This window comes from Mercurialis annua, linkage group LG6, assembly GCF_937616625.2.
Source record: "Mercurialis annua linkage group LG6, ddMerAnnu1.2, whole genome shotgun sequence".
NCBI classification, from domain to species: Eukaryota; Viridiplantae; Streptophyta; class Magnoliopsida; order Malpighiales; family Euphorbiaceae; genus Mercurialis; species Mercurialis annua.
The window spans coordinates 7,681,750-7,824,469 of record NC_065575.1 but is presented as its reverse complement, the minus strand read 5'-3'; the positions used below and the strand labels follow the sequence as shown (position 1 = coordinate 7,824,469).

Here is a 142,720-nt window from a genome sequence, read left to right as displayed (position 1 = left end):
ATAGCACCCTGACCTTGTAAAATGTTCAATGGCACCCTATTTTGTGTTTTTACATTTCAATAGCACCCTAAATTATCAAATTAAACTCTTTTCACTTGGATAATATTCAGAAAATATCCTTCAAATTTATCAAATGTTTTAAATATTACTTAATGTTATAAATTATACAAAAAGACCATCTTTTTCCTAAACTAAAAAAAATAAAAATAAATTATTTCATATAAATTAAATAAATAAAATACTTCCGACCCCGTTTTTCCGGAATCACATCGGACACGTTGTCGGGAATCGTCTTCCATGGAAGACGACTTCTTCGTCTTCCATGGAAGACGAGCTGATGTGCTCGCCTTCCATGGAAGGCGAGCAGATCTGCTCGGCTCGCCTTCCATGGAAGGCGAGCAGATCTGCTCGGCTCGCCTTCCATGGAAGGCGAGCAGATCTGCTCGTCTTCCTGAGGAAGACGAGATGAGCAGATCTGCTCGCCTTCCATGGAAGGCGAGCATGTCTTCCTCAGGAAGACGAGTCTGCTCGTCTTCCTCATGGAGGACGAGCAGCAGCTCGTCTTCCTCATGGAGGACGAGCAGCAGCTCGTCTTCCATGGGGAAGACAAGCAGCTCGTCCTCCAAGCGGCGGTGGGTTGACGGTGGGTGGTGGCATGGTCGGGAAAGAGGACGGGTCGAGCGGGTGGGTCGGATATGTTTATTTTTTTTTTAATTAGTGAAGGAGAGGGTATATTTGAATATTTTTTAAGTTAAAGGACCTTTTTAAATTTGACCATACAACAAAAAGTATAATATAGCCCCTAATTTTACTTTTTTTAAATACTTTCATCCTTATAATAATGAAATTGTTTAATTTTTTTAATTTAGGGTGCTATTGAAACGTAAAAATACGAAATAGGGTGCTATTGAACATTTTGCAAGGTCAGGGTGCTATTGAAAAAAAAATGAAAGGTGAGTAGTTTTTGAGCCTTTTTGCCAAACTCTGATAAGTAAATTCAAGAATCTTAAGGTATTGTTCCAATTCTACTGTGCAATTGAACAAAACAACAATTTTTGTCTGTGCAATGATACACTTATATATATGCAATTAAAATACCAAATTATATGAGCAAATTTGAAAATAATTTTTGACCTTATTAGTAGTCCGGTGATCGAAAAAGAGAGAAAAATACATACTAAAAAAATAAAACACTATACGAAAAAATAAAAATTTAGACACCAAAATAAAAAAACTTGGAAAAGTTCAAACACCGCCGGTGTATTCTATCATTTTCTGTACATATCTTTTTCTCATCGATCAAAATCCATTTTTACAGCCTTAGTAAATACCTGCACTTTATCTGGATGCTAGCAGAGCCTAAATTTGCTTCTATATATGTAAAAGACTAGGTTTTTAAGCCGATATCAAAAAAACTCGACAGTTGACATTTGCAACTTGAAGCACTCGGAGATCTTTGCTTCAAACAGCCCGTCGAATGATGAGCTGACTATGCTACTAATTAGCTAGGTTCTATAGGACATCAGAGCATATGCAAAGGTTATATCAAGAATGCCTAACTACCCTCTTCGGCGGTTCTTGAATCGTCTATGCGACTACCCAACTTGACAATGTCTTCAACGAGAATCTTCCCATCTGCTCAATGAAGTGAAAAGGTTGCAAAGATAAATACACTACTGAAACGTTCAATAGCTTGACACACAAAAACAAAATTCAAATTAACAGATAAAGTGCAGCGCTATATTTGCTGGCATCTGTCTTTCCTACTTTTAATATAACAGAATTTTCTTTAATCATTTACTAAACCCCAGAGTCAAATAACCTGCTTGATCGATTCCGTCGAGGTCAGAACTATTTCAGCAGTCATACTGAAGGACGAACATGCTCATGTGCTGTGATAAGACAAATTATTTTACAGAGGTGCAGAACTAAGATGTGCCATCTCGCAGTGGAGATTAGAGAGACAAGTGCAATTACACTGAAGTGAATAATCGGATGATTGATTTCTAGGGTACCCAAACTATCATTTTATTTAATTTTGGTGAGTAAATTTTGATATGTTTCACTTTGGTTATTAAACTTTAATTCATTTGAATAGGATGTTTTTCGCCCAAAAATACATATGAGGCAACCGGTTTATGCTTACCTTTTATCACACAAAATAGTTGCAATTACTAAGATGTACCATGTTAAACCCAAATAATGTGTTATTATTCTGAGTGATGAAAGATACACATAAAAACACAATGCAATTACGCACACATAATATTATTAGCACATAAAGAGAGAGAAGACCGGTTAACTGACCTCCATCTTTAGAGAGACTGCTAATAAGTTCTTGGATACCTTCCTTGCCTAATGTGTCCTTCAAGTACATTGCAGCAGATGCCACCTCCTCGGGTGTAACTTTTCCATCATAATCCCTGCAAATAGTTAATTAACATAATATAACTCCAAGCTTTGAGCTACACTTTGGGGCCACAATATAAATCAGATAACAACTCAAAAAATCACAGCTGCCACAGAAATAACAATCATGGTCAATGTAGCATATTTTCGGTATATAAATAGAGTTCAATCGACTCACTAAAGGAAAGCAATAGAATATCACCAAAAAAAAAAAATACACCAACTTAGAAAGTTATTTTGTCCGAACAATAATCCATTCTTTATCATAAAAAGTACTAAAAGAAAATGCAAGGACTGATTAGACTAATAATGACTCCAGTCTTCTCCCTAAAATTTCTTTTCACTGGTATATAGTAGTCTTCAAAAAAAGCATAACTTAATGGCTATCAACCTGAAGAGCCAGAAGTCAAAGCCTGTCTTTACTTCCTCACCAGAAAGAGCCACTAAATTAACACTACAGAGCCACTTAATCCAGTTGATGGATAGTTATAAATGTTTATTATTTATACATGTATGTGCGTTCAAAAAGGCAAGTTATCTAGATCTTTTAAGAGTGGAGGATACAAAAACATAAACAAATATTTAAGCGAGACAAAAAAAGGAAACCGATCAAGAAAATTATGTACCTGTCTAGTAATCGCCATTGATCACCAATTTTGGCATCTACATCATCGATTTCCTTCTCCAGATTTTGAAGCATGGCATCAACCTGAAGTGCAGTAAATGATTCATAAAAGTTAACAGAGGCATGCTTAAACAGAAATTAGGAGATGAAATTGATATTGGGCTTGTATGCATCTTACCCTGTTTATTAGTGCGGAGGAAACATTATCACGTTCATCCTCTTCAGGAGCTCGACCACCTTCCTCTCTAGCAGCTACATATGCTCTAAAAGCATCTTTTTCTCCATCTGCGCCCTCTTTCTCTACCATACTATTATAAAGCTCAATCTGAAAAGAAAAAGTACCTTATCTTTTAGAAATTACAATTTATCAAACTTAAAAGAAACTCTAACGTAAATGCCAGAACAGATGACTTTTTAAACAGAGGAAATGTCATTTTTTACAGTTGAAAAATAATGAATAACACAGCAAAGATATCCATGGTTCAACATACCTCCTTATTTACAAGGCTTAAGAACTCTTCACGTTCTCGACTCACTGACTGTAAGATTAGCAAAAATGTAGTAAATTTTAGATAAAATATTTCAGCAGTACTTACAAGATGCAACCAGTTAAAAAAAAATCCCTTCCCCTCTTTTCTCTACCCAAGAAAGGATCAAAAGAATGTATTGATCAGTAAAAACTTTTAAATCCACCAGCACTTACAGAGGCTGAAGCTAAAACTGCCAGTGCGTGACTAAGTTTACAGAGATGTTCTTGTTTCTCCAGTGCTCTTTCTCTGGCCTTTTCTTGTGCTTCAGGTGCTGTCAATGCAGCCATCTCCTTTAGTGCCACATCCTCTTCCCTAGATTCATTCATCTTGGCAAGCTCTTCTTCCTCTTTCTCTTCCTCCTCCTACACATTATCATTTTAAATTTAATACCATAAGTCCATAACTGTAAGGAACACGTGAAATTCTTCAAAACAGTGCAGCGTGCATGTGATCCTACTAAAATTTCTAAAGAACAACAAACAAATCCCCCTTTAACTCGCACAACATGATGAACCACATAAAATACATCTGAAAGTAAAATACATTGTAGGAGTATAGACCACTCCTGAAAAGACACCATGATTCATTCACCCAATTCTCATAACGATTAAGAAGCTTTTATATCATGTCAAAAATGTTAGAACAAAATGCAACCATATTCAACCTTGATTAGTTCTTCCTGCATCTCAAGGTACTCCAACTTCCTCTTCCTCTCAGAAACAGAATCTTCCGATGGCAGAGCTGTAACACCAACAGTATCCACAACCTCATCAGGCAGAGAAGAAAGTGTCGCCCTTACAGCTTCCTCTGGTTTCAGTTTTCCAGATACAGTAAAGGCCCTGTATATAAATTAAACCAGAGATTTAATGCAATTGAATATCAATATACACATGATGAATATCAAAATATAGAAAAGGGTCCATTGGGAGCTCAATTTACCTTGAAAGAATCATAAGTGAAGATGGAACAGAGTGATTGAGGGACAGATCCAGCCAATCTCGAAGCTGCAAATAAATGTCAAGATCAAGAATTTGACAGATTAACATATGGAACTACCTTAAAATTTCCCCACCGCAGTGCAATTCAAGAAAACTAAGGATAAGTACTCTCAGAATGAATAGTATTGCACAATCTTATAAAATCAATCCTTTCCCAAAAAAGAATAGTTAAATTAGCCACTGCAGTCCATCCCTTACCCATTTAGAGAAGAGAGGTGCTTGGATGAATGAATTAAGCAGCAACAGAAGTTAACAGATCAACAAGAATGTGCCAAGACAATTTATATATATGGTGCTTGTCTGTTAGAAGAAATTATCACATCACTGAGCTCCGACGATGAATCAAATTCTCAAACCTAAATTCTCGGAAACAATATATGCACAAAAGGCTGAATACAAATACCTGTTGCCGCATTTCTTCAACTGATAACAAACCAAGCATGCCTCGCTCTCTACAATCTTCCCGGAGTTCAGCCTCTGAAAGAGACTCCACGCCCTCCGCTTTAATCAACTTATCATCATTCTTGATACTGTAACCATAAGAGCAAGGTGAGAGAAAGGAAAATCACAGTGCAAGTAAGGTTAAAAAATCTTATACATAAACAAAACAAAAGCATCAAATAGCAACACTAAAAACTGCACCATTCCCCAAGTGTTGATCGGGTGAAAACCCACAATGAAGCCTTCTTTTGTTAATTTATGATGACTTTTGGACAGATTTTGGCAACAAAACCACTAAACTATAAGCAAAAAATATCAAAATTTATGCAAGTGGCATCAGTAGAACCAACTAAATATTTCTCCATAAACCAGTTCAAAATTTATAAAGCCTAGCTACTAAGATGATCACATGTCGCTCAGAAGAAGCTGAAATTCACCCACTTTGGCATAGTTAAATTAGAGCAGTAATAATAGCCAGAATTCTTTTTCTTAACATTCCGTCCATAGATGAGACTCAAAAGTACTAATTCATTCAAAATAAACCGAACACTTAACCTTTGAAGTCTTTTACGGAGCATATAACGCAAGTATGCATCGGTCCCAAAGGGACTAATTCCCATGTACTTGCACATGCTGACCAACCGAGGCCTAAAACAAGCATTGTCACAAAGAAAAAACGGAAACATGTCATTCAACAAATAATAACTCTGAGGAAATCAGTTGAATGACTTGAAAACAGAAGCAATCCCAAGCAAAACAACCTGCTAATATTGTCCAATGTTAATTCGTCATTGAACAATTTAGCAAACCCCAATATCTCTTCATTAGAAACACCTGCACCCCTTCTCACCTGCACAACAATTATAGATTTGAAAAAATAAGTTTCAAATGAAGAAAAAGATACGACCGATGAAAATAAAATTGACTGTCGATATTTACCCTGTTTAAAAATTCATCAAGATCTTCAGCAGTTTTTCTAAGTTCTCCACTACGCGAGTGTTTAACTTCCTTAGCCATTTCTTTGACTGTATCCTGAAGAAACTTAGCATATTCTATTCTTGCCTTCAACCTCCTTTTGAGTGCTTCCTACAAGTTGAATGGTTGACAAGAAAATAAACATCTGGGCAATGTCAAAAAGGAGGAACCAGCCACAAGCACTTAGCTGAAGTATGCATATCCAGTAAAGCGGGCAACAAGCAAAATTAAGCATGTATCATCCTGGTAGGAAGTTTTAAACCTTGCACTTCCAAATTAACTTTGACTTACCTCCTAGTAATAAGTTAATTGGCTAACAACCCAACCTTTAACTTGTTACATATAGCTCTTTAACTGGGGAATATTACCAAAAACATATACAGCCAGTAGAAGGTTCAAACACAAAACTTTAGTGTATATATAAAGAAAGAAAGAGATAAAATTAAACTTATGAAAAACGTAATTACTGAAAATGATCAAATTATATATATTCAAAAGAAATATTTGAGAAAGACGATAATAAAAGCACTCAAAACCTGTCTTAAGCAAAGCTTATAATGAATCTGATAAAGAACTTCGAGATTTTTTCAGCACCTTAACAAGTACAAGTGTACAACACCCTATCATTTCGAATAGATTACCAAATACATAAAAATCAAACTTGATATAGCCGACCTGAATTTCTCACAATTAGATCAGTCAATTTTGTTTCAGCACTAGTGTCATGCATAATTATGAATGTGTACATGTGAAAAATAAGCCATAATTCATTATTCCTTGCAGCAAATGCACAAAGAGATCAACAAAGATCGCAACTTCTTTAAAAAGTTAACGATGCATCTACACTGGAGATTCCATGCACAAAGTCTTCAAGGTCATATGGATAAATCATGATACCATTATTACATCAATGCCAAAATAAGATATTCAGACCGCATAACAGAGTAAAAACATAAGTGACAAATTAGAGATGGACAACTGCATCAGCATATCAGATGAACACACAAAAATATTTAAGAAGAAAATGGACCTCCTCTTTCATCTTATCTTGAAAGGTTGAAGGCAACATGTTCGGGAACAATTTAAGGAAGACTGGTAGCAAAAATTCCATGAATGGAACAATGATAAATACTGCGACAGGAACTAGTCTAAAAATGTCTGCAGTGGTTCTAGTTAGCTGTTGTCTTTCTCTTCTAGACAGACTTTTCCCACCAGCAAGTTTTAATAACAATCTTGAACTAATTCTCACATCAGCCCACAAAAGCTTAATACCTAACCAGTAATGTTTCAAAGTTGAGACAAATTCATGCTTCCAGTGGCCAAGTTTCTTGGCCCAGTCAGCCCTGAAAATTGAATACAACAAATAAGCAATCCATCATAATGTACAAACAAACAGCAATAAATAACACACACACAGTGATGCATATATAACTACATCCTGCACAAAATTTTCAACCTGCTCATAGAAGCTACCGCCCTTAAAGCAGGACCAATCCCGAGAAACATGGCCCATGTCCTTTGCAAAATAGTTTTGGCAACCTTTCGAGATTCAAGCAAATGCTTAGCTTTCAATTTAGCTTTTGCAGTACTCAAACCTTCAACAGCTTGATCACATTCCTCGGGAGAAGCTTCCTTTCTCTTTTTAGCAACTTTTTCTGCATTCTCCTCATCATCACTACCGAAGTCAGGTTGCTTAGCAGTAGCAGTAGATGCATTACGAATCGAAATCGTCATCAATCTCATTCGGACAAACTCCCGTGGCACATTTCCAGGACCCAAAACAGTATTCGAACTGTAAAACCTACGCTGAAACAACCCTAAACCTAAAACACCAAGCAACTCAGCTTTTTCCACTAAACATCTCTGTGATTCCTTCAAATGATTAAATTCATATGAAGACTGATTTGCAGTAAATGAATCAAAATCCTTTGCTGTTTGCCCTAGATACTGGAATGTCTGAATCGTACGAGTGGAAGCATTTAGGTAATCGAAAATGAATCCCTTCCGTCTCAAAAGAGCTCTAGAAGCCATTTGTAGGTCAGATATAATTCCGTATTCACTGGTGCAATCGCATGTCTAAGCAGCCGGTCAGCGAAACTGAAAGATCAGCAAATAAACAACAAGAAGCTATTGATTACTGTTCACACAATTGAATTGTATTTAGTTCATTTTAGTTTCTTTAAAGTTTAACACATTCATTACAATTCAATTCTTTCAGCTTAAAAATTAAAAACAAAAACGAAATTAAAATTTTAAAAGATATGAAATCATGCCATAAGTGACCTAATAACAGTCATATATAAAACAAACGAGATAAAACTACTATACAATAAAATCGAGAACTTACAGTTTTTTTTAGAGAATAAAGAAGACTGCGCACAGTCTAACAGAACCCCGCAAAAAATAACTAAACAGAGAAGGCAAGAAGAAAGTACAGACAAGGGGTTTAAGAGGGGGATAGGAGAGGAGAATGTTAGTGTGTGAGAAGGTGTAGGATTTTTTGTGGGGATGTAGCCGTTGGATTGAGTTTTGAGGGGTACATTTCCTATGCTCCACGCACGTGATGATTTTTTATGGCTAATAAACCGAAGAAATCCTCACCTTTCTTTTAGTTTTTAATTCCACTCTCATATAGCATTTGTTTTTTTAAAATTTTACCCTATTGTGAATTTTGGTTTTCAATTGCAACTTGAATTAAAAAATTATATAAAACAACTATGTTTATAGATCATTTTAAACTTTTTTTCATTTGGAAAAATCTAAACTAGTCCTTAAATTTAAAATAATTTCAATAAATTCTAAAATAAAAAAAATTAATTATTAATTAAAAATATTTTTTCTTTTTTTATTTCGGAAGGAGGAACAGCTCCTCCGCCTCCGGCAGCTCCTCGTGCCAGAGGAGCAGATGCTTTTCGCCTGAGGAGCTCAGCTCCACACGCCGGAGGAGCAGATGCTTCTCGCCTGAGGAGCTCAGCTCCACACGCCGGAGGAGCAGAAACTCCACGTTGAGGAACATATGCTTCTCGCCTGAGGAGCTGCTCCTCCCCCGGTAATTAAAAAAAAATTTAATTTTTCTTTTTTTAATTATGGAGAAGATGGGTTTTTGTATAATTTATTAAAGAATATATATATATATATATATATGCTTAAATACACCAAAAATCATTAACTTTCGCGTGTTTTTGGTATTTAACATAATCTTCTAATTTTGGCAAAAAAGTACATAAATTTTCAAAATTTTGCAATTAAGAGCACGTGTGTGTTTCCTTTGAAAAATAGTGCAATTTTACATCCAAAACGGCGCTGTTTTAATCTAAAACGGTGTAGTTTTATATCCAAAATGGTGTCGGCGTCTTTAATTACAAAATTTTGAAAGTTCATGTACTTGTTTACCAAAATTAAAAGATTATGTTAAATACCAAAAACACGCGAAAGTTGGTGATTTTTGGTGCGTTTAAACCATATATATATATATATATATATATATATATATATATATATATACTAGTGTCGCTTTAGTGTGACTTATCAACTAATTGTATTTATTATGAATTAGAAATATTATATTTATATTTAAATAATTGATGGAGTCTGCCTTCTGAACCGGTGAGTGAACCTGCAAAACAGGGTAGAAGCTAACCGGACGGTGGTTGTCCGATTAACTCTCCGATGCTAAAGTCAGTTTAGAGCTTTGAGCAGCGTTTTGAGTATATGAATGTAATTGTCATTCTAGGCATACCTCGTGCTCCTTTTATAGTAGACGAATATACCTAGTAGAGTTGTATTAGGTAGGTGAATCCTACTTTGTAGGGATTCGGCCGTATCTTAAGGATTCTCCTGATTTGTCGAGATCTACCTTAATCTGATAAGAATCCTATTTAGGAACGTCTTCCTAAATAGTCTTATCTTCCTAAAGTAGAGCTTATCCTTCCATATGTAGTGTTTGTGTCCAAATAGGACAAGGTTTCCATATTTAGTCGTTTATCCGAATCCTGGACCTGACGCGCTCTTGGCGGATCATGTGGGATTCGGTCTTTATCAGTGTATTACCGAATCTTAGAGATTCGGTATCTCCTTCATATCTTTCCGTCTCCAGGGGGAGTCCGGTGTCGCCTGAGAGTGGATCTCCTGCAACTCGGCTCCATTATACTTACAGTAGGATTCGGTATCCATCATTAGCCCCCCCGCAAGTGAGCTGAAGTAGTTTGGCATTTATGCCTTAGTGGATTTTAGCTCTTTTGGAGCTGAGTTCTTTTATGCGTGCGAGTCGCTTTGTATTCCGGGCGAGTCGTTTCATATGTTTGTGGGTGACGTTTCTTCTTTAGTAAGATTCTGTATTGCCACGTGTTGTCCATCAGTAGAGGGTTATGACTGGATGAACGACAAGTGTCTTCGTGCGCCATTAGTATTATGGGATCTCGTCTTTTCAGTTTCTTTGGTTCAGGCTATATAATAGTTCATTTTCTTTCTTTTCCAACCTTTGCTTTCTCTGCAACTGCTAACCTTCAATTTCTTCAAGCTTTTCGTGGGTTTCCTTCTTCTGCTGTCAAGATTCCTCGTTTTCAAGTTGCTCCTTACCTTTCTTTTGATCCTGCGTATTTGCTTGCGAGGTATTTTACCTTTTCTTTAATTTTAATTTCCTGGTAGTTCTTCGTTTTTGATTTTGTTCCTTCTGTTCTTGTTCTTCGCATTGTTCTTCGTCTTGTTCTCCTTCTTTCCCCTTCTTTTGATCTTTTAGAGTTTTAATTTTTTCATCATTCCGTGTTTCCCCCCCATTTAAAAATTTTAAAATGTCAGAAGTAACTGAGGGGGCGAAGGGTGCTCGTGATGAGCTAGAATATACGCGGAGCTCCTTGTCAAGAGAGCAGATACTCGGTTATGCCGAGGATTTTAGCTTCCCCGGGTCGTATGTTATTTTGAGGCCGGCGAAATCGTATCGGGCGAATCATAGCACGGATTCGCCTTCTAAGATAGTAATTTTTCACGAGCAACTTTTAGCGGGTCTTAGGTTTCCCTTAGAGTCTTTAATTGTAGAGGTCTGTCATAATTTAGGTGTTCCTTTGGGCCAACTGCATCCGAACGCGATTCGCCTTCTTTGTTCTTTTATGGAATCGTGCAGGGTTCGGATGCAGGAGCCTTCGCTTGCTCTTTTTAATTATTTTTATGTTTTCTCCCGCCGAAAGGGTGAGGAATTTATTTTTGCTGGTGGTCGACCGAATCGGTCTCTTTTTAGTCTTCCTTCTTCTTTGAAGGGCTGGACCCCTAAGTTTTTCTTGGTTCAACACTCTTCTTTCTCCTCTTTTTCGCGGAGTTTTACTTCTAGTAAGGTTTCGCTTACTAATGTACCTGATTTGGATGATGGGGAGAAGGACTTCGCCCTGTCTTTGCTGTCGGATTGTCGTTTTGACAAGCCCAAGCACAGCGTTCTTTTAGAGCAGTATTTAAGTCGCCGTGAAATACTTTTGGCGGATCTTCCTTTAGAAGGTATTTTTCTAATCTTTGTTGTTATGTTTTGTTTTGTAGGATGTCGACTTCTCTTGAACATTTGCTTGATAATTTTCATGTCGATATGACTGTAGATATGGGCGAGGTGACTAGCGGCGTTCCTAATCCCTCTACAACTGCTGTGCCGAATCCGACGCCTGATTCGGTGAATCCGGATCTTGATCCTGCTTCTGGAGATCAAGTTCCTGCTGCGACTTCCGAGTCGCCTCTGCTTCCTTCGAAGGAGTCAGGTCCTTCTCTGAAGGGGTTGCCTACCGCCGGCCAGAAGCGTCCTGCTGAGGACCAGGCTGGGGCTTCTACCAAGCGTCCCAAGAAGAAGAAATCTTCTGGGGTGTCTTTCGAGGAGGCACCTCGGTTTGCTGCTTGGGCGGACGCGCAAAATCCGCCTCGTCTTTCAAACGTCGCCATTCTTCATGCTTGCATGGAGAATATTATGATAAAAGAGGACATTGAGTCCATTGATCGCGAACATGGCGATAATTTGGCTGAGTTCGCCTGTCTCGGCGGTTTTTCGGTATGCTTCTTTCTTTTTTATATTATGATTTGTTTCTCTTTTTTCTTTTGTTTTTCTTATTTGTTGTTTTCTTTCGCAGGTGGTCCAGTCCATCGCTGTTTTGGAGCGCCGCCGAAGGGATGCGGTGGATCAATTGAAGAAACTCCAGAGAGATTCCGAATCCTGGCTCTCCGAGAAACAAAAGATGGAGGAGGAGGCTGGCGAGGCGACCGGTCTGATCCAACAGCTGAGGTCCTCCGTATCTACCAAGACTCGGGAGATTTCCGCTTTAGAGGCTCGGGTTCGAACTTTGTCCGAGGAAGTCGAGTCTCTACAATCTTCTTCAGGTGCTCTCGCTAAGGAGAGGGATGATCTGAAGAAAGAAGAGGGGCGTCTCCGCCGGCGATTGGGTGACTCTGGGAGCTTTTATTCCCAAGTCATGACTCAATACCGGTTGGCGATCGGGGCAAAGCTGCGGGAGCAGAATCCTGGCGTCGATCTTTCTGGAGTCAATCAGTTGGATCCTGCTTCTTTAGCGAAGGAGGTGAAGGCGAAGCTTGATAAGCAGAAGCAAGACGCTTTGAATAAGGCTTAGTTTTTATTTTCTCCTTTTTGTATTTTTTGCTTTTTAGTATTTGTTGCTTTCGCCTCTCTTTTTTTGTATTGGATCGTGGGCGGATCCTTTGTAATTTTTCTTCTGTTAATATAATGATCTTTTGACCATTGCCTTTCTTTATTTGTAGAGTTAATCTAAACTCGTTTGTTGTTTTGAGAAGTTAATCTAAACTTCTGCTGGTGTAATTTATTTGTAGGTCCGAATGGATCCTTTTATTTATTTGACTCGGACGAGTCTAAATTATTTTTTAACTAAGATTCAAACGATTCTTGTTAAGTTGTATGTATTAGGTCTCGAGCGAGCCTATAAGATTTGTTTCGCCGAATCGCTTTTTATTTCAAAAATGGAAACAAGTACAAGCCCTGAATTTATTGATAATACTTTCTCAGGTGTTCTATATTCCAATATCTGGGTACCATGGACCCAGTTATTGTCTTTAGTCTATATGCGCCTTTGCCAGTAGCTTCTTCTATGATGAAGGGGCCTTCCCAATTAGCTTGCATTTTCTTTACTCCTGCGTTTCCTCTGCCAACTTCCGCGTTTCGTAAGACCAGATCGCCTCTTTGAAATTCTCTAAAATTCATTCTTTTGTTATGGTATTTTGCGGCTTGCTTCTTGTATGTAGCGGCTCGGGCTACCGCTTCATTCCTTCTCTCTTCTAGTAGGTCTAGACATAGTCTTGTTCTAGCCTCATTGGTTTCTTCTTCTAGATAGTTTACTCTGATACTGGGTATTCCAATTTCTACTGGAATTACTGCTTCAGTGCCGTAGGCGAGCCTGAAAGGTGTTTCGCCAGTTCCTTTTCTAGGAGTTGTTCTGTATGCCCATAGAACGCTGTATAATTCTTCTACCCAGTTCTCCTTGTACTGAGAAAGTCTCTTTTTTATGCCTTGTGCTATGGTTCGGTTGGTGACTTCTGTCATTCCGTTTGTTTGGGGGTGCGCCACCGAAGTGAATTTCAAATTGATCATTAGTCCTTTGCAAAATGCCTTGAACCGCTTGCAATTGAATTGTTTGCCGTTGTCTGCTATTACAGTGTGGGGTATGCCGAATCGGCATATTACTTCGTTTTTGAAGAATTCCTCTACTTTGGCTGCGGTGATGGTTGCGACAGGTGCTACCTCTACCCATTTTGTGAAGTGCTCTATTGCGACGATTAGGAATTTCGCTTGATGTTTTCCCGTTTCGAACGGTCCAACTATGTCAATCCCCCAAGTGGCGAACGGCCATGGGCTTTCCATTGATCCTTGAGGTACTGCCGGTACACGACTGATGTTGTCGTGTCTTTGGCATTTATCACATTTCTTGACTAATGCTTTTGCGTCTTCTTTGATGGTTGGCCAGTAGTATCCCTGGAGTATTGTTTTTCTTGCTATGGTGACTGCTCCTTCGTGCGCGCCGCATATTCCTTCGTGGATTTCCTTTAGGATGGATTCTCCTGTCTGAGGCGAGACACACCTAGACCATGGATGAGTTAATGAGGTTCGGTAAAGAACTCCATTGTGAAAAGAGTAGTTGGCAGATTTTCTGATGGTGCGAATGGCTTCGACTTTGTCTATTGGTAACTCGCCGCAGTCTAGATATTTGATCAGTGGAGTCATCCAGGAGTCGGCTTCCTCGATTGCCATGACCTCTGTTTTTCTGGTGCTTGGTGACTCGAGAATTTCCTTTAGCTGCATTTTAGTGAATAGATCTCCGAGTTCTGACGCTGATTTGGCGATGGCGTCGGCTTCGGTGTTTTCCTCTCTCGGGATTTGAATGATTTCCCATTGTCCTCCTTGTGCTTCTAGCTGTTGAAGCTGTGTTTTGACTTGACTCAGGTATTCGATCATCCCTGTTTCTTTGGCTTGATATTCTCCCTTGACTTGATTTACCACCAGCTGGGAGTCGCTATAGATCTTTAGGATTTCCGTTCTTATTTCTAATGCGAGGCCGAGGCCTGCGATTAGGGCTTCATACTCAGCTACATTGTTGCTGGCGGCGAATTGGATGTTTACTCCATATTCAATCTTGATTTTGTCGGGTCCTTTGAGGATGGCTCCTGCTCCAGCTCCTTTTTCATTTGATGCTCCATCTACGTGGAGTTCCCATACCAAGGCTGGTTTGGGTTGGCCGGTCTCGGTTGGAGTTATTTCTGCTACGAAGTCCGCCAAAGCTTGTGCTTTCAGAGTTGGGCGAGGTTCGTATCTTATGTCGTGTTCGCTGAGTTGGATGGACCAGTGGACTAATCTTCCGGAGGTTTCTGGTCGTTGGATCGCCTTTCGCAATGGTTGATTTGTCCTTACTACAACATTGTGACTTTGGAAGTAGTATCTCAGCTTTTTAGCTGTGGTCAGTACGGCAAGTGCCATTTTTTCGATCTCGGGGTATCGTGTCTCCGCGCCCTTCAGGACTCGACTAATGTAGTAGATTGGCTTCATCTCGTTATCTTCTTCCCTTACCAGCACTGTCCCGATGGTCTCGTTCGTGGTGCTGATGTATAGGTATAGTGTCTCCCCTTTCAGCGGTCTGCTTAGCAATGGTGGGGTGACGAGGAATTTCTTTATTTCTTCAAAGGCGTTCTCGCAGTCTTCATTCCATTCAAATTTTTGTGTTCCTTTGAGGGCTTTGAAGAAAGGCAAGCATCTTTTTGCTGAGCAAGACATGAATCTACCGAGTGCTGTGATTCGCCCGTTGAGTTTTTGAACTTCATTTATGCTTCTTGGTGCCTTCATGTCCATAATTGCTTTGATCTTCTCGGGGTTCGCCTCTATTCCTCTTTGAGATATCATGAATCCCAGGAATTTCCCGCCTTGTACGCCGAACGTGCATTTGTCGGGGTTCAGCTTCATTCCAAACTTATTCAGTATGCTGAATGTTTCTTCAAGATCTTTTGCATGGGTTTCTTCCTTCTCGCTTTTGATGATTAGATCGTCTACATACACCTGGACTCGCTTTCCTATCTCGTCTTTGAACATGAAATTCATAAGTCTTTGGTACGTTGCTCCAGCATTTTTCAAGCCGAAAGGCATTGCCGTGTAGCAGTAAGTTCCTCCCTCCGTGATGAATGAAGTTTTTTCTTGGTCTTGCTCCTTCATCTGGATTTGGTGGTAGCCTTGAGCTGCGTCGGCTAGGCTATACATCGCGTGTCCGGCAGTAGAGTCCACTAGTTGGTCGATATCGGGGAGAGGGTAACTATCTTTAGGACACGCTTTGTTTAGATCGGTGTAATCCACACACATTCTATTTTTTCCGTTGGCTTTCTTTACGATAACTACGTTAGCTACCCATTCGGGGTAGTGGACTTCTCGTATGAATCCTGCTTTCTCCAGTTTTTCTACTTCTTCAGCGATTATTTTCTGTTTTTCTTCCGAGAACTTCCTTTTCTTTTGCTTCACTGGGTTCGCCGCTTCTGCTACATTTAGATCATGAGTAATGACGTGGGGGTCTATTCCGACTATTTCTGATGCGTTAGCAGCGAAGGTTTTGACGTTGTTTTTTAGCATGGCTGTGATTTCGCTTTCGATCTTTGGGTTCATGTTTGCGCCGAGATTTACTCTTTTCTCCTTGTCGAGTTGGAGTTTCTTTGTTTCGCCTTCGGGTGCTGTTTCTTTTTCTTCGATGTCGTGATTAAGGATTTCTTCTATTGCCATTGCTTCGCCTGATTCTCTTATTGCTTGTTCGTAGCACTTTTTCGCCTCGGCTCGGTTTCCTTGTATCGTGATAATTCCTTGTTTCGTCGGTATCTTCATGGTTAGCGCCTTTATGCTTGTCACGGCGGCTGAGTCGTGGAGGAAAGGTCTCCCCAGTATCGCGTTGTACGGCAGGTCGATTTCTACGACGCTAAACCGTGTAGGTAATTCCTCGCTTTTCCTTGTCCTTCCTAGCTTGACGTCGAGAGTAGTTGTTCCATTGGGCTTAATTGGCAAGCCCCCAAATCCTACCACAGGCGTGGCATTTCTCTTTAGTTCCGCTAGGTCTCCTCCTAGGCTTTCGTAGGCCTTTTTTGTTATCAGGTTTATTGCGCTTCCTTCATCGATTAGGATTCTCTCAACGTTCCAGTGTTCGATGATCATGGCCACTACCAGAGCTTCGTTGTGCTCTTCGGCTATTCTCCCGAAGTCCTCTCCGTCAAAAGTCACTGGAGGAGGAGTTGAGAGTTCTGTTGCTTTTCGTTTTCTCTGTGTCGTTTGATCTTTCAGGTTTACTCTTTCAGAAGTCATCTTCTTCAATGAGATTTGTTTTTGAGTTCAGAAAAGCTCCTTCTTTTGAAGTTTAGTTAAGCTTTTCCCACAGACGGCGCCAATTGATGGAGTCTGCCTTCTGAACCGGTGAGTGAACCTGCAAAACAGGGTAGAAGCTAACCGGACGGTGGTTGTCCGATTAACTCTCCGATGCTAAAGTCAGTTTAGAGCTTTGAGCAGCGTTTTGAGTATATGAATGTAATTGTCATTCTAGGCATACCTCGTGCTCCTTTTATAGTAGACGAATATACCTAGTAGAGTTGTATTAGGTAGGTGAATCCTACTTTGTAGGGATTCGGCCGTATCTTAAGGATTCTCCTGATTTGTCGAGATCTACCTTAATCTGATAAGAATCCTATTTAGGAACGTCTTCCTAAATAGTCTTATCTTCCTAAAGTAGAGCTTATCCTTCCATATGTAGTGTTTGTGTCCAAATAGGACAAGGTTTCCATATTTAGTCGTTTATCCGAATCCTGGACCTGACGCGCTCTTGGCGGATCATGTGGGATTCGGTCTTTATCAGTGTATTACCGAATCTTAGAGATTCGGTATCTCCTTCATATCTTTCCGTCTCCAGGGGGAGTCCGGTGTCGCCTGAGAGTGGATCTCCTGCAACTCGGCTCCATTATACTTACAGTAGGATTCGGTATCCATCAATAATAATTATTTCAATAATTATAAATTGGGTTTAACTATAAAATATCAAATAATTATTAAAATATTAGTTAATTAGGATTATTTTATCTCATTTATGGAGAATGTAAATAGCAAATATCAAGTAATAATTAAACTAGTATTTTATTAGAAGTAGTTTATTTTAATTAAAATTGTAATTGATCATAATAATTAAAATAAAAATTATTGAATAAGGTAGTGTATTTTAGTTAGTACTCTAACAATTATCTTGACATAGTATTATGAGTAGTTTATTTAAATTAGTACTCTAACTCTAATAATTATCTCAATAGATTTCTAAATAATAATTATATTTAATAAATTAAAATTATATATATACATATTATCCAGCACACATGTATGAGTATATATATTATTTAATTTGAAAGTTATCCGATTTCAATTTCGATTATTTTTCTAAGTCTAAATTGTGTAATTTTGCTATTTTATTTTTCGGTGGTTTTTACGCAATTTTTAACTCTACATTTGTAGTTATTATTTCCACCGTATTACACAATCCTTCATTTCATTTAATTTATATTGTTCAACTCGGGAATTAAATTCCGAGTAATTAACGAATACGATTTGTCTATAATTTAATTTATTTTAATATTTAAAGTATATAAAAAATTTACTCCAAGATTGATTAACATTTTTATTCTCAACTTATCTTTATTCTGTTTCTATATTTAATTTAAAATATATGATATTTAATCACGATCAGAAATTAAATTCCATTAAAAATTAAAATCAAAAATCGCTTAAATTTTCTTTTTGTTTATCAAACAAATTGTTCGGTGTTCCAAATGCTAAAAAAATGATTGTTCATATTTTAAATTATAAAAATTGGAACTTCATGTTTAAATTGTAAAATATGCCAAAATTTATGATTTGTTTTACAATTATCCCTTTTATATAAAGTTAGGGGCTCATGAAGAAGGCTTTTTCCAAGCTATTGGCCTATGACTAAGAGCAAATAGTCAGCAATAAATAGAGAACAATTGAACTAGGTCCCTATATTTTTAGCCTTATATACATATATATTGAGTCTCTTTGTCAAAAAAATAAAATGTGTTTACTTCATGCGCCATTAATGGGCAAAAGGGCTCAAAAACTACCGAGCTTTCAATTTTTTTTCAATAGCACCCTCACCTTGTAATTTTGTCAATAGCACCCTATTTCGTATTTTTCGATTTCAATAGCACCCTAAATTTTAAAAAAAAAGATGATTTTATTATTATAAGCATTAAACTTATTAAAACAATTAAATTTAAGGGTCATTTTATACATTTTTCTACTTGAACAAATTCAAATAAGTCCTTTAACTTAAAAATCTTTCAAATAAATCCAAAAAAAATAAACAAATATATATTAATAATTTAATTTAAAATTAAAAAACAAAAACAAACCCGTTCCGTTGGAAGCCGAGCAGCCCGTCTTCCTCGGAAATACCAGATCTGCTGGTCTTCCTCCATGGAAGACCAGCAGATCTGGTCTTCCGCCATGGAAGACCATAGCTGGTCTTCCATGGAGGAAGACCAGCAGCTCGCTGGTCTTCCTCCATGGAAGACCAGCAGCTCGCTGGTCTTCTATGGCCATGGAAGACCAGAGTTGGTCTTCCATGAGGGAAGACCAGCAGCTCGCTGGTCTTCCTCCATGGAAGACCAGCAAATCTGGTCTTCCGCCATGGAAGACCAGAGCTGGTCTTCCATGGAGGAAGACCAGCCGGTCTTCCTCCATAGACGAGGAGCTCGTCTTTGGATTTCGTCACGGGTTCCGCCACGGGTCTAATTTAATTAATTTTCTTTTTTATTTTGTGAAGAAGAGGGTGTTTATATATAATTTATAACATTGTAGAATATTTAGAACTTATGATATATATGAAGGATTTTTTTGAATATTAACCAAATGAAAAAAGTTCAAATTGATGCTTTAGGGTGCTATTGAAACTGAAAAATACGAACTAGGGTGCTATTGAAAAAATTACAAGGTCAGGGTGCTATTGAAAAAAAAATGAAACGTGGGTAGTTTTTGAGCCCTTTTGCCCCATTAATGCAAGTGAGATAAATTTTTAGCTTTTTTTATTATATTAATTTTGCTTGCACTTTAATTCTTATTAAAAATAAATCCCTCAATCATTTTTTTCCAGTCTAACTTGATATTGTTAATATTTTTTGTGACAGAAAAATCTAATATATATAAAATCTAGGATTAATTATATATAAAATCACCACTTTTACGTGAAATCTCAAAAATAACACGATCTTTAAAACATGTCAATTCAGGGTCTCACCTTTCATTTCTTTTCAAGAAAAACATGGACACATTTTTAGATAAAATTTTGTTGATTTGGACACCCGATGGGAGTACCACGTGTCATGTCACGTCAGCAAAAACGTCACTAAAAATGTGCCCATGTTGTTTTTGAGAAAAAATGAAAGGTGGTGCTCTGAATTACCATGTTTTAAAGGTCGTGTTATTCTTACAATTTCGTATAAAAGTAGTGATTTTATATGTAATTAACCCTAAAATCTATAATACAAAAGACTCAATGTATATAAATTATAGTGGAAGGATTCAATTTATATAAGTGTGATAGTGTATAGTATACGTTTTGCCAATAGTAGACTCGAAGATCCCAACTGATTTTTATTTCACTTCAATCCAAAGTTTCTTAATAGTATCCCAAAAGCATAACAGTACAAACCCCTTTTTTCTCTTTCTGTCTGAGGATAATTCTCAAAGCTATATGCAAAAATATACTACCAAATTTAACAAGAAAAGAAAAACATTTGCACATTATGCACATAAAGGAACTGTTCCAGCTCCTTAGGACATTATACATGAAGTTCCAAATCTGTTGAGCAGATGGACACTACTACTTCCCAACTTCATCCTACTTTGTTGCTTCATATTCAACTGACTGCTTCTTATTATTTCCTGCACATTGATATATGATCTCATAAACATCCATCATTTACATTACAATTACTATAGAACATGGTGGAAAATTTTCACTAACCAGTAACCACAGAACCTAAACTTCAATTCATAACTATAGTTTATCTAAACATAATTTCATAACGGGAAAGTGCAATCCGTTAATAATATTTATGTTCTTTTTATCCACATGGACTTACATGGCAGTGTCATGAACATTTATCTTGCAAGTGGAACCATTATGTCCCTCTAAAGTGGTTCCCCGTGCTAGGTAGATGTCTAGGTTTGTGTGGCGTAAGCCTATTTTGGAGGAAATGAAGATTTATTAATGAAAGGTTCCTTAATGTTATATAAATTTATAGTTCAAGTATACTGTAGTTACAACTTGAAGTTTAAGTACCGCACTGGGGGAGAGGAAAATTCAGGTACCATCAATGAAAATTTCCCGAGCATGGCATAACCATGAAAACATCTACAAGGCTAAACAACCTAATTAACCTCTCAGAATAATTTTTCCCTGGATACCTATGGATAATTAATCCGATTGCCAAAGAAATGGATTTTTCAAGGGAGGGGAAAGAATCAGACAGGTACGGAGTTAGATTACTTGACTCGAGTATTTAGAATACCTACATCAACAATCTTGCATGTGGCATCTTCTATTACTAGTAAATGAAAAAATAGTTACCACTAAGAAGAGACTTAAGAAGAGAATCATACCAAGGAAGCTTAAAAGTGTCTTTCCACCATCCCTGTTTTGAACAGTGGCAAACTATTTTGTCCAACCGTACAATGATCTCGGAAAAGGTTGGTCGAGCAACAGGTTCTGGATGCCAACATTCGTCAATCAACCTGCATCCATGAAAATTACATCCTAAGTAGGTCATTCAACTTCTTATGTCTCAGAAGAAATGTACATAAAAGGTAATAACATATTCATTATTTCGGTGTAACATAAAGCTAAACAAGACAATTTTAAAAACCTTGCACTACGACCATCCTGAAGTTCCTCTTTACATCTTAGATTTTAAAGCAATGGAGTGTCAAAGCAAAAGAATACTAGAGAATTTAACAACAAGAATCATATAATGAGGAGACATGGTAGATTGACATCGAGTTGTGAAAGAAAGGACCAGAGCTGTCATCAAATAATAAAAGAAAAGGCCACCTAGATCTCCAGACTACCAGTATTTCTGGATAAATTAATTCCATCGTCCCTACAAGGTCAAGCATTAAATTGAGCAGGTACTCTACAATTTATTATATGATAATGCAGTTCATAGTTGTGGAACACCATGCTATGTGAAAAATAAAACAAAATTCAAAAGGACAACCCCCACCATCCAAGCAATACTTTTAGCACAGTTTTAATGATGATCGTTGTTAACTTAAGAGCTGCAGCTTAGTGAACATGATATCTTACTCTAAACTGCACTTACTCTTTTAGATCTGGAAGATAACTTCTTGATTTTGACTTAAAGGTCGGTCTCTTTTTCTCTAAACACATCAATCTCACAGCTTCTTCAGGAATCTTGGGATGAAAAGGTAGTATTCCTTCAATCATCTAAGGCCAAAAAAGATATAAAATAAATATATCGGTTCCTGCTATTAAAGAACTGTCAAACCGTCTACCTGTATCTTTTTAACCTTAGTACATCTAAAATATGCTAAGAAACTGGAATCTAAGAAATTTGGGAAAGAAATGTACCTCATACAAAATGACACCAAAAGAAAATGTATCCACGCTTCTGTCAAATATCTCATCTTTAAAGACCTCAGGTGCGGCATAAATATCTAGAAATAAATAAATCAACACATTAATTGATTTCAAGTCAAAACAAAGTACTTTTAATAAAAAAAATTACCTAATAAAATGGACATGATTACATTAGGGAGGAAATAAATAACAATGATCCTAATGAGTCATAAACTGTATGTGTCATAGTTTAACTTTATATTGAATGAAATGCGTTCAGGCACTTACTTGAAGGATCTGTAGAAGTCCCTGGTGCTAGTTTAGCCTTATCAGATGAAAGTTTTGACAATCTTATCAAACCAAATCCAGATACCTTCAATTGACCACCACTATCCAGCAAAATATTTCTGGCACCTTACCAAGATTTCAAATATTAAAGAACCATACATCCAATTTGGTATAAATGAAAATTTAACTTGCAACATTTTAACTTCTGCATTCGGGTGCCTTACTTGGGCTTTAAGTCACAATGGATAATTGGATCTGGTTTGCATTCATGAAGATAGTTCATGCCCCTGATAAGAAAAGATGAATACAGCTTAAAAATTAATAAACTGGATAGGAAGTATACAGGGACTACAAGAATTTCCTAAAGAATTGCACATGCCTAGCAATATCAAGAGAGAATCTCAAGACTTTGGATGGAGATAGACGTCCTTTCTTCTGAAGATAACTGGCCAAGTCACCCTGGAAATATGCAGATTTTATTGTTAAAAGTCGATATTAAACTCTCTTAAATCAAGCTAATGCATGCTAGCATAATCAAATAAATAAAAAAATCTACTCTATGTTATCAATCTAATTCAACACAATGAATGCAGATGATGAAGTCATTAGAAAATGTCAAACACAAACAACAGAGAAACTTAAACTACAAAAAATCCACACTTGTAAAGAATACAAAATGAAAATAATAATCTAACTATATGATTGATGACATCAACAATCCAGAATTTGGATTATCAAGGTTCGAGATGTGTTTTTCTTTGGATTCACAGCAAGCAGATTTCAAGCATTAAGAATGAATTTAATTCCAAGAAAACTATCATACAAATATATTCTTCTTTAAGCTGTTATATACAATAACAGCATTTGTATAATTGGGGGTGGGAAGCTTGCTAGTAAAACAATGAACACTGTAGCAATTGGCATTTCTATTCAATTCTTCTAATCGATTTTAGCCAGAATTCAGGAGAATATACTTTTTTCAAGTGGATTTTATGAATTTGCTCGTCAAAAAAGAATTTCAAGAGAATCAGCAGAAGGTGATTAATTTGATTCACAAGAATTCTCAAACCTGGCTGATGTAACTAATCAATAAGAAATTAATGGAAGAGAGTAATTCCATTATATTTCGCATGGATACTTTTTACTATTTATCATATTTACCAATTAATATCAAGCCCTGATCTATCTTGTATTACTATATCATACCATATCCTTTAATTCACAATGTGAAACTAATAAATATTCAACATCCAAAGAGATGGAACCAGTTCACTCCCCGAAAGAGTTGAAATTGCAGTGGATGCCATATAACTAATTATACAATACATATTTTTCAGGTGGATGAAAGCAAGAGAGCTTACTTTTGGATGATACTCTGAAACAATCATCATGGGTATATTTTGGGTTACGGCACCAACAAATTGAACCACATTAGGATGCCTGACCTTCTCTAACAACGTTAACTCGTGTTTGAAAGCATTTCTGTTTCATAAAAAAGAAAAACAATTATGATGAGAATAAGCATGAAGAAAGCTAGGGATAGTATTAGAATTAACGTTAAAGCAGTGAACAAAGCATTCAACAATTACTTGGAATAATATAGCTCAAATAAGTCACCAGGAAACTGAAATTGATAGCTTTAATAGTTAAATCTGAACTGGGAGTATAATTGTAAAGTTCATAAAATGCATTAATCAGGGAATATGATGGTGAACACATACATGCTCTCAGGGTCCGAGTAGCTATCCTTATCAAGTATCTTTACAGTAACCTTGGTGCCATTCCATTTGGCTACTTGATATGTACCCTGCAATGAAATATTCCATCATTTTTCTTTATATGGCAGTAGGTGAGACGAAAAAAAAAATCAGTTTCCTGCTACAAAAAATATTCTTAAAGAATTTCAAGCTGAGAATTATTCAGCAACCATACAGCATTATCGATACAGAGGACAATTTTCAATCCATTTTAGCATGCAATACGGCCATACTTCAGAGAAGTTAAAGCCTATTCTCTGTTTTTTCCCCAATGGAAAAGTTCAATCCATTTCTTTGAGAAAAAGCCAAATAAAAGGAAAAACAGAATACTTCTGGAATTATAATAAGAGGCAGAATTGGCATTTTCTGGTAAACACAGGCCGGTTAAACCAAAATTAGACTTTAAAGAAATGTAACTTCTAATAAATAACACAACAAACAAAAAATTACTGACCAAAGTAAAGATAACATTAAGCTCAATAGAGTGGAGAGGCAATTAAATAACCATCTTAATGAAGTTCTCGACGAATAAAATTTCCAAATTGCATAATAATCCAACCTAATGCAGTGAAATTGATTATCAAATAAGCATTACCATACCTTTGAAATTCCATCTGACTTCCTAATTTGCAGCTCTAATGGATTAAGCTCATACTCCGGTACTTCTCTAGGATTCGCAACAGTCATAGGCGTCTTCCTCGTTTTCTAATCAATAATATAAACATCACAACATCAAATTCGTTACTATAAGTCTATAAGACGAACAAGAGATTATGCTAAAAAAAACACAAACATACTAAAGGAAAAGATATTCAAAATGTACCGGAGCTTTGGCTCCTCTAGCCTTCAATATATTGTATATTTCCGAGTTCCCATAGTACTTAGCATCTGCACATGCCTGTTCAAGTCATATATCAGCCTCAAAATAATGTGCAAGAACCAGAATAAAAAAAGAAATTTTATTCAGCTACGATATATATATGTTTTTTTACCGAACGACACATTAATTGACTTTTTCTAGACCGGACATTACATGTCTTTTGGCTCAAATGTTTCAAATAAAATTACTTAATCGTTTTCTAAAACTATTATTCGGTACTCATTGATCTCTAACATTCTAAAACACTCCACCTCGCCTCATTCTAGCTCCGCCTCTGTGTGCAAGAATTCTATTCATGAGGGATTTCATTTCTAGCATAACTAAAGTAATTAATAAGAACAATCAAATTGAATTAAAATCTCTCATTTCTAGACATTTCCAAACAAGGTAAAAAAAATATCAAATTTCAAATTTCAAGGCAGCAAAAAAAAACAAGAAACAAAGGAGATAACCAAAAAATAAAAGCATATTACCGTACTACCCCAACGATCACGAGCATCAATATTAGCTTTTCTACTCAACAAAAGCTTAACAACACCCACATGCCCTTCACAAGCAGCAATATGCAAACCTGTTCTCCCATCCAAATCAATACTATTTACATCAATACCCTCAATCAACAAATCCTCAACGCCTCTCACATCTCCTCTACACGCCATAAACAGCAACTGCATTGTCGAGTCAAGATTCTCCGGCACCGTAAACTGCTCATCAACCGGACTCCTCCGAATCGGATCCAACGACGACTGCCTCCCGAAGCTAAATCTCAAGTTATTCCGCCTCGGATCAAGCGAAGACTGCCTCGAAAACTTCCTGCTCAAGCTCCGTAAAGATCCTGTCGAAAACTGACGCGATATCCCGCGTTTTAACTGCGTGGTAATCCCTTCCATGATCAAGAAACTGTATATTATAACCGCTTCCAATATTTATAATGATACGATTAGAACGTTGAATTCTTTCGTTTTCCTCTCCTGTGACGAGGAGAGAAAAATGAAAGAAAACGGGAAAATTATGGGAATGAAAAATTTGGTTGAAGTTTTTAAGGATAATTTGGAATGTGTGGTTATTGGTTGTGAGATCCGGGCGAAGCTGAAGGGTGACAGATGTGTGAGAATGAAAGGGAAATAATAAAGGAGGAGAAGAAAATGCTTCTTCTTCTGCTTTTTTTTTTCTTTCTGAGGAGCTGGAAATGGTTAAAATTTTTAATATTAAAAAAAGGAGCGAAAAAACCGTTACGTTTTTTTATTTCTTATTTTGTGCAGGATTGAGGTGATATGGACCGGTTTGGATATGGTTTTTTTTTTGTGGTTTTACAGTTGGACTGTTGAGTTGACTAGTTGGCATAGTTGACTTTGTTGGGATTTTTTTTATTGTAATTGAGAAGCTGTTGCCTGTTTGAAGTTAAGTTTTTTTATATTTTAAATAATTACTTTTATTAAAAGTAATTTAATTAATTAGAATGCTATTGTTATTGATATTGCTTTTGATTCAGTTGAACTTTATTCCTAATATTTTAGATTTTTGTGTAAATTTTTATGTATTTGTTATTTTTAAAATTTGAAATTATTTTTAATAAATATTAAAATTTTCTAAATTTTCTATTGATAAAACTTTTTTTTAACAAAAACAGTTCCTTGTATAGCTAAAAATGAGTTTCAAAACTAGTCACAATGATTGAGCTAGAATTATCACAAATTAGGCTATTTAATTTAAAATGTCAACCAAAATATTAGATGAAAAATCTAAATCTAAAGAGAAATTTAATCATATAGACAAAAAGAATCTACAAATCTAAATTGTAATAAAAAAAATTATCTATTAAAACTCTAGAAAGCAAGATTCAAGTTGTTAAAATTAAATTTATAAATTAATTTTCCAAACAAAAACACAAGAAACTTCAAATTTTAAATACGCATTGTTGTGGTCGTTTTTTAAATAAAGAACCACGAGAGCATGAAATATGAAATCTTAAAATTTAAATTTTATATAGAAATAAAAAAAATGTCTTGCAAAATTCTCTATTCCTCTAAAAAGGACACAAATACGTGGATTAAAATATTTTAAAAAGAATAGATGAAATTACGAGGAGGAAGAAATTAAAATAATTACTACTAGTGTATATTAAATAGACTTTTATTTTATTTTAGGATACACAGATTTAGATTTTTTGAAGAAATAAATTTAGATTTAGAGGGTGATCAAAATTTAATTTTTCTTTTTATTAAACAAAGGGACCAAAAAACACCATCTATGAAAAGTGTGTCGGCTAGAATTTGATGAGGGAGAAAAAGAGGGTTAGAGTCAGAGAGAGGGGTTTGTCATATTAATAACAATCAATTAGTACAACTAATATAGTCATAATTATATTTTTAGTGCTCTTCTATGATTTATGCATTTGTCTTATATACTTTATTTTTTAGACTAATTTAAACAAAAGTAGCTTAGAATTTTAATGTAGTTCGCGTGATTTGGTGTTTTACAAAGTTATTATTTTCCATAAGAAGAATGATTTTGTTTGTGGATTTCATATCTATATTAATTAAAGATTATGATTCTAATCTGATTGTCACTTGTATTAATTTTGGTTAGTTCTTTAATATAACACTAATGACTAGCAATGGCTGGAAAAGGTTAAAGGTATGTGATGGACCTACATACTAGGCACCAGAGACACGTAATTGCAGACAGCCATATAAAATATAAAAGAAAAAGGTGCAAAAATGACCCTAATATATAATCCGCATCTTATATTGACACCTCATGTATTTCAAATCTCGAAAATGATCCCAATATCTTGAAAAAGTATAAAAAATGACCCTTCCGATAATATTTCTGTTTAATACCGTACACATTTCTGTTTAACGCCGTCTTTTTTTTGTGTTTGTTTGATACTTTTTTCATTATGTTAGGATCATGTTTGAGATCCAAAAACATAAGGTGCCAACAAAGGATACGAAGTATACATGAGGGTCATTTTTGCACCTTTTTCCCAAAATGAAATGTAGATAATTATATAATTCATAAATTTAATCCTAAATGATATTATCAATACATAATGTAATTTTATTTGTTTTTATAATTATAATAATTATAATAAAGGATCAACGTGCCCCCTAAACTTGTGACACAGGGTCATCTAATTCAATTTATACTTTTTGGATCAACTAACCCCAAAATTTTTTATTGTTGGGTCAAATAATCCCATAATTGTATTTTTAAAATGCGTAAAATACAAATCGGAAGTGAGAGATGTAAAAAAGTAATTAAATACTTTGCTAATTGTTGCGATATAATTATTATAAATCTATTTTTTAAAATAAAAATATATATTATGGAGTTATTTGATCAAAAAATGAAGAGTTTTGAGGTTAGTTGCTCAAAAAAGTATAAATTGAATTAGATGCACCGTGTCACAAATTCAAGGGGCACGTTGACCCTTTGTTCATAATAAAATTATCTTAACAATAACATATAAAGTATTATAAAATTAGATAGATAAATTTCAGATTTTCTATGATCTTGTTTTTTATAATAGTAAACTAATTGATCATAATAGTAAGTTAAGGAATTAAAATATTATTTTTATCAATTAAATTTTTTATCTTTTAGTGATTGGATATTATCATAAGCTACATATTAAATTGTTAAAATTGTTTTTTTTTTAGTTTTATTTAACGATTTGGTACCTCACTTTTAGACGATTTGATCCTTTAGTTTTAGTCCTGTTAAATGATTTACTCCCTCAAATTAACGGAAGAGTCTCTTAGTTAACGGCATTAAAACTGAGAAACCATTAAATAGACCTTTGAAATAAGAGGTACCAAATTATTAATTATGATATATCTTGAGGACCTTAACGTAATTTTTTCAATGTAAACTAATGTTTTCTAACTATATAAAATTTATTTTAACTAAACACTTCCTAATAAAAGTTGAAGGTATGAAAAATACTCGTAGCTGCTCAAAAAGTACAAGACAACCCTTATTTTTTTTTGATACAAATCAACCTTCTAATGTTTTTTGAAAAAAGCTCTTCCCTCTGGTATCTTTGTTAACTGGTGACGTTGCACATAAACAAAATTCAAAAACATCCTTAATGTTTAAAAAACTTACCAATTTTATATTTATAAATTTTATAGGACATTTCACCCTTTTCTTCATTTAAATATCAATAATTAAATAATATTTAAAATTAAAACCTTTATTACAATAAATCGAAGCACAATTAAACAAATTGAAACCTAATTAAACACTTCGAAACCCGATTAAATCAACCGAAACCTAATTAAACACTTTAAAACACAAACTAATCGAAACACATCGAAATTCAATCAATTTTTTTTAAACCTCATCCAGAGAAAAAATATCTGGTCGCCGGCCGGAGAAATCTCCTCCGAAAAAGATCGTTGGAGGAGATTTCTCCGGCCGGCGACCGGAGATTTCTCCTCCGAGTGTGGTTTGAAAAAAATAAAAAAACTTATTAAATTTTGATTGGGTTTTGATGTGTTTAATTAGATTTCGATTGGTTTAAGTGGGTTTCTATATGTTTAATTATTTAAAACACATAAAAAATCTGATTAAACTAATAGAATTTTAATTATGTTTTGAATGTTTGATTAGGTTGATTGATTTAATCAGGTTTTAATTTTTTTAATTTAATTTTAATTTATTTAATTGAAGAAAAGGGTGAAAATGGTTAAAAAAATTCATAAATATAAAATTGGTAAGTATTTTAAATATTAAAGTTGTTTTTGAACTTTTCCATATGTGTCATGTTATCAGTTAACTGAGATTTTGGACGGAATGACTTTCTTGGTCAATTTTTAAAGTTTGAGGGTCGATTTGTACCAAAAATAAGTTAAAGGACTCTTTTATACTTTCTGAAAAATTAATGGGTTTTTTAATACCTTCAATTAGGGGTGTAAAAGAACCGAGCCGTTCGCGAGCAGCTCGGTGTTCGGCTCTATAAGAGCCCGGTTCATGTTCGTTCGTATTCTAAACGAACCGAGTTCGAGCTTGATTTTATGTTCATAAATATAAACAAGCCGAACATGAACATAGTGGTGTTCGGCTCGTTTATGTTCACAAACAGCTTGAATAAGAGTTCGTGAACAAATTTGTGAACGAGTTCGATTAAGAGTTCGTGAACGAGCTCGTATATAGAGGATTGGGTGGGAGCAATCTGAAGGATGCGTGACCTACAGAAAAGTTGGAAAATTTGTGAAAATTGAGGGTTGGTGATAGTGTGTGGTGTATAGCGGGTGGGTGTGTGACAGTGAGTGACCAATTAAATAATATTTCATTTTACGATTTTAATTAACAAATTAATTTCTATTATTTTTTTTAAATCAGCGACGGATTTAAATCCATCGCTAAATCCATCGCTAATTTTTTTAAATCCGTCGCAAAATATTTGAGATTTCGTCGCTATAAATTTAGCGACTAGAAATTTAACGACAGACGTCGCTAATTGAATTTAGCGACAGAATTTAGTCATTTAGCGACGGAAAAATCCGTTGCTAAATAGCTGTTTTTTTAGTAGTGTAAGTTTCATCTAAATTTTGGAAGTTCCAACTAGCAAAGTGTCACGACCCAATTTCAGAGCCGAGACCGGCGCTAGGGAATGGGAGTGGTTGCTCCGAAACCCGTAGCAAGCCTAAAAACGTAAAATAATTTTTTTTTTTTTTTTTTTTTTTTTTTTTTTTGCGAAACATAAACGTCATGCATGACATAAGCAAACACGTGTCATGCAGAAGCACACATGCCAGGTACACATATCCTCTGGCAGTCACAATATATATAACGCAGCAAGCGTAAAACGTTTAAAACTTTAAAACGTTAAAGTTATATTTACAGAAAACTATACATACAAGCTGACTTACAAAACACTTATCTACTGCAGCTCTAAGAGTAAAGTACTGTTTCTTTACATACTCAAAAATACAGACTTCTGGAAGTAGGATAGAAGTCCGTTGCTTCAAAGCGTCTTTATCCTGAAAGGAAATCTGTGAGGGGTCAGTATATTGGGATATACTGAGTGAGTTCATACATTTACTAATAAGTATTCAAATAAAACATAAAATCATAATTAATCATATGCATCCAAGTACAGGATCCGATTGAAACCTTAATCCTCAAACATACTAATAATCAATCGATCAACCCAATCATAAATATCAATCGCGAGTCCAACTCGCTGGTGGCCCAGCCACTAGATACGGGGACTTCCAGGCTACACCGTAGCCGAGTTCACTCTGCGTATCTAACTCATAACCCAATCATAAATTTCATACTCGTCATCAGCTCCCAGCTGAGTCATATCAAAACTGGTGATCACACAGTCCTATTGTCGCCCAATAGGTAGCACGTTCCATCGGATCAATACTGGTTTCAATTCAACCATATGTAATTCATAAAAAGAATTCGCATATAAAACATGCAATTCAAATATAAAGCAATGTAAAATAATTGCTTAAATAAATACTTTAAAAGCAAATCGTATAAACTCACTGAAAACGCTTATCCAAAAATACGTCGGGGCTTTAGAAACGTCAAGCTTCCCGAGCTCCTGGTCCAGCTCCTTCTTGCCTCGCTGGATCTAAACAATTTCAAAACATTTGACTCACATCAGAATCCTATTCTAAGATTGACTCTAGACTCGAGACTCGACACATTGAACTCTTATTAATCGTCGTGCTTCTCACGCATATCCCACTAAACGATATCAAACTCGTTTATGGATCGTAAGTTACTTCCAATTCAATCTTCTTATAACCTCATTAGGTTAACTACTATTCGATTTCCGATTCAATACGCGTAATTAATTCAATCGAAGTACGAAGACTCAGGGTGCGAGAATCAAAGGGTGCACGCTCGTGCAGGGAGGTACACGTTCGTGTACCTTGGTACACGTTCGTGTACCCTATGTTGGTACACGTTCGTGTACCTTAGTACACGTTCGTGTACTTTAGTACACGATCGTGTACAGTCGTGCACGATCCCCCGGAATCGATTTCCGGGGTTTCCGACCTGCTATATACGTAAAAACGCTCCAAACTCAGCCAAAATGCGTATTCTAAGCTCAAAACGCTATATATCAATCCTATACTCGATAAAACGATAAAATCGTTTCGTGGCCTAAAACTTTGAATCGATATAACTCAAAATATAATCAACGAAACGGTAAAACGTCAAGCTTACCGTGATTCGCCTCGAGAGTACGATCAATTCGAGCTATTAAACGTCGAAAATGGACGAGAAACGGAATCGAGCGATGGAACCGTATGAAACGAGCGAGAGAAATGAGAAAGAGAAAGAAAGGAGATGAAGGTTCTGATCCCTTCTTCATTCATCTCAATCTCATATATATCCTGGCTAAAGTACGCTTTGGTCCTTGAAACTTTTCAAAAATTTCAATTTAATCCAAAACTTATTCAATTAATTTTTCTATTAATTCAACTACGTATTATTTATCTCCGAATAAATAATACTAACTTAAAATACATATTTCCATCGGAAATCCTCAAATCTCAATTTTCGGGCTTAATTGGCTAATTTGCACTCTAGCCCCTAGACTTTTCAAAATTTACAATTTAGCCCTAAAATGCTTCCACATTCAACTTTTCATAATAACTCCTTTAATCCCGCTAATTGACTCATCAAATTTTCATTCTAAATTTCCGATATAATCAAATTAAATTCTCCTTAATTTAATTTATCGGAAATCTCGACACGTGGCACGACTTAATTACCTTAAAATATTTTGGGGTATTACATTCACCCCCCCTTAAAATAAATTCGTCCTCGAATTTAAAATTTAGCCACGTACCTCGAGTGAATAGATATGGATACTTCTGTCTCATATCCTCTTCCGTCTCCCACGTGCACTCTTCTACGGATTGACTTCTCCAAAGAACTTTCACCATTGGAATTCTTTTCGTTCGCAATTGTCGTATCTGCGTGTCGACAATCTGCACTGGCCGTTCTTCGTAAGTCAGTTCTTCGCTCACATCCATCACTTGCGGTTGAATTATTCGAGAAGGGTCTGGTACATATTTCCTAAGCATGGAAATATGAAAGACAGGATGAACTTGCGACATCTCCTGTGGCAAGTCTAGCTTATAGGCAACTGAGCCTATACGTTCCACGATCTGATATGGTCCGACATATCTCGGAGCCAATTTACCCTTCTTTCCGAAACGAATAACTCCTTTCATCGGTGTTACTTTGAGAAATACGTAGTCTCCGATCTGAAATTCGATATCTTTCCTCTTGGGATCCGCGTAACTCTTCTGTCGACTAGAAGCAGTATTCAAACGCTGCTTTATCAACGGAACTTTTTCTGACGTAATCTGAATAATCTCTGCTCCAGTGAGCTTTCGTTCACCGACTTCGTCCCAACAAATAGGAGATCGACATTTTCGCCCGTACAATGCTTCGTAAGGAGCCATCTCGATGCTCGAATGATAGCTGTTGTTGTAGGCAAACTCGACTAGAGGTAGGTACGTATCCCAACTACCTCCGAAGTCTAATACGCAAAGTCGAAGCATATCTTCTAACGTTTGAATCGTCCGTTCAGACTGACCGTCTGTCTGAGGGTGAAACGCAGTGCTGAAATTCAATCGCGTTCCTAATGCGTCTTGTAAGCTTTTCCAGAAATGAGAGGTAAATACGGAACCTCTGTCTGAAACGATTGATACGGGAACTCCGTGTAGGCTTACGATCTTATCGATATAAATCTCCGCCAACTTTGCTGCAGAATAAGTCGTCTTGATAGGTATGAAGTGTGCTGACTTCGTCAAACGATCCACGATTACCCAAATAGAGTCGAACCCTTTCTGCGTCTTGGGTAATCCGATTACGAAATCCATCGTGATCTGCTCCCACTTCCACTTCGGGATGGGTAACGGCTGAAGAAATCCGTAAGGTCGCTGATGCTCCAGTTTGACTTGCTGACAAGTCGGGCATTTCGCCACGAACTCTGCGATGTCTTTCTTCATTCCGCTCCACCAATACGTTGATTTGATGTCGTGGTACATCTTCGTGGAACCAGGATGAACGCTATAGATCGTTCCATGAGTTTCCTCCATGATCTTCTGTCTTAAGTCTTCCGCATCTGGAACGCACATTCGACTGCCGTATTTCAAGATTCCGTTGACGATACTGAAATCTTGACTCTTTCCTTGTTGAACTTCCTCAATTAGATGCTTCAATTGAGGGTCGTCTGCTTGTAACTCCTTGATCTGGTCTATCAACGTCGATCGTATCGTTAACTGAGCCATTAGGTTTCCGAGAGATGAGATTTCGAACTCCACTCCTTGGCTAAACATCGTATGTATCTCGTTGATTAATGGCCTCCGCCATGTCGTTGTAACGTGCGCGAGACTTCCAGCTGACTTTCTGCTTAAGGCATCTGCCACTACGTTGGCCTTGCCTGGATGGTATTGTATCGTGCAGTCGTAATCTTTCAGTAATTCCATCCATCTCCGCTGTCTGAGGTTTAACTCTCGTTGGTCAAAAATGTACTTGAGACTCTTATGATCTGTAAAGATCTCGCACGTAGCGCCGTATAAATAATGTCTCCAGATCTTTAGCGCGAAGATCACCGCCGCTAATTCTAGATCATGCGTCGGATAGTTCGTTTCGTGCTTTTTAAGCTGTCGCGATGCGTACGCTATTACTCTACCGTGTTGCATAAGAACACATCCTAGTCCAATTCTTGATGCATCACAGTAAACTGTGAATCCTTCCGTTCCTTCTGGTAATGCTAAGACTGGTGCCGTCGTCAGACACTCTTTCAGTTTTAGAAAACTGAGTTCACATTGGTCCGTCCAATTGAATTTCGCGTTCTTTTGAGTTAACTTCGTCAAAGGTACAGCGATCTTCGAAAAGTCCTGTACGAATCGTCTATAATATCCTGCTAAACCAAGGAAACTTCTAACTTCCGTAACTGATTCAGGCCGCTTCCATTCTATCACAGCTTCGATCTTCTTTGGGTCAACCTTAATGCCGCTTTGTGAAACTACATGACCTAAGAAAGCCACTTCCGTTAGCCAAAATTCACATTTAGAGAATTTGGCGTAAAGCTGATGCTCTCTTAGCTTCTGTAGTACTATCCGCAGATGTTGAGCGTGCTCTTTTTCTGTACTCGAATAGATTAAAATGTCGTCGATGAACACGATCACGAACTGATCCAAGTACGGTTTGAATATCCTATTCATCAAATCCATGAAGGCTGCTGGCGCGTTCGTCAATCCGAACGACATAACGAGGAACTCATAATGTCCATATCGAGTTCGGAAAGCAGTCTTTTGTATGTCATCATCGCGAATCTTTAGCTGATGATAGCCTGATCTCAAGTCGATCTTGGAGAAAAACTTCGCTCCTTGTAACTGGTCGAATAAATCGTCAATCCTAGGTAACGGATACTTATTCTTAATTGTTACCTTATTCAGCTGTCGATAATCGATACATAGTCGAAGCGATCCATCCTTCTTTTTCACGAACAGCACTGGTGCACCCCACGGGGATACACTCGGTCTAATAAAACCACGATCAAACAATTCTTCTAACTGATCCTTAAGTTCTTTGAGTTCTGCTGGCGCCATTCGATAAGGAGGTATCGATATCGGCTTCGTGCCAGGAGCCAATTCGATACAAAATTCAATCTCGCGATCTGGGGGTAATCCAGGTAATTCCTCTGGAAAAACGTCTGGATATTCCGATACAACTGGTACGTCGCTTAAGTTTACACTTTTCTTCTCCACGTCTCGTACTACTGCTAAGAACCCTTGACATCCCTTCTTCAACATACTACAAGCTTTAATAGCTGAAATAATACTCGCAGAAGATTCCATCTTATCACCTTGAATTGAAACCGCTTCAATTCCAGGCGTGTTAAACGTCACCGTCTTCTTTCGACAATCCACATTGGCATAGTGTTGAGCTAGCCAATCCATTCCCAGTATGACGTCAAAAGCTAAAACCTCAAGTAAAATTAAGTCGACTAACAAATCTCGTCCTTGAACTTTCACAGGACAATACGGATAAACAATACTAACTTCCACACTTTCTCCAACTGGGGTAGCTACGGATAAGGGATTCCTAAGATACGCTGGTTGCACTTCTAACTTACTAGCAAAACTAGGCGAAACAAACGAATGCGTAGCACCCGGATCAAATAAAATTAATGCGTCTTGAGAAGCGATAGAAAAGGTACCTTGCACCACTGCATTGGAAGCCTGAGCCTCCTGAGGATTCAGTGCAAAGACCCTAGCTTGACTCCCGCCAGCCTGCGAAGTCTGGCCAGTACCGCGTCCTCCGCCGTTTCTTCCTCCACGATTTCCATAGCCACGGCCTCTCTGGCCAGTAAAGGTACTTCCAGTCTGATCATATCCTGACGCTATCTGCTGCGCAGTTCTCTGCTGCTGATAGGAAGGTTGTACTACAGTAGTCATCGAGCCTTGAGGCATCTGCCTCGGACAGTCTCTAGCGAAATGGCCCCGTTGACCACAATTAAAACATGCTCCATTAGCAGTGTAACACGCGCCGTAGTGCCTCCTATTACAGTTCAAACATAAAGGAACTCCGCCTCCCATGTCACTCATCGATCTGGCACTAAATCCGGTGCCTGAAGTACTGACTCTAGTTCCATACCGAGCTCTCTTATTTCTCTGTTGACGTGATGGGGGTCGAGAATAACTCCCAGCATATGATCGGGTAGGTGCGCTCTGTACGCTACGAAACGCATTATCTCTCACAGGTGCAACATTGGAAGGGTCAGGAATTCTTCCAAAACGAATCAGAGAAACTTCCATTTGCCTAGCACTATCAATCAGTTGCACTAGGGTTCTTCCGATATCAGACGTCAGACTCACAAATTCCGCTCCTAGACCCTCTACAAACCTCGAGTTCACTCTGACTGGGTCTGCAGTCAGGTCTGGTGCAAACCTACTCACTCTAGTGAACTCCGTCACATACTCTTGCACAGACCGATTGCCTCTACTCAGGGTCAACCACTGACTACGATAACTCTCCGTTACCGCATAAGGTAAAAAGTATTCCCTAAAGTGGTTTGCAAATTCAGCCCAGGTCATAGTATCCATGGTTGGCTGAATATGCTGCTGAAACCAATCTTTCGCAGGTCCTTTCAATGACATTTCCACCATAATGATGGTCTGTCTCTCATTAGCTTGCAGGCGTCGAGCATTACGTTCTACTTCTTCGAGGAAATCGAGAGCATCGCCTGTACTGTCAAACTTAGTTGGTTTGAGACGCATATAAGCCAAAACGATATCTCGGTCAGTGAAAGCCACGTTACGCAACTGTTGTTGCTGTAGTTGTTCACGATGCATATTCTGCACCTCAGCCTGATTGGCTTGCATAGCCGCAATTCCCGTAAGGAACTGATTCAGATCAAATCCCACAACATTAGGTTGCTGGGCTTGCGCTTGCACTCCAGGTGCCTGCGCCTGGGCCTCTTGGCCACCACCTCCTCCGTGAACAGAAGACTCATCTTGAGCTTCTGGATGGACGTCATGCGCCCCTTCTATAACATTACGTGCTGCAGCGGCAGCTCGCTCTACCTCTTGTCGTTGGTCAGACATCCTGACCATGACAAACAGCGTTACTTAGCCACTTAATCACATATTATCGCAAACGCATACCGTATAAAACGCGCATCTCATCACAAGCGAACACACACGTAAGACAGACCCACATCCTAGAGGGAAAGCCGAAAGTTCGAAAATCAAATGAATACGTAACAAAGACAAGACTTAAGTCCTATGTGCTGCAGTAGAATCCTAGGAAAATCAATCACTCTTCTGACATAAGCAATGGTAACTGGACCATGCTCTGATACCAACATTGTCACGACCCAATTTCAGAGCCGAGACCGGCGCTAGGGAATGGGAGTGGTTGCTCCGAAACCCGTAGCAAGCCTAAAAACGTAAAATAATTTTTTTTTTTTTTTTTTTTTTTTTTTGCGAAACATAAACGTCATGCATGACATAAGCAAACACGTGTCATGCAGAAGCACACATGCCAGGTACACATATCCTCTGGCAGTCACAATATATATAACGCAGCAAGCGTAAAACGTTTAAAACTTTAAAACGTTAAAGTTATATTTACAGAAAACTATACATACAAGCTGACTTACAAAACACTTATCTACTGCAGCTCTAAGAGTAAAGTACTGTTTCTTTACATACTCAAAAATACAGACTTCTGGAAGTAGGATAGAAGTCCGTTGCTTCAAAGCGTCTTTATCCTGAAAGGAAATCTGTGAGGGGTCAGTATATTGGGATATACTGAGTGAGTTCATACATTTACTAATAAGTATTCAAATAAAACATAAAATCATAATTAATCATATGCATCCAAGTACAGGATCCGATTGAAACCTTAATCCTCAAACATACTAATAATCAATCGATCAACCCAATCATAAATATCAATCGCGAGTCCAACTCGCTGGTGGCCCAGCCACTAGATACGGGGACTTCCAGGCTACACCGTAGCCGAGTTCACTCTGCGTATCTAACTCATAACCCAATCATAAATTTCATACTCGTCATCAGCTCCCAGCTGAGTCATATCAAAACTGGTGATCACACAGTCCTATTGTCGCCCAATAGGTAGCACGTTCCATCGGATCAATACTGGTTTCAATTCAACCATATGTAATTCATAAAAAGAATTCGCATATAAAACATGCAATTCAAATATAAAGCAATGTAAAATAATTGCTTAAATAAATACTTTAAAAGCAAATCGTATAAACTCACTGAAAACGCTTATCCAAAAATACGTCGGGGCTTTAGAAACGTCAAGCTTCCCGAGCTCCTGGTCCAGCTCCTTCTTGCCTCGCTGGATCTAAACAATTTCAAAACATTTGACTCACATCAGAATCCTATTCTAAGATTGACTCTAGACTCGAGACTCGACACATTGAACTCTTATTAATCGTCGTGCTTCTCACGCATATCCCACTAAACGATATCAAACTCGTTTATGGATCGTAAGTTACTTCCAATTCAATCTTCTTATAACCTCATTAGGTTAACTACTATTCGATTTCCGATTCAATACGCGTAATTAATTCAATCGAAGTACGAAGACTCAGGGTGCGAGAATCAAAGGGTGCACGCTCGTGCAGGGAGGTACACGTTCGTGTACCTTGGTACACGTTCGTGTACCCTATGTTGGTACACGTTCGTGTACCTTAGTACACGTTCGTGTACTTTAGTACACGATCGTGTACAGTCGTGCACGATCCCCCGGAATCGATTTCCGGGGTTTCCGACCTGCTATATACGTAAAAACGCTCCAAACTCAGCCAAAATGCGTATTCTAAGCTCAAAACGCTATATATCAATCCTATACTCGATAAAACGATAAAATCGTTTCGTGGCCTAAAACTTTGAATCGATATAACTCAAAATATAATCAACGAAACGGTAAAACGTCAAGCTTACCGTGATTCGCCTCGAGAGTACGATCAATTCGAGCTATTAAACGTCGAAAATGGACGAGAAACGGAATCGAGCGATGGAACCGTATGAAACGAGCGAGAGAAATGAGAAAGAGAAAGAAAGGAGATGAAGGTTCTGATCCCTTCTTCATTCATCTCAATCTCATATATATCCTGGCTAAAGTACGCTTTGGTCCTTGAAACTTTTCAAAAATTTCAATTTAATCCAAAACTTATTCAATTAATTTTTCTATTAATTCAACTACGTATTATTTATCTCCGAATAAATAATACTAACTTAAAATACATATTTCCATCGGAAATCCTCAAATCTCAATTTTCGGGCTTAATTGGCTAATTTGCACTCTAGCCCCTAGACTTTTCAAAATTTACAATTTAGCCCTAAAATGCTTCCACATTCAACTTTTCATAATAACTCCTTTAATCCCGCTAATTGACTCATCAAATTTTCATTCTAAATTTCCGATATAATCAAATTAAATTCTCCTTAATTTAATTTATCGGAAATCTCGACACGTGGCACGACTTAATTACCTTAAAATATTTTGGGGTATTACACAAAGAGCATAAGAAATTTCTTAATCAAAATCGCTCTCGGTGGCGAAGCTATGAAATAGCAGGGTTATACGTCTGTTCTGGCCTGAAGTGGTTGAGGATTAAATTTCTTTTGCAGAGAAAATTATGATTCAGAATTTCGTTTTGATTGGTATAAAAAAATCACCGATTAAAACTCGTTTTGAACTAATTTTTTTTGATAATATCCCCCACTGATTGCTTTTAATACTGCTATATAGCATCGTACCAGATAGATATGCAGGTCATAACTTCTTTTGATTCTTCAATTTTAATCATATAAGTTTGCATCGTATAAGGATTCTAATCACTAAAACTAAATCCAGGCGCACTTAGGAAAAGCGTATGGTGGACGATTAACTATCTTAATATTTTGATTCTTTAAAAAAATGTGAATATATAATTTAATATTATAGTTTTTCTACAGTAAATTATAAGCAATGTCCACTTTAAATTTATGTTTTGTCAATTATATCTATTTTACAAACTTCCAATACAAGCTTACCCATTTTATAAATAATTTTTGGGTGTGCCACTGACTATATACTTATAATACTTTATTAAAATTAGGCTTAATTTCTTAAAAAACTTCCACCTTGCACTTTTTTTTCGTTTATAACCTGACCTTGTAAAAATACTATTTGTACCCAATTTTGGGTTTTTATGTTTCATCCCTACCCAAAAGCATAAAATTGTACTCTTTTCATTTAGAAAAGAGTTAAAACATACTTTTTTCTATTTTTAAAAATACAAATAAATCCTTAAACTTAAAAAATGATCAAATATATCCAAATAATTAATTAATTTTTTTAATTATATAAAATAATAAAAAAATTAAAAAAATTATTATTATTTTTAATTTTTTTGTTAGAAATATTTTTTAAAAAAATTAAAAAAAATTAAAAAAATAAACAAAAAATTCGGAATTATTTTTTAAAAAAAATATTATTATTTTTAATTTTTTGAAGAAGATGTTATTTTTGTACTATTAATAACTTTAATATCTAATTAGTATATAAGTTAAAAATGAAGGATTGTTTTAAACTCTTTTTCAAATGAAAAGAGTACAATTTAATGCTTTTGGGTAGAGATGAAATATAAAAACTCAAAATTGAGTACAAATGGTGTTTTTACAAGGTCAGGGTATAAACGAAAAAAAAATACAAGGTGGGTTTTTTTTTAAGAAATTAAGCCTTAAAACTATATCTAAATTTATGATTCTTTACAAAAATATGCAAGATTCAGGTATATACGTGTGTCCTCCATACTCAAAGTGAAAGGGATAATCTTATTAATCCTCCCTAATGGCCACTTTTAGACCCTTTATTCTTTAATTAATACCATAATGCCATCATAAGTGTCAATCTCCCATTAACCCGAAAAAGTACAACACGCTATCTGATTTACTTGAATAATTGGTGTTCAATAGCTTACACTGTTTGATGATTAATAATTGAATTTAGAAAGAAAAGTATTTTGATTAATCATTTATTGATAGGGCCCGCTTGCCCCATGATTTCGGTATGGATCCGTGAAATGATGAGGAACAACTTAAATTCTGTATACGATAACCACATATTCAAATTAATCCAGCAACAAAATTGACAGAATATCAATTAATTATTATTGTCTGTGTAACGAAATATTGGCTTAATATTTTTAAGACTAAAAAAATTTCCAATTTTTAACCCATTTTTATTTGCACTTTGACATTGTAAAACCGCCAATTACATCCATCCGCATTTTCATTTTCAATTGCAGTTTCAATGTTATATTTAAAACAAAAAGCTCTCCTTCTTAAAAAAATTAAAATCCAATAATATTTTTTTGATTAATACAAATAAATATTTTTTATTTTTTATTTTAATTCTAAAATTGAGAACTATTCAGAATATATGTTAAAATATGAAATGAAAAAGAAGTCAATTTGATACTTGAGGTGCAATTGAAACCAAAAAGTGTGAATTTTGATATTTGATGAGGCAATTGAAAACGAAAGATGTAAATTTGGGAGAAGTCGGCGATTTTACGACATAAAGTGTACGTTTTTTACACCATAAGCTTTTTATATATAAGTGATTTTTCATTTAAGAAATTTGAACCCAAATTCTATATATCTAAATAGTTCCTACTATTATTTTATAGTGTTTGTAAAGATATAATTCTCATGAAAGGTCAATTATTGTTTAATATGAAAATTTAATTTTATAACAATTTAATTTATTAATTTATCTAGGGCAAAACTCATATGGAGACCCCTCTACTTTACCACTTTTGTTCAAGAGACCCCTACTTTAAAGTTTTTCACTCCGAAATCCCTGTACTTGGCAAAATCGAATATTGAGGCCCTTACGTGGATGGAAAATGGAGAGTGTGTCACACTCTCCGTTAATGAGAGTGGGTAGAAGAAAAAAGTGAAAATTATATTTATTTATTTTTGATAAATATGACATGGTAATTTATTTTTTTAATTTAAAAGCAAAATAAATGATGACCGGACATCTTCTTTCATTTCTTTCCTTTTCAAATTCAACGGTGATTTACACTAATTTCAGTCCGGCCATCACCAACAAAAACCTCTAAAAACAGAAACCCATCCAGCAAAAATAATTGCAGTATCAATAATCCATAATCTTGTTTAATTGCAGTCTCAACAAAAACCTCTAAAACCCTCTAATCTCACACCCAATTTCATAACAAATACCAAACTCATCATAAATACTCTCGTCAATTTTCAATTTCTTCCCATTTCAATCAAACACTTGGCTCCCATTCTTAAACCTACCTAAACAAACAAACCCATTATCACTCTCAGTTCACTAACCCTAAATTCCTCTGCAGCTCTTATCATAATCTTTGGCGTCCTCAATGACCATAGTCGCAGTGGCTCGGCGACACACACGCGGCCAATTAGTGGGTCGATGGGGTCTTCTTCCTCCTCAATGTCGTTGATGATGTTTGTGAGTGTGAGGTTTGATTTGAGTAAGAGGTTGTAGTGGGAATCTTGATCGTAGACGCGGAGGTGGAGACGAGATTTGATGTGAAGTGTGAGGTGGCTGTGATTAAATTACAGCAGTGTGTACGAGTTAAGTGTTTTGTCTTCTGTTTCATTAGAATGACGGTGGAAGGGGGCTTTTCGTGCGGCTGGGATCTCTGATTGGTTTGCTGCCGGAGGTGTTGGTGTCGTCTCTGAGCTCCGGCGATTTCGATTTTTAGAGAACTGATTATAACTGTTGCTCGTTTGCTGCCATAGATGTTGATAATGAATAGTGAATTCTGAAAAATTATAATTGAATATATGATGGTTGTAATGTTATTTAAGCATTGAACAGATTAGAGAAAGAGAGATGGTGGTGTCGGCGGAATCAAGAAGAAGAAGAGGGAAAGTAATTGATTCTTTATGTATATGTTGGTGGGTTGGAATAAAGGTTAAGTGGTGGGCCCATTTTCTTTAAATTATTTTTGCTCAAACGTGACTATCTGAATGACGTGGACTATCAGACAAAAATTTACTCCGTTAATTAACAGAAAGGAAGAGTGTGACACACTCTCCATTTTCCATCCACGTAAGGGTCTCAATATTCGATTTTGCCAAGTACAGGGATTTTAGAGTGAAATTTTTTGAAGTAGGGGCCTCTCAAACAAAAGTGGTAAAGTAGAGGGGCCTCCGTATAGGTTTTGCCATTTATCTAGTACTATTAACTTTAGTAAGATTACAGCGTATTAGCGTGAGAAGATAACTTTTGTGTGATATATTTGGCTAATAGTCTCATTGCCGACATGCAGAAGAAAAATTGAAATGAGTGTATTTGGCTACTTGTCTTGTCTGAGCCAAGGGACCAGCCAATAAATCCTCAACTTGTATCTGTTAATTATTTAATATATAAATTACTTTTAATATTTACGTGTATTTCAAATGCAGTAATACTTACAAATATGAATGTCAAAGTGGCAGTTCTTAGCTATAGGGGGTTCACCTATATACTTAACCAAACTTATCTTATTTTTCAATGAATCAATTGAATTATCAATTTTAATTAAAAATATAAAAACAGAAAATCAAACCGAATTTAATTGATAAAATTAAACCAGTAATATATAAAAATAATAGCTTAACAAATAAAAGTATAAAATATTTAATTAATTAATTATCAAAACTCTTAAATACAATCAAATTGAAAAATTTGATTTATCAAACTAAATTATCCAAAATCATTAATAAAATTCAATTCAAATATATTAATTTTATTCAACCAGCCATTTCCATTTTCTTACTTCTACTATAACCTTATAAATTAAGGGGGATAGCTAGTGTGTCAAAGTAATGTTTCCAATCTAAATCAAATAAAATGGTCCTTCTAATTTCAAAATAGCCGCAAGATTTATGTTTTAATTTTTCAATAATTATAAACAAAAAAGGAGTATATTTATATGATTTAATTATGTTAGCGTATCAGTCTGTTACATGTCATGTTATCGGGTTTAATTTTTAAATTTTCTAATTTCTTACAAATGTAACTGTTTCGAATTCTATTTAATAAAATTTAACTTATTCAAAAAAATATTATGTTATAAATTCAAAAATGAAAATGGAAAATACTTTATATATTATAAAATTGTATTCTGAATACAATAATGTAATGTTATAGATAGCCAAAATTTGAAAATAAAATAAAATAAAAAATCTTATGCAACATTTTATTTCATTTCAGGTCATCAGAAGTGATCTTATACTTTCATGAGTTATTAAATATAATTGTTTTTAAATATTAATAAAATTGTCTAATTCTCAAAAATAAAAAATAAAAAAACTATAATTCTCTAACTTGTCAATTAACTTAATAAGCCAATCAAAAATGTATTCTATCAATGGTATTGTACTAATAACATAAAAATCTATCAACTTATTATTATACTGACAATTTTTCATACTGTAAAATTTCCTCTCAAACTATTTTTTTTTTGAAAACCTCTCAAACTCAAAATATTAAAAGATGGTATTGCTAATACCATTCTTAAGTTCTTATTTTATTTTATTTAGCAGCATTGACATATCGTAATAATCTAAATTTTTGAGATATTACATGTAGTGCCACGAGGCATAATTGTAAAGTTTAAGAACGAGAATATCGGATTAAAATTGGATAATAAGGACTTATACTGAAGTGGGTCTATTGGAATTATCGTAAAATAATAATATAAATAGAAAATTATTATGCGATAAATTGGATTTAATCGAGACAAAAAGGGAATAAAATAAAATAAGTTGGAAAGCCAGAGCTAATAATATTCACGTCAAGGTCCATGAAATATTATAAATAAATGATCGTCAAGGTTTCGTAAATATACGAAATCGTTTTAGAAGAAAGTTTGACGATTAGTTAAGAATAAGGGTTAAAGTGCAAATTAGCCACTTTAAGGGCTAAAGTAGACTTTTAACCACAAACTTACGGAGGAAGTTGTGTTTTACTCTATTTTCTCAAAATAAGAAAATAATAGCGATAAAGTGGTTATCGATAGTCATTAATATGAAAATTGGACGAAAAAGTGAGAAAAAGTGCAAATTAGCTCAAAATGGAAATTTGAGCGTTTTTGGCCAAAATTGCCAAAATAAATTGTTGAAAAGTGATATTATAAGATATGATACTAATATTATTTATTTGGAAAATAATACGGAATTCATCGAGAATCGAATGATTAAAGGATTAGTGGACTAAATTGGACGAAAGAAAAGTTAGAAGTTAGAGGTTGAGGAGGTGGCAAACTCAAGGACTAAAGGAGACTTTTGTCTCATTTATTTAAGCTTATCATTTTCAGCTCCCAAATTTCGTACTCCACCCTTTCTCCATGGAAGATCATCAACCAAATTTCAAAGGAGCATAACTTCTTCGTTTCTCAACAAAATTGGACGATTCTTGTGGCCACGGAACGAGAAGAAGGAGAGCTATTGATATAGCCCTATTGTTCAAGGTTTTCTTGAGTTGAATTGAAGCAAATTTGATGGTGAATTTGAGCTTGAAGTGTTTGGCCATGATCAACAATCCAAGGTGAGGTTGAATTCTGAAATTACCTATGTTTTGATTGATATATGGATGAGTTTGATGGCTTAGGATTTACTTTTGCTATGATAATGATGATGGTTAATAAGTTGGTATTTTGACCATTGAAATTGTGTTGTGATTGAATGCAATTTGACTTGAAAATGCACAAGGGTTTCGGCCCTAAACTTGATGGATGAAGTGATGATCAAATGTTGGATTCATGCTTTAATGTGAGTTAATTAGAGCTGAAACAAGTTGAGTTTAATTGATTAAGGTGATGGTGAAGTTTGATGAAAAAAATGATGATAGTATTGGATATTAATGAATGATTTAGGTTGTGTTAGTTTGATGAAACTTAGCTATGAATTATGATTGATAATTGAAGTATTTAGAGGCTGGATTGAATTGGTGTTAGAGGTCTGAAATTGTTAGGTTTAGTTTCAACACGAAATAGTTACGAAACGAGTCGGCGAAAATTAGTTTGACGATTGGCAGAATTTTATACTGCAGAATAGAGGTATTGTGAGAGCAATATCTCCAGTTTTATAACTCGGAATCAAGTTCCGTTTGTTGTCACGGAAATTTTGAGATGTTAACTACAATTGTCTAGCTTTACGTTTTCTCTAATTCTGCCTCGAAGATGATCAAATTGAGCAAAATATTTTATTGCTCAGAGCAGGTCTGCAGTTTTAGGACAGCCCTATGTAAAAACTTTATGGGCTAGATTCCGACACATTCGGGTGCGAATTTCATTCCGAGACCTAAACGAAAGTTGTAGCCGACATTCCGAACTTTCAGAATGTCAATTTTGTTTTGGGGTCGGATTATTTTTAGATAAGAGTTTTGTTAGCCGAAGTAGACTAGAAAAATAGCTTTTTGATAAATTAGTTATACTTAGAAATTTTATTGATTCGTAGCGTTATCGAATTTGCGTAGACTCGAAGAAGCGACTATCGATAAGGCTCGAGGCGAACGGATCGAAATATCGTCAAGCTTATTTGAAGAATTTGGATAGCAAGTGGTGAGTACACTTTAAATTACTCGCTAATATTCATAAACCTACGTATTTTAATACGAAAAACTATATGAATATTTATATATTTGAAATGTTTGTTTTTAAAATGTATACATACGCATGCTTTGAAAATGATGTTTTATCGTAATGTGTTATTTTGATAATAACATAAATGTTAAGCTACCGGGGATGGGTAAAGTAAAATGACATGAATCCAACCAAATACAAATAAGAAAAATATAGTACATTCCTATATGTACTATTATTCATATATTTATATGTACGTTCCTATACGTACTTTTAATTATAATGAATGCCCATACGTGCATGTGTTATAGATGTATGCTTGTAGATTGTAATGTGCATGTCATGGTCCATAAAGGATTAAGAAAATCCAACATAAATCATCAAAATGATAAATACATGAGATAAGAAAAGTGTACTCTGACATATTCAATAGTAAGAACTGAGATACAAGGTGGAACTCGGTAGAATTATCCCGGGACCTGTATCTCATCCATTCTCGATGATAGTCCTCGGAACTCATACGAAATAAAAAGTAAGTGCGATACATCGAGAATCAATACGAAACAAGATCGAGACAGAATGTGAACAAACACTCCTATTAAATGTCAATAGGAATTATATGAATCGACAGTTAAGTTCAAAAGACTTGTAGGGTGCAGAGTCCGAATGCAGACACGAAGGTAACTCGGTTGAACTATCTCGGGACCTATGTCTGGTGAGTAACTCGGTTTAACTATCTCGGGACTCACAACTTGGGATTAAGTAGTGGCATGAGTAACTCGGTCGAACTATCTCGGGACTGTGCCACATGGTTGAAGGTAACTCGGTTGAACTATCTCGGGACCCAACCATAATGATCAAGTCGCAAGAGATTTTCCAATGATTTAATTCGATTTATAATCATGATGATATAACTTAAGATTTAAGATTCGTTCGAAAACTATTACAACAAATGAGAAAAAAAAATATCAATACCATAATAAGAAATTAAAGATGTCAAATATGTATAAACTATAAGTTTATGAAATAAACAAAGAGTTATAAAGGAAAGTAAACAGGGTATGCAATATGATTTCAAAAGAGTATTTTCTATATATAAAATGGGTTTTCAACGGTTTTAACTTTTATGTGATATTGCGTGTAATTTGGTGAACTCACTCAGTTTTATACTGACCCCGTTGCTCCTTCCATTTTTCAGGGATAGTATGATATGATTTGAAGAGTCAAGCTTCCGAAATTTTAATTCTCGGAAGTCATTTGCACAAGAAGTAAAAGAAGGTTTTCATTCTAGCGGTCCGCAGTAGTCTAGATGTTTTTGTCTATGTATTTGTATAACGCATTTTCACTCCGATGCTTTTGTAAAATGGGGTCACATGTATTTTGATATGTGAAATATGATTTGATTTGCGAAAAATTTACACAGGTTTTTAGGCTTGTTACGGGTTTTGGAGCTACCACTCCCATTCCCTAGCGCCGGTCGCGACTTATAAATTTGGGTCGTGACACATATGAGTGAATATGGCTATCCTGTCTAATTTCCTTTTGTTTAGTCAAGATCATTCATAGGCCTCAGTAGTCGGTACCTATCACCTCCGTCCAACATGGATCCACTTTAAATTTGAGGAAATCATTATAAGACCCCTCACATTTAGCATAATTAACACTTTATTTTTTTTCTGTTTAAAAATTGAACTATATGGCTTTTTATTTTTGTTTCCGTAAACAGTTTAATCCCTTCATAAATTTTAATGTTAGTCAACGAAATCAAAGGACTTAGAGGTAAATTAATTTTTCAAATCTGAGGGACGAAATCGTTGACAAAAAAATGAGGGATGAAATCGTTGAGAAAAACAAAAATGAATGATTATATAGTTTCGTTAAATTCGTTGACTAACATACAAGATGGACGAAAAGACTAAATCGTTGACAAAGATAAAAGGTGAGCGGCTATATCGTTTGATTTTTCAAATAATAGGGACTAAAATGTGAATTATATTTAAATATAAAGGGTGTTATAGTAATCTGCTTTTTTAAATTTTAGACCTAAGACTAACTCCAATCCACCACCATCATAGAGCAAAAACTCCACTATTCACCATTCCAACTCATACTAAAATACAATCATATTTTTGTGTTTATAAGGTAAAAGGTATAAAAAAACTCTCATAATTTGAATATATATATATATATATATATATATATATATATATATATCAGCCTTTTTATTTTTAGTACAATTAAGCCCTCTTTGTTTTTAAATAGAACATATAATTTCTTTCGTCAGCACCATTAGAAATACTCGTAAATGCCGACATGTCTCTCATAATCATACAGGAAAAAAGTTCAAAAATAATTTTAGTATTTAAAATATTTACCAAAAATATGAGGGGTAAGTGTCCAAAAAGTAATTTGAAAGAGTTTATTTATTCGATTTTAAGACAACGAGTGTTTAATTGTTCAATGTTAAAAACACGAGGGCTTAATTATGCCCAAAAAAGTAAAAGGGTCGATTTGTACTTTTAAAAAAAAATCGAGGTTTTTTTATACCTTTTGCATGTTTATAAATAGTAAATACCTTAAAATAGGTTAATTATATTTTTATTTTATAATTATAATTTACATTGTTTACTTTCAAAATATTCATTTTAGTCCATTGTTTCATTAATTAATAGTCATATTTTTAACGTTTTGGTCCAAATTATTGTTTAATAAATATAAAATAAATAAAGCTACTAAATTTTAATAAATTGAAAATTTAATTTTAAATAATATAATATTTATTAATTTGATATTATATAATTAATGTCAAAATATATTAATAGATGAGGATGTATATGTTCAATAAACATATAGGAGTAAAGTGGTAAATGTTTAAATATAATAATATTAAATATAAGAAAGAAAATATAGGAAATATTTTTTATGTGAAAATAGTGTAATGGGATGGAGTAAAAACAGTATATAAAATCTAAGATAGTGTGAATTTCACATAGTTTTTTTGGGTTGTAGATGCTCTAATGTCTAAAAATATGATATTTTATCCCCTTTTTAATCCATCTTGACGTTGAAAACTGGTCAATTTTACTCTATTTTGCATTTTCTCGTTTCAGTTGTACCCTTAAATATTTGATTGACTTTTTTTTATTTGAAAAAAAGTTCAAAACAATTCTTCAAATTGATCCTTTTTGCATTAAATTGACATTTAATTTGAAGAATTTATTTGAACTTTTTCTAAATTTAAAAAAATGTCAATTTGATGCTTAAGGATACAATTCAAACGAGAAAATGCAAAATAGAGTATAATTGACCAGTTTTCAACGTTAAGGTAGAATTGAAAATAGGCTAAAATATCTAAAAAAAAATTGAAACACCCAAAACACCCCTACAACTATTATAATTTAATTAAAAATAAAAATAAAAAATCAAACCAAATCAACACATTCAAAGCAACCAATCATTGCAACCGAACCCGCCTGCGGTCATCTTCTCAGATGAGAAAACGACCAAGTTCATCGTCTTCTCACTTGAGAAGACGACCGTTTCTGAGAAGACGAGCAGTAGCTCGTCTTCTCAGAGCCGCAACCGAACCCGTCTCTGGTCATCTTCTCAGGTGAGAAAACGACAAAGCTCGTCGTCTTCTCACCTGAGAAGACGTCCGACTTCTCAAATATGAGAAGACGAGCAACAGCTCGTCCTCTCAGATCTTGGAAGACGAGCATCAACTCGTCTTATCAGGGGAGAAGACGAGGTGCTGCTCGTCTTCCCCTTCTCACCTGAGAAGACGAGCTGCTGCTCGTCTTCCCAGATCTTGAGAAGACGGGTTGTTACCCGTTTTCTCCAAGAACAGATCGGTTTGGTCGGCGGCGGGTGGCGATGAGTGGTCTGGGTTGGCGGGCGGCGGTGAGTGGTTCGGGTTGGCGGGCGGCGGTCGGTGGTAAATTGGTTGACCGGCGGGTTGGGTTTGATTACGTGTGGTTAAATTTTGATTTGGTTTAATTCTTTTAGGGGGTATTTTGGATGTTTTAATTTTTTATTGACAATAAATGACGTGTTAACTGACATATGGCGCCACTATTTTTTTTTTCAAAAACAAATGACAGCCGCCAAAAATTAAATGGTAGTTTCGTCCATATGGACCGTGGGAGGAGCCGTCATAAAGTCTGGGGGGTTTCGGGAAACTTTTGAAAGTATAGGGGGTTTAAAGAAGATTAGGGTAAAAGTCGAGAACCCTCGGTGATTATTAGCCAAAAAGAAAAGAAAAGAAAAAACAAACAGTTCGTTACTACCAATAGAAGGTCTCCCGTCTGCAACACCCAACACCTACTCACTCTGACAATGGCGGCTGTAGCTTCGACTAGCTCCGTCACACTCCACACCCTAAAACCATCATCATCATCATCATCATCATCATCATCATCGGATTGCATTCTCAGCAGTACAATTGGAGTCTCAAGAAGAACACTACCCATTTCCTTAGCAATCTCTAAATCCACAAACCCCAATTACTATCAGCCTAGAAGCAAATCCATAGTCTCTGCAACATCAGCATCATCTGCTGATAATCACCAAAACAACGCCGTTTTGTCCAGTAATGGCTCTGCTCCTCCTCCTCCTCCTGCCACCTCCTCCAAGTATGTCACTGTTATAATCTTTTTAATGTTCAACATCCAATAGCTTTAATTCCTCACCTGGGTCATCCTAATTTATGATTATTCTATGCATTATGTCGAAGAATTCATGTATAATAGGTTAATTGATATGAAATGAAATGAATTCTTGATTTTTTTTGTCTGTTTTAGCATAGTTTCAATTATTTCAAAATGCCCTAATTGATGTAAAAGAACTGAATTCTTGCATTTATAGACTTGCCAAACAAAGGTATAAAACATTTGAAGCTGAATGATTCAGTTTTCTTGATTTTGTTAATTATTGATCTGTTGCTTTTTTTTTTGTTGGTATTGAACTATTTCAGAGTTAGGAGGCATACAATCTCTGTATATGTCGGGGACGAAAGTGGTATGATTAATAGGATTGCTGGCGTTTTTGCAAGGAGAGGGTACAATATTGAATCTCTTGCTGTTGGTTTAAATAAGGATAAGGCTCTTTTCACTATAGTTGTTTCCGGAACTGAAAGAGTCCTACAGCAAGTTGTCGAGCAGCTTCAGAAGCTAGTCAATGTTATGAAGGTTTGCAATATAAATAAGAATATTTTGTCTTTTTTTCAGTGATTAATAATCTTTCTGCACATTTTAGATTTTGCGTCTTTTTATTAGTCAATAGTAGAATAAAGATAAGTAACATCCAATTCCAATTCTACGTTGATGCCGTATGAAAAGGTAGCCATAATCAATTATCCTTTAAAAGAAAGAAACTCGTGCCATTCACTTCTATCTTGTATTTTGTTTGTATGACAATCATAAATGGATATCTAGGTTGAAGATCTTTCCAGTGAGCCACAAGTGGAACGCGAGCTAATGCTAATAAAAGTGAATGCGGATCCTAATTACCGTGCTGAGGTAATTATATAGTGACGCTGTGGTTGTTGACTATTAATTGTCTTTGTTAGTTCCAAAAGAAAGTCAGCTAGTTGTTTTTGTTCCTTGAATAATTTTCAGATCATGTGGTTGGTGGACATTTTCAGAGCAAAAATTGTGGATATTTCAGAGCACTCATTAACAATTGAGGTAAAAATTTGTAAACTTCTCCATGAAAGTAGAATAAAAAATCATTAAGCATGTGAACATGAATGTATTATATCTTACTGTATTGCGTATTAGCTTAAATGATTTAGACAAGTGACTCCATGAGAAAACCAGTTTTAGGCTGAATTTCCTAAACACGTAGGTGATAGGGATAGATGTGAATAAAGTAAGTACTAACTGTATACATCCACAAGCATATTCTTTATACCGCAGCTGATCATAAATGTAGGAGATTTTACCTTTTGTTGATAATACTCTTTGGTGTATCCTAATATTTATACTCTATCAAGTTGTATTTTCAGCATCAGGTAGTTCGGTACTTGTGTAACCTTGAGCCAACGAAAAACTTGATTGAATCTTGTTGTTGACATCACTCTATCAAATATTACCAATTGTCCACCTCTTCAAACTTGCTCCACTTGTTCGAATGTATTTGTTCATTAGTCTCTAGAATATGAAAATTGCATTGTATAATACCATCCGTTGATAGTATTTTCTGTTATGTGCTGACTTTTAAACATAGGAATTATTACAAGTATGTTCCATTGCCATGGACATTCAGTAGGTCACGGTTTCTGAATAACCATGCTCACAAATTATAAAATAGTTATAGTAACTGATATTGGTAACAATTTGGCCCATGTATCAGAGTTAAAAAGAGGTAAATTTCCACAAATTCTGGAATTTTTTTCCTTCACATGAAGTTTGATTTGTCATAATTTGACTTTGCTATGGATTTCTGAGTACCATGTTCTCAATTGATCCAATCCAACATATATAAGTACATTGAGCTTATTGAACATTCATATAAATTCTTTGCTTTGTCGAGCTTATTCTTTCCAGTTACTAGTGTTTTCGACTACACTTCTTGCAAAAATCATCATAAGTGTTCTGTTTTTCTTGATCACATAAATTTGTTATCATCTTTCAGTTAGCTATCTAAGGCTCCATTGCATGTACTTAGCTGTAGAAGAGTGTTTTAAGGTGTTTTCATTTGTCTTGCTTCCTGCCACAATGCAGTTTTTTGTGTTACAACAAGCAGGTATTTCATCTTCAAAGATGTCAATTGCCATAAACAGGAATTGGTAATAACTTGTGAATGTCGGTTTGCTATGTATTGTCGCTCTAGAACGAGTTTCATGGTTGAATTTGGCATGAAATACTCGTTGTCAGTCCCTTTTTTGTGTTATATATGGATAATTTTAAAATCTGTGAAATTTGTTTTCTTTTACTTGTTTGTTTGTTGTTTATGACCTTTCCTATATCTTCTTCTGGGAAAATCATACAACACTACCGATGTGCTATGTCATTCGAGCAACAAACCAAAAGTGCGTTAGGCATGTGGAAAATTGGATGATAAAAAATTTAAGTAATAATTAAAAGATTTCTTATCGCAAATGCTCATTGGCTTGTTGTAAAATTGACGTGGCACAACGGTTGTATGGGATAAACACGCCTTCTGTTCATCATATTGTGCTATAGGAAACATTGTACATCGTGAAACTATTACGGGTTTTGAAGTGTGATTTTGAGTATAATTGAATTTTATTTTTAAAATTTATCCGCAAAACACTTACTTTTCTGTATAATGCATTTTGTTGACTGAAAATTATTTGAACTTTTGAATTTGTTTGTCCGTGTGGAGTCATAAATTTCTAGTGAAAAAGTTTCAATACATATGATAGGTAACTGGAGATCCAGGAAAGATGGTTGCTGTTCAGAGAAACCTAAGCAAGTTTGGAATCAGAGAAATTGCAAGAACTGGGAAGGTTGTCTCATAATTTTCTTGTTCATTGCTTACTCATGTTGGTTAATGCCTACATGCAGGATGGTGCTAATTCCTGATCCTATTGCTTTTAATAGATTGCATTGAGAAGGGAAAAAATGGGTGAATGTGCTCCCTTTTGGCGATTTTCAGCTGCTTCATATCCCGATCTTGGAGAAATAAGACAAAATGATGCTCTTTTGGGGTCTAAAAGCAGGGTAGTTGTAGGTGAAGATCAGATGTCTGCAGGGGTATGAACTTCTGTAAGCTTAACATTTTGATTTTCGCCTAGAAATTGTGTTTGTACTCATTTTATATTATCAAAACCTTTTACGAGTCTCTGGGCTAATAATCACCGACGGTCCTCGACTTTTACCCCAAGCTTCCCAAAACCCCCTATACTTTCAAAAGCTTCCCTAAACCCCCCAACCTTTGTGGCGGCGCCATTCACGGCCCTTATAGACGAAAATACCCCTCAGCGCCGTCATTTTTTGGCGGCTGTCATTTAAAAAAAAAAAAAAAAATTTGGCGGCGCCAGGTCAGCTGACACGTCATCAAAATACACTAAAAATTTGAAAAACCCAAAATACCCCCAAATTAATATTTGAAAAAAAAATCTACCCTAACCAAAATCATCAACCCAACACCCAACCCACCCGACCCATCCCACTCGGCCCAACCCATCCGACCTCTCCGGTCGTCTTCTCAGGTGAGAAGACGACCCAGCTGGGTCGCCTTCTCACCTGAGAAGACGACCTGGGTCGTCTTCTCAGACGAGCTGAGAAGACCAACCGGTGGTCTTCTCAGCTCGTCTGAGAAGACGCTTGAAGGAACGACTGTTCCTTCAAGATCTGTTCTTGAAGGAACGATCTGTTCCTTCAAGAACAGATCTGTTCTTGAAGGAACAGATCGTTCCTTCAAGAACGGATCTTGAAGGAACAGATCGTTCCTTCAAGATCTGTTCTTGAAGGAACGATCTGTTCCTTCAAGCTGTTCTTGAAGGAACGATCTGTTCCTTCAAGAACAGCTCTGTTCCTTCAAGAACAGCTCTGTTCTTGAAGGAACAGCTCTGTTCTTGAAGGAACAGATCGTTCCTTTCCTTCAAGAACAGCTTGAAGGAACGATCTGTTCCTTCAAGAACAGATGCCCGGAGGGCGGCGGCCGACGGTGGTGGACTATGGCGGCGGGCTACGGTGATTGAAAAATTGACCGGGTGGGTTAGGTTCGATTGGTGTGGTTCGATTTGATTGAGTGTTTAGGGGTATTTTGGGTGTTTTAATTTTTTTTTAGATATTTAATGACGTGTCAGCTGACCTGGCGCCGCCAATTTTTTTTTTTTTTTTTTAAATGACAGCCGCCAAAAAATGACGGCGCTGAGGGGTATTTTCGTCTATAAGGGCCGTGAATGGCGCCGCCACAAAGGTTGGGGGGTTTAGGGAAGCTTTTGAAAGTATAGGGGGTTTTGGGAAGCTTGGGGTAAAAGTCGAGGACCGTCGGTGATTATTAGCCGAGTCTCTGAGGCTTGCATTTGTCCATGTTTTTAAAAAGTGGTAGATTCGAGAATCTACTGGGCATGGAATGATAGATGTAACTTAGTTGAATTCAACATCACTTATAACTGAATGGTGGAACATCTAGTGTTTCTAATTCCAGATTACGCCACTTGAGTTATTAGGACACCTTGTTTTTTGATACATCATTTTGTACACAAGTGATGGATAACTTCTTTCTTTCCATTCTTATGCATCCTTTACATCCAATTTCTAATCCTCTACCTCCGTGTTTGCATTTATTAAATATTACATTTCCTTTTTCTTAGATTCTCGATGTTTGTGTTTTTGATTTTATGTTCCTGCACAAGTTTGTTCAACTTTTTTTTTTTCAATGACAATAAGTTTTTCAAAAGTGTGTCAAAATATCATTTTCTTGGCAGAATATTTACAGTTGAAGTGAGTAGCTTAGCATGATTTATATGTTGGATGAATGTTTGTCTAGATCATATTTATATCTGAGTTGCTTGAAATAGATGTTTCATTTTATTGTTCTCCAGAAAATTTAATTGTTTGAAATGAGTATCTGCATATAATTTAGACTTTGGACCTATATTTATCTACTAACCAATGGAAATCTTATCGTAACTAAGTTGTTTGATTTTTGGTGTTCATACCTTTTATTTTATACTTTTATATAATTTTGGTTTGTCAAAAACATTTTGTGCTTATGCCCAACTCTGTTTCAATGTTTCGGCGTGTTAGTTTTTTTCTTAGCATCACATAGATGGTAGTAGTTAAATTGGGTTTTCAATTTTATCCATTTAAAAACCATAGGTGGATGCATTTGCAAGCACAATGTTTTGAAAATCAACTTTTTTTCAACTGACTTGTGCAGTTACAACTGTAATTGATAGAATAGACTGATACCTGATTTCTTATTACTGTATTATGAGCAAATATTTTACTCCATCTCTTTTCCATGTAATCCAGGGTGATGTTTATCCAGTGGAGTCATCTGATAGCTATGCTGTTACCCAAGTTCTTGATGCTCATTGGGGCGTTCTTAATGAGGAAGATGTAAGATTGCTTATTTTTGCTTAGCACTTCTTCTGCTTTTATGTAACCCCTCTTCCCTCTTCTCTATCTAAAGCTTTTTTAATCTAAATAAAGTAATGGACATATAAGATGTTGAAGATTAGTGCAACACTAGAGTGGGCTTAGTATCAATGTTCTTTACTTAATTTGTATTCATATTTATGCCAACTGGTATTCATAGCAAAAATGTGTGTGCTGTTTACTGATGATTTGGTGCTTTCATGTTTATTCCAACGGTTATTGGTTTCAGTTTCTGTCTTTGTAAAATTGATTTCTTGGGATTTGCTGGGACAGGATTGTGCTGAAAAATTTATTTCCATTGACATATTTAAAATCGACTTGGTTATTATTTCAGACAACTGGACTTCGATCTCACACATTAACCATGCTCGTAAATGATTCTCCTGGAGTCCTTAACATTGTTACAGGGGTATTTGCTCGAAGGGGCTATAACATTCAGGTAGTTTTGGTCTTTTTCTCGTCTCTTTGTGGGTGACTACCCTGTTAAGGTTAAAAAAGTAGTTCTCTAATGCTCTGTTTTTGCATTTGCATCAGAGTTTGGCTGTTGGACATGCCGAAACTGAGGGCCTCTCTCGAATTACAACAGTTGTGCCTGGTACTGATGAATCAATTAGCAAGTTGGTGCAGCAACTTTATAAGCTAATAGATCTTCATGAGGTAAGGAAGATTAAATAGCTTTTTCGGAAGGGAAACCATTGTGATATCAATCACATACTGTCCGATCTCAATTTGTCATCCTATTTCCCAACCAGAAAATATGCCAGACCTGAAATCTTAAACTTTTCTCTCTGCTTGACTTGTTTATGAATCACTCTAATTTCAATGAGGTCAAACAATTTGTTGAATTAATGTTAACAATTGCATTCAAATGTGCAATGTGGTGACTTCTTCAGGTTCGAGATCTTACACACTTGCCGTTTGCTGAGAGAGAATTGATGTTGATAAAGATCGCTGTGAATGCTGCTGCTCGACGTGATGTCCTGGACATAGCTACTATTTTCAGGGCCAAGGCTGTTGATGTGTCCGACCACACAATAACTCTTGAGGCAAGTAGCTTAGTTTTCCTTGGTTATGTCAATCTACACTTTTCTTTTTAAGATCCAATGGTTTTTGCATGAAGCTGTCCTGCTTTAATTTGAGCCTTGATTTGGTTGCTTACTCTGTCCTAAACTGATGAATTTGGTTTCAATGCTCCTTCCAGCTTACTGGAGATTTGGATAAAATGGTTGCGCTGCAGAGGTTGTTGGAGCCTTATGGCATTTGCGAGGTCTGTTTCCTATATCTTACTTTCAATTTTAAGTATACTCAAATGAAAAATGTCCTGTAACTGGGTAGTACTATTCTCCTTTCTCTCCGTTAAATAACCAATCCACTCAAAAATAATCATACAAGTCCGTCTTACATTGTGCTCAAATAATTAATTAATCAATCAAATGATAGTTGTTAAAGATCAAACTTTAGACCTTTTTCATTATAGAGACTTTGATACCATATCAAATAATCAGACCATCTAATTTTTTTAAACATTTGGTGAAACTCTAACTGTAGTTTTATTATCTTCTCTAATACAAAGAATAGTTAAAAATATATACACTTGTAACGATCATGCATCAGCTGCAAATGGTTTCTGCATGTAGCAATAATGCTACCTTAATATATTTTGCTTATTAAAGAAACTGCATTTTCTTGTGTTATTTAGGTGGCAAGAACAGGGCGTATAGCATCGGTGCGCGAGTCAGGTGTCGATTCTAAATACCTTCGTGGATATTCTTTTCCAATATGATGAGAACTTGACGAGGCTTTTTCTGGAATCAAATTTTTGTTTTCTGATGAGATGCGTACTGTGCCATGCACATAAGAACAATGTGTATATTATATATTGTTAGGGCCAAGGTTTTGCGGGTATGAATAGATTAGTGATCTATAGTTTGGTTTACAGAACATGGAGATGAATCACATTCGAGTCTGCAAGTTTTATTTGGTTTACAGAACAAGTTATTTTTCAATGGGCATGTGACGGTTCATATCACAGTGCAAACAATTTTTCAATTATATCCAAGTAAATTCTTGAATTTGATCAATTAATTTCATAAAATTATCAATTTTATCAGTTAGATTAATTACATAAATTTTAAAAACTAACTATTGAGAGTTAATTGACAATTATAAAATGGATAGTTAAGGTTAAAGAACCCATTATGATAAAAGAAAGTTCTGAGCTTGTGAGAAGTTCTTTATTGATCAAACATTCATTTGTATAAACAGAACATATAACATCATAATCAGTAACTTTAAAGGAACATTACACGGTACACCATAATCGTATCATTCACGAGCAACAGCCACTACCTGTTTTCCAACATTGCGACCATGAAATAGTCCTATGAGAGATGTCGGTGCATTCTCGAGGCCTTCGGCTACGTCTTCTACGTAAACAATCTTGCCTTCTTTGATGTAAGGGATAACCATCTCGAGAAATTTAGGATAAAGGTGATAAAAATCATTTGCCAGGAATCCTTCGATGCGTACTCTTTTATAAATAATAGAAGTTAGATTATGTACACCTTCAGGCTTGTCAAGATTGTACTGGGAGATCATCCCACACACAGCAATTCTGCCACGGACCCTCATGTTGAGGAGCACTGCATCAAGCATTTTCCCTCCAACATTTTCAAAGTAAATGTCAATTCCTTCCGGAAAATATCTGCAAAATCGATGCATTGCAATTATTGCTACAGTAGCGTATCACATCCGAAAGTGAGAAATGATTGTTTCTTTTTAAATGCCTGCGAAAGCTATGTGCGTTTTAAAGTCTGACCCTGTCGCATGCTAACAGTAGCCGTATGGTTTAACACGATTGTCGGGATGGTGTCATGTGACTTTTTAAACAGGATATCTATATTATGTTATGGTAATAATGACTAGCAGTAAATGTTTGGTTGTTCTTACCTTTTAAGAGCTGCATTTAAGTCTGGCTCTTCCTTGTAGTTGAAAGCCTCGTCGAATCCGAATTTGTTCTTTAGCAGATCAACCTTGCATCGAAGAAATAAAAAAATTAGGATAAAAGAAAATAAAATCAGCAGCCAGATTGAATACAAAGAAATAATAATAAAAGAAAAACTCTACGATGAGGACATGTATACTCCGATTTTATATTATATGAAAACTTATCGAGTCCTACGTTTCGTCATTTTATTTCTACTTTTCAGAACACTTCTGTAACTCTAAAATTTTAAATTAATAACTCATTCGTATAGAAGTTATCATGTCACTGTTTTCCCACTTTAGTGTTTTCGATTCATTTCTGTGCGACATAGTTATGACTATATAATGATCTAGCAAAGACACAATCTTACAAACTAACAAATCAAAGGCCATGTTAATAATGAGGACGAGCTTACCTTTTCTTTAGATCCAGCACTCCCAACAACGTAACAGCCGAATAGTTTCGCAAACTGCCCAACAAGCTGACCAACTGCGCCGGATGCTGCTGATATATACACAAATTCTCCTTTCTTAGGAGAGCAAACCTCATGAAAGCCAGCATATGCAGTAATACCAGGCATACCTATAACAAACAATAGTATGAGTCTTCACCATTAAGATACAATGCCAACTAAAATACTTCAACTATTTGAACAACACTCCATTCTCAAACCTTTCGACTTAAATATCAATTTGCCCCCTCAACTTGTATTTAATAAGCAATTAACACCAAAACTAATTTTTTTTATCAATTAATTCTCTAAAATTTTAAATTTTATGAATAAACTCACCTAGAATTCCAGTGTAGTAGGAAAGTGGGAGATCAGTATGCGGAATCTTAATTAAAAGCTGTGGTGAGACAATGAGACTATACTCTTCCCACTCGGTAATCCCCCATGCCAAGTCTCCTTTCTTGTAATTTGGATGTGTAGAATCCAACACTTTTACAACTCCAAATCCACCAACAGGCTGCATTTTCAAGAAACGTCAATTCACCAAAAAATAAAATAAAATTATACACAATCAAAAACCAACAAAAGCCAAGAAAAATAAATCTATTTTATAAAATAAAGAAATCCTAATGACTCCAACAATCTTAAAATAACACTGTTTCGCCGTGTCCTTCTTAAATAATTTACCATTAATTATATCCCATTTAAAAGATTTTATTCCATTGAATTTTGGGTGGGGATATTAAGAGTATCAAACTTGATTACCTTTCCTGGCTGAAATGAAGAAGTAATAGTAAGAGTATCAAACTTGGACATACGGCTACGCATATAAGGATCACACGACAAATACAAATTCTTCACCAGAACTGCATCTTTAGTGCCCTCTGCTATGTTAAGCTTTGTAGAAGAAGTGACTAACTCCATGTCGGATTCTTTTGGAAATCCAGTCACGTAATTCTTGAACATAACTCGCTTGTTGCTGATAGCTTCCTCTGCCATTGTTGCAAAAAAAACTTGTTCAATTTCGGATTGGTATTTTGATTTTGATTTTGATTTTGTTTGTATTGTTGTTTTTGGTATATTTATAGCAGAGAAGATTGGATAGGGAGTGTGAAATGTGGACTGGCCGGTCAGTATGAATGCAGCATTTGTGGCATTGATGCGAAAAGTTTGGCGGTAGCCGTTTTTAGATTCCATAAGTGTTTTGGTTTCTAATTAATACTCCCTCCGTCCCATAAATATAGAAAAAATAAGTACTTTTTTTATCCCACAAAAATAAAAAAAATAGTGTTAGTTAATTATAAAATTATTAAAATACCTTTATATTAACATTAATTGATTTGAAATTTTAATATTTGCTTTTTATGCATCTAAAATTCTATTGGCTAATATTTATATAGTGGCTTTGGGTTGTGTGAATCACTAATTTATTACTATGATTTACTTCAAGAAATTAAAAAGAAAATTTAGGAAAATTATCACAAATTACCTATAGTTAACTACTTTCTTAATTTTTGTGAAAGAGCTACTTTTTCTATCTTTACGGAACGAATGAAGTATCAACTAATTTCATTTCTAGCTAAAAATGATAAAAACATTTTCTTTTTTGAAATTTAACATTTAGTATAAAATTTCCTTTATTTACTTAAATATGCAAAATTAACAATTTGCTTTGAAAAATATGTAAATAGTAATAATTTAATTTACATTTGAATTCTCTCATTTTCATTATCTTTTTGTTAAAACTTTGTAAGTATTTGGTTCAGCTTTTTGATGGAACTTTTAGATTTTACTTTTCAAAAAGCTCCACTAAGTGTTTGGTGAGAATTCTCTAAAGTTTTTTGGAGCTTTTTAAATCTCCAACAGCTTCTTTTTGAAAAGCTTCATTTTGGAATTTTTTTGCCAACAGATGATAGCTTTTTCAATATTTTTAATTATTTAGACAAAACTACCTCTATTAGGATATATTGTTTTTTAATATACATGTAGTTAATTAAATTATTTTTAAATATTTTAATCATTTTTAAATTATTTATTTATATTAACAAAACTATAACTTAATTAGTTTTTAAAATAAATCATAAATTTATCAAAAAAATATATAAATAAGTTTAAACTAAATGTTCCTTCTTATAAAAAATATTTTTTAATATTTTTATTGAATATTATATAATATAATATATTTATAACTTAATAAATAAAAATAAAAATTATGCCCTTTACAGTCATTTTATATATAAACAGCAACAACTAATTAAATTTCACCAAACACATATGGTCTATCAGCTATCAGCTAACAGCTATCAGCAACAGCTAACAGATATCAGTTATAAGAAACAGTTGAACCAAACAGTCCCAAAATCTTTATAAATATACCAATTTTATAGGAAAGAGAAAGACGTTTCTAGCATGTTTTATGGATTAAAATAATTATATACTATAATTTGAATTGTAAACTTATATAAATATTACATACTCTTCTTTTAAATAAAAAGGCTTAATTCCTTAAAAAAACCTCACCTTGCATTTTTTTTCGTTTATACCCTGACCTTGTAAAAATACCATTTGTACCCAATTTTGGGTTTTTATGTTTCATCCCTACCCAAAAGGATTAAATTGTACTTTTTTCATTTGAAAAAGAGTTTAAAACATATTTTTTTCTATTTTAAAAAATACAAATAAATCCTTAAACTTAAAAAACAATCAAATACATCCAAATAATTAATTAATTTTTTTAATTTTATAAAAAAATTAAAAAATTAAAAAAAATTATTATTATTTTTAATTTTTTTTGTCGGAGATATTTTTTAGAAAAATGAAGAAAAATTAAAAAAATGAAAAAAAAAATTCGGATATATTTTCTAAAAAAATTATTATTATTTTTAATATTTTTGAAAAAGATGGTATTTTTGTACTATTAATAACAATAATATTTAATTAGTATATAAGTTAAAAATGAAGGATTGTTTTAAACTCTTTTTCAAATGAAAAGAGTACAATTTAATGCTTTTGGGTAGAGATGAAACATAAAAACTCAAAATTGGGTACAAATAGTGTTTTTGCAAGGTCAGGGTATAAACGAAAAAAAAATACAAGGTGGGGTTTTTTTTAAGGAATTAAGCCAAATAAAAAAAATATACTTTTAGAATTATTTAAAAAGTATGTAGTAACAGTATGATGCAATTGATGATATGAAAGGGTGATGCAATTGATGATATGAAAGGGTGATGCAACTGATGATGCATATATACCAATATGAAAGGGTTCCTAAAAGTTAAAACACTTGAAGGTAGACGTGATTGGAAACTCTTTTTGCTCTATCTTTTGTTAAATTGGTTGTGATATATGAATGTGAAAAAATGATGTTTGATCAAACAATTTTGTTGGACTTTTCTTAATTACCAAAATAAATGAAGTAACGAAACAAGAAATGATGTACTAATCCGTGATAATTGCCACAAACATTTCACATTTGTCTATGTACCAATTCTTGAAGCAATGTGTGAAGCATCTACCATTTGGACATGTTAGAGAGAGATGTGCTAGTGGACATGCATTAATTGCTCATTTTTATTCTTCTTTTTGTCTTTTAGGAAAATAGGGTTTACATATAAAACTTTGTATCTTTTATAAACTATAGCAATACTTTTCTTGCACTAACCAGAAATTCTTACGTAGAGATTGAGTATGCCACATTATCCGTAAATTAAACCAATTATATTATAACAGTTCATTTATATGATGGTAATATTATAATATTATCATTAAAATCTAACCACATTTAATCATAATATTGTCATTATTTTAACGAGATATTATAATGTGATTGGTTTAATTTATAAATGATGTGGTAAATTGAATTTATCTAAAAATTTCTCTGCGCTTTTTCTTTTTGATAAACAAAAAATTCACTTAGAATTACTTGATAATCAAATACAATGGGATTACTTAAGACTAGGATCGACTCCAGTATGAACACACGTCAATTTTTAAAAAAAAAACCGCCACTAACCAAATACAAAGTAGAAAAAAATCACTATAATTAAAATTTAAAAATGGAATTGGTTCAATATATTCCAATTTCCATATGTTATATTTTCCAACTACATACATAATGAAACAAAATCTCTATGTATTTTTTATTTGATTCATTTTTACTTTAAAGTTTATTTCGCTTACAAATAAACTTATTTAATAATTCATTTCATATAAATTTTACAATTTTTATTGAATTCATATGCACAGAGCCCACAAATCATAATTGTGGTTCATGATTTATAAGAAGAACAGCAAGCAGCACATGAGTTATTCATAAGCAACTTTAACTATTTGTTTACCAATATTGCTGCCGGTGAAGAGCCTGATAAGAGCAGCCGGAGCATTCTCGAGGCCATCCGATACGTCTTCTATATAAACAACTTTCCCTTGTTTGATGTAAGGAAGAACCATTTCGACGTATTTTGGGTACAAGTGAAAGTAATCAGGCACCAGAAATCCCTCCATGCGTATGCGCTTCGGAATCAGCTGCATCAAGTTGTGCACACCTTCAGGCTGTTCAAGGTTGTATTGTGAGATCATTCCACATACAGAAATTCGTCCACGGAGCTTCATGTTAAGTAGGACTGCGTCGAGCATCTTTCCTCCAACATTTTCAAAGTATATATCGATGCCTTCAGGAAAGTACCTGTCCAAAATTGAAACCGAATCAGATTTCTATATTGATCATGAATTTCAATCATATCATAACAACTTGTAATTCAAAGTTGCGCCTAGAATTGGTTTTTTCCGACATTGATTGAGATTAAATGTTTCAATAAGGCATATTTTGGTTAGCATTTACTAACCTTTTCAAAGCTGCATCCAAGTCTGGCTCTTCTTTATAGTTGAAAGCCTCATCATACCCGAATTTATTCTTCAATAGATCAACCTTGAACCATAACAAGAGCTCTAGTTAATTGGAATGCTTAATCTATTTGCCAAGTCTAATGTATATGCCGGCAATAATTATACAAAAATATCATAAGACATAATCTATCCTTTGAGAACTTGCAAGTTTAACTGCTGATTATGAATTTACGATGTATTATATCAAAAAAAAAAAAAGAATTTACGATGTATAATAGTTTCAGGAGTTACTTCCTTAATGCATTAAAAAGCATCACTAATACAACAAACTAGTCTACTACTGTTAACAAAGGATCTGCTACAACTCATATTTAAAACTGATAAGGAGCAAATCTTTCAATTTTATACATGCGCTCGAGTTTATTTGGTCATGATGAGCTATGAGCAGAGAATACCAAATTTGAATCTGAATGAAAATGGAGTTAGTTGGTTTACCACATTGAGCATATTTTTTGCATCAGTATGTGATGTCACTACAGAAAAGCAATAAAGCAAAGCATAATTCTTTTCAGGTGTCGTTTTTAACAGTAAATTTGCAACCATAAAAAGGAAAAAAACTCTCTTCCAAAATGTTTTCAACTTCAAGGACGATATCCAAGACATTGTGAAGACTGTTTAAAAGAATCAATAAAGGTTTATTTCGCCCCTCAAATTTGGCACACCAAATCAAAAGAGACCAAGTTCGTGGTTTTGGAGAGAAACACCTACAACTTGTCATTTTTAGTTAGTTTACACATTTGACCATCAAGATTGACGTCATATTAGGATATAAACTTACCCAAAATTGATAAAATGTGATTATTTTGTCCAAAACCACGGACTTGGACTATTTTGATTTTTTTTATGTCAAGTTGGAGGGGCGAAAAGAACTTTTGTCATTAAAAGAACTCATAACTACAAAATTAGACATCAGCTAATGCCCCTTGTGTCCCTCTTCTAAAAGAGGTATATGAGTATGTATTACCTATATCAAATATTCCGGGTTATCTTGCAAGAAATTCAATGTAATACTTTGGCTAATAAAATGAAAATGCAGAGAGAAACAATAGAGAGAATTATGTCCTGAATTTTCAATATGAATGATAATGAAGGATGCTCACCTTATCTTTGCTTCCAGCACTTCCAACAACATAGCAACCTGCTAACTTTGCAAACTGCCCTGCTAGCTGACCAACTGCACCAGAAGCTGCCGAAACAAAGACAAACTCTCCTTTCTTAGGGGAGCATATCTCGTAAAAACCAGCATATGCAGTCAAACCAGGCATACCTGACAAGTACAATTACAATTAGATAAGCTTGATCCAGATGGCAGAAAATTATTAACAGAAATAACAAGAATTACTTCCATACAACTTCCTAGCTAGTTCTTCTCTCACTTCACTAGCCCTAAACTTTAAGAGACCGAGAACTGTAGCCGGCATTGCCTTCTAATCATCATGTTTAGAGAAAATCTAATGGATTTAGGGCGGTTAAAATGACTCCAAAACAGCAAATACATTTATAGCCACAGCAATGTCTTGGATTAAATAAGGATTTGCAGTTTGCATCAAGAACACACCGAAAGCATAAATGTGTACCAAACATCAGTATGTCTGTACATTCAGTGATAAGCCGTGTGTGACATTTCATGTCTTGAACATTTAAGCACTTAATTTTCTCTTCCGTCTTGATAGTTTATATGAATGATATTCTTATTTCTCAGTAGTTAATCTAAGAATTACTCTTCAACATAGGCCTTCGTTAGTCAGATGCCACTTCATTGTTTACTGAGTGCACTTCAAACCAACTTGAAAGCAAACTAGGTTAACCTTAATAGCCAAAGGAGAGACGGCTAGAGCCATAGTTCTGTGCAACTACCTCATTTAAATCTAATAAACATGATTATGCAGTAGCTCAATTCTAGTGATATCCTCGTTTGTAGTTGTAACTGTAGAAGTATTTATGAGTCACCCAATATAATTGGTGGGCAAATGCATCCATTGACAACCAAGGTAACAAAATTTCCAAAAGGTGAGTTCAGCTCTTACTCAAAAGCTAGAAGAAAGGCAAATTGCCAATCTGTGCAAAAATAACAGTCATACTTCACATCCATACAGTAAAAGCTATGTCAAACCTATTTGCAGATAACATAAAACTTTGTCACAGTGACGATTGGATAAATTCATAATCACATTTCTTCAAAATAAGTAATAGCAGGACATCAATGTAAATTAATTTAGGAACCTTCCATTGCAATTTGAAACTAGAGTAAATACTATATTCCTTCTATTATGCCAAAAAAATATTAACCATCATCAATTTATCATCAAATTAAGCACCCTCATACCCCTTCTCTCCCCCACCGACTTCCGAGTTTAACTAACACAATAATTTGCTCTGCTAGTAAGCCACAATCTAACATTCCCCATCCATTATCAGCAACTCTCATCTAAAGATCATATTCTACAAAAAGTCTGAGAGGAACAACATACCAAGAATTCCAAGATAATACGATAGTGGCAAATCTCTATCATGAATTTTAAACAATGTTTCAGTTGCTGTAATGAGACTGTACTCTTCCCACCCTGTCATCCCCCACACCAAGTCACCTTTACTGAAACCCGGATGCCCTGAATCAATCACTTTACACACTCCACGCCCAGTTATAGGCTGCATATAAATACATGTTATGAGAAACATATCACCAATTCCTTGAAACAAAACACAAACACTTAGCCAAAAAAAAACATAAATTTCAAGAAAGCCCGCAAATTGCAGACGAAAAAACAGTTAAAAAGTTGTAAACTTTTTGAAGAAATTTAGTAAATTTTGAAATGGGTATGGATTTATTTACCGAACCAGGCTTGAAGGAGCTGATGTAAGAGTCTTGAAGGTTTCTCATGCGGTTTCTCATGTAGGGATCGCAAGATAAATAGAGATTCTTGACAAGAACAGATTTAGTAGCAGGTGGGACTTTGAGTTTGATGTTAGAAGTTGAGAAAAACATGTCTGATTCTTGCAGGAAAGCAGGGACATAATCTTTGAATATAATTTGCTTATTGCTGATCACTTCTTGATCACCACTATCAGTTGCCATCTTTTCTTAATTATTTTGTATGCGTAAGAGACAGAGAGAGGTGCTGTGTCTATAAACTGTAGTCTGTAAGGGGCCTTTTGGTTCGCTATAAAAAAAGGGGAATGGGAATAGGTATGAGAATGTTTCCCATTATTTGTGTTTGTTTTGTCAAATTGTATTAGAGAATGAGAATGTGATTATCTCTCATTGGAAATTACTCATTCCCCCCCTTAGCCTATGAGAATGGACTTTTAAAAATGAGAACCAAAATTTTATAAAATATTTTAATAATATATGATAAATATATAATTATTAAAAAAACTATTTTTATTTATTTTAAAAAATATACTTAAAATAATAAAAAAAACTTTTTTAATTTTTCTTTAAATTATTTAATTAATTTTTTTTTAAATAATATATTTTTATTTTTTCAAAAATAATTTTTTTATTTTTTTGAAAATATTTTTTTTAATTTTTTTTTTATTTTTTTATATAAAAAAATAAAAAAATATTCTTAATAAATAATAAAAAAAAATTTTATTAAACTTTATTCATTCCCATTCCTACACTAATTTTGAACCAAACAAAAAATAAAAACAATCATTCACATTCTCATTCCTTCTCATTCTGATTCTCATTCCGATTCCGATTCTCAACTTTGAACCAAAAGGCCCCTAAGTGTTTTGCCACTGTTAATGGAGTTGGACTTTTGTAAGAGTAGTGAAAAATATAAGGTACAAAAAGCGTATTTAACCCTTACAATTTTATTGTCAAACTGAAATGACTCAATTATATTTCTATTGTAAACGGTGTTAACTCTTTGTTTTAAAACAATGACATAATTAAGCTATTTTAAAAACTTTTAAAATATATTTGAACTAAATTTATCTCGAGGGGCATATTTATTAATTATTATTTATATTATAAAAATTTATTAAAAAATTAAATTATATTTTTTATAATTATTTTTGTTTAACATATATATTTTACTTTTATTATATGAAGTAATATAAAAAGAAAATTTCCCAAAATACCTTTTTTTAAAACATAATTACCTCAACATGTTATATCTTTTTTTTACATCAGATACCTGTTTTAGAGTTTTAATTTCAATTTTATTTTTTTATTTTTACGTTTTATGTCTTTCTTTTATAGACTTTTTTTACCTTTTTATACATTTTTGGTGATGTTTTTTATGGTGTTTTCCTATGATGTTTTTATAGTGTATCTATAGTATATTTATGATGTATTTGTATGTTTTTTAGTGCAAATACACTATAAAAACATAAATAATTAGTTAAGAACTAAATTAATAGAAAAACACCACAAAAATACCATAAAAACATAAATCAATTATTTGTGTACAAAATCAGTAACAAAAACATCATAAAATATAAATCAATTGTACGAGATCTGTAGCAAAAACACCACAAAACATAAATCAATTCGTTGTGTACGAAAGCAATATCATCAAAACAATAGAATGACTTAATCGAGTCGTTTTTAAGATTTTAGAATTATATTTGAGTTAAATTTGTCATGAAGAGTTTATTTGTATTTTGACATAAATATCAAGGGCAAAATTAAACCTTTTTCCATTTTAAACTCGGTCATTATGAGAAGAACACTGGAGGTCAAATCTTAATGGAGATATATGTAGTTTAGTCTCTATTTATTTTATATGAAAAAAGGGTCATTTATACCTCTAAACTTTAACTACAGAATCAAGTAAATTCTCAATATCCGAAAAGGTTCAGTTATGCCCCTAACACTTTAAAAAGTGAACAATTCAGGCTTCAATTTTGACGCACGTGAGGGTCTAGTTGTCAAAATAGGAGTGTCTGCTTGTTTATTTTTAAAATCTTTAGGGGTATATTTGAACCTTTCCGAATGTTGAAAACTTATTTGATATTAGAGTTAAACCTTAGGGGCACAGGTGATCTTTTTCCCTTTCTTTCTTTTTAAGATATGATATTGATATTATTTATTTCTATCGTTTAAATTCTAATATTATTCAAAACAATTTAAAATTATTCAATGAAAATTTCTTAAATTTAAAATATTATATTTTTTTAATTATTTCTAATCAGATTTTAACTAAGAGTCTAGGATCATGTTTGTCCAGGGACTAATTATAAATGATGTATGATGTTTGTCCAGGGACTAATTATAAATGATGTATGTCCAGGGACTAAACAAAAAATCAAACTCATCCACTACTTAATTAATGGAAATAATGGAAATAATTGAGGTTAAAAGAAAATGGAAATAATATTACATTAGGTTAAAAGACACTACCACATATGGAGTGCTAAATTACATTTAGAGAACACCTTCACATGGAGTGTATATACATATGCCAATAAATCCAAATTAAAGTTAATTAATTTGTTTTTCTATTTAAGGATAATAATAATTTTCTAATTAAATGTAAACTATTATAAGCAACTCTCTGGTATGAGTAGTCCAGTGCTGCTTCCTTGAATATTCTTACAAGAAGAAGTTGCAGCTTTATTCATATAAGTAAGCCTTATATCATGTAATCTTATTCCTTTGCATGGATTACTTTTGCTGCACTCAAATGTCACTGCCTCTGATGATCTTGATGTTCCTTTTATATTCTTGTATGTAACTTGACTAATCTTTACACCAGAACTCTGTCAATCATATAAAACAAATCATGATAATAATGAGTTATAATCGAAATGATACTCGAGATTTCACAGTTAGATGAATCTAATAATGATCGAGCTACATTAGAGACGTAAACGAATCAAGTTAAATTGAAAAATTTAGTTTAGTTTAGTTTAATTTTTAAAAAAATAGTTTGCTTTTAGTACAAACCGAATTAATTAAAAAGTCAACTGAACGGACTGATTTATATATGAATTTTGCTTAATCACCTGATTAGGACAACCAATGTTGTCAGGACAATAATCCTGGTCAATAATGATAGGGTTCTGGACATTTGTCATGATGATGTTTTGAAAGAGAACATTCCTCACAAAACTGGTACTTGGCCTGGCCCATGTTTTGATCCTTACACCATTATCTGATCCTGTGAATACTGCGTTTGTTAGGGTTATGTTTTGTACTCCATCTTCTTTAAATTGTCTGCCCAAGCTGCCAATGCTGTCAAGCACAAGCAATAATTGGTTTAAATGTATTGAAAGAGGCCAATCGACAAGTTTTATATAGACTCATGCTCGAGAAGCAGCGGATAATAGACATTACCTGATGCCATGGCCAGGGCCGCACTTAATATGACTCATATGCAAGTTCCTGGTGCCCGGACCGATGGAAATGCAATCGTCGCCCGTCTGTAGCGTACATCCGGTAATGGTAACTCCAGTTGATGTCTGAACATGGATTCCATCTGTATTGGGACTCTGGTCTGGAGCTATAACCTTCACATTTTTTACTATAACATTGTTGCAGCTATTTATTACCATGTGTATTGACCGACTGTTTATTGATGTCAACCCACTTATGTATACGTTGTTTGCCCAGTTGAATGATATAGACTGCATCAAAATTAAATTACATTCATCAACCCATTAACTTTGATGATAAAAAAACGTATTCCTAACTATGAATAAATCAAATACTTTAGTTCACTGGAGCAACAAGTAAAAGTTGCAGACAAAAATTAAATATTCATAACAATATAAAATATAGTATTAATTAAAATACCCAGGATAATTGGGTAATTAAATAATGTTGTATATTCCTTCAAATTTATTGGTTTCTATCTTATACTTACAATTTTAGTAGCTAGCTTATTAGTACTTAATTTTTGAAAACCTACGATTATAAGTAATCTATTTGCTTTACATTGTAAATTGTACGCTAGGGATATAAATCTTAAACTAAAATTAAGGTCAAATTCCTAAAATAAGATTCTGAATAGTATAAATTATAAGAGTTTTTTTGGTTCTTAATATTTAATATCAATATTAGATGGAACCTTATAGTTTTCTTGATCAACTAAAGGAATATATAAATATAAATATAAATTATTAATTAAACTTACCCTAGCTCCCTCAGGACAGCTCTTTCCAGAATTCCGACAAGCCCAAAATGCAGCACCTTTAGCATCAAGAGTCCCACCAAATACAGAAATATCATTAACCTGAATAAATAAAATCCAATACCCTGAATTTCCCAAAGCTCTATAATCTGTAGGAGCAATAATACTTCCATCTATTTTAACCCTAATTTTGTTCTTGCATGGACCTCGAAACTCTATCGCCTTTATCAAATACCTTCCTTTCGGCACATAAATTGTCGATGCGGTACGTGATCTGCATGCAGATGACCATGCCATGAGAAATGGCTTTGTTGAATCTGTTTTGCCATCAGGTTTCGCACCAAATTTTAGCACATTGTATGAAGTTTCAGCTTTCGCTAAGTAAACAAAGAAGACGGAGAAAGCGAGTAGAAAAGAAATTGTAATATTAGACATTTTTGGAGAATTATAGTTGGATTGATACAAAAATGGCAGTTATGGTAGTTATTATTTATAGTGTTGGTTAGAGAAGTATTAATTGGGTTAAGAAATATGAGAAATGTTGGTTAAATTACGTATGATTGTAATATGTAGCCGTCAAGTTGAATATGCTTTTTATTTTTAATGTGCACGTCTTCATGTACTTAGCTAAGATATGTACGGTGACATGTGATAAGTTGATGAATCCACGGATAATTCTAGCTTCAACATGTGATAAGTAGTTGACGAAAGTTATAAGCTAAATTTATCTTAAGGCACATGGACTTTTAAATTTTTATTTGTCCGACTTTTTTTTCATTATCAAATTTCTGTTTTATTTTAGTCGCTATAGTTAAATTATTTTAAATTTAAAATTTTTTTGGACGGAAAAAGCGTATATTAACGTGTGTGGGATCAAAATTAATTATCCCCCCAAATCCGCATCTTGGCAAAATAAGTCACGCTTTTAAATTTCAAGATAGTTTTTTAACACTCACGGGCAGTGTGCTTATTTAAAAAATGTCTAACATTAACTTCCGCTAACCTCCACTAACAATTAGAGTAATAAAAAATTAAAAGAGAGATTGGATAAATAAAAATTTAAAAAATATAAAGACCTTTCGTCATTTTTAAGTAGAAATTGTTAATAAGACGAATGAATGAACATCAAAACTGTTATTAATTAAAAGAATAAATAATACATGAATATATTAAATAATCACTATTCATCAAATTAACAATATGGTGGGTTACGTAGGAGATGAGATGAGATAGAAGGTTGGTGTTGGATAGAACTAGAAGGCACGTGACAAGTGGAGGAAACCCGGAGAAATGGCTGCCGAAAATGTTGCTGATTTTTAAAGCTGTTCCAATCATTCCACATTTAATTTCCCAATTCCATTTCCTGTTACATGCACAAGTGATTTGTCAAAGGGTAGCGATTTTCCTACTCGACAGTTTTTTATTATCGACAGATAGAATTTCATTAATGAAAATCGATTACAGGAGTCTCGTTTCTAGCCACATCAATTGAGTTAGAATATTAATCGTCTTTAAGGAATTTTTTGACTAGTGAATGCGCCACCCATAATTTACTCACCCCAAATATCATTATATGAACTGTTGGGGGTGAGTGAATTATTGGACTCGATATTTTTGGTCGGTTTGATTTGGTGAAAAATACATATTTTGTCTGTTTAATTTGGTGAAAATATAGAGTATGTCGGTTGATTATAAAATTTTAAAACATTTAAGTTTGATTTTTTTTATTGATTTGAGATTTGAATTATTAACGGAACTGACCAGATAATGAAAGACTAAATGCTAAATGAAGGAATAATGCCAAGATTTGTTTTTGGTACATAGTACATGATGTTTTTTGAACAATATGTCTTAATTCTAAGACTGCAATTTTAAACTTTTTAATAAAATAACCGTCTCACTTTTATTAATTGATCAAATGAATTACAAGAGGAGATGAGCTATTTATACTTGAATCAACTAACATTCCTAACTGATTCAGTAGCCAGCTCATTGACAGCTGTAACCAGCTCACTAACTGCTAACAACAGAAAAGAAGTACGTATGCATGTGTTTACAGAAAACCAAATCAGCTACAAGCAGATGTAGAATGTTGAACTGAGGTTGATAGTTCTGTTACTTTTCACATTCAGATTAATCCTCATTCGAATAGTGTCGGCTTCTTGCAGACTCTGACTCTTAATCTTAAACTGTTGTATATATGAGTACGGTGCGAAACTGAACCTCAGTTAAAGGTTTAATGTCACATATTGCTACACTATTGAGCTTTCTATACCAAATATTTGATTTTTTTTTTCTATTTTTGTATTTTTTTAACCAAACTAGCTGAATTTTCCAGCTATTCGATTAATTTTTACTTTTTTTAATCGACTCTGTTTTATTTTGTATTACATATACGGTCGATTTGATATCTTTTATGAATAAAAAATTTTATTTTCTTAAAAAATCATTAAATAAAATAGGTTAATAAATTTTAAGATAAGAGTATTGGTAAAATAAATTCCAACATTTCAACTTTTTAGCGATTTAGTCATATTGTTCAAAAGGTTACAAACAAATCTCAACCTTTTTCATTTTTACATTTGTAACCCAAATTTTTTTCGACCATTTTTTACATACGAGGCAGAACGAAATCATACGCCAGATACATGTATTGACATATTAAATTCTAATATTTCAAACTTTTACACAATGTAGATTAAAAATAATTAAATTGATTAAAATTAGTTTTTTAATTATCTTTTTAATTTTATAAATAGTTTATGAATGATTAATTCTTTTTATTTTTAATTATTTTTAATGATAAAATATTTCAGTTTAATTTCGACAAAAAATCAAATTAAAAAAGCAAATGAGCCCAATTGATTTGGTTTGGTTGTTGATAAGGGTAGAAATCCTCCTATCTTCATGTGTTTTTCTAGTATGTTTTATGCCCTTATTGTGTGAATCATATTGCTTTTATACCTCATTACTAAACTTGACCGATTTCATGTATAATTGCACAATTTTATAGAGTTTCAGACCTATTTGAAGTGTACTCAGGACACTTGAAGAGACAGAAATTGATCAAAAAGCAATCAGAATCAAGCGGGGAACATCAGAGCGAAAGCGACAGGTGTCAAACGAAATTCAAGTCTCGCAAGCCCTGGCTCATTTCTGCCCTTAGGCAGAAAATGACTATAAATGCTATCAGAGTAAAGGATCGTCAACAACGACGTTTGGGTGTTGCGGGCGTAAAAAAATACGTACCTTGCGCTCAAGGCATGTCCTACCCAACTCCAGCGGTAGAAAATAAGGCTTGTGAGCACAAGCCTTGATACATTGGGTCTTGCGAGCGCAGTATCCTTTCTTGCGCTTGCAGTAGTGAGTTCCAAAAATCATGTCTTGCGAGCTCAAGTCTTTGGTTGCGCTCGCAAGACAGGTACATATCTGAATTTTTACATAGAAAACCTCTCAAAACCTCAAAAAGCTTGGTACAATTTTAGGACAAAAGTGGACTCTTCTTAAGCGCACTTATTTTGGCCAAAAGGGTATAAAAGGATTTTTTTGAAGAGCCATCATCAATCACATACCTCTTTTAGCAAAAATTTAGGTTTATTAGTTTTCTCTTAAATTAGTGATTGTGATCAATTATAGTTTACAATTTACGGACTAAGGCTTTGATTGAAAATATCATCTACATTGAGTATTTATTTTCTCTTTATTTTGATTATCTTTTTATGAATTTTTCTCCTTAGTACGAGTAATAATAGAATTAGCAGCAAATATTTTTGTTGCTAATCCAAAAAAAATTGTAACATGTTACTGCTAATAAAACATTGTCTTAAGTACTCTCTCCGGTCCATAATATTTGTCGCATTTAGCTTTAACACAAGAACTAAGAAAACGATTAATATGTCCTAATTCGTAGATAATTTTACTAAGTTAACTGTCCATTAAAATTTATTTGCATTTATAACTAATATTTTTATTTGTTTATTGTATTCTTTCGATAAATTAATGAGGGGCAAATATGGGAAAATAGCAATTAATTCTCTCTTAAAATTCTAAAATGACAAATATTATGAACCAAACAAATTTCTCAAATGCGACAAATATTATGGACCGGAGAGAGTAATTGATAACAAAATTTTCTATAAAATGCTGTTATAGATTAACTAATGGCAGCAATTTTTAAAATTATTGCTGCAAAATATTTTTTTAGCAGCAAAAAAAAGGTTAGCTTTAAAATTATTATTACTAAATACAATATTTTTTGTAGTGCTTATTTTATTAATTTCTCTTTATTATATTATGAATAGTTAAACGGCCGAATACATAGTTTGACCCCTGAACTTGTACCCTTTTACCCATCTAACCTACAAACTTAACGTCTCACCTATCGAACCCCTGAACTTGTTAAATAACCCGATTTAACCCCTGAACTTGATAAATACGTAAACATTTAACCCCTCCGTACACAATTTCTTCTAGAACGTTTCAAGTGACAGGTGGACACGAAGGGTTCAATACTTACATATTTATCAAGTTCAGGGGTTAAATCGGATTATTTAACAACTGCAGAGGTTCGATAGGTGAGACGTTAAATTTAAGGGTTAGATGGGTAAAAGGGTACAAGTTCAGGGGTCAAACTATGTATTAAGCCATAGTTAAACCCTTTGATTGGAGGTAACATGATGCATGTTTAATGGTTTGTTGTTGATGATAGGATTGTTGGTTTGGGTTTTTGTATGTTGTTTGTTCCTTTTTACTGCTAAGGTTAAATTGATATCTTATATCTTGATTTTTTTTTCTTAAACTTAACTCTAGGGAGCTTAACTTTGAATGGACATAATATCTTATATCTTGATTTTTTTTCTTAAACTTAACTCTAGGGAGCTTAACTTTGAATGGACATAATAAACAACTAATTAAAATTTAGTTACATGAGAATGAGTTAGAGATAATTATTTCTAGAATTTACTTAATAAATGTTAATTCGCTGGTTAATTAAGTTAATAATTATGATAAAGTGAGTTAATAATGAGGTTAATTGTCCTTATTATGATTTTGTTTGATTATCCGACTCGAGAGAGTTTATACTGACGCCATAGGATAGCCCGAGTTACAAACACCATAAAATACATCATAAAAAACTATAAAAAAAACACCAATTGAAAATACAAAAAAAATCTAAAAAAAGATAAAAAGGTAAAAAAATGTACTTTTAGAATTTAAAAACTAAAAAAAAATTATTTTGGTAAGTAAAACAAAATGAGATGAAAATGAATTCAAAATTTGGATAGCGCAATAATTATGTTTCAAAAACAAATAAACTGAGAAATTTTTTCTAATTAAAATCGTACCAAAAATCCAAATATATATATATATATATATATATATATATATATATATATATATATCGTTTCAATAATTTATACTGGACAATATTATGTTAAGGCAGTATGTTCAATTATTTTTAAAACTTATAGTTCTATATATTTAAAATGTATAGAACTATAAGTTTTAAAAATAATTGATCTGTTTTGCTGAACGTCAAATTTTAAAATTTCATAAACTTTATCACCAACCATTTACTAAATAGATGCTTATTGTTTTGGTACATGGAAATCTTTCAAGGAAAACTAGGGTGCTAAGCTTATTTCTTGCATCGCAAGACAAATACTAGTTTTTTTTTTCCAGATAAATACTAGTTACATGAACACAATTTACTGTGTGACATGTAACATGATTGAAATATTATTATTAATTAATAAAAACCACATTAATTCCAATTAAAAAACTAATTAAGTTCTAATTGATGTGGTCTTTATTAGTTAGTAATTGTAATTCAATCATGAGCAACTGCCACAACTTGTTTGCCAACATTTCTGCCACTGAAAAGGCCTACAAGAGCAGCAGGAGCACTCTCAATCCCATCAGCAATGTCTTCAACATAACTAATCTTCCCTTCTCGAATGTAAGGCAAAACGTAGTCCAAAATTTTTGAGTACTGTCCAAAGTAATCAAAAGAAACAAACCCTTTAATCAGAATTCGTTTGTACACAATAGTCATCAAATTGTGGACTCCTTCAGGTTGCTGCAAATTGTACTGAGAGATCATTCCGCATGCAGCGATTCGACCATGGACTCTCATGTTTAGCAGCACTGCATCGAGCATTTTTCCTCCAACGTTTTCGAAGTATATGTCGATGCCTTCAGGGAAGTACCTGAGAGTGTGCCAACTTGACTGATTGAGCAATGATGAGCAGTGTTTATACAGAAAAATGTATCTATATCACATTGAAATAGAAAACTGCAAAATGACAGTTTTTACATGAATATATAATAAATATAAAGATTTGGAGTTGCATAAAGATTTCAAGAATAGAAATGAAATGCATGCCGAAACGTAGGACATTATAAATTTCCGTGCAACATAAGGTGTAAGAGACTTGAGTATGAGCTTCAATCTGAGCAATTTACCGGGAAAAGGTGATTACTCGTACTGACCTTTTCAAAGTTGCGTCCCAATCGTGCTCCTCTTTGTAATTAAAAGCTTCATCAAATCCAAACTTGTCTTTTAACAGATCAACCTTGCATAATAGGAACCAAACTAAGTTGTTAGCTCACGATGATGTTTGAGATAAACTGTAATCACCATTACCACTCTTTAAGTACGAGAGAAGAATCATTTTGATTCATAAGCTTGTATGTCAGGATCAATTAGGTCTAATTTCATCCATTGAGGTCAAATAGACCTACAAGTTTATAATTCAGGCCAAATTGAATCAGATTTTCTAACTATTCCCTTTCGATTTGGATATATTTAACCTGATTTAAAAGGTCATGATTCTATATATTAATTGATCAGATTGGATCTATTTGATTCCGCAACACAGATTTATGAACCGGAACGACTCTTCTATCATTTAAGTACATTATAGTATCATGCTGTACTCACCTTTTCTTTACTACCAGCACTTCCAACAACATAGCAACCCATCAGCTTCGCAAATTGGCCAACAAGCTGCCCTACTGCACCAGAAGCTGCTGAAACATAGACTCGTTCACCTTTCTTAGGAGTACAAATATCATTTAAGCCGAAGTAAGCAGTAATCCCAGGCATGCCTGTAAAAGGAACAAAACCAGAATTTGATTCAAATTTATCGATACAGTTGCATAAAACGGAACAACCAATTAACATAGCATATATTGCACGTAAACTTATCAAATCCTACATTTTGATGTTTCATTCCCCTTTTCGGAAAGGCTTCTAAACTCTAAAACGTAATAATTATGGCCGTAAAAAAATGTCGTTTCAGCCTTTTTCGTTTCATCGTTTTTCATTTCTGTGCAATATTGAATATAACGATCATGAAAAGAAGAAGTAACATAATTACCAAGAAGACCGGTGTAGTAAGAGAGTGGAATATCAGTATGATGGATTTTGAAGAGATGGTCAGGAGATGATACCAAAGTATACTCTTCCCACTTGGTTGGTCCCCATACCAAGTCACCTTTCTTGAACTTAGGATGCCCTGAATCCACCACTTTCGCAACTCCAAGTCCAAAAACAGGCTGCTCAAAACATTAAATTTCAGCCCCCAAAAGAATATAATCAAGAACCTAAAAAAAATTCTAAAATAAAGAAAGAACGAAAAAGAGGACTTACAGAGCCGGGATGGAACGGAGAAAACTGAGGATCATCAGAAGGGAAATTTTTCATTCGACCGCGCATGTACGGATCACATGATAAGAACAGATTCTTGACTAAAACAGCATCACTACCTTCTGGTACTTGGAGATTAATAGAAGATGTAGTCAAATACATATCTGATTCTTTTGGGAAGCCAGTGACATAGTTCTTGAATATCACTTGCTTATTGCTCACTGCTTCGCCTTCAGCTGCCATGTCTCTACTATCTGTTGTGAGTGGTGTGTGATTTTCAGGATTAATTCAACTTGATTTAAAGACAGTAATGATATAAAGCAGGTGAAAGTGAAGTTTTAAAACGTGAAAGTGAAGTTTTAAAACGTGAAAGCCATGAGTGGGAGTCAATAACTGTAGATAAAGAAGAATGATGTGATGGTGGGGTAAGTTATTGAAAAAACTTATGCGTTGAAACATGTTGAGTTATTGCTGTTTGTAGGTATGTACGTGAAAAACTTGTTATTTATAAAATTTTACAGCCTGCATTATGATTCCTATTCCCTAGTTGATGTAGTATGTGGTCATGCAGTCAAAGGAATGGGTTCCAAAATTATAATTTATTTTAATCGTCTTATTTAGCGCCATTCCTCGAGTTAATGGTCGTTTTGCTCATCTCTTACCTCCTGCCGATACCTTCATTTTCTGATTGTCACTCTATATTAACGTTAATCGCCTTCTCTAGTTAACAACTGTTTTGCTCTTCTTACCCCTCGCTCTCTAGTTAGCTCCATTTTCTAAGCCTCCCAGTTCCGAGTTGTCTGCCTATCCTGTCGACTTAATTTTTCTCTTTAATCATCTCACTTTACCTAATTCTCCAATTAACAGCCCTTTTGCTACTCTCACCCACTCCTCATTTTCTGATTCCGCCGCTGTATCACAAGAACATCATTCTAAATCAGAAGTCACACAAACACATAAAAAAATAATATTACATCACTGTTTATGGTTATGTATTTCATACTGTAATTCTACAAGAACATACTCCTAAGCTGTGAGTAGCATAGGACAGAGCAGAATAGAAGTACAACACTGAAAGCAGTGACAAAGGGAGGACTATATCACTCACTCGTGAGCAACTGCCACTACTTGTTTCCCAACATTGCGGCCACTGAAAAGGCCTACCAGAGCAGCAGGAGCGTTCTCCAAGCCTTCGGCTATGTCTTCCACATAAGTTATCGTCCCTTCTTTGATCTTGGGCAACATGAAGTCCAGGAATTTGGAGTATTGGTTAAAGTAATCCACGACAACAAATCCTTTGATAAGGATCCGCTTGTAAACTATAGTCATTAAATTATGCACTCCTTCCGGGTTCTCAAGATTGTACTGGGAAATCATCCCGCAAGCAGCAATGCGACCATTGACTCTCATGTTTAGAAGAACTGCATCAAGCATTTTGCCTCCAACATTTTCAAAGTATATGTCAATGCCTTCTGGGAAGTACCTGGGTGTGGAAAATTACCATTGGGCATTACTGCGTTAAATACTACTTAGAATATGAGAGTCTCTCCAATTTTATAGATATAATTGAAACGGTAAGATAATTGGTGAATTAGTTGTGCAAAATAAAAACTATACTGATCTTACCAGTATTAAGCCTTGAAAGTGTAATAATTTTAAATTGCTACCTCAAAATTTGCTTCCATTTTCCTAAAAAATATCCTAAATTCAGTAATGACTATATGCAGCCACAAAATTCAGTAATGACTATATGCAGCCACAGATCATGTGATTGATCATTTAAAATCAGAGTCATGGAGTTTCTCTTTTTTGTTTTTCTTTTGATGAATATTGCGTTCATATGGTTTTGGAAATGAGAACTACAATCAGAAAAGGACGTATCCCTCTAATTTGTCAAAATAAAATTTAAAGAATCTGCATGATATACAAAACACACCTATTGAACATCATCTCGCTAATTATTTATTTCTATTGTATTTCTAAGGAGCACAAACCATTGAACACCGGTGAACGGCGAGTGAGTCTTTTTAAAACATTTGAATAATAGAAGACAGATGAAAAGCAGCACAAAAGTCTCCAGCATTAACATGCAGAGATAAACAAACAAAAAGGCTTCTATCCACAACAACACATAAGGATGTAATTAAATATGAGAGCCTGATTCTTTTATAATTACATTTACTGACCTTTTCAAGGCTGAGTCAAAGTCAGGCTCCTCTTTGTAGTTGAAAGCTTCATCAAAACCAAACTTGTTTTTCAACAGTTCAACCTGAGACATGAGGTACCAAATAAAACAACATAAGTCCGTCAAATGCAAAATAGATGCATCAAATCAGCACCACCCATTTTAAGGACAAAAAACATGAAAAGCATGAAAAGTGCAAACATGACCATGTCTTCGAGAAGGTACCATCTTCAAGTTTTATGAATAATGTTTTGAGTATTGGACAATATTTGATAACATTTCACTGGATGTGAGAATTTAGTCTACCAAGTGATGGTTTAACAGAAAACAGAGGCATACAAATCATGAAAGTGAAATCAGAGATATAAATTTCATAATGATTTTCTTTATCCTGATAAGATAATAGACATAATCACATAAATAATTAAAAGGAGGGTTTGGCAAGAAGTGGCACACCTTCTCTTTACTTCCAGCACTTCCAACAACATAACAGCCAGACAACTTTGCAAACTGCCCAACAAGCTGACCAACTGCACCAGATGCAGCTGAAATGTACACACGTTCTCCTTTCTTGGGACTACAGATGTCGTAAAAACCAAAATAAGCAGTCATACCAGGCATACCTGAAAAATGAAATCATGAAACCCCAACAATAAGAAAATCAGAAGGAATCACTAAATTCTGTTAGGGTGATAATAGTTGTTGCGCAGGACTCTCAAGCCTCAAACACACTAATTACTTAATAATCCACTTTAATGTAAAAAACGTTGCATGGTTATTTTATTTTTTATTTAGCACAACTAGGGAACTATAATAGAAAAAGGAAATCCTAAGCACTGTCTAGGGTAGCAAGAAAGCTAGCACTCAAGTTTTGTCAAACAACTGCTGCATAAGACTACGTTGACAAGAAAAGAAGCAGACATTCGGTAAATTAGCTAAAGCTTTAAAATTGCAGTAAGAGAAGGAAAATGAAGACTTGTGTTGACTGTGATTCCATAAGCTCAAAAGAGGAAGTGTTATAGCAAAAATTATAGAAGCAACAAGATCTATAGAGTTCAATGTGGGCCATTTCAGTTTAATTAGCATGATAAATAACCAAGTCAAAATCAACAGATTAATACATACTAAGTAAAGAAAAAACGCATGATGTTTATTTGGTTCAATCTTTCTCCAATAGCTTTCAAAACATTCAATTTATGCCCTTCAACTTTGGTCTTAGAAAATCTTTTACATATTACTCTAGTTACATTAATAAATTTTGAAAGCAATACAGCAAATGCAATCTAACAAGTGAATTATCTATCTAACAAACAGAACAAAACATAATTATACAGCCTGACTTCATTGCCAAATCAAATGTTAAAAACCATGTTAGAAGCAAAGAATAAGTTACGAAACACAATCTGGACGCCTATTCGGTAGAAATTGGCACCAGAACTATTAAACTTAGACCTAGAGAATCACAGAACTTACCAAGAATTCCAGTGTAGTACGTAAGGGGAACATCAGTATGTTGTATCTTAAAGAAGCCCTCGGGCGATTTTATAAGAGTGTACTCTTCCCAGTTGGTCAAACCCCATATCAAGTCACCTTTCTTGAACTCAGAATGTGCAGAATCCACCACTTTACACACTCCAAGTGATTTTACTGGCTAAAAAGGAATAAAATAAGACCCATATTATAATCATTGATCAGATTTTGTCACAAATATAAACTTAAATATCCATACACTTGACTCAATTATTTAATTACAGACAAAGTATCTAAATAAAGAATAAACAAAAAAATAATCATTCTTTATAGTAACCCTTTCACATTCCCAAAAAAAAAATGTTCCCCATCCAACAGCACATCAACAAACAATAAAATAATGCATAAAGAAGATAGTAAACTTTCTGGATCAATGAGTTTACCGAGAATCACAGAAAGGGTGCTGAATTCAATTCCGTTATAAAACTGTTACTGAATTATACCTTTTGTTACAATGGAAGATCACCGCGGACGGTTCAGCTAAATTTTGTTACAAATAGGATCCTGAATTTATCACGAATTACAAAAAGGTACTAAGTTATACATTTTGCTAAAGAAAAAGGACAGTGGGTTGTACCCTTTTTGTAATTCCGGCATTTATCATTTGAGCAATTTTTTGCGTTTTCTGACCATAGTGAACCCGTTATAATAAAAGGTATACCTCAGTATTCTTTTTTACGAAATTAAACTCGGTACCTTTTTTGTAATTCGCGATGAACTCAGTGACCCGACGAGTTTAGGATCAATTAGTCAAGCACTAAAGCCTCAAAAACATAATTCTAATAAAAAAAACACAGCCCATTAAAATTCTGGAAAACAATACGCGACCCAGCATGAAAAATCAAGAGTAGTACAACAATTTTTTAAAAAATAAAGAATTAAACAAAAACAGCAGAGAGAGAGAGTGATTACGAGATTACCGAACCAGTGAGAAAAGGAGAGAAATTAGGATCATCGGAAGGGATATTTCTCATACGACTACGCATATAAGGATCGCAAGACAAATACAGATTCTTGACAAGAACACCATTTCTACAATCTTCTGGTACTGTTAATTCAACTTCAGAAGTGGTTACATTCATGTCTGATTCCTTGGGAAAACCAGTGACATAGTTCTTGAATATCACTTGTTTGTTGCTCACTACCTCAATTTCTCTCGCCATTTCCTCTTTCTTTTGTCGGTTCAATCGATTTTTCTTATCTACTCTCAATTAATTATTACTACAAAATGCTAAATATACATTTTCTTTTGAAAGTAAATATACAATTTGAACCTTTATATTTGAAGAAAGGGTCAACGCGCCTCCTGAATTTGTAGAAAAATTATTGCACGCAACCGTTGTGCCATGTCATTCGTGCAACATACCAGTGGTGCGTTAATCATATGGAAAAATTCATAATAAAAACATTAAACAATAGATGAAAGATTCTCTATCGCAAATCCTCATTGGCTTGTTGTAATTATGACATGACACAATCAATGCATGAGATAAACACTCGAACTTGTGACACAAAATCATCTAACCCAATTTGTATTTTTTTGAACAACTAACCCCGAAACTCTTTATTTTTGGGTCAAATAACCCGATAATTTATATTTTTATTTTAAAAATAGATTTAAAATAATTATCGCAACAATTAGGGAAATATCTAATTACTTTTTTGTATCCCTTACCTCCGATATGTATTTTATACGTTTTAAAAATATAATTATGGGATTATCTGACCTAAAATTGAAGAGTTTTAGTATTCGTTGACCATTTATTTTTTTATATTTGGCTGAATTTTTAAATGAATAAATGATACTCCCTCCATTTTTTTTAGTTGTCACTTTAGGCAAATGTGTTTTTCCATCAATAGTTATCCGTTTAGAGATTCAAGATGATTTTAATCTTTATTTTCCAAATTTACTCATGCCTAATAAATGACTCTATATTTTACTTTATAAAGCATTTATTAACTAGTGGGATTATATTAGTATTTTTCTTTGTAATTTAAGACAAAATGAGCATTGTCTTGGTATGAGTAATTTTCTCTAAATGGACAACTAAAAAAAACGGAGGGAGTAATAAAAAGAGAAAATTACCCCTATACCCTTTTTTCTCTAATCTTTTCAAAAACACTCTTCTAAAAGTTGCATTGGCAAGTGTACGTACAATTTCAATTTATCTTTTTAAGAATACGCTTTTCTCTTTCATTAGTCTTCTTAGCTTTTCTTTCTTTTTTCCTAGTAAAACTGGTTCTTCTTCTTACTCTGGTAATCATTAATCAAGTTGGTATTTTAATTTTTTTTATCATTTGATTTATATTTTAGTTATAATTTTTATATGAAATTTCCAAGAAGCATACCACTCTCTACAAGGGTCATCTTCTTCTAATCACCAAATCTTCCGACAAGAAAGTCATCAACAGTGCGGAAATTCTTTGACCTGACGATGTTATCCGAGGAGCCAAGCCTACCATCGAAATATAAATACCACACGGTTTGTCAATTTGAAGGGTTTAATTACCTTTACAACGCATTTATAACAAAAATTAGAACTGCGGTCGAGATCCGACATCATTTCACTTTGTAAAAATACGTCATTTTATATTTTCATTTGTAGTTTCTTTCTAGATTACCATTATATATATATATATATATATATATATATATATATATATATATATATATATATATATATATATATATATATATATATATATGTGTGTGTGTGTGTGTGTGTGTGTGTGTGTGTGTGTGTGTGTGTGTGTGTGTGTGTGTGTGTGTGTGTGTGTGTGTGTGTGTGTGTGTGTGTGTAACTTCATCTTTTTTCTTTTAATATCAGATGTACAAATTTCATTTTTTTTCAATTTTCTCTATAAATGTATACACCCGTCTTTTTCTTTCTCTTTTCAGACATTTTCAAAATCTAAACAAAAATACTGTTATGAGAAGAAGTGCTCTTTCCATCAACACCATTAAAGTTCAAGATCGACTATGATAGCCACCGCACTAATCTATCATATCCGACTTGCTAACTCCTTAATTTATGTTGTTTGCTATAATTTATTGACCTTGATTTTTCTTTCTATAATTATTAAATTAATATAAAATTTATTTTGATAAAAGTGTGATATACAAATCAGTTGAACTAGAGGTGTTCTTTGTAAGTGAATCTGAAGAGCCTCTTGATATTAGCAAGTGTTATATTAATTTTTATAGTTTTTTAAATTAGAAAATTTAATTTTAGGACGATTTTGATTTTTATTTGTGTTTTTTTATCTTCAATTTTTTTTAGTTTTTTTTATTATGATTAGTTTTTAAGTAGACGAATTCAAATTTGCAGGCAAAGACAAAGATATTTGTAATAGGTGTCATTATTATATCAAAGGCAAAAACATTTGTTATTTAAGACCTTTTTTTTGGTTGCTTTTTGGTTGCCCGGTGCTTGTTAGTTGCTCGTTAATTGCTTGTTGATTGCTTTATTATTGCTCATTGATTGCTCGTTGTATGAAATATTATTTACTCTATTTTATTAGTTGCAATTACTAACTAACATTATAAGTCAATCTGAATGAAAAATGATATTTGAAAATATTATTTATATTTTTTATTTAACAAAGAATTTTTAATTAAGTAATATTTAAAAATAACAAAAGCTAAAAAATATTATATTATTGACAAGTGTAAAATTAATAATTTAATAAAACAAATTAAATAGAAAAAGAATTAAAAAAACTAAAATGACAAATATTTAAATTATAAAAAAAATAAAATATTTTAAAATAAATAGTGTCATCACAATGTAAGTGAACTTATTAAATATAAATAATATGTCATTAATGGGAGGTATGATAATTTATTGTTAGATTATTTGGAGTAATTGGAAAACAACTATATTCTGCTCCTGATCAAATTCAATGACCAGCCTTGAAAAGGTCAGTAAATGTAATTATAAAAGAATCAGGCTCTCATATTTAATTACATTCTTATGTGTTGTTGTGGATAGAAGCCTTTTTGTTTGTTTATCTCTGCATGTTAATGCGGGAGACTTTTGTGCTGCTTTTCATCTGTCTTCTATTATTTAAATGTTAGATTATTTGGAGTAATTGGAAAACAACCATAAGTTCAAAGAACAAGAAGAGGATATTTTAAAGAATGGAGCGAAAATATAAAAAAATAAAAAAATAAATTACACATTTTTCACTGAGAATATTTGAAGAAGAAGAATCTAAAATTTAAAAGATAAACAAATTTACAGCTAATAAAAAAAACAAATTTAAAGGCTCATCTTCAAGGGATGTTACTTTTACGTTCCAATGATGAATGGAAAACGGAAAGCTGACTGGTTATCTGTGTTGGAGGATGAACCGATTAAGAATTTCAAAGAATTTTTCTCTTGTGACCAGGAATATCACCTCCCAGCCTTCTTCCACCACGAATCTGGTGCACCACGCATATTGGAGATGAATACTGAAGACACTTTTGATCCTGGCAGCTTTTTACGGGATGAGGAGGCTTCCCCTGGAAAGTCTCCGGGCTCTCCATGAAAATATTATTCTAGAACTGTCAGGGGTTGGGGAACCCCCTGACAAGACAACAATTGCGCACCTTGTGTAAGTCAACTTCTCCGGACTTAATTATTCTTGTGGAAACCAAAAACAAGGTGAGCAAAGTTCTCCAGATGCTCAAGAATTTACATTACCAATGTCATTTTGCAGTAGACCCAGTTGGCCACGCTGGAGGTATTACTGTTTTGTGGGACCCTCATGTCCTTCTCAATATTCAGCAGTACGACACCTTTTCATTGCAATGTGTGTATCTGATGCTAGTGATTATTGCTATGATTTAGTCTGTTGTCATCTAAGTACAAAACAGTCAATTAGAGAAGGACAGTTCCATAGTTTAGCTAGGTTAAAACTAATCTTAGACAATCTTGTCTTTTTGTGGGAGACTTCAATGATATTCTACTGCCATCAGAGAAGTTAGGAGGTCTCCCTTTTAATCATTCCCATCATGTACTATTTCATGACTTTATCTATCATATGAATATGCAAGATTTAAGTTATATTGGTAGTGATTTTACTTGGAGCAACCATATAACATATCCTGATTTAATTCAGGAAAGGTTAGATAGATGATTCGCTACCTCAGACTGGATTCAACATTTCCAACATGCTCAAGTATCTCATTTATATGATATTGGCTCTGATCACAACGCTCCCACCCTCAATACAGATATCACGATCAAAAAACCGCCAGCTTGCTTTCACTTTGACAAAAATTGGACACACAATGAGGAGATTCATGCTTTAGTAGAAGATATTTGGCACAAACAAATTACTTAGGGGTGAGCATGGTTCGGTTCGGTTTGGTTTAGTAAACTCCAAAACCAAACCATATTTTAAGGGAAAATATAAAAACCAAACCACGCCAAAGATTTATATAAAATTTCGGTTCGGTTAACCAAACTTTATCATCGGTTTCGGTTCGGTTTGGCTCGGTTTGGTTAATATAGATTTAGATAAAAATTATATATAATTATACGTAATAATTAAAATTATACGTAATAATTTTTACTTATATGTGTGTATTAGTTTATATGTTTTATTTTCATATATGTATCTACACACACATATTATATTTATATGTAAATATTTCAATAAATAATTTTTATATTTATTTATACATATATAAATATTAATAAAAATAATATTATTCTAAACTTCGGTTTTTCGGTCGGTTCGGTTAACCACTAGTAGAAACCAAACCAAAACCAAAAACCATACTTTTTTATAATTTGAAACCAAACCAATCCATTTTAACCAAACCATAATTAATTTCGGGTTGGTTTGGATCGGATTAATGGTTTGGTTCGGTTTTTACTCACCCCTAAAATTACTGGCTCTTACATGTTTCAGATATATCAAAAGCTTAAGCTATGTAGACATTCCATTGTCAATTGGAATAAACAATTTCATTGCAATGCACAACATCAAATCTCTTCCCTGACAGCATCCCTTAAATTGGCAAAGCAGCAACCTCCTGATCAAATTCAATGGCCACTCATCCAAATGCTGGAACAACAACTATATTCTGCTCGTATGCAAGAAGAGAACTTCTGGCAGCAAAAATCACGCCAATCCTGGCTCCAAAATGGGGATAAAAATACAAAGTATTTCCATGCTACCACCATTCATCGCCGTCGTCGAAATACAATCCTTGGGTTATATGATGATAATCAAGTGTGGCAGACCGATTCTTCAACAATCAATTCCATCATTCTCAGGCATTTTCGTTCTCCATTTACAACTTCAAATCCTAACAACTCTTCTGAGGTACCTTTCCAGTTTCCTTCTAGGGTCTCATTTGAATTGAATGCCACCCTCGGTCAGCCTGTTACAGATAGGGATATCCATGATGCCATTTTTTCAATTAATCCTTCTAAGGCTCCGGGTAGTGATGGTTTCACTTCTCTTTTTTTCCAACACTATTGGTCTCTCATTAACCCTGATGTGATTCGATCCATTAAACATTTTTTTAGAGGGGGTCATATTCTCAGGAGTTTTAACCACACTGTTATAGCTCTTATTCCTAAGAATAAAAAACCACAAAGAGTGACTGACTTTCGACCTATTGGCTTATGCACTGTGTATTACAAAATAATTTCAAAGATTCCCACATCCAGATTGCAAAAGGTCATTCCCTTACTGGTCTCTCAAAACCAGAATGCTTTCACTAAAGGGCGATCCATTTCTGATAATATTTTACTTGCCCATGAAGTGTTACATTATCTTAAAACTAAAACAACTGGGAATACCCATTTTATGGCTTTGAAATTAGATATCAGTAAAGCTTACGATTGTCTTGAATGGTCTTATATCAAATTTATTCTCTCTAGCCTAGGTTTTCACCCTCTCTTTATCTCATGGATAATGGAATGTATTACCTCTGTCTCACACTCCATCAGAATTAATGGGTTTAGTCATGGTTATTTTTTTCCTACTCGAGGCATCATACAAGTGGATCCTTTATCGTCATTGTTATATGTGCTATGCTTTGAGGGATTAACTCATATTCTCAATTCAGCAGTTGCTTCTAAAAATCTTACTGGCATCAGACTTAATTTTCGTTGTCCCTATATTACACATCTTCTTTTTGCGGATGACACCATCATCTTCTTTAAAGCTACATTGCATGATATCCATATTATAAAAGATATCCTTTTACAATATGGTACTCGCAGTGGACAATTTACCAATTTCACAAAGTCATCTGTTTTCTTTAGGGCTAATATGGACTGTTATCAACGTCACTTATTGTCTGAAATGCTCCACATTCCCCAAAATTCCACCCAAGAGAAATATTTGGGTCTTCCTTTTCAAATTCTTCGCTCTAAAAACCAAACATTCTCAGGCATCATTTCGTCTATCACCTCTAGAATACATGGCTGGAAAGAAATTTTTTTGTCATCTGCAGGCAAAGAAATCCTCATCAAGTCCATTGCTACTGCCATACCAATATATGCTATGATGTGCTTCATATTGCCAAAAACTCTTTGCCACCGAGTTCATCAAATAATCAGACAATTCTGGTGGGGTCAAAAGCATAGCGAAAGGAAGCTATCTTGGATCTCTTGGGAACGAATCCGCACTTGTAAATGGGAGGGCGGTCTTGGTTTTAAAGATCTTTATGCTTTTAATCAAGCTCTTCTTGCCAAACAATTCTGGCGAATCATGCACAGCCCAGACTCGCTCCTTTTTCAAGTTTACCGAAGCAAATATTTCAATCAGTCTTCGATTCTCCAGGGACACTGCAGAGGTCGGCCTTCTTGGGGTTGGGGAAATCTTTGCTGGGGAAGGGAGTTGCTTTTGCTGGGAATTAGATGGAATATTCAGACATGATCCGCAATTTGTTGTCTCCAAGATCCTTGGTTGCCAAGTTCATATCCTTTTATCCCACGACCTCTACCTACTGCATCACAAACTCCTCTTTTGGTTCAAGACTTAATAGATATGGATCTTCGGCGTTGGAAGACAGATTTCATCTTATCCTTATTTCAGTTAGAAGATGCTCAACAAATCCTGTCATGCCTCTTCTCTACTGGCCTCGTCCTGATAAACTGATTTGGCATTACTCTAAAAATGGTGCATATCCTGTTAAATCTGGCTATTACATAGCGTTACATAATGGATTCAGGCCATATCACTCGCAAATTCCTCAATATTCAAAGGCAATTGGCAAAGACTGTGGGGTTTATCTATTCCTAACAAAATTAGAGTCTTCGTGTGGCGTTGTGTGCATAATGGTTTATTTACGGGCGAGGCTCTTCATATGCGTCTACAGCTTTCTCCATCCTGTCCTTTCTGTGCTGCAGTGGAAACACTAGAACACATGCTGCTTCACTGCTCTCGTATCCATTTAATATGGTTTGGATCTCCTCTTAGTTTTCGGTCACATTGGGATCTAACCACCAAATTTCATCTTCAATGGAAGCACATCAGTAACCAGCTCACTAGTTTGGATCCTACTGCTTCTTCATTAGAGCTCTTTTGTTTCATTCTCTGGCATATTTGGAAGTCTAGAAATAATTGTATCTTCCAGAATGCACAAGATTCTCCGGAATGGGTGATATCTCAAAGCATTAGAGACAGAGCTGAATTCGACCAAGCTCAACAGGAACAGAGATCCCTTGTTCTTCGCCGTCAGCCTCCACCACAACAACATTACAATGTTCATGTCATTCCTTCTTACTGCTTAAAGATAAACTATGATGCAGCTGTAGATACACAGAAACAGCAGGGTTGTGTTGGTCTGATGGCAAAGAATGCAGATAATGTTATATTAGGTAGATTTTCTGCATTATTTCGTTTCATCTGGGATCCAGGTATTTTAGAATTTCTAGCTTTGCGTGAAACGATGAACTGGGCGATTTCAAATGACTGGAACAACGTTATATTTGAAGGTGATGCTCTCCAAGTATCCACAATGATCAATTCTCGATGCTGTACTTTAGCATCGGCTCAGGGTATTTGTGACGATATCTGACATCTTCAACAAACCTTCAGTATAGTTCAGTTCTGGTATATTCCGCGACAGTTCAACATGGAGGCGCATCAATGGGCTCAGCAAGCAAAAAGACATCACCGTCACTACTCCTGAGTTATTTTCTTGTTTAATATCCTTCATGCTTACTGTAAACTTTGGCTTTATTAGTTATTTAATCTATCTCTGTTAAAAAAAATCATTTATAATTTTTTTTAAAGAAAACAAATAATAAATTATAATTTTTTTAAAAATTAGTAGCCCATAAACCATTCAACAATAAATAATTCAATATTATATTTATCTTTGATTCTTAATTCGCAAAAATTAAATTTTATATACATTTTGCCGCTACAATTTAAGTTTTAATCCATCAAAATTAAAAAAATTAAAATGACTTGTTTATTTATTATATTTTATATAATTAAAGTACCATTAAAAATGAAATTGGCAAAAATAAATTATTATTGACAATCGAATAAACAATAAAATCGATTTTTTATAAATATAAAAATGTATTAAGAATCCTCAAGAAGTGGTAAAATCAATCTGTACTATTCTAAATTGATAGTTTCGAATCCGCATCCCTAGTCCACTCATCTGAGATGTCAGAAATTTGACGTCATACCAGAAGCTTGGCCGAGTATCCGTTACTCGATTAACACGTATACATAACAAATTTTGAGGGGACCATAAAAGATCTCTTGACACACAAGAATGTTGCCCGCGCAACACGCATTTGACTCACCACGCGAGGCGTAACCGAATCAGCCAACTTATAAGGCTAACAGGAAAATGAGAACCAAAGAGTGAGAAAAGAAAAAGATTACACAGGCAGACCTATATAAATCACCTTATGTGCAAATTCTATGTACACTCTTTTTACACTTAATCAATTTCTTTTTTTTTTCTTTTCTCTTCTTTCCCACACTAAAACCGACTTGAACGTCGGAGTGGACAACTGGTGAACCCCATCGGCATTAACCTGTGTTTATTCTTTGTTTTCAGGCGTTTAAAGCTCGGAGTATGATTTATCACTATTTAAAAGGATAAAATAGAAAAAAACATCAAAATAAAAACATTCTTAATCTTCATGTAGAATTAAATAAGATTTTTAAAATCAGATGGAAATAGTATTGCTTTATTCACAAGTTAATCTCGTCAAAGTTGCATTATTACGTGTGTTTATATGCGTCTTTGGTTTGAAACCGTGATCTCATTTAAATAAGATAAATTAATTACCACCAACTTACCTGCAAATTGTTTATTATTTGAATAATTCAAATAAAATAAATTAAAAAGCAAAACAAAACTAAATGATAAACAGTAGTGAACTTGTTAAAATTGATCAAAGTTATTAATATACAACAAGTCAGTCAGCCCTATTTTCTTCTCTGCGGGGTCCTCCACATTGTGCAACAAAGCATGATAACATATGAATTAAAAGTCTTTGAATTACTGCATAAATTTCCATTAACAAATAGTAGCATAAACTCAATGTTACCTTAGTTTCATTCGATTTTGAACATATTATTTTAGTTAAGTTCTAATATAATTCAACCCAAAATAATTGTTTTTAGTTAAGCTCCAAATAAATCGAACCAAAATTGTCAAACCAAATGGAAATCCGATCGGACCGATGGTTTTAATTTGAAGAATTTCACCACCCAAATCTCTATTTTAAGGAGAATGGTATGAAAAAAACTTTCACCTTTTAGCCTTTTTCGTTTGCTCACTGACGTTGTAAAATCGCCGATTACACTTAAATCTGCACCTTTCATTTTCAATTGCACCCTCAAACATTAAATTGATCTTTTTTTACTTGAAAAAAAAATTCAAATCAATATTTTACATTTTAACATATATTATAAATAGCGCTTAATGTTATTTTTAAAACAAAAAACCCTTCTTTTCAAAAAATCCAAAACCCAATAATAATTTTTTGTTTGATACAAATAAATATTTTTATGTTATAAATATGTTTTTTTTGTTCTAATTATAACATCGAGGATTGTTTAAAATATATGTTAAAATATGAAGTATCGAAAAAGAGTTCAATTTGATATTTGAGGGTGCAATTCAAACCAAAAGGTGTGGATTTTGATGTTTAAGGGTGTAATTGAAAACGAAAGGTGTGAATTTGAGTGAGATCGGCAATTTTATAACTTTACGGTGCAAACAAAAAAAGGTTATTTCAGACCATTAGTCCTATTTTAAAGTTTACTTTAATATAATTATATATTTTCTACAATATTTTTCTTCCAACACATTATCCTATATTTCATACTAAAAGAATATTTTCTATATTTATTTTTACAAATCAATACTACTATATTTAACTATTTATCAATTTACCTCTATATTTATATTTTAACCACATACATTTTCATCTATTAATAAATTTGATAATGCTCAAATAATATTAAATTAATAAATTAATATTTTTGATTATGTAAAAATATTTAATATTTAATTATAAATTAAAAAAACAAAAAAATAAATTAAAATTACAATGATAATATTAAAATGATAAATTGTGAGTTCATTTCCTCCCACAAACATCCCCTCCCCTAATTATATAAAAAACTATATAAATTATAATTAAAAAATGTAAAATCAATTAATTAAAGGTCTAATACTTTAAAAAAAATCATCCTTATAACCCCTTTTCGATTATATCCCGGCGTTGAAAATTTATCAATTTACCCAGTTTTGTATTTTATCATTTCAATTGTACGCTGAAATATTAAATTGACGTCTTTTTAATTTGAGAAAAATTTAAAAACGTTCTCCATGTATAGCATATATCAATTGTATAAGTTTAAAATTTATTAAGATTAAGTTAAATTAATTAAAAATTTAGATTAGTTTTAATTTGATTAAGATTTTTAATTAGTTTTTAAAAATAAAGGAGTTATTTGTACCTTTTAAATGGAAATAGATTTAATTTTATCTTTTAACATGGTTAATTGAACGATTTCATCTTTTAAATAAAAAATTGACAAAAATTAAAAAATTGGATACAATTGAAACAAGAAAACGTGAAATATGGTAAAATCGACAAATTTTCAACATCACGGTAAGATCGAAAAGGGGCTATAAGGTCATTTTTTTTAAAAAATTAGACCTTAGTTAAAATATAAATTTGTATGAGTAGTGTAAACTTATATGTAAGTATTTATTATTTATAAATTTTGTTTTAAATTGAAAAGTTGGAGTGAAAAATTATAATTTAAATCTAAAAACAGATATGAGTTGGAGATGGTTTTAAAGAGTTGGCAGTCTAATTGGATGTCTAGATGTATTTTTGAATAGTTATTTCTAACTTTATTCAAACAGAAAATTAGATTTCGAAATAAAAAAAGTAATGAATAAAATCACAAGTAAGCTCCCATTTTCTTTTACGTGGAGTTCTTGAGAACCCCACTCGATGACTTATTAAATGAAGTCTTCCATTTTTGTACATCAATTTCCATTGGCAGCTACCAGAAATTGTTATCTTCGTGGAAATTCAGACATAACGTCCTTTTCGTACATATGTTTTTAAACCCCAACAGATGACCGATGTGATTATTGGTTCAAATTGATTCGATCAGCTATTTAATTAACTAGTTTCGCTTTACGTGTTATGCATGTGGCTCGTTACGTAACTCGTCAATGAACATATTAGTAAATTTATTATAATTATATCAATTTTTATTTATAACTAATATTAAATTAGTTAAGAATTTTTAATATATTCAGTAATTAAATCTTTTTCCATACTGGATTTATTCTTCTTTTGGTTTTATAATAATCATAATTAAATAATTAATTTAATTTTATTAATAATATTTTTAAAAATAATAAGATAGAAATTTAAATAATATTATATTGAGCAAATAAAATATTTTAATTTTGTAGTTCAATCAAACTAAAAGATAGGTATTCCTACTAATTTGGAGACAATCTAGTTATTTTTTACATACTAATTAGCTAATTTAGCTACCTATTCTAATTAGGACTTTAATTATAATAGTGATTAATTAAATAACTAATTAGTTAATGACTATAAAATCTCTATTTAGTAGTAAACTGAAAAGGATTATTCAGTAAATTTGCCTGTCCCCCTTCCCCCATCGGTGCTTTTATATATAGTATAGAAGTATAGATTAATTGAAAATTATTTATATTAAAATTAAATTACAATTTCAAGTCTCAGCACAGTCAAGTTAAGACTGATTTACCAAAAAAAAAAAATTAATGGGCTAGACCGTATTTTTAATTAAAAAAAAAAAACGAATCGGATTGATCAAATTTCGGCTAAACAAGTTGAATTGGCCAGTCCGATTCTTATAACCATGTGTTATACTTGACTTAGCTAGCCAGAGTCAAGAGTGACGACTATGTGATCAATTTTGATTATAAAGCAATATGAAAAACACAAGTTAATAAACAGAAATGGAAATGACACATAAAATTAGAAGAAGAGTGATACTTTTAATTATCTGTTCATTTCTGAGTTATTTTACTCCAACTATTTGCACTGAGTCTGATATTGCTTGCTTGAAATTGATAAAAGCTTCCTTACAAGACCCTTACGGATATTTTACTTCATGGACCTTTAACAACAACACAGAAGGTTTCATATGCAGATATACTGGAGTAGAATGCTGGCATCCTGACGAGAACAAGATCATAAATCTCAGACTCTCTGACATGGGGCTCAAAGGTGAGTTTCCTAGGGGTATCAAACATTGTACTAGCTTAACAGGCTTAGATCTCTCCAGCAATGAACTTCAGGGTTCAATTCCGTCTGACATCCAACGCTTACTACCATATGTCACAAGCCTTGACCTGTCTTCCAACAATTTCTCTGGCGAAATCCCTTCGAGCATTGCTGATTGTTCTAATCTGAATGCTCTGATTCTTTACAATAATCGTCTAACTGGTCGAATTCCGCAGCAAATAGGTCTTCTCCGACGGATCAAGACCTTCAGCGTGGCACATAATCTGCTATCAGGACCGGTGCCAAACATTGCGAATGTTTCTATACGAGCTGACAGTTATGCAAATAACAGTGGACTCTGCGGAGGGCCATTAATTAAAAGATGTAAAGAGCATCATCATCATCAAGCAATGAAATTTGATTTTTCGTTCAAAGGTGGGTTTGCAATTGGATACTTGGTTAGTGTAGTTACGGTGATTGTGGTGTATGCATCTTACTGTGTACCTTGGGTGCATTCTGGTCAAAGGAACAAGATGATCACTGTTGCAGCTATGATCTTGCTGATGATCAGGCAGAAGAAGAAAAAGGAGGCAGAGTTTGACCAATTCAATAGCTTGTCCGCTATGGAGTTTCTAGATCAGATGCAGGTACTCCTCAAATTAATACTTTGGTATTTTATTTTTACCTCTAAAAGGATTTTCTACTACATATTCAAAAATTAATTTGAATTTCATCTCATGCCAAATGACACCATGAATTTATTATAGTTAGATCTCGAGCATGACTATCAGTACAGTCAATTAACAAAAAAAGATTTCGTTTCATTAGTACTAATAATATTAGTGAATGCATCCGCAGGTTTCCACTTCGGAAAAGTTTGTTACAAGAATGAATTTTAAAGATCTAAGCAAGGCAACTAATGATTTCAGCCAACATAATATCATTGAATTGGGTGAAATAGGAACTACATTTAAAGCCACTCTTGCCAATGGTTGGTCCCTTGCTGTCAAGAAATTTTCCAACTCTCAACAATCTGAAGAACAATTCATCACCGAGTTGAAAACATTAGGAAAACTAAGACATGATAATCTACTACCACTTCTCGGATTCTGCAAAGAATCAAAGAAAAGACTACTGGTTTATAAATACATGTCGAGAGGACACCTTTTCGACTGGTTACATCCAACAGAAAGCGAGAACAAGAAGAAAATTCTTAAATGGCCTTTGAGGGTAAAAATTGCAGCTGGTGTAGCAAGAGCCTTGGCGTGGCTGCACCATTGCTGCGAGTTTCGTGTTGCCCATCTCTCCATAAGCTCACAGTGCATTCTGCTAGATCAGAATTTCGAACCAAAATTGTCCAACTTCGGGATGTCTTCGATGATTAATCCCAAAGAAGTCAATGCGAGCAGGGGATTTTGCATGGACATCGAATTCTGGGAAGAGTGTTTTATTAAAGAAGATGTTTTCAGCTTTGGAATTGTGCTTCTTGAACTAATTACTGGAAAAACCGCTACCTCTTTAAAAGGTTCGGATGAAAGCATGGAGAAATTAATAACTGAAGCTCCTTCGAATAGTTCTTTAAGTGTATGCGATTTAATGGACGAAGCTCTGATAGGGCAAGGACATGATCAAGAGATCTTTCAATGCCTTAAAATAGCTTGTAATTGTGTTCATAGCTATCTTCAGAAAAGGCCGAGTATGCTCGATGTGTACACAACACTTAGCATCATTAGTGACAGTTATGAGGTATAAAAATCTTAATACTAATTAAAGTATTATTTTATATTTCAATGTTGTATGGAAACTCTGAGTTGTTAATAATTTTTAGTTTTTTTTTGTAAGGTAAAGACTTCCTTTAAATTCTACCATAACATTAGTAATTGCATTATGATTTATTTAATATGAAAGAACATAAAAGAAAAAAAAAAGATACAAGCAATTACTATAATTGTTTCTAGCTGAGACTACAGATGAATTTATGTGAAAGAAAAATCTGTAATTTTTTTTTGTTTTTATAGATTCATAAGTTTTTCTGTCAATAAAAAAAGAATTAATTGCAAATTAAATCACAAATTTTAGCGTGATTTGCAATTACAATATAAACTTTGAAATTTATAATGTCAGTTACCGACTAATTTATACATGCTATCCACATTTTGATAAGTAACTATCGACGTCTACCTGAGATCCAGCCACCAACTTATGGTACACTTCAATCATCGTTGGCCTTTGATCCGGAAGAGTCTGAAGACAATCACAAGCAACTTCCAAGAAATGCAACATTTCATGCTCAAACCTTTCACCTATTACAGATTTATCAACAACGGAGGACTTGCGATTTCTTACCAGATCTTCCCCTGTTATGTGTTCTTTTAGAGAATTGAACGAAGTACGATTCCTTACGGGATCTTCCCCTGTTACGATCTCAAGAAGCAAAACACCAAATCTATAAACATCCTTCTTGAAAACATTCTGATAAGAGTTCTTCGAATTCTTGGAAATGAAAACTGCTCCACCAAAATTTGATATCTTGGGTTCAAAATCATTATCAAGTAAGATAGAGCTGGAGCTTATATTTACATGTGCAGTTGGATAAGCAGAGTTACTATGGAGATAAGCCAATCCTTTCGCAACTTTCTTGGCAATGAAGACTCTGGTTGGCCAATCCAGACAGCTAGATCCACCATTTTCAGGATGTAGCCAATCGTAAAGCTTGCCGTTTTGCATAAATTTGTAGCACATCACAAACCTGTCTCTTGATTCTATACAGAATCCCAGGAATGGAACCATAATATTATGCTTTAGTTGACTCAGAATTATCAACTTGGAAATGAATATTGTATCCAAGTAATGAGATCCATTTAGTCTTTTAGCTGCAATGAAACTCCCACAAGGGAGTTCTCCTTTGAACATTGTCCCCCGTTTTCCGACCTGAATGATATTTTCTTGGCAAAATCTGTCAGTTGCATCATACAGTAGGCTGAAACTTAACCTCGTTGTCAACTTCTCTAGTTTTGATATCTATTGACAGAAAACACTTGAAATTAATTTGTGTCTAACAAATTAATCTAAACAACCACAATGTAATTTTGCATGCCCTTTTTGAGAAACACATTCATTGCTGAATCCGTTGCTAAATTGTCATGATTATGGATCTAAATTAAGGAGCATTTTTTTAAGAGAATTTAGCGGTGAATGAGCCACGAACAGAAAAAGGTAGATCTTGCCTAAAACCTCTCTCCGCTGCATTAATTAATCCATCGCTAATAAATTATAAATTGGCGATGAAGTTTAGGCCGTCACTACTCACTATTGCATGTTTTCTAGTTGTTCTGAACTCAGTTCAACGCTCATAGCTATCAATCACCCTATTCGCAAAATAGAGTGGTTAAACTTTTCCATGGTCCGTGAACTATACACTTTTTTAAAAATACTATTATTGTTAATTTGTTATGTTTTAATTAATGAACTTTTATGTTTACATGAATGACATTATCATAACAATTTAGACCAATTATTACTAATGTGACAATCGGAAAGATGAGCAACCACTCAATTTTCCGTTATCATATTATTGTAGTAACATGAGTTGACATAAAAATGAAAGCTCAATAAGATATAAATAATTTGAACGATAATAACCGTGTTGTAAAGGACCAAATTCGGTAAAATCTTTAAATTTAACCCTCCAAAATGTAGTAACGGCAGACTAAAAATTGAAACTGAAAAAGTATGCACAAACCTCTTGAATTGCTTCTATCATCTTCTTCTCGCGCCTTTCGACTAATGAAGCCATCATCGGCGTCTCCATCATCACCTTGTTCTTCTTTCTGACAACCGGTCGCTTGCGAGGCTTGTAATAGCGCATGAAAAAACCGATAGCTAGAACTAAAGAAAATATATAACCAATCAAAAATCCAGTCCCAAATGTTTCCATCAATCTGCCAACCCTTTCAACAAACACTTTGATTGTACGTAGTTCAGGCTTTGTTTGATTTATTCAAGATATAGTCAATGGCCTAATCCAAAACCACAAGGAACTGTAGTTGACCTTTATTTAATAATACAGACTACAGTTTCCCAACCCTTCTCATCACAGGATGCGTAAGTTGAGCTTTTAATATTTAAGAATGACGCTCCATGATCATGACTGTAAAAGATAACAAAGAAATTGTTAACAATAAATTCATCTCTAAATTTATAAATATATATTTCTGTCGCAAAATTTGTTGCCATGGCGCGAATAAGACACATATACTTGTTATGAATTAAATTGGTTACAACCCCAAGATGCACATAGTGAGGTTGTAAGTTCAAACCGTACTCATATATGAAATGTTAAAAATTTAGAGGTAGAGTTTGCCTCCCACAACTGGATTAGTTTGAATGTGAAAAGTTTAAAGGTGTAGTCTGATATTTGAGATTCGTTCAGAAAATCTCATGAATCTTGTATTAAAAATAAATAAATAAATTATCGGTTTCTAATTAGCTACGTATCGGATCCTCGCCACTAATTAATGGTGCATCGCTTATCGACAAACTCTTGGTTTTAATTCGAGATGAATTTACCAATGTATTTATTTTCCACCACTAGAACACTATGATTGTTTCTTCAAGGCAAAACCCATACGGAGGCCCCTGTACTATATATATTTTGTTCGAAAGGTCCCTATATCAAAGTTTGTTATGTTCGGATCCCTGTACTTGTCATAATCCTTTTTTTAAAGCCCTTTAGCGGACGGAATTTGGCAAGTGCATCACACCCTCCGTTAATGAGAGTGGATAACAAAGAGAAAATGATATGGCAAATTTAGTTTTTATAACAAGTGATGACATGGTTATTTTATATGTGACTGTACATCTTCTTCTTTCTTCTACTGCTCTACACTCATACCCAAATAACAAAAACGGGTTCTTCAATTCAGCTCACCCAGTTTATACTTTCTGAAACTAATTAACCTAATTCTTATCAAAATAATCTTAAAACAATTATTTATTATCAGTGAGTTGAAATAAACAATTCTCTTCCTCCACCTTCCACTCCTCCAACACCGGCTGCTCCTCCACCTTCCACTCCAGCAACACCATCAGATCCGCCGACAGCCACGCCATCTCCGCCATCTTTACCTACAGATTCATCTTCTCTGCCTCCTTCAGATCCTTCAATTCCTCCAACGTCCACGCCGATTCCTCCATCTCCGTCTTCTACAACACCGTTTCCTCCAACGCCACGTTCCGGTAATACACCGTCGACGCCTACTACGATAGGTAGATCCTCCTCTCCCTTACCATTACTACCTCGGCGAGTCCACCGTCAGGAGATTCATCGGAAATATCAACTGGAGCGGTGGTGGGAATAGCTGCTAGTGGAATAATAATAATTTGTTGCCGGAAAACGAGAAGAAGACGTGACAGTGAAGCTGTTTATTATTTCCCTCCACCTCCTCTCCCTAATAAAGGTCCTTTTTTTTATTATTTCATTGCTTCTCTTATATCTGCTTTCATTAAAAATTCAATTTTGCTTATAAAAATTTGTTCTTAATTGTGTTTGGTGAATTCGCAGAGAATTTTGCATTTGCAATGAAATCAAATTTAATTGGCATGCATTCACAGCAATGTCAAATTCTAATCTGCAATTGCAATGAAATTAATTAATTGCTCAATTATTTGCTTAATTAAAATTTATTGAGGGTTGATTTCTTGGTTATCTAGAAGAGAATTTTGCATTATGAATTAGCATACGATCAAAGTAAATATGGAGCAGTGTTTGTATTTGGAGAAGATGGTAAAGTAGCATGTTTGCTCCCTCAATTTTGTTTATCTTTTAAAAAGAGAATTATGACGTGGCATTGTGATGTGGCATTATATTCTTTTAGTTAACGGTAGTTTTGTTAGTTAACGGAGAGTGAGTTACACATGCCAAATTCCATCCACTAAAGGGCCTTAAAATAAGGATTATGACAAGTACAGGGATCCGGATGTGACAAATTTTAAGGTAGGGACCTCTCAAACAAAACTGATATAGTACAGGGGCTTCTGCATGGGTTTTGCCTTTCTTCAATAGATATATAGTTAGATCCCTACATCATTTTTTAATATATAACTTTATGGTTGGTTAGAAAAAAATATTTTATATATCCATAACTATCACCAAGTTGATCCTTAAAAATAATTTCGACTATTTCATTAATTAATTTTCAGTAATCATGATAATGAAATTGAAGCAGTAAATTTTAAATATGAAAAATCTGATTGATAAAAAAATAAATTTTATTTTAGTCTCTTGTCTTATTTTTCTGATAAATTGATCAAAATTTTATGAAAAATAAAAAAAATTGAAATTATCAATTGAATTTTATAAAAAGTTGCATATAATCATTAAAAAAAATTTGTTACTATTTTTTTAAAATTTCTCCAAATATGTGAGGATTTATCATAAAAATAACTTAAAATATTGAACTATATATGACATTTTTATTAATTAGACTTTTCATTTTCTATTGGTTTATTGGATATACTTATTAAAAAATGAAAATTGACGGATTAAACTGTTAAAATTAATTTTTAGAGATGCTTTTATCAATTTAGTTATAATTGTAGCTAACAATATAAATTAATTTTCTAAAATATTAGTATTATAAAATAGAAGTTTAGATATAAGTCAAGTCGAGTCCTATGTTAAAACTGTAGTGAATTTTCCACCGAGAAATCACTACTAGATATTGTTAAAAGAAGGCCAAATGTTGTAAAAAGGTCAAACCTTTCATAAAAGTTTCACAAAAGTCACGACCTTTCAATTTTGTCGATTTTGGCCAAAAACAAATTATTTGATTTCAATTGTGGCCAACTATCAATTTGATTTCAATTTGCCTATGTGGCACCTATGTGGCGCCTATGTGGCATGCCAAATATTGAAAGGTCAGGACTTTTGTGAAACCAAATAATTCATTTTTGGTCAAAATCGACAAAATTGAAAGGTCAGGACTTTTGTGAAACCAAATAATCAGTTTTTGGTCAAAATCGATAAAATCGAAAGGTCAGGACTTTTGTGAAACTTTTGTGAAAGGTTTGGCCTTTTTACAACATTTGGCCTTAAAAGAAGTCTACGCCGTATATATGATGTCAATCCCACAAACAGTGTACCAAAATTTCCAAGAATGTATATATGTCAATATCAATGAAAAAAGGGTCAATCCAGTCCCTTAATTTATGACTCAAGATTAAATTATTTATGTTTACCGTTGATCAATTAAAGGTAATATTTTTGATTGTACAATATAAACAAGATGAGGGATCAGAATAATCTCATTTTATTCTTAATTGACGGCCTAAACTAAAAAAAAATCATTTTTAATTGATTAAAATAGTTGAAAATGAGTTATTTGATCCCGATTTGTACTTTTAGAGACCAAATTGACCCTTCACTTCAATATCAATTGTTTAAATGAGTAGAGAATAAATTAAAAGAAGAAAAGAAATGAGTAGAGATTAAACTGTGCCATCTGCAAATATTAAAGGTGATGTTACTATTCCTATTTAATCACGAGTTTTAAAACGTCTAAAGTTTTATATTTTTTCAATTCGATACAAGTTAAGATAAGTAAACCCCACTATGAAACTACTATAAGAGTATGCAGATCAATAGATATTTTTAAAAGAAGTCTAGATTTAAGTCAAGTCAACCACACATATGATATAGTGTTATATACAACGAAATTTCTAAGAATAAGTAGAGAATAAACTGTGACATCTGCTAATATCATAAATAACATGGTTGCACGTAGCAGTGTAATTTCCATTTAATGTGCTATAACATTTTCATGTGGTTAGCTCAAATTAGAAGTTTTATGATAATCTGTTAAAATGATAATAATTTAGATTAATTGTACAAGACGTATATTATAATTTTTTAATTTGAGAAAAAAATATAATTTTTTTTAACAAAGTTCCTTTGATATAATGGGAATGCGCACCATTTATAAAGCACATATACTTATTTAATTCATGTACCACACCACAGTGAAAATATATTATATTAGTAGTAATAAGTCAATTGTTTCATTTTGAATCATATGGTTTCTGTTATTGTCAAATTCTGGGCCGAAAGCAACACACATGTTCCCATTTTTTTTTTATGAATAATATGTATATTAAGACCACGAGAAGTGGCAAAAAACCTTAACTTATAAGCTTTCGCCAAAAGTGGCACATTCAAGGTGGCACACTAGAGGCTACGACTCAGAAAAATGCCAAAGAAAATAAAGTTATCTGTCCGGAAACAGAATACAAAAAGGATTTCTAAAAAAATCCTTCCCCGAATAACTGAAATCCCTATTACAACATTTAAAAATAAAAACTGACTTCGAAAAACAGTTAAAAATTATTGTCTCTTTACTTGAATCTTTATGCTGAAAGACTCTAATGTTCCTGCATTTTCATATCTCCCATAAAACCAAAAACGAAAAAACTTGCCAAAACTTTCAATACGGTCCTTTTGGTATAATATTCACCCATTGTACCATAAAATCACCAAAAGAGTTTGGAAAAGACCAAAGAATATCGAGTTTTTGAAGAACGCCACACCAAATATTCCGAGCAAAAATGCAATAAATGAGGATATGATCTTGAGTCTCGACAACACCACAATGTATGTTCTCATTCTTATGTCCGAAGTATTTAGAAATCTGCTGTCAATTACTATTAACTAATTTTTAGTCGTACACAACAGCCTAGCTACTATACATGAATATGTTGAATATGTTGATTAACGAATCTACGCTTTTAATGGCAGATGAGAAAAAAATTGACTTTTAACCAAACATAAGTTTTTATTAATATATGGCTTAATCACCAAAAAACCCCCACCTTTTAGCCCCTTTTCAAATGCACTCTGATGTTGCAATTTTATCAGTTGCACCCTAATTCACATTTTTGGTTTTCAATTTCACCATCAAGTATTAAATTGATCTTTTTTTCATTTAAAAAAAGTTAAAATAAGTCATCCATTTTTAACTTTTTATGTGAAAAAGAGTTCAAACGAGTACTTTATAAGGGTTTTTATGAATTTTTTCCGAGTGAAAAATGTCCAATTTGATTTTAAAGGTGGAATTGAAACCCAAAGGTGCGAATTAGGGTGCAACTGACAAAATTGCAACGTCAGGATGCAACTGAAAAGGAGCTAAAAGGTGAGGGTTTTTTTTGGTAACATACTAACATGTCATCAATTCATGCATAGTTATTCATCCAATAAAAATGGTAGAAATTGCCACATTAGATATATAAACCAGCTGCAGAAACCTCAAGACCTCGTATGCAGAAATCCCAAAATTTCACATGCAGTAAACCAGTTGTAGAAATTTTAAGACTATCTGCAAAACCTTGAGACTCCAATTGCAGAAATATTGATTTTCAAGCACATAAAAGTACATTTGTATTAGCATCCCTCAATGTTGCATTGTGGTTCATATTGGTCAAATATGGAGACAATATATTTTCTCGCACTTGGTTCTGTATTAGGATTAGAATATTAATTTCTTTCTGACACTTTCTTTTCTATTAGGATCACAAGACTAAGTTTTTAATGGATTATCACTTAAATTGTATGTAAATGGTTATAGTATAAATACTACTTATACCCTATTGGAAACTTATTATAAACATATAGAATAAAAAAATTCTCTGTCGTGTGTGGATGTAGACTAGATTAATCGTTCGTTTTTCTTTTTATGTTTATTTTTTTGCTGATCTAACACTCAAGTTAGAGCATATAAATTTGGAATGACCGCTTGTAAAGGGATGGTTGAAGAAAACAAAAATGGGGAAAAATTGATAAATTACTCGAGTAACTCATGAATAGTCTAACTCGTTTACACCCTTAGTTAATGTTGCAGCTGCCATCAGCATGAATGGCTAGGTAGTATGATCTCAATAAAAACAGGATTAATTTGTACACGACGTAGAAGAAAATTAGTAGTTGGGTTGTGATGTTAGCATTTGATAGATTCATTTGATGAACATGACTATGGCTTGATGATTGGCCATATTTAGTTATTACGTGAAGGCTTTTGGCATATATTAAAATAGATTAATAATAAGTGTTATACATAAGTACAAATAGAATAATGCACAAAATCTACAAAAAATGTTCTCATGAAACAAGCTAATTTATTCACATCTCAAACCAACAAAAGCATAATTTGAATTATGATGAACAAGAATTAATTCCTTTGCATTATATAATTGCAAGGCCGGGCTCCAACAAACTGTTAATTGCTGGAAACACCTCAGGCTCAAGCAACAGACATCTATACAATATCTACCTTTAGAGACAACTCGAGGGCTGAATAATTCCAGTTGCTGTCCCGTCTGCATTACTGCAAGATGCAGAAGCTGGCTCATCCTTGTAGCTCAGCTTCACGTCTTGCATTTTGATCCCAGTGCATGGATTCATTTTACTACAGTCAAATTTCACTGCTACTTGTGTTGCCGATGTTCCGTATATATTCTTATATGTGATATCATCAATTTTAACACCAGATTCCTGTTCAATACAAAACCATTATTAAAATCTAGTTTTACAATTTAAATTGCTTTAGTCATTTAAAAATATCTCACCTATTCGATTTTTCTCGTTTATGATCCAACTTTTTAAATCGTCAATTTAACCAATTTTCTAACTTTTAGTTTTATTGTAGCCATTTGTTGAGATTAGAATGAAAAAAAATAATCAAATATGACTATCATATTGCTTCATATTGTTTTAATTTGTCTTTTTACAATCCATAAATTAAAGGGTATAGTGAATTTTTTTCCAATTCAATTTACAAACATTGCTACAATTGAAACGAAAAATTAAAAAATTAGGATAAAGTATAAGATTTTCAAAGTTTGGAGTATAATCAGAAAAAGTCAGGAAGATAGTGTATTTTTTTAATGATTTAGCCCCTATATTATTAGAATTTCAAATTTATTATAATAATATATATTAAGGTACCGAAAAAGTTAAACATTAATAAAAATACGAAGAAATAAATGATAATTTGATTTGATCATACCTGACCAGGACAATTTTTGTTGCCAGGGCAGTAATTTTGACTGATGACTATTGGATTTTGGACATTAACCATAACAGCATCTTGGAAAATTATGTTCCTGGCAAAGCCACTACTAGGTCTCCCCCATGATTTAATTCTCACACCATTCTGAGTACCTGAAAAAATAACTGTTTTAACTGTCACATTTTGTACACCTGCCTCTTTAAGATCCCATCCTAAACTCCCAATGCTGCATCAATTAAACAGCCAATTATTTTAACGGTTAGTAATTAATTAAAGGGCAAGTGAAAAGAAAGTAATTAATTAAGTTGTACGTTTTGAATAATTAATTAATTAATTAATTACCTGATTCCATGGCCAGGGCCACATGCTATCTTTTCTATCCAAAAATTGGTTGAACCAGGACCGATTGATATACAGTCATCACCGGTTCGGATCTTGCAGTTGACGATTGTAACGGCGTTTGATTGTTGTACGTGAATTCCATCGGTGTTAGGGCTTTGGCCGGAAGCTGAGACGGTAACGCCTTGGATGTTCACATTTTGACAACCGTTGATGACAATGTGGAAAAATTGGCTATTTAACGAAGTTAATCCGTTAATAGCTACGTTCTTTGAATTTAAAAATCCAAGTGACTGCATATACACACAAAGAAACAGAATCATCAGTATTTTTTGTGCATGGGAATGTGCTAGAGAAGGACCACTTATCTCTACCTATAATTAGGGTTTAAGCAAATAGCTGACCTTTGAAATCCTCAGTTAATTAATTCTGACTATTAGATTATTATGAATATAATCTTCAAGAAGAGAATCTTAGTTTATGGAAACTGATCTTCAAAAAATAGATTCATTTAAATATACAAAAAATCCAAATCTTTTAGAACTTTTAATTTAGAAAATGTTAGTTTAATTTTAGAGGTTAATGGTAATTAATGATTGACAATAATTCTATTCGAATTTCAAAAATCATTTACTTGACATATAATGCATTAAAATTTTAATTTCCTAAAGTAAAATAATCTTTGAAAAGTATATATACATAAAGTTTTTAAAAGGTCATAAAATTGTCAATTTTAACAATTAGTAAATTGAGATAAAAATATGTTAAAAACCTAAAATAACTGAAATTAGAAATTTTAGTTAGATTTATAAGAAGATAAAAACGTTTGGATTTATTGAACTATTAGGCTCGATTTCAATTTATCACTAATATTTTTTTAATTAATGAAAAATCTCTTCAGCAACTTCAAAACTCAACAACAATGAATAAAAAGTATTTAATAACCTAACTCACCGCAGCACCACTAGGGCAATTCTTGCCGGAAGATTTACAATCCCATAAACTAGAACCTTGTCCGTCAAGAAACCCACCAGAAACAGTAACGCCGTCAACATACTTAAAGTAAATCCAGTAGCCAGCATCACCAATAACATTATAATCTGACGGAGCCACAAGAGTTCCTTCAATACGAAATAATATTGCATTATTCTTGCATGGACCTTTAAATTCCACATTATTCAGAAAATATTTCCCTGATGGAACATAAACAGTGGCTGGCTTACTTGAGCCACAAGCTTCATTCCAAGCTGATAAAAAAGCTTTGGTTGAGTCAGTTTCTCCGTTAGGTTTAGCCCCATAACTCAACACACTGAATCTTGCTGCATTTGCTACTGAGGAAATTAAGAGAAAAATGATAAGTGAAAGAACTGAAGCAAATCTTTGGTTTTTGGCCATTTAGAGAGAGATAGTTAGAGAGATAAAATTAATAATTATAATTAATAAAGGAAGAAATCTTGAAGGTGAAAGGTCAGACTATATGAAAGGGGTATTTATAGGATTTTTGAAATTATGAATGTACGTGGTTTGCATGAATTAATATAACTTAAAAAAGGAATAAAGTAATGTTAGTTGCCAAAAATTTGAGATATTAATATTTTAAGTTCTTAATTATAAAAGTGAATTATCTTTTCAAAAGGGAAAAAAGAAGCCTTTTCTTGTATGTATAATAGCTTGCATTTGCAGTTTGGATTGGGGTTCCATGTGAAGATTTGCTTATAGATTAGAATAAAATACTGTTATGTTCACATTTTTATTCTTTCTTATTTATTTATTTTGAGTGGAAGTCTTAGTGTTTTTGTTCCATAATCAATCTCTATACATACTTTTATACTTTTTGGGAAACTCTTGATATGGATAATGTTCGAATTTAATTTTAATTTTTTTTGGTATATAATAGAAAACACATTTAAACCTCACATTTTCATGTTTAAAAATTTATACTACTATATGACAGACTAATTCAAACTAGGGTGAAAACAAAAATAATCAAAACATTGCCTGACACAAATTTTGAAAACCTAATAAAATTTAGGGCTTTTTTTAAGAATACCTCATTTTCTGAAATTTTGCAAAAATACTCATTTTTGATAATTTATTAATAGATTATTGGTAACTCATTGGTAGATTAGAGATAAAAAGAGTATTTTTCCAAAAATTTAAGAAAATGAGATACAGAAAATAATTTCCCTAAAATTTACAATTAATCAGTCAGATACTTTAGATCTAAGTCTATAGTTTTTATGGTTAATCAAAACTGAGAACTCGTTAGAGTTTTTAATCTTCTTTTGTTTATTGGAATGGTGAAAATCAAATGTATTTGTTATATTTTAAGTTTAGTATTTAGATTTACGAATCATTTGGCATAAAATATTTTTATTAAATATTTAATATTATTGTTATTGTTATTTTTATTTATTAATATTATAAAATGACTAAAATCCAAAAGGTCTAATAACCAATTAAAGCTTATTTTTTTTTGACTTCTTCAATTATAACTAAAACTTTTAATTCCATCAATTTTATCTCAATTTAAATACTGATACGAACTCTTACAAATGGAGGTTGGTAAGCGACTTGATATCGCTTAAGTAAGTTCTCGGTTCGACTCTTGTGAATGCAGAAAATTTCCACTGGCAGACTCACTCATCATGCCAGGTGCGCGACACGGGTCGGATCCGAATTAGTCAGGGCGAGACCCTGAAAACCATACGGGCTAATAAAAAAAAACTGGTCTGAACTCCAATTCTTCTTTAATGTGGATAGACATGTAATTAAGCGTGAGATGAAGCTTACATTGGATAAACTTTTTAACAATAAAAGCTTATTGGTTAAATGTAAATTAAACCATAAATTTTAGCACTTTTTTTTACGAATTTTAAAATTTAACAAAATTAATCACTAATTTTTATATTTTGATAAATTAGAACACCAAACTATATTTTGATAAAATTAATGATGTGGACATCAAAATATACATTATTTCGGATACCACATTAGCATTTTTAAATAAAAATAGCTTGGTATTCCTATTTGTCCAAAAAAAAAAGTTTGTGACTGATTTTAATAAATTTTAAAGTTCATGTTACAATTACAAAACAGGCTAAATTTATATTTTTTTGGCAATTAACCGAAGTTTTATTGATTTAAATAATTCAAATTCATACGATATGTTTCAATTTCAACAAATATATATGTCTACTTTTAATTTTAATTGAATTGAGTTTTTTTTGCAAAGTGAGCATGAGAAGAATAACAAACAGAGATTGACGTCATATATAGATATAAATCAGATCTCATTGATATATAATTAAATAAAGTTAGAACAAAAATAACAAAGGCTTAATATATCATTTGACCCCTACACTATACACTTTTATTCTCTGAGACTCTTAAACTAATTTGATATTCTATTGGACCTCTTAACTTTATTTTTTTTCTATTTAACCCGTCAATTGTAATTTTTTTGCCGATCTGACCTTTTTCATCCAACGTGGCAAAAACGCGTGTTTTCAAATACGTTGAAGCGCGTGAAGGATAATTAAAATGCATAACTTGTTCTATTTAACCCCCGAACTACACTATTTTATTCTATTTGACCCCTGAACTTATTTTATTTTCCTATTGCACCTTCAAACTTTTAATTTTTACCCATTAACCTTCTCAAAAATACAATTATTTAACTTTTATCCATTTAATCTTCTAGAAAAATAAAAAAATATTGAAATTTAGTCAAATAATTACATAATATAACTTGTTATACATGTATATATTTGTTACATTTCAATAATGATAAAAGAAGTTTTGTCTTTTTAACGATATTATAAAATATATAAATTTACTATACTGTGATAATATTAAAAAAAGACTGATTTTTTTAAAAAATTATAATTTTTAGTATATTTTACGAATTTCCAATTATAAAAATTTTAATACACCAACTTTTAATTTTTTGCAATTTCAAACTTTTCAAATCAATTCTGAATTTTTAAAATTTGTGTTAAAATTGGAAAACACGCTAAATTTCATGACTTTTAAAGCCTTAAATGATTTTTTCAAATAATATATAAAGTACATCATTTTTTATTTTAGATTAAAAAAAATATTTAGGCTTAATATATTTTTTGACCTCTAACCTTACTTTTTTATTTTCTATGACCTCTAAACTATTTTAGTGTTCCATTGGACCTATTAACTACTTTTTTTATTCTATTTAACCTCATGTCAGCAAAGCCATGTCAGTAATTTTGTCCACGTCATCGCGCGTGGTCTGCACATTCCGAATGAGGGGTTAAATAGAACAAAAAAAAGAGTTAAGAGGTCCAAAAGAATACGAAATTGGTTTAGAGGTCGCAGAGAATAAAATGGTATAGTTTAGGGGTCAAATGATGTATTAAGCCAAATAACAAATATAAATATAATTCATTTTATTTATTAATGAATCAATAATCGGTCTTATTACATAATAGAGAGTGATTAATAATTTAATTCTCTTATATTCACCATAGCAAAGAATTAACCACTTGCAAGGCCGGGCTCCAAGCAACATTCCTATGATTAAGTGCTAGAAGCGCCCCTGGCTCAAGCAAATACTTGGCAAAATAATCATCTACTCATATTATCAACTTTTCTTTCAATTTGATCCTATTTATACATAAATAAATGTATGCATTCCAATCCAATTAAAGACAACTACTAGGTTGTACAAAACCAGATTCTGTTCCATCGGCATTGTTACAAGATGCATCAGCTGCCTGATTCTTGTAGGTTAATTTCACATTCTCCAGTTTGATTCCGGTGCACGGATTCTTTTTACTGCAGTCAAATTTTACTGCTACTTCTGTTGCTGATGTTCCATGGATATCTTGATATGTTATATCACTAATTTTAACTCCAGATTCCTGTTTATCAATGCAATATTTCTTGATTCAGTATTGAGTTAGATAACCAATCAAACGAAAAGTAGTCTCGAACTGTAATTTTATTATATCTAATATGTTATTGCATGCGAATATCTATTGGACTTCAAACGTGAATAAATAAAGAGATATTTTATCTTGTGTCTAAATATTTAATTAATCAAATGAAAATTGTTAATGTCAAATCTGATCAATCATAACAATTCATGTCACATCAAATAATTAATCAATTCAAAATTAAATTAAGGTTCTTAGATAAGGAATCAAAAATTATTAATTTTATATTACGAATCAGAGATGTCCCTAAAAGTGCGAGTTTTCGAAATCAAATTCCAAATTAAATCAATTTTAAAAAGATTTAAAAATTTAAGTTTTTTAGGCCTACCTGACCAGGACAATTTTTGTTGTTAGGACAATAGTTTTGATCAATGACAATTGGGTTTTGGACATTGGTCATGACAGCATGTTGGAAGAGTATATTTCTTGCAAATCCACTGCTAGGTCTGCCCCAAGACTTGATTCTTACTCCATTCTGAGTACCAGAAAATGTAACTGATTTAACTGTCACATTTTGTACACCTTCCTCTTGAGGACCCCATCCCAAACTACCAATGCTGCATCAAACCACACAAATTTAATTAGGACCATATATAGACTCTATTACTATATCCAATATAAAATTTATCTAAAAATTTAAACTGCTTGTTGAGACTGAAACTTTAATTTTATTATATAGAATAACTGTGCAATTTTCATACCTGATTCCATGGCCAGGACCACAAGCTATATTCTCAATCCACAAATTACTGGTGCCAGGACCGATTGAGATACAATCGTCACCGGTTCCAATCCGCGAGTTGAAGATTGTTACGTCGCTTGATCGTTGTACATGAATGCCGTCGGTGTTAGGGCTATTACCGGAGGCTGAAACTCTTACCTCTTGCACTCTCACATTGTGGCAGCCATTGATGACAATATGGAACATTTGGCTATTTAGCGAAGTCAATCCATTAATTGCTATATTTTTCGAGTTGGAAAACCCCAGAGTCTGCATACACACACAAACACACCTTACACTACACCAAAAACAGCTTTTAGCAGCGAAATTGATGAGACAGTTTTATAAAGCGTCTCTGAGAATGCGTGTTTGTAAATCTGACGACGGTTGTTGGGATGGTTATTAGTTGCGCAGGTACATTCATTAATTAAATACGCTTAGAAACTGATTTTACCTAATCTATCCGATCGTTCTCCAGATCTAATTCTTTTCTCCTCTTCTATTTCCTTAGAAAAACTGATTTAACCTAATCTATCTGATTGTTCTACAAAGCCAAATTTCTGTTTTAAGTTTTTGATAATTGATTTTTGATTTTGCAACCACCAGTGAGGAAATTATTTTGTGTGTTTGTGATATCTAATTAATTCAAATTTTTGATGAAACAGAGTGAAGGTTCAGTCGTAGTCGCCGCCGCCGCCGACAAAGATGCAGTTACAGTCACAGTCGCCGCTCCGCCGCCGCCGCCGCCGCAGCAGCATATGGAAGTAGGTCCTCAGCATGTCGTGGTGTGCCGGATTCCTCACCCTGTTCAGAAACTCTCTTTGCATTCAATGCAGCTAACGTAAGTTAACTGACGGCATATTTTCCTCTCTTCTCTTTCTTAGTTTCAAATTTCTCTTTAAAGCTTATTTTCAATTTCAGTCAATTTTTCTTTTAGGTTTTGATACTTGCAGTTCATATTCTTTTAAGGTAGTGTTTCCTTATGTGCATGAGATCAAGTTTATATTATATGTGGTGCAAATCAAGTTGTCATGTTAATTTCTTTGAATGTATCATTTGATTGATTTGAGAATTTTGTTATATTTGCAGGGGAAGCCTCCAGATTGGCAGGATTTTGTTGGAATTATTACTTTGCTGTTGATCTACTCGACTGTTGGTTTTATTGAGGAAAACAATGCTGGTTACGCGGCTGCTGCTCTCATGGCTAGTCTTGCTCCGAAAGCTAAGGTTTACTCGAGAATCCTGACTGCGTTCTATATTTTAAATTATTATGGAAATTGCGCCTCTACTTTGGTGTTTATGTCATCCAAATTTGACTTAAAACTGAACTTAAAAATTTCAAATTTGTTAATAGATTTACTTGCTAAATCTTGTTAAAAGGTTCTTCGAGATGGAAGGTGGAATGAGCAGGGTGTCGCGGTTTTAGTTCCTAGTGACATTGTTAGTATGCAACTTGGAGATATTGTTCCAACTGATTCTCTTTTGTTATAAATAATATTTGAGTTTTTTTATGTAGTTGTTTCTCAGAGATAATTAATTTATTTAATTTTTTCGTAAATGTAGGATATGATGTTGCTAAGGATAAATGGAGAATCAGAGAAGACTATGGACCAAAGATTACAAGATATGAAGCATGTTTATTTTTTATAAATTTAGACAAGACACTGTATTAATTTCTACTTCAACTTACACATTACAGTTAAGGGTATGAATTAAGTAGAAGTTTCATTGAGGGTGGGAAATAGACATTAAAATTGCAAGTTTATATAATTCTTTTTATTATTGATATTTTACCTTTTAAGCATTGTATACTGATTATGATTTTGAAATAAATTAATTATATTCAGTAATTTTCATATTCTAAATAATGTTTTTTATAAAAATTTATCTGCTCATAGGGTCGGTTTTAACTGCCCCTATAAATAAAAAAAGCAAGATGTGTAAAGCCGTTTCCACAGTTTTTTTGCTCGTAGGGGCGGTTATAACCGCCCCTAGAAACCGCCGCAACGTAAAAACTTTCCCCGGCGGTAGCTCAAACCGTCTCTATTTTATAGCTACGGCTAAAAAGGCGACGCACATGTGACGGTTGAAAAAAGTGTCTCTACTTTTTATAGAGACGGTTAAAACCGCCCCTAGAGGCAATTAAAACCGTCTCTATAGGCAAGATTTGGTGTAGTGTTAGAATTAGATGTAAAATAATCACCAATATTATTTATGATATTTTTGGACTTTTAGAAGCGTGATACAAACGCTAAGAAGGTGTCAATCTATTTGAAATGTTCGGATGCGTTCCTGATTTTTAAAATCCAACTTTTCACTAAGAAATACTAAAAAGAATTACATATTGACAGTTTCATTTCACTCACCGTGGCACCAATAGGGCATTTCTTGCCAGAGCCTTTGCAAGCCCATAAACCGGAACCTTGTCCGTCGAGAATTCCACCAGAAACAGTAACACCATTCACATACTTGAAGTAAATCCAGTAGCCAGCATTACCAATAACTCTATAGTCTGATGGAGCTACAAGAATTCCATCGATACGAAATAATATTGCATTGTTCTTGCATGGACCCTGAAATACTAAATTTTTCAGATAAAATTTCCCTGATGGAACATAAACAGTGGCTGGCTTACTTGAGCCACAAGCTTGTGTCCATGCAGAAATAAAGGGTTTTGTTGAGTCAGTTTTGCCATCAGATTTAGCCCCATAACTCAACACATTATATTGGGATGCACTTGCTAAAGAAGAGGCATAGACAATGATCAGAAATGCAAGTGAAGAATAAATATTTGTTTTGGCCATTTCTTGAATTAATTGATCAATCAAGCTAGCTATTTGTTATGAATTTGTGGTGGTAGAAATGGGAATTCGAGGGTATTTATAGAATTTTGAAAGTGCGGCTGCATGATTTAATTAAAAAAATTGACGATGATAATAAATAATAAAGAGAAGCAAAGTTGAATTTAAATTTGGGATCGGTCATTTCACATTTTAAATTTTAAGTGTTTTAATTAATTAGTTTATGCAAATACTAGCAGTCTAGCTCTTTGCTTGTAAAAGTTTGATAGCTTGCATTAATTGATGTATGCTTTGTCACTGCGCTTCCATGTGAAGAATACTTGTGCATTATGATAAAATATTGCTGCAGGTTTTCACATTGTAAATGGTTTATCACTAGCTAAAGTTCCATATTTTCCAAATTGACAATTGATGAACATTTACAAACTTGCATTTCCCCCCGAAATTTAGAAATTGATTGCATTATTTAATTATAAAACTATTATTTTTATTTTACTATAGCCCAAAAATTATTTTGTTTCAATAACTTATAATCTAATAATATAAACTATTTGGTGAGACTTCAACTATAACACAATGATATTCATTGGCACTAGTCTCACCCAATATATTTTAAAAAATATTTGGCTTTGGTACTATTTTAACTATTAAGAAGAATACTGTGAATATATGAATCTCTTCTAAATATTTTTTAATATATAAACAAACCCAAATATTTTTTTTAAAAAGCCTACTTAAATCTTTTAAAAGTTATAAATCTATTCCAAATATGCCTTATATTTTTGTCTAGCGCCAAAATCCATGTATAATTTATTGAAACAAAAATGGTGTAGATATTACTTAACAAGCATGCATAGTATAAATTGCAGCCGCATAGAGGTCATCCACTTCAAAATATTACCTACTAATGTGAGATTCAATCAATATACATACTTTATAATGTAACCAAAAGATGGATGACATATATGATGCTTTTTTTGCTTGCTAAGATTAATAATAATATAATATGTTGATGTACATAAATTGGACAAATGCACGTACAAAGTTGCTTCATAAGGTGTTCTAGTTTTCTATTATTTTAATATGCACAAATTCAGAAAAGAACCACTCCTCCAGGCCGCCAAAACCGTCACCCTTTTCTTCTTTTCCGGTGTATATGCTATGGCTATTATTTGTTTGCTTGAAGCACAAGTCACTCTTTCCTTTTTTAGGTTGAAAATGTTCATATTCCTTATATTTTAATTTTAGGTCTAAGAGTATCCCAATTAAAGGTGTAACCGAGTCATTCTTTTTTTTTTTTGGAAATAACCGAGTTAATCTTACTCGTGAACTACTCAAAACTCAACTCGATAAAATGCTCGAACTAGAATTCTTTAGACTCGCTTTCTCTCAATCTTAGTGATACACGATTCAAAAAAATTTCGAGTAAACTCGTTTACATATTTATATGTTAATTTGATATATTATTATTTTAATTTTAAACTTTAAATATTTAATCATATTTTTGTATATAAATAAATATAGTATAAAAAATTTAAATTTATTTAAATGTATAAAAAAATATAGTATTTAAATATAGTATTAAAAATTTAAATTTATTTAAATGTATAAAGAAATATAGTATTTAATTTTTTATTAAATTATTAAATAATTTACTTTTCATTTAAATTAATTAAAGAAAAATGAGACTCGATTAAACTCGTTACACTCGTGAGCTTTTGACAAGTTCAGGAAATATTCAAAACTCGCCTCAAAAAACAAAAGTCCATTTCAATTTTCTCAATATTCGACTTGACTCGACTCATTTACACTATTGTCCACAATATACTCTTTAAAATTTTTATTTTTATTAATTTAAATTAACAATAAATTAAAGGTTGAATAATTTTTTTATAATTTAAATTTAAAATAGAAAATGAGTTCGGATCTTCACGTATCGAGAGTCAAATTCACTTTTCGTTTTATATCTTATCAATAAAAGTTTAGATTTTAAAATATTTTAGCTACTTTTTCTTTTGAAAATATAACATTTTAAAACAGTAAAATCAAGTAAATAAATTAATTAAAATATTAATAGTAATAAAGAAAACCCTTGAATGCACAAAAAATTACCAACTTTACGTATTTTTTGATATTTAATATAATCTTTTAATTTTGGCATATTTAACATGAATTTTCTAAATTTTTGCAATTAAGACTATATGTGTGCTTCCTTTGAAAAATATTATCATTTTACATCCAAAAAAGTGTTGGTGTCTTTAATTGCAACATTTTGAAAATTCATGTACTTTTTTACCAAATTAAAATATTATGTTAAATACCAAAAACACATAAAAATTGGTGATTTTTAGTTCATTTAATTAGCCTAAAGAAAATAAAGAGTTATAAATCAAAAAGTCTATTATACTAGAATCAAAAATTATACTCTTTGTATTTAAAATATTACTAAAAGTACTCTTTATTATAACAGTACCATTGGGGAGGCTTTAATAGTATTAAAAATCTAATTTATTTTATTTTAAAAAAAAATATCAAACTTTCTAAAGTTGTAAATTCCAGTTCAGCTAATTCGTAAATTGATTTAATATTTTTTGAAATTGATTTATCCAAATCGTGTGATAATACGCCACTCGACAACTTTCGTTCTCTTCTATTTTTTTTTTAAATTACACATTTACTATTTTAGGTACAATTTTGTAAAAAAATATAAAATATATTTCAAACAAATTATCAAATTAAGAAAGAATTGTGTTAAACTTTCCAAAATTTTAATTTTAATTTTTGAACACTATTAGACCTTTTATTTTTTATTATATTTTAATATGAACAAATGATCAATTCACCCCTCAACTTGGTAGAAAATATCAAATGAGTCAATTTTGACGGTTTTGAATCAAACTAACCTGCAATTTATGTTTCCGTATTAAAAAAGCCCGCAACTTGCATTTTCGGAATAAAAAAGCTTCTCTAACACAAAAAATTGTAGAATTAACTAATTATAAATTTTAATTTTAATTAATTCTAATTTAATACTAATTAAATATAATTAAAATTCTAATAAACGATAAATAACTCAAATTAATTAAATAGTTAAACTTAAAAACCCCTCGGCCACCTTAATCCACCGACGGACACCCCAGCCACCGCCAGACACTATTTTCAGACTAGAATAGTCTCTCTGTTCTCAAATCTGAGAACAGTAGATGGTCTGTTCTCAGACGAGAACATACCTTTTGTTCTCGTCTGAGGACATATGTGGCCGGGCGAGAACATATTCGTGTTCTTGTCTGAGAACGAGAGGATTTTGGACGGAGAGGATATCGAGAGGAGGAAAGCTAGACCGGCAGCGAAAGAGAATGTTGGACTGCGGTGGTAGAAAAAAGGATGGCGGCGGGTCTTGTGCCGTAAGATGTTGGAAGCATCTAAGAAGAAGAAACGATAAAAGAAAAAGGGAAAAAGGTCCCTGAATTTTTATTTAAAAATAAAATGGTTATTAAATCTTTAAAATTATAATGATATAATTGAAACTTAAAATTATCAAAAATTAATTTAAAATTATCAAAAATCAATTTAAAATTATCAAGAATTCTTTGAAATTTTTTTTCATTTTGAATTAGAGAGTGTCATACACACACACACACACACACACACACACATATATATATATATATATATATATATATATATGTGGGTGAGAGTGGGAGAGCGACTTTTTAATAGAAAATTACAAACTAGTTTATCTATTTTTTTAATTAAAAATGACTCATTTAATTATTATTTTTGGTAATTTAGAGGGAGTGAATTGATCATTCGTACATTTTAAAACTATCCAGTAGACATTGGATGATGGGGAATGTAAAATGATTGTATTAGAAAAATAATTTATTTTATTCTTTATACTAGACAAGACAACTACTTTTTGTACTTTGAAATGTCCACGAAAGCATTAAATATTGAGGAAATTAGATGTACAATGTGATTTTGAACAATAATACCACAATTACGTGGTCAGCTATTTGTTTGCAGCAAAAATGTTAGTTTTGATACAACACGTGGTGAGTAATTTTTTTTTTGAAAAATGCTAAAAAACACGAATGTATATAACACTAATCACACTAATTTGGACTTTTTAAACCAAAATCATATGTATTGGCAAAATCTATATAGGGGCCCCTGTACTTTACCTGTTTTGTTCGAAAGGTTCCTATCCCAAAATTTGTCACGTCTGAATCCTTTTACTTGTCAAAATCTTAATTTTCACACTCTTACATGGACAGAAGTTAGCAAGTGAAACTCACTCCCCGTTAATGAGAATGTGAAAAGAAAAATACCTTGATATTTTTACTTTTAATCCTATAAATTAATATTTGTAAAATTTAAAGACCCTAAGTATATTTTTTCCTTTTATTTCACTTCATCTTCTTCACTAAATTACCATAAAAAATTACATCATTTTCTTCAAATCTCACAACTCAATATACGCTTTTTTTTTATGATTTCCTAATACCCATAATGACTGAATCAAACTCCCCCTCCTTCAATTTCCGGGGTTTTGGCCCATTCCGTCATGCTAACAACGCTTCCACCATTAAAACAAAAACTTTTTTTTATTTTTATAATTTTGTTTTTCAAATTTTTTAAAGACTTCTCCAAAAACACTTAAAATGATCCAAATGTCAAATTTAACATAAACATTATATAACTCGCAAATAGCCCACATAATCCAATTTTTACCATAAATTTCGAAAGTTTTACTTGATTTTAAGCTTAGGATTGATAGAGCCTTCAATTCTGAAAAAATCGCCGCGAAAATCGCTTGAATCGGACATCGAACGGATAAACGGCGGCGAAACGATCGAGAACGATGAAATGGAACTCTCTGGACTCTCTTCCTTCCTCTAATCTCTTCTTCTTTCAAATGAAATGATTATATATATCATGGTTAAAGGTTTATTTTGGTCCTTCTTTTCTTCCTTTATTACAAAATATCTTTTAAACTTTTATTTTATTCGATTTAGTCCATAACTAAATCAATTAATTCTTTAATCATAACTTGTACGTATTATTTATATCCAATAAATAGTACGAATCCCGATATTAATATTTTCCCGTCAAAACCTAAAATTTTCATTTTTGAAAAGTAGTGGCTAAATTACCATTTTAGTCCCTAAACTTTATTTTGGAACTTTTCTTGACATTTTTCCTTTTAATTCCAATTCCAACTTTAGAATTGAAATATAATATTAAATTCCGCATAATTACTTTCTCGAGACCGACCTACTTAGATTTGTATTTATTTTAATTTCTCGGAAACTCTTCTGATATTGCCACCCCTGCGTCTCAAATCTAGACACGTGGTCCAATTAGCTAATTAAATATTTGGGGGTATTACACTCATTTTGATGCTGGGGGCTATATATGATTAGAGCATATAAAAAAATGAGTTTTTCTCAAAAAAAAATTAGAAAAATCCACAACTAGAGGCTAGAATTATTGTTACTAAAGAAACAAAACTAGAGATGTTATATGTTTTATCAGCGATAATGGCGGCAGAAACAACAAATCTGATATTAAATAGAGGAGTAAATTGAAATAAATTATCATTTTTTATGAGAAACAGAAATCAAATTATCAGACATCTTCTTGCTCTGGTTTGTTAGAGTATATTTGTTTCTTAAAGATGGTGAAGAAGCAAGTTGGAGAGATAAAGACAAAAAGGCCATTACAAAAAAATAAGATTAGATAAGAATTAGTAAATACGTGTTAGCTATAAAATCTTAAGACAATCACGTGGTAAAACAATTAGGTTAGATTAAAAAATGTTAATTCCAAATAAATGAGTTAGCGCGTATTTTTAGTATTATTCTAGAGAAATTGAATATTTTTCACAAAATCCCTTAAATATTTAAAGGGGTATAATGATGAGAATGATGATGAGTATGGCAACCGTTGCAACATATTACATATTGGTGGAAAAGAGTTGGTATCCTATCTATATGGTTACTTTGAACATGTCCTTTATATGGAACATCATTCTCCCTAAGTAATACTTTTTCTTTAGTTAGATATTTGTAGTTTTTAATTTTCAACCAAACAAGTTTCATCATTTCCTCTTACTTTTTTTAGAAAAATAATTTTATTTATCCATAAATATAATCAAATTCATAAAATATTATCTAATAATAATTTTGAAAATCAGATTTATTCATTTTACAAATCTTAACAATTATATTTAAATTATATTCAAAAAAATAAAAAATAAACAATCAATTAAGAATAATAATGATACAATGCAACATCTTTTGTTATTATTATGTTAAATTAATTCATATTTATAAAAGTATTTCATAAAATTGTGTGTAATAATAAAATTATTTCATAAAAATACATAAAAATTCATAAAATTTGATAGATAATTTTTCAAAATTTTATTTTTTTTAGTTTATGAACTGAACATCATATTAAAATAAGTTAGAAGATTATAATATATCTGTTTTTTTTATTATTAATGTACTGTTTGGATAGTTAACATCATTCTGTTTTTTTTTTTTATGTTTTAGTCCATGCATGCTAACTATCATCAATCAACATAAAAATTTAAGTTATTGATGAAATTATTAATTAGTTAAGTCGATATCTCTATTAATCATGAATTTCTTTAATTAATAAGTAGTGGAGCTTATGTGGTAGCGTAGAAAATCTACGCGAGCTCTAACATAATATTTTGAAGAACCAATCTTCTATGTGGAGCATCATATGCACATTACATTCTAGAATAACTATAAAATTATTTTTAAAAAATTACTTAATTTTTAAAAATATGTATTAAATTAAAATTATTTAATTTCATTTGAAAGTAAAAAAAATTACACATTTTACATATATGTTTTACTATAAAAAATATTTTTTTATATACATTATTAATACATTTATGATATATTTATGATACGATACGTAAAAAGTGAAAACATGTTATATATTTTTGAATACTAAATATGATTTTTTGTGAAAGTATATATATATATATATATTTGTTTTTTGTTTTTTGAATTTTTCTGAAATATTCCCTTACGTTTTCCCAATACCTTAACGAGTAATTGATAGAACAACTTTATTGTTCACACAACGGCCCAATTATAGGCTCAAGCATAACATATAATGGGTAGTCCATGCATAATTGTGGGCTGGATATCTCAAATCTTGAATGTCCAATGAAAAGAAAAAAATGAAAAATCTTTACATCACTTCATACAGATTTCTTAAACACATGCCATGACAATATTTGTTCTCTATGCACAACAAAGAATAACATGATTAATTATAAAATAAATTATAATTTTTTATATATTTGTAATTTTAACATGTACCTTTAATTTTGATAATTTAAAATACAAACTATTAATTTTTTTTATATATATCATTTAAAGCATTGATAATTTGCTTATAAGAAAATATTGATGCAACCGCCAAAATAAATATAACCATATCATTGTTTCAGCGTTTATACTGTTATTTTTTGATTGGATAATTGTTTAATTTTTCAAATATACAAAATTGATAGCTCACATTTAAAATGTTGCAATACACGTGTAGTTATTCGAAAAATAGTCAAATTTTGATGGGACTAACTTAAAATATCATGAATTTTTAATAGAATTGTAAAACGTTTATGACGGAATTATGACGAATAATATTATAATAGTAGAAGTCTGATTTCTTATACTTGAATCAACTCAAAATGCATGAAATTTTGATTTCTAGCCCTTTAAGAACATGCCGTTAAAGTCACATGGCTAGCTGAGATAGATGGTCATCAATAGAATTTCTATAAATTGTCATTGGAAGGTTAAATAAGAAATCTGTAAGTGGTAATTACCTAAATAAAGGGTTAGTTAGTAGAGTAGAAAAGTAGGATTAAGTTAAATTTAATTAAATAATTAGAGGTCAATTTATGTTTGAGAAGCAATTGACTTTATAATAAGAGATCATGTGATTTTGTCTTGTCTTGAACCCTAAGTTACATCTATACATTTCTTGTTTATCTTCAAATTTAGATTATAATTATTGTTGTCATGAATTCAGTTTATAAGATGTAAGAATTTTGGAAATTTTAGGAACTATTTTTACGTGTTGTATTTTAGAAATGCACATGGGTTTATTTTGGCACCACCCAACCATGTAGTTATCTTTTTTTTTTTTTTTCACAAAAACATCTAATTTTGACCTTGGCTAGGAGATAAATTCAAGCGTATGTAGCTCCTTTGGTTTGTTCAATGCAATTAAATTTCTATGATTAAATTATCTGTTATATATTTTACTAAAAATTCAAATCTTTACATGTTATTTGATAAATCCTTTGCAAAGTTACATTTAATGTCACATTTTGACAAAATTATAGTAATTTTAGCTAATTATCAATTAAGTCATTTTTAAATCAAATATAAAAGAATATAAATATTTCATTTTAATCATAGTTAGTCTAATTTGGCAGATTATGACCAATAAATTTTAAAATTAAAACATGTTTGTCATGTCAAGTGTTTTTTTTCTACTAATTCTGGTTAAAAGTCAAAATAAAAAAAACAACTTTCTCGTAAAAACTAATATTTTATAGTCTTTCCGTCTCATATATATATGTAAAATTTCTATTTTGAGCGTCCTAAAATATAAGCCAAATTTTTATTTTTATTTGGTCAATCAAGTTAAAATACCAATTTTATCTTTCATTAATTCAAACACTTATTTTATATTTTCTTAATAATTAATTATCACTTTTTTCAATAAAAAATTAAATGGTATAAGTGATGGGCATCAAACTTCTAAGATCGTGAGTTCAATTTCTCCAACAAGCGATCCTCTCTTCCCAATAAAAAAAATGGGCAGCAAACATCTAAAGTCGTGAGTTCAATTTCTCCAACAAGCGATCCTCTCTTTCCAATTATAAAAAAAAAGTTAATTTTACAAAATTTATTTATAATATCAAAAAAACAATTGATGTTTTTGAAGTATGTAATTAAAACTATTTAAAATGGGCTAATAGACTAAAAAATTACCGACCTTTAATTATTATTTTTCAATAGCACCTACGTTTTAATTTCATCAATTTTACACTTTTTGTATGTTTGTTATTAAAAAAAAATAAACGTCGATAATTTTTCAGCTTATTAGCCTTTAAAATATCTAGATAGTTAAATTAAGAAAATGATGAGAAGTTAATTATTCCCTCCATTACGTTTAAAAATGGATGAGTGAGTTTTACACCAATATTAAAAAAAACACCATATTATTTTATCATGTCTTCGCTTATTAGTTAGTGTAATCTCACTTAATAATAGAATACATATATTGTAAATTAAATTGTATTCTATGCATATTGAAATAATTTAAAGGATGAGAATGGAGTTTTAATATAAATTGGCACAAAAAATAGAATATGGCCTTTTAAATGAAACATATAAAAATCGGATAAGTCTCTTTTTAAATGAGACGGAAGAACAAAAACTAACTTAACTTTTTTTAATTCCAATGTAAATTGATTTTGGCCTATCTTTTGTAAGACGAGAGAGTATTAAATTTTATTAATATTTGCTGGTGTTTGTATGAGTCGTGCTAGATACATTCCTTTTTTTTAGTTTTATAATTTTATTGATAAAAATAAATACATCTTTCAGTTTATAATAGTTATCGCATTTAATCATTTTACATAGATTAAAAAATTAATAAAATATCTTAATTTATATATATTTTTACTAAATTATTCATATTCATTACCACTAATTTTATGTTTAACTAATTTTTTTAATCTTATTAATTTATTCATTATTGGGGATAATTTTAAAAAAATAGCAATTAATGTTTTTTTGAAACTCTAATATGACAAATATTATGGACCAAAATGCGATAAATATTATAAATCAGAGAAAATACAGTTTAATCTCTTATCTTATTTTTACTATAATCCTTAATTCAATAATTTTAATAAATTATAAAAATGGTGTCACTTGCTGATGTATAAATTAGAGATGGATAATAAAAATAATTTTTTAAAATTACGTTGACTTTTCCTGAGAAATTATTATTTGGATTTATTACAAAAATGAATTAAGAAGTTAAATTGTATTTTATTTTATTAGTTAAGATTCTTTGATTGATAGGTTGACATAATTGGCACAATTCATATAAATGCTAGACCAGATTTATAAATATTTTAATATTGGCAAATAATCTATAGTTATTATTTGAAAAATATATTTTGCCAATACAAAATAGAGTTAATTACTGTTATTTTTATAAGTTTACAACCGAATGACTGTTACCTTTATAAATTCTAAAATATAAATAATTTTTCCCTTACATTTTAGTTTTCTTTAACTAACCCTTCTTATATAAAAGGGTTTTAGAGATATTAAATATTCTGGATCACTGGATTTATTGATAGTTACTGAAACGTTAAAAATTCACTAAATTATATCTTTTATTATAACGGAAGGCCACTGCGGCGGATTCAGTTCAATTTTATTATAAAAAAGTCACTGAACTTTTCGCGAATTACAAAAAGATCATTAAGTTATATCCCTTTTTGTAATTAGGATTAATTGAAAAGTAAATCACAAACTTTACCCTAATTTGCAATTATAACACGAATTTTAAAATTTGATAATGTCAGTAACCAACTAATATTTTTTGACAACGTCAGTAAGCAACTTTTATTAAACTAAAAAGAAAATCATTAATTTAGAACAATTTTATAATAATCATAGTCAATTAAAATAATTCTCTTAATTTTTTTTAAAAGTTGTACTCGTTTTATACTACGAGGGGTTAAATGTTCTCTTTTTTTTACCACAAGGACATATATGTACTTTTTACATTAAAGAAACAATCGGAGTTAATAATGAGGTCATTTTTGTACTAAGTGAGACTCAATCCACCAGAGCGGCCTAAATATTTCTGGATTCCGACCATAGAGATCAATTTGTACCTTTTTTTTTTATTTTTTGAACAAAAGATCATTTTACCTCCTCAACTTGGCACGAAGTATCAAACAAGTTACAAGTAGAACATCAGTATAAAAAATATTCTTAACTTGTCAAAACGGACTCAAAACCTTCCTCCCTACTCTCACCTAAGAGAGTGAGACACCCTCTCCGATTTTGATGGTGGTTTTTAATGGAAAAAATTTAAAATATTCCTATTTTTTAACATTTTAAATTAATACATAATAATTTTTTAAAATATTGACTCTTTTTAATTTAAAAGTTTACATCAAATTAACCCATAATTTATATTTTTTGCAAAAAGTAATTTTTTTTTTAAAAAAAGAATCAATCTTTAGCCTGAAAAGAGGAACTGTTGCTCTATTAAGAAGGAGCAGCTCCTCCTTGAGGAGTAGAAAAGACTTGTGGGTCTGTTCTTTCTCAAGAACAAACGGGGTGGGTCTGTTTTACAAACCCCGTGGGCCTGTTCTTCTCAAGAACAAATCCTGTGGGTCTGTTCTTGAGGAAGAACAGACAGGAGCAGCAACTCTTTTTCTCCGACAAGAAGGATATATTAATTTTTTTTTAAAAGGTTCAAAAAGACCCCTAGTTAATTAGAGTTTAATTATGTTTAGTTAGTATTCAATTATGATTAATTAGAATAAATTATGATTAATTAGGAAACCACTTTTCAATGAAGGTGTCACGATAGCATATGGGAAATTTTCGAGTTGGTTTTGACAAGTACATGATATAAATGATATGATTTTTCAACTTTGGACTTTTTTGATACTTTGTGACAAGTTGAGAGGTAAAATAATTTTTTGTTCCTTTTTTTCTGAATGTTTTTAACATATATGAAATGAAAACTAGTTTTGTAATATTTTATAATATGTAAACGGTTCAATAAATAAAAAAATCAATTTTCTGAAAAAGAATTGAGAATCAACCTAAATACAACTGAAATTTTGAGTTCCGTCAATAAAATAATAAAAAAAAGTAAAACATTAATGTGATAGTAAAGTCGACATATATGTGAAAAAAAGAATGAATAATTCCGCAAACTCCCGCTAACACGACACTTAACTTAGTGTAGTTCTACCTGTGAAAAAAAAAAGTCAACATAAATGTGAAACCCAAATATATTAATGCACATGCTGCCTCTAGAAACAAAATTTGCCTGAAACATGGTACCAGAATTTGAGAAGTTTATGAATTCAATTTTGTGTTTTGTGTGTGTTCTGAAGACACCAAGTTAACCATAATTTTCAATCCTGCTATGAATCAAAGCCATCCTTTTCTGTCTATAGAATTTTATTTTGGAAGCATTTGAGTTGTCATGCAGGCACTAAACAGAGAATTTATTTACTGATAAACAGTTGGTTTGTGGGACACTTTAAGTAGTTTTGTCAGATTAAATCGCCACTGAATTTGTAGTTAGCAACTTAGCATGCATGGAATAAAATAAATACTTTTGCAATAATATTATTAAAATAATGGTTTGTTTTTATGAATTATTTTTTAAAATAATGTTATTTAATTAACTAAATTTTCATGCACTAAATGATGTTTATATAATTATCGACTCTGTTCCTATATCAATGACGAAGCCAGTCCGATTTTTTTAAATATGGTACAGTTCAATTATAAAAAATATCATAATATGAAAAATAGATAGCAAAAAATATATGCAATTTAGAATTTAATGTATGGTATTCTATAAAAAATGAAGGAAAAGAATTATAAAATAAAATTAATAAATCTTAGACCTCTCACGTTATTCTGGTTCCGTCATAAATGACATGTCAAATAAAGTTAATATTCTTTTTTATGAATAAACAAAATTTATATTAAAGTTCCTTTATTATTCGAAGTCATATGTATCGCCCATATACTCATGTCTAGCTTAATATAACAATGTACTACTAATAGAGGCTAAATACTTTAACTTTAACTAATGAAGTACACTTAAATTGTTGTTTGGTAACTTATATTTGAAAAAATATATTGTAAGCATCGCCGATAAGATGATTATGCAACGATTCAAAAAAAACATGAGAAGAATGTTATAATGCTTGGTACATATATATATTAATGAATTTAAACTTTAATTTTAATTTAATATAATATAATATTTAATTTAAATTCCCTTTTTAATATTTTAACGTTTGTAACTGTCTGCTAGCACCGATTAAAATTAAAAACACCATATTTAGCACACATTTTAATTCTAAAAAGATACTAATAAAGTATGGTTTATAGTGTTGGGAAAATTCAATTGAAGTTGTGGAATAAATTTTTCTTACAAATATTTCTCTTTCCAAAGGCTCAAGAGTTGCAACAGTTAGTACCTTCAGATTCTATAATTCATGAATCAGCTGAGATTGACTTTCCTGCTTTAAATCACCCGGGTATTACACAACGTAGGAAACACAAATCCTTAGCTGCTCGTGGAAGTTTAAACTCGCTAGACTCTTCTTTTTCAGCTGACTCTTCATCCCTGAGATCAGACCATATCAAGCTATGAAACAACAATTTCCTGGAGGTTTATGAGAAAGATCGTGAGAGAACAAGAACATCAGACGAGTTAGAAAAAACATGGAATATAGGAGTCAACATGGGGCTTTTTCCATCTTCTCAGAAATCTAAAATCACATCTTTTTTGTATGACAGATTCTTCAAGGAACAGGAGATATCAGCTTGAGTTTTTTTTAATTCTCAATCAAGGTTTAATTCAGTTTTATGTCAAGTTCTTTTAACTGTATCTCATGGAATTGCCGCGGAGGTTTATCCTTCTCTAGAAAACAACGCATTATCCGCTCTCTGGTGAGGAATAATTCTTTATCTCTTCTTTGTCTCATTGAATCAAAAAAAGATACTATTGATGATTTTCTTGTTTGTCGTCTTTGGCCATCTCTGGATTTTGACTACTGCTTTTCTCCGTCCTCGGGTGCTTCTGGAGGCATTGTTTGTATATGGAACAAAAACTTGCTCTCTCCTGTCTTGAATTCAATGTCTAAAAACTGGATTTCTCTAGACTGTGTGTGGAATTCAGTTCCTTTTAGAATCATATGTGTTTATGCTAGCTGTTGTTCTAGTGAGAGAGCTGTTCTATGGAATCTTTTAAGGTCTGAATTTTCGGGGGACAGAACTTGCATTCTCATTGGAGATTTTAACGAGATTCTGAAGCCTTCAGATCGTTTACACTGCAACTCCTTTTCTTCTTCAATGCGTCTCTTCTCAGATTTTATTAATGACTCTAACCTCATCGAATCTCCACTTCAAGGTAGATTTTTTACGTGGGTAAATTCTATTTCCAAATCTAAATTGGATAGATGCTTCGTTACAGATGGTATTATTTCAGCTTGGCCGAATAGCTTCCTCTCTGCGCTTCCAAGAAACTTTTCAGATCATATTCCGTTGCTTTTTCGCTCTCAGGTGGTTACAGATTGGGGTCCCAAACCTTTTAAGTCTATTAATGCTTGGTGGGAGCATAAAGACTTCAATTCGTTTGTTTCAGAATCTTGGTTTTCAGTCACAGATCAGCTGGACTTCGTAAGCAAACTTCGTTCGCTAAGAGCCTGTATCAAGGATTGGAACTTTAATGTTTTTGGTAACCTCAACCATAAACTAGATTCAACACTTCAAGCGATTCACTCTTTGGAAGCTTCCTCGGAATTCCAAGATCTTTCAGATACAGAAAAAGAAATTTTATCTTCTCTTCAATCTGACAGCTTCCGTTATTCTAAACAACTTGAATCTTTGTGGCACCAAAAATCGAGAGTGAAATGGAATTTGCTAGGGGACAGAAATACAAAATTTTTTCATTCTATAGCATCTGTTCATTCTAGAACAAACCTTATGACAGAAATTTCAGTTGATGGCAGCCTGTATTCATTGCCAAATGATATAAAACAGCAGGTTGCTCTTTTCTTTCAGAGGCTTTACAAGAGTAATGTGGAGGTTCCTTTTTCGTTAGAGTCTTTAGAGGTAAAGCAGATTTCTGCATCCCAGTCTTCGGCTTTAACTAGTTTCTTCAATGAGGATGAGATTTTGAATACGCTTATGAGTTGCGATGACAATAAGGCTCCGGGTCCTGATGGTTTTAATTATTTCTTCTACAAGAAAGCATGGCCTATTATGAAGCATGATTTCCTGAATCTCTTTGCTACCTTCCACTCTACGGGTAAATTCCCTCCAGGTATTAATACTGCCTTTCTTGTCTTGATTCCTAAAATCAAAGGTGCCATTAACCTCTCGGACTTCAGACCTATTAGCTTGATTAATGGAGTTTTTAAACTTCTTTCTAAGGTTTTGGCAAATCGTTTATCTGCTATTCTTCCTGATATTATCTCAGAAAATCAATTTGGCTTTATCAAGGGTCGAAATATTCACGATTGCCATATGATTGCCTCAGAGATTCTGCACATTGCCTCTAGACGCAAAGAGAAACTTTTTGTTATTAAGCTCGACTTTCGAAAAGCTTTTGATTGTATTTCTTGGGCTTTCATTCTGAAAATGTTGAATAGAATGGGTTTTAATGAAACTTGGAGAAATTGGATTTCAACTTTTTTTGATTCTTCGCAGCTATCGGTTCTTGTCAATGGAAGTCCATCCAAGAATTTTACTATGGGAAAAGGGGTTAGACAGGGGGGCCCTCTTTCACCAATGTTATTCGTTCTCGCAGTCGAAGGTTTGAAAGCTTTGATTAGTAAAGCTGTTACTGATCATCTTTTGGAGGGGATTAGAATAGATGGTTATTCTGAACCTATATCTATTCTTCAATTTGCAGATGACACGTTGCTTTTCATTCCTCAAGACTTGGATATGATTAAAAATCTACTTCGGATCCTTCGTTGCTTCGAATTGGTGTCCGGCTTGGCTATTAATTATCAAAAAAGTTCTATTTTAGGGGTCAATGCAGATGATGATTCTCTGTCTGCGGCTTCTAATATTCTGAGCTGCCCGATAGCAAGTTTTCCCATCACCTATCTCGGTCTACCTCTTTCTACCAAACCGATCCGTGCTAATTTATGGCAGCCGGTGGTCTCAAATTTTACGGATCAGCTTGCTCTCTGGAAGGGTAATTTACTCTCCCCTGCAGGAAGACTTATTCTTATCAGATCAGTCCTGAACAGTCTCCCGGTTTATTACATGGGCTCTTTTTCTATTCCTCAGGCAATTATTTCAGTGCTTGATAGATATGTGAAACGCTTCCTTTGGAGTGGTAACGTAGAAAGTAACAGTATTTGCAAGGTTTCATGGGATAATGTTTGTCTTCCCTATGATAAAGGTGGTCTTAATTTGATTCCATTCAAAGTTCAAAATCAAAATCTTCTTTGCAAATGGTTGTGGAAACTTCGATCTGATAACACTTCGCTCTGGTTTTTTGTGATTACTACGAGTTGTTCTATATCTTCCTGGCACGATTTAGAGACTTGCAACGTCCGAAACTTGTCTCACCTTCGGAAAGCAATTCACAAGACATGCATTTTAAACAATCAGCTGTGGATGCTTTTTAAACAGCATATTTCGGTTATTCTGGGCAATGGTAAATCAGTGAGATTCTGGAGTGATATTTGGTTGGGAGATTCAGCTCTTGAGGTTAGATTCAGTCAGCTTTTCTCATTATCCATGAATAAATCAGCTTCAGTTTATGATATGTTGTCAGGTTTCAGTTCGGGTTCTGAAATACCTGATCAGGCCTCTGTTTTCTTATGGAGAAGAAGACTGAGATGTGGCGAACAAGACCAACTCTGCTCTATTCTTCAAGAAACCGACCAGTTGCTTCCTCTATCCTCAAACTCTGATGAAGTTCTTTGGCATGGCAAAAGTTTCAGACCGAGGGACGTCTCTCTTCTCCTTCAGCAGAACAGTCAGCCATTCTCAGCTTTTGTTCAGAGTCGTCTTACTTCTTTTGGCTTTTGGAGATGGAATATCCCACCAAGAATCAAATTCTTTTGCTGGTTAGTTATCAGAGATAGGATTTTCTGTAATGCTACCCTAGTCTCGAGACGTATTCTCAGGTATGATGAGATTGGTTGCTCGGTTTGCAACAACACAGAAACTCCTATTCACATTCTTTGTCAATGTACTTATGCTTGGAAGTTCTGGAATTCTATCTTGGAAAAGTGCAATATTGTTTGGGTCTCTCCTCCGAAGATCGATATCTTCTTTGAGCTTTGGAATTCATTTTGCCACTCTTCTCACAAAGAACTTTGGAGGATGATTTGGTTTATGGGAATCTGGGACTTGTGGAAAGCTCGCAACAATCGGGTCTTCAATGACGTAGAGATTTCTCATGAAATGCTAGCTTATTCATGTATTTGTAAGGCGGTGCAATTTTTTTCAGCTTTTCATCCGCCATCCCTTATTCGGATAATGACGTTTTTAGATGTATGGATAATTTTGTTATGCCTCTTTGATTCCGTTTTGGAATCTTTTGCCTTCCACTCCTTGTGGTAGTGCTTTATAAATCATCATTTATCCAAAAAATAATAATAATAAGATTAATTAAAAAAAATGAAAGTGGAGTATTAATTTGAATAATGAAGACCTTGGCTTTCTGTAACAATATTTAGGTACATAATTTTCGGTTCATTCCCAAAAGAAGTCCTTCTCAAAACATTATTATGTATGCATTATCACATGGAATTTAATGATAAGGAATTTAATTTTTCTAAAGAAAATAAAGAATTGATAACCTAAAGTTTTTTTTTTGACGAAACCTAACACTCTTCCTTCTATTTTTTTTTCCTACATAAGTTTAAGTAATATAAACAATACCATCCTCTAATTTAATGGTTAATGATAGTAACAATCATTGAACTTACTTCGTATTTTCATTATTGCGGCGTGCCATGATCATCCAACTATCTTATATACATTGACTTGTTTCTTTTTTTCATATTTTGATATCTATTCTTTTCATAAACTTTGTTATAGTCTATTTTTTTTTTCAGTTTAACAATAAAATTGAATAAATAATCATTTGACTATAATCATCAGTATCATTTCGCCCCAGTGATGATTAGGTGGCTAAAAGTTGTTGCGATAATTACGAAATATCTTATTATTTGTGTTTACGAATTATATCAATTTTTTTAAAAAAAAAGTCATTAAAAATATATTTAATCATTTAAAAATACCACATTTTTTAACTATTTATTTAAATCACAAACGTTTAAAAATGTTAATTTTGCTCGATCTTTGAATTTTCAATTTTGGTTTCCATTTTTTTAAATTGAATTTTTTTCTCTTGAAAATATATAAATATGTCATTCAAATTATATATATAATTTCAATTTTTAATGTGTTAAGGGTCTATTTAAATTATATGTCAAATATAAAGAATATACTTGAATTTTTTAAAGTAAGAAACCTCTAATTTGAAATATAAATAAAAAACGGAGAGATGAAATATTTTTGAACAATTAAATTTTAAAAATATCACTTAAACAGTTTAAAATTTTACATTAGTTAGTTAATTGTGTTAGTGATATGCACTAGGTCAATCATGATGTTTTGACTTTATCATTTTATTATTTATTGATTGGCAGTTTTTATCATTTTATATTAATGATTAAAATACTTGAATGGTTAATTCTTTCTAAGGTCATCGAGTATGTGACTTGATAGTAGAACCCTTAGGTTTAATAAAAGAACTATATACCATCTATCCCTAGTCTTAATAGAACATTGAGACTAGTATGATGTTGACTGATGATTATGTTTTACTAATCATGTATATGAGATATTAAGTCAAATCATAGGTGCTATTTGAGAAATAAGGCACTGGATGACCCACTGTGAGAATACTACATAGATCACTGTCATAAGTAATTCTCATTACAGTTCTATTAGTATAATCCTTTGAACTTGAAATCATCATGGATTTCTATATAGCTATTTCATCAATTTGTTGGAAGCGTACAATCTTTGCAGCCTCGGAGTTAAAGGGAAATAAAACATTTTTTTGTACGGAACGTTAGCCCTTCTTTTGGCCGAATTGCTTTTCGTTACAGGTTTCCACCGAGGAAATGTGCAAACTTTACAGTGGGTTAAATCCTCGTCCGCCCCCCAGTAAATCATACAGTTGTGGAAACAGCAATCAATAACCTCGATCGGCAACCCGAGACCTTTCACCAGCTTCTTGATATTAGCAAAATTTTTCGGCATTTTGTTGTTCTCTGGAAGCAGTTCTTGTAATAAACGGCAGGTGTCATCAATCAAAGATATCGACCCCTGATGTCGACACTTAATATCCAAAATTTCAACAGATGCGGACAGGGGTGAGTGTTTGCTATTTCCGGGCCATATTTCTTCTTCTGCCGCACTCATCATATCAAAAAACTTCCGAGCTTCGTCATTCGGGGTCTCTTCCTCAAAAACTTCGGGACCAGCAGCATCAATAACCATTCTCTGGCCATAGTTTAAATCTCCCCCTCCCTCATTATAGTAATCGTATTCATTAGCCGGCTGCTGAACTACAGGAGGGACATTCACCTCACCGTGGTGAATCCAGACATAGTAATCTGGAACAAACCCAGACTGCAAGACATGTAGTTTCACAACTTCGACATCTCGAAAATTTGTATTTCTACATTTTGTCCTAGAACATGGGCATTTTATCTCTTCCCCACTCATACACTCGGGATGTTGTACAGCAAAATTCACGAACTCTTCAAGATTAGGGAAAAAATCAGGCGGCAGGAAGCCTCTGTCATGTCTCGTATACATCCAACTGCGGTCTGAATTCATTTCTGGAGGACGTACAATTAGGTACTGGTTCATAAGCTCAATGTAGCAAAGTCAATGTAATTGACTGCTAAAAGGGTAGGGTCCTATCCCATTCGCAAAACTGGCGCACCATAATTCGATCACGATATATGCATGAATACGGAAAAAATATTCGGCAGCCTTCCGGCGTCGTTCCCCAGGTGCATTATATAATATAGGGTGTGTAACGCTAATTATATATTCCGTAAGGAATAAGCGTTACACAGCCTATATTAAATAGCCACCCGGAGAACATACGCCAGAAAACTACCAAATAGTTTTATACCATATCCATACATATATGTTTTTTCGTGATCAAATTACGCAGACGACAGCAGTTTTACGAACTGTACACACGTACAATCCCGTGTCGTTCAATCTCTTGAACACACGGGACGGGTTTCTACGGCTAGGTAAGATTTTATTCGGTGGGAATAAAATCTTTGTTAATTAAATTTAACAGTTATTCAATTTACTCGAACTAATTAATTAAATTGAAATATAAAAATGCAATAACACTTACTTGTTGAAGAGCAGAACCGCAAATTAGAGGACTTATGAGAACGGTCGGTTTAGTGCGAAAACAGTCTATACGGCTATCAGCGCCAAAATCCTACGGTTTAAGTTTTTCATTAGTTTTTAATATTTAAAAAAAACCGGCAGCATTTCCCCTAAAAGTGAGCATCACCCATTTTTCAGGGAAAGCCTGCAAGTAAACAATACATATTCCAACATAACCAACAACTTATTTCATCTCAATGTTTTTCCAATAAAGCATACGGTTAATAAATTACGCTAATTTCATTTAATTAACATAATTAACATAAATTAAAATTATAGGTTGCCTAACATTACAAATTAACTAACTTAATTTAACAAAATTAAACAATACAATTAATCTAATAAAATATTTAACCTAAAATATTTTTTATTTAACCTATAATACAAAAATTTAATTAACATAATCATTCAAAATTTAATCAAATTAAAATTAAACAATTTAATTAACCTAATCATTTATAATTTAATTAACCTAATCATTTATATATAATGTAATCAACTTAAAATTAAACTATTTAATTAACCTAATCAAATAACCCAAATTGACATAATTAATATAAAATAACCTAAATTTACTAATTAGGTATAAAATTAATCTTAATGTACTAACTAATGATAAATTAAATTAACTAAATAACCTAATCTAATATAAAATTAACCTTAATCTAATTAATCTAAGTTAACTAATTACTAAACTAAAATAATTAATATTAATTAAAATAAAACTTAACCTAATGTTAATCATACCTGGACCGGCAGCGGAACTGAAGACGGCAGCGGCAGCGGTGGCGACGGTGGCGGCAGCGGTGGCGACGGTGGGAGGCTGGAAATTAGAAACAAATGTGATGGATAAAAATAACCTAATGTTTTATAGTAAAACAAACAAAAAAATAGAAGAATACATACCTGGACCGGCAACGGCAGGTGGAAGAAAGTGGACGGCGGCGGCAGCAAAGGCTGGTCTGAACTCGACGGGCGGCGGCAACAACGGCACGGATAAGGAGGCGGAGAAATAAGAACAGCGGCGACGAAGGAGGATTGGATGGCGGCAGCGATAGGTGACCGGCGGCGGCGAAGGAGGATTGGATGGTGGAAGAAGGTGACCGGCGGCGGGAAGTAGAGAAAAGAAAAAATTAGGGGAAAAGAAAAGTAAGGGAGGAGAAAGGGCTCGCTGCGTTTTATTTTACTGATATTAGCGACGGATTAAAATCCGTCGCTAATATCAGTAAAAATGAAACGCATCGTTTCAAGGGTTATATTTAGCGACGGATTACAATCCGTCGCTAAATACATCCCTAAAACGATGCGTTTCAACAGCACCATGAAATTGGCGACGGATTTTTGTAATCCGTCGCTAATTTCAGCATGTAAATTTGGCGGGTTTGCTCCCGCCAAATATTATTGGAAGTTTAGCGACGGATAGTACAATCCGTCGCTAATTTCAGTCTGCAAAATTGGCGGGTCAGCTCCCGCCATGGTGTTTTGGAGAATTGGCGACGGATTTACTATCCGTCGCCAAGGCCGTCGGTAATTCATCAGTTTAGCGACGGAACTAGGTTCCGTCGCTAATTGCGGTCGCTAATAAGCTGATTTCTAGTAGTGATATTTTGATACAGTCTTACATTATCTTTAACAGGATAATGGAATAGATTGTCATTGGATATGAAAGTAACTATATGAGAAATGTGAGTGACTGAGAAGGAATTTGTCCCTCATTTATTTGAGTAAGATATCTATGGGCCCCTTGAAGAAGATAGACTGAAGAAAATGCATGGCCATGCTAATTGATAAGAAGTTATCATTTTCAGTCTACTTAGAGTCAATAAACTAATGATTGAATGTTATAAGGATGACATAACTATGCCTTATATTCAATCTGGATATCGAGAGACAAAGGGATTAAAATATTATTGTAAATGGTTAAATCGGATTATCGATATTCATATAACTTGAGTAGTCATAATGTCTTGCTAGAGGCCACTTATGACTTGTGGGCTGAAATAGGGATTTCGAGCCTACTGCCAACGTTATATGAACCTACAGGGTCGCACACTAAAAACAGGCCCAAAACAGTTATGGGTTGTACAAGCCCAATGTGATTAAGTGATTATATATATATAATTCGTAATATATATATATATTAATAAATATATATATTAATTCGAAATTTAAGGATAAGTGTTTTCCTTAATTTATTATTTTTGGAAGATAATAAATATAGTAATTAATATATATATGGATAATTATCAAAAAGGAGTTTTTGATAAACATAAACTTGTAGAATTGCAATGAGATTAAAATTCGAATTTGTCTCAAACCCTAGTGTTATTTATCACTATAAATACTCATTAAACAATTGGTTTGAGAATCACGAAATTCATTATTCACTAAATCACTAAAATTCGAAATTATTTGTGAAGCAATAGTGCTAGCACACAAGCACTAGTTTTGGCTAAGGTCTGTTCGTGTGGATGCTCGTAGAGGACGCGTTCTTTTGGAGGCGTTTCTGATCCGAGGCCAGCTATCACCAAAGTGAACCACCTCCTTCCTTCCTACATTACTGTTGAATTCGACATACAAGTAAGTAATTATTCTGTTAATTTGAATTACATGGATCTTGGTTTGGGTTTTTAGATAAATTTTTGAAATTCCGCTGCGTTATGAACCTATAAAACCCAACAAATTGATGTATTACATTAAGAAAGTTGTGATGGAATCATGGAAAGGGTTTGAATTTAAAATTTAGCAATTCATATTTAATTAATTTAATATAAAATAAAATAAAGTAGATTTATATTTATTCATCCTGGAAATAACGTGAAATGGGGGGATTTTTGCATGGGATTTCACTTCACAGTCACATGGCTATGTATATATATGTTATTCAGCTGTTACTCCTATTTATAAAATTTGCAGTATAGAGTAAGTTGTTACTTGTAATTTGTTAAGAGAGATTTAATATATCTTTTGACCTTCAAATTTCTACTTACTATTCATTTGATTTTCCGTCTTTTGATTTAACTTATTTGACATCTTTATTTGTAAATTTTGTTTATTTTAACATTTTAAACTATCATTTATATAATCGGCATTTGTTCGCCATACTTTTTTTTTTGGAAATTAAATAAAAAATTTACAGCTTAAGATGTTAGGTGAGTTAAAGTGAAAGATGAAAAGTCATTAGATAAATGCATACAGGTTAAGGAGTAAAACAATGTGTTAAGACCTTCTTAAGATATACCCATATAGTCCCCCATTGATGATAACTTATTTTTCTAATTAAATTTTATCAAATAATTAAAAAATTAAATACTTCATTAAAAATAATTTTAATTAAATTTTTTATTTCATTAATTAAAATTTCAAATGAATAAGTTATTCTAGTTTAGCTATGGTGCAATCAAAGTCAATTAATTTTGCAGACCTAATAGCTACTGAATGATTCTCTTTTCTGTATTTTTTTTTTCCATTTAAGTGGAAGAATTTGGCTATATTAAAGTAATACTCAATTTTTCAATAAGATATTAAGAATTGAACAAATTATCAGTGACGACTGACGCCTCATGCACAGGTTAGAAGTTTTGAACTTTAAAATTGACTTGGAACAAAGCTTTCTTTGGTGACTTTTTAAATTATTATGTTGTTTATAATTTACATATAAATTGATAGTAATTTATTATTATTTTTATAATCCTATTGATTATTTTTTAACAAAATAAATTTACCTATCTATAACTATAGTCTTTTTTACCAAATTTTATAGCAATTTTTAAATTTTATTAGATTGTTCCGTCATTTGTTCAATTTTTCCAAATATACCCATGGTTTGAATATATTTGGATATATTTGACAAAATCCAAATGAGCCTTGGGTATTGATGGAAACCGAATTCCAACATAAGTATATATAGTGGAACCGAGTCATACAGAATCTACTATTCCGAGTGCATCACAAGACTCGTCTAAAATGAAAGCCCAATAATATCCATATCCGAGTTCATGAGACTCGCCATGCTAATGGCTGAAGAGGGATTCACTCAAATCCCCAACATACCGACTCTGAGAGAATTCGGTAAATATTTGGAATCAAGTCCAAACCGCGTCGTTAGAGACCTGATTACATGAAAAAGGAAAAATATCTATAAGACCGAATATAAAGAATCACTTTCCTATTCTGAGATAAATTCCTATCTGGAAAGATAAGACTATTCAGAAAGACATCCTTGAATATGACTCTCTTCGAAAAAAATAATAATCTTTTTTCTATTCAAATACAAGCTAGTAAATAGGAATCTCTTCCCTATTTGGATTCTTCAAGCTATTCCCTCACTACTATATAAGGAGTTTGAGATATGCCTAAACACACAATTACATTCAATATACTTAAACACTGATCAAAGCATTAAATGACTTTAGCATCGGAGAGTTAATCGAACAACCACTGTCTGATTCACCTTCTGCCCTGTTTTGCAAGTTTAATCAGAGATTCAGAAGGCAGACTCCATCAATTGGCACCCTCTATGAAAAAGCTTGAAAAATTTCAAAAGATTGAACGAGCTTTCTGAACTCAATAAAAAGTTCATTGAAGGAATGACTTCTGACAGATCAAACCTAAAAAAATAAACAACCCATGGACCCGAAGAATCTGGATCAAACACCCTTGCAAGGTTTAAACTCCTCAAGAACATCTAATGTCACCGGCGGTA

The 142,720-nt window shown here is 32.9% G+C and overlaps 15 protein-coding genes across 17 annotated transcripts; 5 read left to right on the top strand and 10 right to left on the bottom strand.

Annotated features, from left to right (window-relative positions):
* Window positions 1-1,226: 1,226 nt before the first annotated feature.
* Window positions 1,227-8,441, bottom strand: LOC126687999 (uncharacterized). The gene is made up of 15 exons (XM_050382554.2): window positions 8,326-8,441; window positions 7,435-8,075; window positions 7,009-7,321; window positions 5,943-6,089; window positions 5,765-5,853; window positions 5,559-5,651; window positions 4,966-5,092; window positions 4,504-4,568; window positions 4,229-4,403; window positions 3,738-3,926; window positions 3,526-3,573; window positions 3,213-3,359; window positions 3,036-3,118; window positions 2,308-2,423; window positions 1,227-1,635 (listed from the first exon to the last, which is right to left on the bottom strand). Exons 2-15 carry the CDS (start codon window positions 8,007-8,009, stop codon window positions 1,556-1,558), a joined length of 2,247 nt encoding a protein of 748 aa, XP_050238511.1. The 5' UTR covers window positions 8,010-8,075; window positions 8,326-8,441; the 3' UTR covers window positions 1,227-1,555.
* A 3,061-nt stretch (window positions 8,442-11,502) lies between these two features.
* Window positions 11,503-12,571, top strand: LOC126685942 (uncharacterized). The gene is made up of 2 exons (XM_050379951.1): window positions 11,503-11,997; window positions 12,077-12,571. Exons 1-2 carry the CDS (start codon window positions 11,503-11,505, stop codon window positions 12,569-12,571), a joined length of 990 nt encoding a protein of 329 aa, XP_050235908.1.
* A 7,543-nt stretch (window positions 12,572-20,114) lies between these two features.
* LOC126688090 (integrin-linked protein kinase 1-like) lies at window positions 20,115-26,230 on the bottom strand. 2 transcript variants are annotated; one of them, XM_050382665.2, is made up of 13 exons: window positions 25,525-26,230; window positions 24,995-25,069; window positions 24,772-24,876; window positions 24,136-24,221; window positions 23,776-23,896; window positions 22,794-22,873; window positions 22,639-22,701; window positions 22,415-22,533; window positions 22,139-22,224; window positions 21,870-21,994; window positions 21,151-21,282; window positions 20,631-20,730; window positions 20,115-20,430 (listed from the first exon to the last, which is right to left on the bottom strand). In XM_050382665.2, the coding sequence occupies exons 1-12, from the start codon at window positions 25,939-25,941 to the stop codon at window positions 20,670-20,672; spliced, it is 1,470 nt and encodes a 489-aa protein (XP_050238622.1). In that variant the 5' UTR covers window positions 25,942-26,230; the 3' UTR covers window positions 20,115-20,430; window positions 20,631-20,669. The 2 variants fall into 2 exon arrangements, with proteins under 2 accessions (XP_050238622.1, XP_050238623.1); XM_050382666.2 differs by lacking the exon at window positions 20,631-20,730 and having other exon boundaries at window positions 25,525-26,228.
* Window positions 26,231-51,450: 25,220 nt separating this feature from the next.
* On the top strand, window positions 51,451-59,361 carry LOC126687380 (acetolactate synthase small subunit 1, chloroplastic-like). Its single transcript, XM_050381931.2, has 12 exons — window positions 51,451-51,835; window positions 52,177-52,390; window positions 52,637-52,720; window positions 52,820-52,888; window positions 54,592-54,675; window positions 54,770-54,922; window positions 57,155-57,241; window positions 57,615-57,719; window positions 57,815-57,937; window positions 58,174-58,326; window positions 58,482-58,547; window positions 58,980-59,361. Exons 1-12 carry the CDS (start codon window positions 51,540-51,542, stop codon window positions 59,061-59,063), a joined length of 1,518 nt encoding a protein of 505 aa, XP_050237888.1. The 5' UTR covers window positions 51,451-51,539; the 3' UTR covers window positions 59,064-59,361.
* A 121-nt stretch (window positions 59,362-59,482) lies between these two features.
* Window positions 59,483-61,886, bottom strand: LOC126687381 (2-alkenal reductase (NADP(+)-dependent)-like). Its single transcript, XM_050381933.2, has 5 exons — window positions 61,483-61,886; window positions 61,057-61,234; window positions 60,682-60,848; window positions 60,230-60,312; window positions 59,483-59,984 (listed from the first exon to the last, which is right to left on the bottom strand). Exons 1-5 carry the CDS (start codon window positions 61,714-61,716, stop codon window positions 59,606-59,608), a joined length of 1,041 nt encoding a protein of 346 aa, XP_050237890.1. The 5' UTR covers window positions 61,717-61,886; the 3' UTR covers window positions 59,483-59,605.
* Window positions 61,887-64,892: 3,006 nt separating this feature from the next.
* LOC126687385 (2-alkenal reductase (NADP(+)-dependent)-like) lies at window positions 64,893-68,738 on the bottom strand. The gene is made up of 5 exons (XM_050381937.2): window positions 68,456-68,738; window positions 68,094-68,271; window positions 66,723-66,889; window positions 65,562-65,644; window positions 64,893-65,401 (listed from the first exon to the last, which is right to left on the bottom strand). Exons 1-5 carry the CDS (start codon window positions 68,696-68,698, stop codon window positions 65,023-65,025), a joined length of 1,050 nt encoding a protein of 349 aa, XP_050237894.1. The 5' UTR covers window positions 68,699-68,738; the 3' UTR covers window positions 64,893-65,022.
* Window positions 68,739-70,901: 2,163 nt separating this feature from the next.
* LOC126687382 (polygalacturonase-like) lies at window positions 70,902-73,149 on the bottom strand. The gene is made up of 4 exons (XM_050381934.2): window positions 72,711-73,149; window positions 71,912-72,201; window positions 71,581-71,809; window positions 70,902-71,334 (listed from the first exon to the last, which is right to left on the bottom strand). The coding sequence occupies exons 1-4, from the start codon at window positions 73,140-73,142 to the stop codon at window positions 71,116-71,118; spliced, it is 1,170 nt and encodes a 389-aa protein (XP_050237891.1). The 5' UTR covers window positions 73,143-73,149; the 3' UTR covers window positions 70,902-71,115.
* Window positions 73,150-78,255: 5,106 nt separating this feature from the next.
* On the bottom strand, window positions 78,256-81,154 carry LOC126687383 (2-alkenal reductase (NADP(+)-dependent)-like). The gene is made up of 6 exons (XM_050381935.2): window positions 81,021-81,154; window positions 80,362-80,612; window positions 80,090-80,267; window positions 79,651-79,817; window positions 79,200-79,282; window positions 78,256-78,916 (listed from the first exon to the last, which is right to left on the bottom strand). The coding sequence occupies exons 1-6, from the start codon at window positions 81,037-81,039 to the stop codon at window positions 78,538-78,540; spliced, it is 1,077 nt and encodes a 358-aa protein (XP_050237892.1). The 5' UTR covers window positions 81,040-81,154; the 3' UTR covers window positions 78,256-78,537.
* A 22-nt stretch (window positions 81,155-81,176) lies between these two features.
* Window positions 81,177-85,317, bottom strand: LOC126687384 (NADP-dependent alkenal double bond reductase P2-like). The gene is made up of 6 exons (XM_050381936.2): window positions 84,994-85,317; window positions 84,017-84,194; window positions 83,000-83,166; window positions 82,545-82,627; window positions 81,467-81,841; window positions 81,177-81,269 (listed from the first exon to the last, which is right to left on the bottom strand). The coding sequence occupies exons 1-6, from the start codon at window positions 85,234-85,236 to the stop codon at window positions 81,251-81,253; spliced, it is 1,065 nt and encodes a 354-aa protein (XP_050237893.1). The 5' UTR covers window positions 85,237-85,317; the 3' UTR covers window positions 81,177-81,250.
* Window positions 85,318-91,956: 6,639 nt separating this feature from the next.
* Window positions 91,957-93,104, top strand: LOC126687507 (uncharacterized). The gene is made up of 2 exons (XM_050382066.1): window positions 91,957-92,214; window positions 92,256-93,104. The coding sequence occupies exons 1-2, from the start codon at window positions 91,957-91,959 to the stop codon at window positions 93,102-93,104; spliced, it is 1,107 nt and encodes a 368-aa protein (XP_050238023.1).
* A 4,397-nt stretch (window positions 93,105-97,501) lies between these two features.
* On the top strand, window positions 97,502-99,561 carry LOC126686092 (probably inactive leucine-rich repeat receptor-like protein kinase At5g48380). Its single transcript, XM_050380119.2, has 2 exons — window positions 97,502-98,456; window positions 98,668-99,561. Exons 1-2 carry the CDS (start codon window positions 97,542-97,544, stop codon window positions 99,559-99,561), a joined length of 1,809 nt encoding a protein of 602 aa, XP_050236076.1. The 5' UTR covers window positions 97,502-97,541.
* Window positions 99,562-99,954: 393 nt separating this feature from the next.
* Window positions 99,955-107,274, bottom strand: LOC126686093 (probably inactive leucine-rich repeat receptor-like protein kinase At5g48380). Its single transcript, XM_050380121.2, has 8 exons — window positions 107,236-107,274; window positions 107,107-107,193; window positions 106,297-106,496; window positions 106,171-106,236; window positions 102,828-103,103; window positions 101,877-101,959; window positions 101,552-101,697; window positions 99,955-100,830 (listed from the first exon to the last, which is right to left on the bottom strand). The coding sequence occupies exons 1-8, from the start codon at window positions 107,272-107,274 to the stop codon at window positions 99,955-99,957; spliced, it is 1,773 nt and encodes a 590-aa protein (XP_050236078.2).
* Window positions 107,275-107,985: 711 nt separating this feature from the next.
* LOC126653426 (polygalacturonase-like) lies at window positions 107,986-110,623 on the bottom strand. The gene is made up of 4 exons (XM_050347322.2): window positions 110,160-110,623; window positions 109,209-109,498; window positions 108,864-109,092; window positions 107,986-108,349 (listed from the first exon to the last, which is right to left on the bottom strand). Exons 1-4 carry the CDS (start codon window positions 110,598-110,600, stop codon window positions 108,131-108,133), a joined length of 1,179 nt encoding a protein of 392 aa, XP_050203279.1. The 5' UTR covers window positions 110,601-110,623; the 3' UTR covers window positions 107,986-108,130.
* A 3,037-nt stretch (window positions 110,624-113,660) lies between these two features.
* Window positions 113,661-117,732, bottom strand: LOC126686293 (polygalacturonase-like). Its single transcript, XM_050380332.1, has 4 exons — window positions 117,266-117,732; window positions 114,880-115,169; window positions 114,507-114,735; window positions 113,661-114,103 (listed from the first exon to the last, which is right to left on the bottom strand). Exons 1-4 carry the CDS (start codon window positions 117,701-117,703, stop codon window positions 113,885-113,887), a joined length of 1,176 nt encoding a protein of 391 aa, XP_050236289.1. The 5' UTR covers window positions 117,704-117,732; the 3' UTR covers window positions 113,661-113,884.
* LOC126686295 (ATPase 11, plasma membrane-type-like) lies at window positions 115,868-116,663 on the top strand. Of its 2 annotated transcripts, XM_050380333.2 has the most exons (3): window positions 115,868-116,126; window positions 116,280-116,339; window positions 116,463-116,663. In XM_050380333.2, exons 1-3 carry the CDS (start codon window positions 115,947-115,949, stop codon window positions 116,547-116,549), a joined length of 327 nt encoding a protein of 108 aa, XP_050236290.1. In that variant the 5' UTR covers window positions 115,868-115,946; the 3' UTR covers window positions 116,550-116,663. The 2 variants fall into 2 exon arrangements, with proteins under 2 accessions (XP_050236290.1, XP_050236291.1); XM_050380334.2 differs by lacking the exon at window positions 116,280-116,339.
* Window positions 117,733-142,720: the final 24,988 nt, after the last annotated feature.

Bases quoted from the DNA above. Each gene is read 5' to 3' on its own strand.
- LOC126687380 (XM_050381931.2), top strand. From the start codon at position 51,540: ATGGCGGCTGTAGCTTCGACTAGCTCCGTCACACTCCACACCCTAAAA. The intron at 57,242-57,614 runs GTAAGATTGCTT...TTATTATTTCAG, and splicing joins GCGTTCTTAATGAGGAAGAT to ACAACTGGACTTCGATCTCA. The intron at 58,548-58,979 runs GTCTGTTTCCTA...TGTGTTATTTAG, and splicing joins AGCCTTATGGCATTTGCGAG to GTGGCAAGAACAGGGCGTAT.
- LOC126688090 (XM_050382665.2), bottom strand. From the start codon at position 25,941: ATGGAAGGGATTACCACGCAGTTAAAACGCGGGATATCGCGTCAGTTT. The intron at 24,222-24,771 runs GTATGGTAATGC...ATTTCATTGCAG, and splicing joins AGTCAGATGGAATTTCAAAG to GGTACATATCAAGTAGCCAA. The intron at 21,995-22,138 runs GTACATTTCTTT...TTTTGGCCTTAG, and splicing joins TTGGTGTCATTTTGTATGAG to ATGATTGAAGGAATACTACC.
- LOC126687384 (XM_050381936.2), bottom strand. From the start codon at position 85,236: ATGGCGAGAGAAATTGAGGTAGTGAGCAACAAACAAGTGATATTCAAG. The intron at 83,167-84,016 runs GTAAGTTCTGTG...TTCATTTTTCAG, and splicing joins GTACTACACTGGAATTCTTG to GTATGCCTGGTATGACTGCT. The intron at 81,842-82,544 runs GTCAGTAAATGT...TTCCACACCCAG, and splicing joins TTTGACTCAGCCTTGAAAAG to GTACTTCCCAGAAGGCATTG.
- LOC126685942 (XM_050379951.1), top strand. From the start codon at position 11,503: ATGTCGACTTCTCTTGAACATTTGCTTGATAATTTTCATGTCGATATG. The intron at 11,998-12,076 runs GTATGCTTCTTT...TTTCTTTCGCAG, and splicing joins CCTGTCTCGGCGGTTTTTCG to GTGGTCCAGTCCATCGCTGT.
- LOC126687381 (XM_050381933.2), bottom strand. From the start codon at position 61,716: ATGGCAGAGGAAGCTATCAGCAACAAGCGAGTTATGTTCAAGAATTAC. The intron at 61,235-61,482 runs GTAATCAAGTTT...TTGAAAATGCAG, and splicing joins CTTCATTTCAGCCAGGAAAG to CCTGTTGGTGGATTTGGAGT. The intron at 59,985-60,229 runs GTAAGAACAACC...TCGATTTTGCAG, and splicing joins TTAAATGCAGCTCTTAAAAG to ATATTTTCCGGAAGGAATTG.
- LOC126686293 (XM_050380332.1), bottom strand. From the start codon at position 117,703: ATGGCCAAAACAAATATTTATTCTTCACTTGCATTTCTGATCATTGTC. The intron at 115,170-117,265 runs GTGAGTGAAATG...GTGTGTATGCAG, and splicing joins AATGCCCTATTGGTGCCACG to ACTCTGGGGTTTTCCAACTC. The intron at 114,104-114,506 runs GTAGGCCTAAAA...ATTGATAAACAG, and splicing joins ACAAAAATTGTCCTGGTCAG to GAATCTGGAGTTAAAATTAG.
- LOC126686092 (XM_050380119.2), top strand. From the start codon at position 97,542: ATGGAAATGACACATAAAATTAGAAGAAGAGTGATACTTTTAATTATC. The intron at 98,457-98,667 runs GTACTCCTCAAA...ATGCATCCGCAG, and splicing joins AGTTTCTAGATCAGATGCAG to GTTTCCACTTCGGAAAAGTT.
- LOC126687383 (XM_050381935.2), bottom strand. The intron at 80,268-80,361 runs GTAAGTCCTCTT...TGTTTTGAGCAG, and splicing joins CTCCGTTCCATCCCGGCTCT to CCTGTTTTTGGACTTGGAGT. The intron at 79,818-80,089 runs GTAATTATGTTA...TTCCTTTTACAG, and splicing joins TTACTACACCGGTCTTCTTG to GCATGCCTGGGATTACTGCT.
- LOC126687999 (XM_050382554.2), bottom strand. From the start codon at position 8,009: ATGGCTTCTAGAGCTCTTTTGAGACGGAAGGGATTCATTTTCGATTAC. The intron at 6,090-7,008 runs GTCCATTTTCTT...TTCAACTTGTAG, and splicing joins AAGATAAGATGAAAGAGGAG to GAAGCACTCAAAAGGAGGTT. The intron at 5,854-5,942 runs GTAAATATCGAC...ATTGTTGTGCAG, and splicing joins TTGATGAATTTTTAAACAGG to GTGAGAAGGGGTGCAGGTGT.
- LOC126687382 (XM_050381934.2), bottom strand. From the start codon at position 73,142: ATGTCTAATATTACAATTTCTTTTCTACTCGCTTTCTCCGTCTTCTTT. The intron at 72,202-72,710 runs GTAAGTTTAATT...ATTTTGATGCAG, and splicing joins GCTGTCCTGAGGGAGCTAGG to TCTATATCATTCAACTGGGC. The intron at 71,335-71,580 runs GTGATTAAGCAA...TATGATTGACAG, and splicing joins ACATTGGTTGTCCTAATCAG to AGTTCTGGTGTAAAGATTAG.
- LOC126653426 (XM_050347322.2), bottom strand. From the start codon at position 110,600: ATGGCCAAAAACCAAAGATTTGCTTCAGTTCTTTCACTTATCATTTTT. The intron at 109,499-110,159 runs GTGAGTTAGGTT...GTGTATATGCAG, and splicing joins ATTGCCCTAGTGGTGCTGCG to TCACTTGGATTTTTAAATTC. The intron at 109,093-109,208 runs GTAATTAATTAA...TAATTGATGCAG, and splicing joins GGCCCTGGCCATGGAATCAG to CATTGGGAGTTTAGGATGGG.
- LOC126687507 (XM_050382066.1), top strand. From the start codon at position 91,957: ATGATCCGCAATTTGTTGTCTCCAAGATCCTTGGTTGCCAAGTTCATA. The intron at 92,215-92,255 runs GTTAAATCTGGC...TAATGGATTCAG, and splicing joins CTAAAAATGGTGCATATCCT to GCCATATCACTCGCAAATTC.
- LOC126686295 (XM_050380333.2), top strand. From the start codon at position 115,947: ATGTATCATTTGATTGATTTGAGAATTTTGTTATATTTGCAGGGGAAG. The intron at 116,127-116,279 runs GTTTACTCGAGA...TCTTGTTAAAAG, and splicing joins GTCTTGCTCCGAAAGCTAAG to GTTCTTCGAGATGGAAGGTG. The intron at 116,340-116,462 runs GTTAGTATGCAA...TCGTAAATGTAG, and splicing joins TTTTAGTTCCTAGTGACATT to GATATGATGTTGCTAAGGAT.
- LOC126686093 (XM_050380121.2), bottom strand. From the start codon at position 107,274: ATGAACCACAATGCAACATTGAGGGATGCTAATACAAAT. The intron at 106,237-106,296 runs GTATTGAAAGTT...ATGAAAATGCAG, and splicing joins AATATTATACCAAAAGGACC to GAACATTAGAGTCTTTCAGC. The intron at 101,960-102,827 runs GTTTATTTCAAC...TATCTTTTACAG, and splicing joins GAAGGTGGAGGAAGAGAATT to TCATGATCATGGAGCGTCAT.
- LOC126687385 (XM_050381937.2), bottom strand. From the start codon at position 68,698: ATGGCAACTGATAGTGGTGATCAAGAAGTGATCAGCAATAAGCAAATT. The intron at 68,272-68,455 runs GTAAATAAATCC...ATTTATATGCAG, and splicing joins GCTCCTTCAAGCCTGGTTCG to CCTATAACTGGGCGTGGAGT. The intron at 65,645-66,722 runs GTGAGCATCCTT...TTATGGTTCAAG, and splicing joins GTGCTGGAAGCAAAGATAAG to GTTGATCTATTGAAGAATAA.